The sequence below is a fragment of the Lutjanus erythropterus genome, chromosome 3, assembly GCF_056507025.1.
Source record: "Lutjanus erythropterus isolate fLutEry1 chromosome 3, fLutEry1.hap2, whole genome shotgun sequence".
NCBI classification, from domain to species: domain Eukaryota; kingdom Metazoa; phylum Chordata; class Actinopteri; order Lutjaniformes; family Lutjanidae; genus Lutjanus; species Lutjanus erythropterus.
In genome coordinates, this window is record NC_139319.1 from 40142108 (window position 1) to 40263004 (window position 120897).

The window sequence follows — 120897 nt, forward strand, 5'->3', positions numbered from 1 at the left end:
TGTCACAGAAGCTATGTTCCACCAAGCCAGGGTTGCTAATGAACACACAGACTTCCTGAGGTTCCTGTGGTGATAGTGGGGTACCACATGACAGTTTTTGGCACAGTGTCTCCACCCATTTATGTATGTTATGCCCTTCGTAAGACAGCAGAAGACAATAGGCATAGGTTTAAGTTTCCTTAGAGCCTTGTGGATGTGCTGGACTTGTTACAAAAATGCTGAAATTTAGGGCCAAACTTCAAAAAAACATAATTTAAAAGCAATGAATTTCATAGAAGTTTCTTTTTTTTTCAAGAAAATACATAAGAACTGGGAAAAGTTCTGGATTTTGGGTGAGTTAGCATGGAAGGACCCATAGTGGCACGGTGTGCTCACCTCTCAGTTTTTAGTACCATAAAAAGTCATTAGCTGAGCTAATTGGCAATGCCGGGAGTACTACTAAATATTCACATGCTGCTAGCTTTCTCCACCCAATGTTTCACCTGACAAATGCCAGTTCAGTCGGTTAGCACAAAATCAAACTGGTGTAAGCTCGCACACTGGACCTGACATTAAAGAAGGACTGTCAAAATCAGAAACCCAGCTCTACATTGTCCAAAATGTAAATTGTGCAGGCTTAACATCCTCTTTCTATGTCTGCATGAGTAGTGGATATATTTTTTTAAAATAAAGACATCCAAACTTTTCGTGTAAAAGCACTTACATAGCATGTCTTATAGAATTCCTCATGTCACCAACAATAACGGGAATGCCTTTGAGGACAACAGAACGCAGAGCAGTCTCGTCTGGTGTCTAATGATACAGAAACAGAAAAGATCAAGATCAAGGGGCGTCCGTGGTGCCTTAGAAATTACTTACCATCCAGTTTATGTGCTGCATTAACTCAGTTTCTGTCCAATGGTCCCTTTTTTAGTTATGTTTTCTGGCTTTTCTTGCCTTTATTAGATAGGACAGTTGAAGAGCAGACAGGAAAGGGGGTGAAGAGAGCAAAGGACCACAGGTGGGAGTCAAACCACATCTGTAATTTGTAGTGTTTTGATTGGCATAATTTGACTGGTTGGGGACTTCAGGAGAGTAAAATACTATAGAGCCATATTTGTATCAAAATAAAACCCAAGGGGGATGCACCCCTGGAGAAAAAATCCACATGAGAGGTATCTGTTAGAACTGCAAAAAACAAAATAGTCAGGAACATAACCACGAAGCAGACAGTAGTGGCAAAAGTGATAAAAAAAAACCAAAAAAAAAAAAAAAACCAGAGGAAACCGTAAACACAAGGGCATAGTATAAGAAAAGGTAAAAGGCCAATATTTTACACAATTACACAAATAATGATTGCAAGTTAAGTTTTACATTTGAGATTATTTTATTTTATTATTTATGTTTTTGCTTTAGTGAATTTTATTTTCTTGAAATTTTGTGTTTGATACTGAATAAGTGTTTAATTATATATATATTATATATTCCATAAAATTCTGTTTTTTTCAAACACTATTCAAGACAAAAACAGTAGCATACCTGTTTCTCTGTGAAAGCTGCTTGCCATTGTTCAAATATGTTCTGTAGGAGGCTCATTTTTCACTCAGGGAAATGTTTGGTCTATTATTTGAGAGATAAGGGTGTCATTTGTTTTTGTTTGTTTTTTCCCCCCTGAATTTCTTCTGCAAGAACATTTATGTCATTTTCAAGCTTTATCATGTCCTTCAGATGAATTTGGGAGATAATTTGCTTCATGTCTTTTTGTCTTTTTGTTTTGAGGTCATTATTGAAGTCTGCATCTCATACTGCAGATTGAAGTCATACTGCAACAACAGCTTATCCCTCAATTGCACTTTTAATTCTTCAATGGTGTTGGGTTTCTCATTTAAAGTTAACTTGAATATCATCTTCATCGATGACAACTCTCAGTAATAACCTCCGGGCCATTCTGAGAACTCATCCTGAGAAAAGAGGAGACATTTGTGTGAGATTCAAACATTTTGTGATCGACATCACTCAGCATAATATGAGCCGTTTAAGTGTTCAGACAACTGAGTGACACCATGGATGGACAAATGGCTGCCACAGAGCCCCTATGCTCCAAGATGTTCATCATAACATGAGGTCACAAGACAAATAACATGTTGGTATTGATCACCACAGCCTTTGCCCTGAGCAAGATCCAGCTGAAATGACCATATTTGCACTGGACTTAATACTCAGTAGATAGCACACAGCTTGTGTTTGTTTCTGGAGGTTCCCAAGGTGTTGGGCACCTCAAAATCATCTATGTACAAACAAAGAGCAATCCTGAACTGAAATAAGAAGCCAAAGCATCCACAAAATCAAACCATTCAAGCAAAGACACTGTCCACAAATACAGCACAAGATCCGTGTGGTTTTCGACTGTTTAGCACGTTTCCAAGAAACTTCTCTAAATGATCATGTCTTGACTGGACCAGACTTTACTAACACCAAGTCGGACTGTTCTTCAAGGAAGACCTTTATCTGAGTAAAAGGTGGAAAAGAGTGCAGTTCTTAGCCAATAAGTTTTGGCAAAGATGGAAGCGAGAATACCTGCTAAAACTGCAACAATGACGACACAGCAAGGAATGGCATGAAACTCACAAGTGAATGACACTATCATCTTCCAAGATGACAGTTCACCGAGAAATGAATGAAAGCTTGCCAGGGTCGTGGAAGCCAATCCCAGCACAGATGGCATGGTACGAAAGTTAAAGCTTTGAGTCAGTGACACTACGCTCAATAAAGGAAAGCTACTCACCAGAGCAGTTCATCTCGAAAGGCCCATTTACAAAGTAGTCACCTTATTTGAGGCCAGTTAAGTCACATACATGAGGTAACATTCATTCAGACAAACATTTAGTTGACCTTTCTATGATGTTTGCTTCATAAGAAAGTACCACATTCAAGTTAATGAGTGATTTTAGTGGGAGTGTAAGTGCTGTTACATAAATCATGTGTTCATGATACACTGATAAATAATTCATAAAAGTCAAGAATTTTCATAAATAAGAATAAATAAGTTAATAAATAAATAAATAAATAATTTGATGTAAGGTTAGAATTGATGTATTAAATCTGATGTGTAAGAGGTAAAAATAATAAAATTTGCGAAAAATTGTGAGCACATATGCTTTAGTTTAGTTTATATTGTACGTTTCTTGTCTGGAACTAATGTTCTCTGTTTGTGGTGCACCTGCAGTCAAGTCCATTGTGGAACTGTATACAACACAAGGTGAACGTCTCATGAGGCCTTGCTAGTTTTGTTCAAGTTAAATTCATGTTTGAAGCCCGATCAGATGGTAAAGGAACCTTAAGAAACTCATAAGAGACTTTGAAGAATTTTCAAGTACTTTAAGCCTCTTTAGATTTAAAGTATGAGGTATTTATTTAATTTGTGAAATGTTCTTTGCTTCATGTCAGTGCTGAGCGTCATTTTATGTTCACCTTCATTTCCATGTCATGTGCCTTGTAACTCATTTAGATATTCTGTACCCTGTTTATTTATGAATATAGTTCTCACGGTGTTAACGTGTTGGCATGAAGGCGAGGATGCAGAGATGTGTCCAAGTAATAAACGCCCGCTCAAAGGAACCGACCTGTGTGTGTGTTGTGAAGAGAGCTACACAGTCTTTTATTGCATTTTAGGAGATGGTAATAAATATTCAAGGTAAGCAAGCAGAAAAGAGCAGCGTATAACTTTCCCTTTATATCTCTGAAAATAAGACAAGACAAGAAGAAACTCAAAACATTACACCAGTGCCTGCATATTTTAGGTTTCCCAGCTCCAACACACCTGATTTGTTATTATCAGGCTTCAGCTTGTTGATGAGCTTATCATTTGAATCAGGTGTGTTGGAGCTGGGAAACCTCTAAAACATGCAGGCAGGGGGCCTCCAGGACCAGGTAAGCTAAGTTTAAGCTAAATTATCCCTAACCAGCAAGCACATAAACCTGCTGTTGAATTTTAACAAGACAGCATAAAATTATTTACTCACCAAATCAGTGTAGCAACCACAAGAATCACAGTAACACCGACAAGAATGGCCACTGCCATTGAAATGATGTCCTCTCACAGTTGGGCATGTTCAGGCAGCTTTCAGATGAAGGTAATGCGCCAAGTAGAAGTGGAGTAATCTGTGTAAGTCTGAATGTTGAAGGAAGCAGTGGCACACTGTGGTAGAGGAAGCAGATCCTACTCCATTCTCTTTGCTTAAAAAATGCTCACTAGGGGACGCCCCTATAGCTCAGTTGGTAGGGCATGTGTTGAGGCTGTTAGTCCTCTGCAGCAGCTGCCGGTTTGAATCCTGCCTGTGGCTCATTTGCTGCATGTCATCCCCTGTCTCTTCACCCCCCTTTCCTGTCATACCTTCAGCTGTCACTGTCAATAAAGGCAAAAATGCAGATAATAAAATCTTAGTCTTACATTACTGATCAGTGTCTTTTCTTCAGTCACAGGAGACAAAGTTGTGAAATGGAAAATCCTTGGTTACTTGTAAGTGACAGTCTGAAGCAATGACAGTTACTGATGACAAGCTGATAACAGCTGTACCAGCTGTCAGACTGACCACAAATTTCCACACAAAAACTTATTTAACCCCTGACAGTATTCATTTAGACCTGTAAACTGTTTAAAATATGTGGTTATTAATCGTATTCTTTCTGATGTTGATTTTAATCATCGTTTAACATTCCTTTTGAATCTTCTAATTTCTATAGGCTACAGATTAGTGTTTACTTAGGCTATTTATTTACTTACATTATTGTTATCTGCACAATAATACACACAGTTGTGCAAGAATGTGTGTCAGTTTCATTGTGATGAAGCTGGGGTAAACAACACACACAACTTCAATTACAGTTTTCGTTGTGGGTTTCTTTAATTGTCTTTCCAAAATTTAAAGGTGCAATTCTCATGAAGAAAAATATAGAATAAAGGCTTTTGTCTGGGTATCTTGTCTACCAACAAGTTCATAAAGTGTGTACTTCAATTTGTATATCATACACTAGAGAACCAGGTTATATATGGAAGTATTTCTGTGCCATCTGAGTTTGAATATGAATTTCTAAGATTGAAAATTTTCAGCATCAAAATCAGACTTTGAATTTTAAAAAACATCAAATTTCTAGCACTGAATTTTTTTTTTTGCCTCTGAATTTTTTATTTTTTGTTTGAATTTTATTTTGTTGAAATAAATTCAGTGTAAAAAAAATTGTTTCAAAATATTCAGTTTTTCAAAATTCAACGTAAAGAAGTTCAACACCCCAAAAAATTCAGTGTAAAAAAATCAACATCTCAAAAAAATTCAGTGTAAAAAAAAATTCAGTGTAAAAAAATTCAACATAAAAAAATTCAGTGTAAAACAATTCAACATCAAAAAATTCAGTGTAAAAAGAACCAGACTCAACATCTGGGTCATCAGGGAGAAGCAATCGATCCCTGTCTCAATTCAGCCAACATCCAGCCAATCATGTCACGCTCCATTGGTCATGTGACACCCACCTAGGTAGGACAGCTAGGTCCGGGGTGTTCTAGATTAACTGGTGGTTGAATTAACTGGTGATATTCCCATGCATTAGACAGATGTGCCACTAGTGTGGCTTCTAAATTCTCATAGAATATAAGCTTCAAATGCTCTCTGGAAACACTGGCGCCATTCTGTATCAAGTATCGTTTAGATCCTACCAAATTAAATCATTAACACTGGCAACAGATCAGCTCTGGTACAAAAACATTAGCGGATCAACTGGAGTCTGAATTAACTTGTGATACTCCTCTCGTTAAGCTGTGGCTGCGATGGCGATCTCAGGACTCGACTTTCTTGATTCGGAAGTTAGAAAAATGCATCACAAAAACGTTCCTGTAGGTTACTGTGATATATATTACTTATTTTTAAATAGCGTTTCCACATTGTTGTTTTCCTACATTCACAGTGGTGACTGTGTAGGTGAATATGTCGATGCCTGTTCAAAACACTGCAAACATCAGTAGCGGTAAGGAGTTTACAGCTTCTCCTGTTGTTAGTCTAATATGTGTATAAAATATCTTGCAGTCTGAGGTAGGCTGTTTTACACCAAGCGCACGCATAGTGTGCACATACCTGTTATCGTTAGCTGTGTTAAAGTGTGACAGTGTGCCATCCAGGTTAACTTGTGATATAACATCGATCATGTTTTATATTAAAGGTCACAGATACTGGTGTCTGTCATCACTACAGTATACTAGTACACTAGTTAACTCAATTTTTCATCCAGATTGTAGAGGTGCACTCTTGTTAATTTATGAGAGGCTGAGAGTTTGCATCTTTCTCTGTGAGATTCAGATGTTTGTTGTGTCAGCTTGTCTCTGGCAGTGTGTTTTACACATTGGTTCCAAAGGAGAACAGCTAAAATTTAAACCCACATACTGCCATACATATTAACGAAGTGGAGTTGTTGCTATATCATACATCCTACGCTGAATGAGTGACGTTAACATGTGAAAGTGTTTGACATTATTAAAGGCCCGTTTTTTCTTCTTCCTTTTCAGACTGACGTCAACATCTGCACTCTGTGATACCATACTGTGTTGGGTGTGTTGTTTAGAGAGTTCCTGCAGCGCATGTTTTAAATAAAATGTCGTTTTCACGATCATGATGATCATCATGTGTAGAAGATGAGGAGGTCCTGGAGCTCGAGGAAGAGTCCTGTGTAGAAGATGAGAGGGTCCTGGAGCTCGTGGAGGAGTCCTGTGTAGAAGATGAGAGGGTCCTGGAGCTCGTGGAGGAGTCCTGTGTAGAAGATGAGGAGGTCCCGGAGCTCGTGGAGGAGTCCTGTGTAGAAGATGAGAGGGTCCTGGAGCTCGTGGAGGAGTCCTGTGTAGAAGATGAGAGGGTCCTGGAGCTCGTGGAGGAGTCCTGTGTAGAAGATGAGGAGGTCCCGGAGCTCGTGGAGGAGTCCTGTGTAGAAGATGAGAGGGTCCTGGAGCTCGAGGAAGAGTCCTGTGTAGAAGATGAGAGGGTCCTGGAGCTCGTGGAGGAGTCCTGTGTAGAAGATGAGAGGGTCCTGGAGCTCGTGGAGGAGTCCTGTGTAGAAAATGAGGAAGTCCTGGAGCTGGTGGAGGAGTCCTGTGTAGAAAATGAGGAAGTCCTGGAGCTCGAGGAGGAGTCCTGTGTAGAAGATGAGGAGGTCCTGGAGCTCGAGGAAGAGTCCTGTGTAGAAGATGAGGAGGTCCTGGAGCTCGTGGAGGAGTCCTGTGTAGAAGATGAGGAGGTCCTGGAGCTCGTGGAGGAGTCCTGTGTAGAAGATGAGAGGGTCCTGGACCTCGAGGAAGAGTCCTGTGTAGAAGATGAGGAGGTCCTGGAGCTCAGGTAGGGGTTCTGTATGGAGGGTGAGGGGCTGCTGGGCGTCCTGGGAGCTTCACTTTGACCCCTCTGCCTCTTTTTGGGGGACTCAGTTTCAGCACTGGACTTTCTTTTGGTCCCCTTGGCTACAGGACTGTCCCCTTTGCAGTCACTTTTCGGCTTTTTCCTGGGTGACTCGAGCTTCATGCTGGCCTTCCTTTTGTTTCTTGTCACCTGCATGCTGGTGCTGGGTTCAGAGGTGTTGCTGCTCGTTTCTACAAGTGAGATAAACTCAGTGAACATTTCTGCAAAACTCCTGCTCAGATTGTTTTTCCCGCATCTCACAACATTATGGAAAAGATCCCTGCAGAGACAGAGCTTCTCTTCTTGGTTTACTGCATCCATCAGTTAGCTTGTGTTGTGTGATTTATTTTTTTTTTAATTAACACATTAGTTTGGATCCGAACTAACCCACGCAATATAACAAACAAATTAACAGATCAAGGCAGTGGCAGACCAGCAACTCCCGCCTTTTCAGATGTAAAATGATTGTTTTTGTTAAAGGAGTTTGGCTGGTTTGGCGACAGCAATATGTGACTTGTATAACAGCAGTTTCCCGTTGGAAAAAGCTGCCTGACAGCAAGTTAAAGTAAAAAAAAAAAAAAAATGAAACTGCCAGGAGGTTGGCCCATTACAAAATTTAACAGCCAAGAGTCTGATGTTTTAAAATATATTTTCTAGCAGAATTGAAGAGTAAAATTCAAAACCCACTCCAAATATAATGAATTAATATAACAAAACACTCAACATCCACTTTGCCCGATGAGTAGCCTACTCACTGATAAAACTTGTTAATAGTATTTTTCAGTGTAGTACAGATACTCTGATTCAGTATATAAATGTAAATGTAAATGTTATCATCCTCACACTGTAAATAAACTCCAGCTAATCATTTCTTTTCTGTCTATAATTGAGGCATTCAAACCTCCTCTTATTGAAACAATCTGACTGTGAAGATGGAATATTATAATCTGTTTCTGATAAAACTCAACTTGTCTCAAGAATTTTATACAAGAGTCTGTCTTATAGTTTGTCTCAATATGTAGATTGCTGCACTAAAATCAGGAAGAATTAATGCAACTGTTGAAAATAATTGCAATAAAATAATTTGCATCGGAAATGAGTATTTTTAATGCACCTAATAACAGATTTTTAACTTATTTTCAGAAAAATACATTGAAATGACTTGATAAGAAACTGTTCATCAGGATTTCACACTCACCTGAATCGTCTTTGGAGTCACGAAGAGTGTTTGACATCTTGTCCGTCATCTTGTTTTATACGTGAGTTTGATACCAATATTTGTGAAAATAAGTTCCTGTAGAGAACCAGAACTTGTGTGTAACTCTGCTGATATGCTGAGTGTGAGTTGATTTGTGTCTCCTGTGTGATTTGAAGTTACTCTGTGTTGATTCTGAAGATCTGTGATGATGAGTTCCATTCTGTGATGACATCATAAATACAGGATGAAATTAGCATATAGAATAATTTTGTTTATGTTTGAATCTGTACCAGTGTTGAACAGCAGTGTTTCCTGATTTTTTTTTTTTTTGAAGAATAACTTTACTGAAATTACAAACCGTCACAACCCAAATCACAACGCAGCTTATCAATGAATCTTGGAAAAAGTTAATTTGTAAATAAATAATGAAATAATTGATAATAATTTTCCCTGCCATTTCACATCACCTTATATTATCTTGTGTTATTAAAAACATACATGTTAAATACTTCATATCTATATATTTAGGTAGGTTGGTAGATAGATGGATTTTATAACATGTACAAAGAGAGTAAACAATAAAACCATAAAAAGTTTAAGTTTAAAAAATTATAGTAAGAATAACAAAATGAAAACATAACAGAAAATTTGTACAAGTTCACAGAAGAAACTCTCAAAAAAAAAGAAAAATAACGAGAAACAAAACAAAATGTTTTACATGCTTGAAAAGAAGTAAGAAGTAAAAAATATATAAATTTACTTCTGTTTTATCTCATATATATGTATATGATGTGTGTGTATATATGCATATATATATACACACACATTATATACAGAGATATACCTACAACACTACATACCTTATATACCAACCATTAATTAATTATTAATTATTATTATCTTTTTTCATCCCACCTATGTATGTATGTATATATATGTGTATCTCTCTGTCTCTCTCTCTATATGTGTGTATGTGTGTGTGTGTGTGTGTGTGTGTATACATGTATATTATGGCATCCCGTTCAGTGGTCGCTGCATGGTCTTTAATTTAGATGTTTTTCCATGAATAGGAAGTTTCTGTAACATCGGTGTACGTTGTAAAATCTGCCCCAAACTTCACGTTTGATAAGAGTCCCGGCCTCAAGACATCTGCAAAACAACTACGAGTCATAGTTATAGCATCGCTGATGGGCACAGGAAGTAAGCTTCATGTGACAATTATCATTTGATTTATATGAAACTTTCACAGTGTGGTCAACACTTGAAGATCACACCACACTGGAACATGACAGAAATAGTGGGTGTTCTGTAGCGCCACCTGGCAGAGAAAGGAATCGACAATGAACTCCTTCTGGTGTCCAACATGAAGTTCAGACCCTTGTTGACCGGTCAGAGTCTGGCAACGAGGCCGCTATTATTTTATTTTTATTTCAGTTATCTACAATGTTTTTTCACACTTAGTTTGAGTTTTTAGTTTAGTTTTAGTTTACTACAATCACCTGACTGTAGGAGCAGCACTTGTGTCAGTGAAAATCTCTGTTGAGACAATTTTAACCAAGGAGAACATGAACATGAAACGAAGTATAGATATTTTCTCTGACTGTACATGGGGGGCTTCAATCTTAGGGTATACACTTGCACTCAATGAAATACGTGTCAACACTGGTGTATTCAAGGGGAAAATGTATTTCATAGGTAAACCTAATAGATTTTGTCAGGCATGTGTATGTTGAGATTAAACCCCCAATTAACAGGAAGAACCATCAATAGAATTTAAGCCAAAAATATAAGTGGTGAAAGTTAAAGATCATAAACTCTCGATCAATTATGTTGATTTAAAAATAACCCTTGACTATTTGGTGTCTTGACTACACATGACCACATGAATCTAAATTAAAGTATCTAAGTATCTAAGTAACTGTTAGTAGTCTAAAGCATACTGTTTTGGTCGTAAGTACATTTTATTATAGTTTATTACAGTACAGTTTTCTTGCAGTAAAGCACAAGAAAAAAGTTGTCAAAAGTAAAACATACACATTGGTCAGGTGAGTCACTAGGTGGCGCCACAGTGTCACAATATGGACTACATCTATTCATCCTCAACAAAATGTTTATATGAATATGATACCATTCATTTGCGAGAGTTCATCTCGGTGGTTCCAGTATTCTGCTATGTTCTGTGGGCACATTCTCCTCAATCCATGTATCATTCGTTCTTTCTATTTTCAATTGGCAATCAAAAAAAAAAAAAAGTGACAGATTATTTTGTTTTTCGTTTTTTAATCTAACACAAGAAATGAATAAATGCCTGGATTTTAATATTTCAATTTTAGACTCAGATCAAAAATACGAAATAGACAAAGGGGCCACATGACTGAATTTGATTTTAATATTTAATTGATTGTGTTTACGTGACCCCCGGAAATGACCTGCGCGTAGTTCAGGTAGTGCAGTAGTCAAGGCTACATGGCGGCGCAGGAACCACACAGTATTTTGATCAAACAGTTGTTCAACAGCAGTTTGACCCACGCAGAAATTTCCTGCACGTTGCAGCACATGGGTATTCTACTGTGGTCAAGCCAGCCGTCTCTCCTTTTTGCAAAGTCAAGCCAGCCACTCCAACATTTCAAGTGCTCCTGTATTGCAGACTTTATGGCAAATTCACGGTGGCGGTTGAGAAAGCCAGCGCTAGGATGCTACAGCGTGGACCAACTTCCGGTTTTCAAAATAAAATGTGGGCTACTGAAAGGCAATAAAGAGAGACGTGTCAGTGTGATCCTACACAGATTTTGAATCATTGTGTCACATGACCTAGGGGCTATAATACTATGACCCTGCACTGATTTTGAGTCATTTGGTCACATGACCTGGAAGCTATTGAGCTAAAATGCCAATATTTAAATTAAAATAACAGAAATATTACAGTTGAATAAAAAGAGGTAGTACTTCCTTAAAATGCTCATTAAATGGTGTTGGGCTCGATTCAACCTGTGAGAGACACAATTATATTCATGTCACGTGTTTCATTTGTCCATGTATTGTGGTATTTGGAGACAACACCAGTCATTCCTTAGAACATCATGTTTCTGTGCTCCATGCAATTGTGTATATGTTGACTGCATGGCTTGCAATGTCAATATTTCACCCTAACCCAAACAACGAATAGTCCATTCAACATCTATGAAAAACCTAAATGATCCACAATTCAACACAGAAAAACTAAATTGTCTAATTTTAAATTTTGAATTCCCAACAGGATAACTTACCACATAGTCTTCCTCTGTTATGTCAGTGTCATTAATGACTGGCTGTGCAGTTGAAGTGAGAAGTGCTTGAAGGTTTTGAAAATGTTTTTCAAAATTTTCATCACTGGCTGGACTGGAGAACACCACTGTAGCTCTCACTACAACTTCATCAAGTTCTTTGAGTGTAGTAGCCCGAGTCATCAGCCCGAGCACATGTATGAATATAATTGTGTAATTGTGTAATTCTCCTCTCATTTGACCATCCGTCTTTGATTGTTTTGCACAGTAGCATTAGTTGTGTGTCTTTTTCAGTCTCTGTTCTGATCACTTTTAGTTTAGTGTCACTAACAGTCAAGCTGTTGTTCACTGTATGTACCTGCATGTCCATGTCTTCTCTGAGGCTGTCGTCCTGGTCAGGCAGTGATTTCCTGGAGAGGGTGTCCACTACAGGAATATCCTTGCCCGGTCTGTGGATGATGGTGAAATCATACCTCTGAAGTTGAAGTATCATCCTCTGCAGCCTTGGAGGCGCAGCTGCAAGTGGTTTTCACATGATGGACTCAAGTGGCTTATGGTCACTTTCCACGGTCACATGGCGGCCATAAACGTACTGATGGAAACGTTTACATCCAAACAGAATGGCATACAGCTCTTTTTCACTCTGAGCATAGTTGACTTCGCTGTCTGTTAGGGATTTGGATGCGTAGCCGATGGGCTTCCCGTCTTGGAGCAGGACTGCTCCTAGTCCATGCTTAGATGCATCGACTTGTAGCCTGAGTACTCTAGTCTCAAAAGGAAGTTTGGTGCGATCACACGAATCTCACAAAGACACATTGAGGTGTGTGAATATAAAGGATGAATAGAAAAGATGAATAGAACCATCTTTGTGGAGAGAACAGAAGAGTAGATTATAATTTCAAACCTGTGATTTTGCTGCTGATAAACAAATGTAAAATGTGCACTGGACAATCACTGAACCATCTAAAACACGCAGGACACTGGTCCTGAGGACCAGGATTGAGAAACACTGGTTTAGCCAAATCAACAAGACAGAGCTTGACAGCCAAGCAAGTTGGCCGTAGTATAGTACCACAGAGAGTGAGTGATGTGGTGAAGAGTGGGCTGCAGAGCCGGGGTAACAAACTGTCTGGTGTGTCAAGTTATTAAAAAAATATTTGGGCCTAATTAGGCTATTAATGTTTAATATTTTCAGTGTTATTTTCATTAGCCAATATCTGTGTGAACAGACTCCTAATGTAGAATCCAGTGCTGACTTGCAGGAAATATTACAGCTTGAACCAGTTGAGTTTGTGTTAAGTTACTGTTTAAAGATTAAAAAGGCTCCTACAATCATTCTTGTACACATCAAAAAACACTCTGTCACTATCATGTTTGTCTCAACGTGACCGACCAATCAGCATCTGTTGCTCAAAAGTGCAAAAGTCTATAGTGGTTGTGAGGTGGATTTATCTCTCTGATAATTCTCGAACTGTAACCAAGAAGTTTTTATTAAATATCACCAAACCTTTGAAAGAATGAATTGACTATCATTAAATAGCCAAATCACATCCTCAGGAGACTGATACAGTGGGTACATTTCCACCAAAATATGGGAATAAAGCCATTACAGTAAGCAATAATCCCAGTTACTGTAGGAACAGTACCATTACCAGCAGCCAGTTATCAGTATATGCCGGCTCCACTAAACTCACTGCAACTCTTACGTAAACATATTCATAAATGGCTGTAAACTTCATGTAAGTCCCTCATGATTAAGTTATTGAAGTTAAGTTATATAAATTATGATTATTAGAGTAATTATGCCTCCGCCTGCCGAAGGTGCCGGGCCGGAGGCATACTGTTCTCCAGTTGTCCGGCCGTACGCGAGTCCGTGCGTCCATCACAGATTTTTGTTAACGCGAAAACTTTTGAACGGGTGGACAGATTTGCACCAAATCTTGTGTGCTAAGACTCTATAACAGGTACATGAACTGATTAAATTTTGGAGACCAACGCTTTTGAGATGGCCGCAAAATGGCCGCCTGACAGACCTGTCTCTAAAAACACAATAACTTGGTAAATTTTTTATATTTGACTTTGATATATTTTTGAATAACTCTGTTGGATACTATCAGGTAATAAAGGTAATAGCTCTTTCCTTGCAATCTTTTCTCATTAACTGTGTACTGTATCAATAGAGCCATAATTCTCAAACTCCTGAGACACTTGCAAATAGGATTTATAATGAATCAATGGTTTCAATCAGGTGTAGGGAACACAAAAAGTCACAGTTGTATGAAACTGTTGCAGGCGGAGGCATCAGCATCGACGCTTTAGTGTTGACTTCTACCCATTTTCATTTCATTATACAACAGAGGGTTGCACAACAAAAACATAAGCAAGTAAGTGCCCTGTTTCCTGGTTTGAGGTATTTGTGTTAGATAATCTTCTGCAGACTTAGAGGAATATTTAACAGACTTTAGACCTTATTTATTCCACCATGATCCTTCAGATGTGACAAAGTTACACGTGTCAGTATTGATGGGAAGGAATGATATAACCTAAAACAATTACCTTCAATCAAGGCCTCTGCATTAAGAGGAGATGGTTTGAATCCTGGAAAGCTAAATTTAATTACAGATTAATCACCATATTTATAGTGTCTTTTCAGTGCTTGCTTTCTCAGTCTGTTCTGTTTGGGGTGGTATTTTAGAGTTTAACAAATCTTCAGCACATGAACATTCAGTCCATTCTCTGCAATGCAAGAAAACCAAACACAAATCCAGTTTCATAAGCAGGAAGTACATTTGTTCAAGTCCTTAGACGCAAAGTCGGCTTTAGCCTATATTTTTCTTGGGTTTGCTTGTGATGGCAACAGACTAGGCAGTGTATTTTAGACATCCCTCCCCTCAGCAACGCTCTCCAAGGGGATCCTACCTAAGACTTTCCAAGGGCAAATTGGTCTTGGTCCAACACAGGGTCTCCTCCCAGTTGGTCATGCTTAGAAAACCTCTAAAGGAGGTTAGTACTCACAGCTATCAAGCTAGCATCTTAGTAGTGGGAAATTTTGGCTGCACTTTCTCTGCCATTCTCGTGCAACTAGCTCACTACAGCTTTAGCAATATATCTGTCTTCTGGAAAACTCCAGTCATACACAATGAGTGCACTTGCAGAGTGTGTGTAGGTAGGCAGGTTTCATGTAGTCATCTGGTCATTTTTTTGGGCTGATTGACGTTATTGGATGGTCTGTGACAGCCACAGATACCATTTTTTTTCACAGCATTTGATTTATTAATTGCTGTTGGCATGTAAATAATTTCAAGAAGTTTTTCTTCTACACACATTATTCATGTGATAAAATAGTTAATGAAAACCTGTGAAAAGACTGAGAACTATGGAGTACTTAATGTCAAACGCTGAAAAGACTGAAACAACAATCTGAACACAATGAGAAGACTTAACCTCATGTATAATATTACTATTCATTGTGACTGTTTTTTCTGTGTTTGTGCAGCACCTGTGTCTGAGGAGGCAGCAGCACCTGAATGTAAGAACCACATCACTGTTTTCATTTTTCCTTTATGTTACTTCATCAGTGAGAAAAAGAAAATCAAACATCACAAATGTCTGTAGAATGTCCAAAAGTTAAATTTAAGCATGACATACATGTCAGGTTATTAACTACAACCTGCCTAGTTTTGACTCCCCTGCTAACTCTTCTCTAGAGTAAATCATCTACATTACAGACAGATGTTGACTTCATTAGAACAGCTGTTTGTGCTGTAAAATGTGAGATTAGAACAGATCTATTATCAGTGTATTTCTCTCTTCTCTGGTGAAGTCAAGTCAGTCTTGTCTGTCTTGTGTCTCTGCAGCTCGTTATAACTTCTGTCCAAGCGGCTGGTTCAGCTACGGCTCTCGCTGCTTCATGTTCAGCACTTCTGCAATGAACTGGTACAGTGCTGAGGTACTGCTGCTGGAACTCTTCTATGTTATGACTGTGATCATATTTTTCCAAAAACATTTTCTATCCCAGAAACAGAAGCGCACTATCATGGGAAATGCAACAACGGTATCGTTTCTGCTACCATGAAACTACTTTGGTTATATTTCAGGAAAAACTATATGTAAGAAAGAATAATGTGGCTTCCACATGTGATCGCTTTAGTGTATTATCTGGTGGTATTAATAATTATTGAGGCAGAAGAACGCCATTTCAACATTCATCATCATTACAGTGAACAAAATATAAACTGCGCACAGCGCATGCAGCTTCATTTGGTGTTTTCAAAGACATACTATTTAGCTGAGGCTAAATAAAATGAAAACAGGTAGAAGTCAACACTAAAGTGTCGATTCTGATGCCTCCGCCTGCAACAGTTTCATACAACTGTGAACAGGAGTTTGAGAATTATGGCTCTATTAATACAGTATACAGTTCATGAGAAAAGATTGCAAGGAAAGAGCTATTACCTTTATTACCTAATAGTATCCAACATACTTATTCAAAACTATATCAAAGTCAAATATAAAAAAGCTTTAAAATTGACCAAGTTATTGGCATAAGTGTGTTTTTAGAGACAGGTCTGTCAGGCTGCCATTTTGCAGTCATCTCGAAAGCGTTGGTCTCCAAAATGTAATCAGTTCATGTACCTGTTATAGAGTCTTAGCACACAAGATTTGGTGCAAATCCGTCCACCTGTTCAAAAGTTATCGCGCAAACAAAAATCTGTGACGGACGGACGCACGGTCTCACTTACAGTCGGACAACTGGAGAACAGTATGCCTCCAGCCTTGCACCTTCGGGGGGCAGAGGCATAATGATTCCATATTTTGTTCACATTCAGAGGCTGCGACTGCGACTCCAGCTGAAGGCTGACACTGTCAGATATATTCAGCAAAATAAAGTCAGAGATCACTCAAACTTAGAAAGTAAAACTCTCAAAAAGTGCTCACTCACTTGGTGTGAGATTTTGGATGGATTCGGATTTTGGTGTATTAATTCAGTGACAGGCACATTTCACCTCAGCCAACTGTTGAAGGTAAATCCATCATATGTTGCCATATTTGCCAATATTTCACCCAGAAGGGTTTCAGATAAAGTTTGAATCCAGTGTTATGGCACGGTTTGGCCTTTATGTTGGAGTTTTGTTTGAGATTTATTTCTGCTCAACTGCTCTCTGAACCTTAGAACAGATGGCACAACACAAACTTTACATCTTCTTTATGTAATAATAATAATAATAATAATAATAATAATAATAATAATAATAATAATAATAATCTTTAATGAATTTCCATACAAAGTTGAAGGCATAAATTGTGTTGTGTTAGTCTCATTTAGATGGTAAAGCCATAATTTAATGTACTAACTGCCATAATGGTCAGAAGTGTTTGAAATTAAATCATGTAAATTAAATATTAAGAATAATATAGCATATGCCACGACTTTATTTGTGGTCCTCTCAATCATCAATGGAATATATTAGTCTATGCCAGTTTTACAACTGCATTTTTTTCTGTTTTGTGTCAGGATTCAGGAGGCATTGCAGCCCCATCTTTAACTTCTGGGGGGCACATAAAACCCATTTCCTCCCTATACATGGCGCCTATTGTGAGGCTACTGTATAACTTAGCATGATGCACATGATGAACACAACATGTTGTTGTGATGGTATCTCTCAGCAGGGCAGTCATTCTGTTGAGCTTTAAACTATATAGAAGCTAAAGACAAGTCCATTTGGAGGAAGAAAATGAAGACATGAAATGACACAAACATCCCTCTCTGCTTCCTCTGTCCAACAGGAGCACTGCAACAGCCTGGGTGCCCACCTGGCCTCGGCCACCAATCCCCAAGAGTATGGCTTCCTGCAGCAGATGACACAGACAGCTGGTCAGAGCATCGCTTGGCTGGGAGGCTTCAACCTGCAGGTCTGAATTTATCAAGTAACACCACCTCAGTGAGTCCAGGTCAAGTCCAGGTCCTGGTCCAGAGAGGTCCAGAGACTGAGACGACACGTCCTTACACTCTTTGCTCTTTGTCTCTCAGGGTCGCTGGATGTGGATTGACCGTCAAGGTTTCTATTACACCAACTTTCACTCCTCCTCCTCCGTCAGCAGCTACCCCTGCCTCTACTTAAACTCCAACAGTAAGTCCTCCTGTTTGCTTTGAGTGCAGAGCTACGTCAACTGAACTTTGATCTACTTTTACCTCTTTATTGTCTCACAGGGAATATAATGTGAAGAAAACACATCTAGACCCTTAGCTAAAGTGTTAGCTCAGATAAAGATACATGTATATATATATAATTTTGAGATTTAACATATATAAAAAATTATCAATTTGGACCAAAACATTTTTATGATACTTAAGATAGTTTTTGCCTTTTTTTTTAAAAAGATGTTTACTTTTTTTTGAGTCACTTTTGGCGTAGTGAACATTTAACTCACATATCTGATCAGTTGTTTCCACTCCAACAGGCTCCTCATGGCTCGTTTCCTCACATTGCTCACATGCTGTTTTAATTACTCTTTTAATTCTGTCATCTTGTTGCACCCTCCTCTTCTGCAATGGCATAGTGGCTTTCTGACTAGAGAACTGGTGCCACCAACTGCTTATTTCCATGAACCAACTTCTAAAAATCACATCATAGTGGTTGGAAACAAGCATTTATTTGTGTTTTCTTTTGCTGATTTACTCTAAATTTAGTTAAAATTTGTGATATATGTGGATGGAGACACACTACTGACTTCAGGGTACTTCAGGAGCAGAGTCATACATTTGTGCACTTTAATTGGTCTGACTGCTGATTTACTATCTGCTGTTGCAGTGAACACAATGGTGTATCACTGGTTACTTAAAATAATGAATCAGTGTTAATGTTTTTTTCCTTTTTAAATCAAATTTCAGATGGATGGAGTAACACCCAGTGTGGCTCCTCTCAGCGCTTCATCTGCTCCAAGAACGCGTTCGGCTGTTAACATCCGAAACATCTGGGGCCTCGGGATGGACCAGCTGTTTAGAGCCAACTCATGAGCTTTGTTGTGCATCTTAATGAATTACAGTTTTCCATTGTGTATTCTGTGTAAAGGGTTAAATGATGAAATGTTCTGTAACTTGTGTGTAAAAGCTTTTTTGTTTGTGACTGTGACCTGAGGCTTCTTTTCCATAAAAAGAGTTGAAGAACAGAACAATGTGTGACTTTCATTGATGTATTTAGGTTGAAAAGTGCTTGTTGATGTCTGGCTGAAGAGTAACTAGAGTCATTACAAAGGAAAGTAATGACTGAAGTAATGCTGTGAGCCATGGTTTTAGTGCTATCAGTGGTACGATAAATGACATAGATTAAAAATAGTCTTGGACAAGCTACTGGCTGCTGAAATGATAAAGGTTAGAGATGGAAAAAAGAGTTTAAAGATTTCCGATCTCTTCTTCCACAGTAAGGTAAATAACATTTTTTTCCCTTTCATTTTTCCTCTCAAAATTTGGAATTGCCCCTTCTCCTGCACTGTACTCCGTACAAAGCAATACACACAGTCTGATTCAGTGGCTGGAAGCATAAAACTCTGTAGTTTTATGACTAAAACTGTATCAGGGCAACGACAGAAATATGCATATACCTTATTTTCCTCAGACTTGTAAAGCTGTTTGTGTGCCTGATTGTGTTTGACAAATCTCAGTCATTGTGGAACAGTGGAAGTACATGAGCCTCATTTTGTACACACAGTCACAGACATACATGGATTCCCATAATCAGTGCATATTGATACTTGTGCCCCCTGCACCAATCATCATGATGCCAAGGAACAGCAAAGAGGAGGTCAAGTTTCACTGATTGTGTTGCATTAGCGAGGTTCTCCCACAGCTCCAGAACAGCAATCATTTCACACAGCTTTGGCTATTTATACACCCAAACCATTAATTCATAAACTATCATCACAGTACTACACAATATTCCAATCATTTAAAGAGCTCATATTAATCAGAAAGTGGTTCGCAATTCATGATGAAAAGGTTCCCTTCACTCAAAGATGTGTCTTTCTTTGTTTATGCTTCCTGATCTTGACTGTAAAAGCAGTACAAAGTTTGGAGAGTTAGCATTAGCTGTGTTAGCCATTGCCAGTGACAAGCTAACAAACAGCATAATAAAAGACCCTACAAAAACAAGGGCAGGTTTGAACCAATTAACTCATCCGAGGGAATACGCCACTTAAACACTGCACATGAACATACAAATGAAACAATATACAAGGTACTTTAAATGACAATGAAATGATAATTTAAAGTAACTCAATGATGATGTAAAAATATTACTACTTAAATATAAATAATATACCTACTGTACTGCTAAATAAGAAACACAAATTTACACAATAACTTAAGTAATAAAAATAAATATAATGTGTGCAGTAATTACAGTTATAAAAGGTTAATAATGTCTCTAATGAAAAGAAAAAGAATAATAGCTTTCATCACTTATAAACAGTGGTGGACAGTAATGAAGTACATTTACTTGAGTACTGTACTTAAGTACATTTTTTGAGTATCTGTACTTTACTTGAGTATTTGTTTTTTTTTTTGGAAACCTATTACTTTCACTCCACTACATTTCAAAGAGAAATATTGTATGTTTGACTCCACTACATTTGTAGGAAGGTTGTTGTTACTTTTCGACTGAGCTTTGAAGTCAGCTGTTGCTGTTTTTTCTTTTCTAAAATGCAGTTGGTCACATGCTGTGTTCCTTACAGAAGGAAACCAATCACAGTAGCTCCTCTCAAATGGGACTGATGTAAAAGTGGAAATACATCCAGGTGCTCTGTAACAAGCTCTGCCTCTGTCATTCAAACAAAAAGTGGTAATGGTGACGGCAGGAGAAAGACAAAATTAAATCTCAAGATGTTATTATGATTATTCATTTTTCCAGGTAGCTTTTAAAGTTGGATTGTTTTTATCGGGGTGAAAAATACCACATAATTCATGTATATATACTGCCTCTGAAGACAGAAAGAAATCTCAGTTATTTAACAGACTTGGAGAAATCCTTACAGTTATCTTCAATCTAATTTTATGATGTGATTTTAATACAGTTACATCAGAAAATGACAACAGCTGTCCTTTTTGTTTTTGATTGTATTTCTATGCTGAAGTTTTTATAGGTGTTTCTATAGACTTTGTGTAGCAGAGTGGTTCTACAAGCATCAGTGCATCATTAGATGGTTTCAGAGAGTTACAAGCTTCTGTAAATACATCATGAAAACAATACAGCATGTATTGATATTAGAAAATGTACTTTGTAATTTGTATTTTTGAATACTTAAGTATTTTTAAAAGCAAGAACTATTGTACTTTAACTCAAGTAAAATTTTGACTGAGCAACTTTCACTTGTAGTTGAGTAATATTTGACCAGGAGTATCTATACTTTGACTCAAGTACTGGGGTTCAGTACTTTGTCCACCACTGCTTATAAATCACCTAAGTCTATAAATGACAGGACTTTTCTCCATCAGGGCCCCTCGACTTTGGAACGACCTGCCCGAGGAGATAAGGCTTGCAGATTCAGTAACATCTTTTAAATCACTTCACTTCAATCTTTTTTTATGTATTTAATTTTAATCTTTTATTTGCACTTATTTATACTGACATTACATGGTGTTGTCTTATTCCATTCCTTTATTATTTATATTGATTTGACAACATCATGTTATGTCTCTGTATTCTCTGCCCTCTTCATTTTAACTTATTCTTAGTGTCATGTTTTTCTAGTTTTACTGTTCTTATGTCTTTTACTGTGTTTTATTGTGTTTCTATGTTTTAGTGTCTTTGCTTGTGTCTTGTTTTATTTCAACCTTAGTTAACTCCTGTTTGGCCCTCTGTTGTTATTTTTCCATGGTATCCTGCTCTTGTGCTCTTTTACTTTGTCTGTCAAAGCACTTTGTAAACTCTGTTTTTAAAAGTGCAATATAAATAAAGTTATTATTATTATTATTATTATTATCATTATTATTATTATTATTATTATTATTATTATTATTATTATTATTATAAATGTGGCATTTTACACAGCAATATGTAGACTCCAAAAATAATAACACAGCAGTCCCAGCAGTATGTGTGGCTGCTCCAAAGTCTACATGAGGTACACACATTCTTTTTAACTCTTTATTTATGTATGCGTGGATTTTGTGCATACACATCATTAATGCATCAGGCCCCAATACAACAGTGCCTTGTTACTATATGTCGTATTACTCTAGTAAAAATATCATTACACTATTATATTTTAGAGAGTGCATTCATCTTTGGTGAACGCTGTGCAATGAAGAGTTCTCATTCAGTAACAGATTCTTCTTCCTATGATCATGATAGCATTTATAGTTCACATGAAAATTTGACCAGACTTCTGCCTTTATCCTCAGAATTCAGACTTTAAACTCTGTACTCTGACTTTTTTCTAAGAATTTGGACTTTTTCCTCAGAATTCATACTTTAAATTCTGAACTCTGACTGACTCTGAACTTTTTCCTTCTGACTTTTTTCTTGCATTTTTTGTCTCTTTCCTCACATTTTTAGCTGTAAACAAAAAAAAACCTGACTTTACTGACTTTTAACTCTGAAATCTGACCCTTTTTATTACTTTAAAGTTAGAACTCTCAGAACATGTTCATGTTGTGCTAATCCTCTTCTGCAGAATAAGAAGTAATGGCAGCATTGTGTGGGTACAATTTGACAGAGTAATGTACTGTATATCAAGACACCATGGGAAATCTAAAGAAAATTTGTGAAAAAATAAAAGTCTCTTTCAGCAGACAACATACTGCACACTGTCCTGCTGCACATTCAGTTATTCCTCAAAACGACAAATCCATCTCACTAAATCACTGACCAGGTCTAAACTTGGGGTTCAGGGATGTGTGCAGTACCTGGTATTGATGTCAGACACTTCCTGCACTCTCACTCCCCTATTCACACTGTTCTCTGCAGTATCAGAAGATCATGATACCTGATACAGAAAGTGGTAATACATTTATGGTTTCAAACCCTGGTTAAGATTAAAATGGTTTTATTATGTCATACCTGTAGGGCACAGCATGTTTTATCTTAGATAAAAAGATACTTCCTTGATTGAGGCAGATGACGGGGATGAGAAGGAAGTAAGGACGTGCCAAACTTTAATTATTCATCTAACAGCTTTTTAAAATACTTACAGCTTACTTACTAACAGTGTCTTTATCAACTTTATCAAGATTTTCCAGTGGATGCCCTTTTTCATTTTCTGCCTTGATAAATGAATAAATAATAATGAAATGGTCCTAAATTTCAGGTGTGCATGGAAGAAAACAAAGAAAAAAGGAGGAGGAGGAAAAAGAAGCACATTGAGGTACGTCATCTCATATTAAGTTTGTGTGTAGACATTTCATTTGTAGTAGCTTGCTAGCTAAGTAGCAATGAAGCTAAATAATGATGCTATGATAGCTGCTTTCCCTGACCAGTATAAGGACATTCTATGATTTACACTTACCCAGAGGAAAATTGTATTTCTCACAATCATATTAGTTATTAAATTCACCTCATTTATGTCTAGGAGACAGATGAAGACAAGATCTTATTTTGAATATTTCCTTTCCTCAGGGTACCGTAGGGTGACTATTTAATTGGTACTGAAAGTTATGTTGCAACTGCTTTAATTTTAGTAATGCACTGATCGCAGCTTATTAATAATTCACGTTATACCCAGACTAAGTTTGAACCCAATTGTAATCTTGCCTAGGGTGCCCTGGGTCCAGCCAAGTGACAGCCTGTCAGCATTCTTTCTTATCATAAATCTGACGTCATGCTGCACAACAAGGGGGTGGTGTCTGCTGCAGGGTCAAAAATCAGTAGGCTACACGTTCAAATCGTCGTGTGCACTTTAAAAAACCACAGAGAAACTTGAGGTGTGTTTATATAAAGAACAGAGCAGCCTCCTGCCATCTGTTGATCATCACCATGAAGACTGTCCTGCTCCTCTCCATCCTCCTCTGGGCTGCATCTGCAGGTCAGATTCAACACACACCATTTAGACAGAACACACACACCATCATCCATGTGATACTGACAGTGATTCATCCACAGAAGCAGCAGTGGACACTCCACAGGGACAGATGGCTGCTGTACCTAGTTAGTGTCCCCTTGAAAGTGTGTTGGACAGACAGTAGTCTGGGTCTTTGAATAGCAAAGCTCAGTGAAAAAGTGGTAAAGGTGTTCAGGGCTGATGTTTTTGAGCAGTTTTGTCAACTAGTCAATATTTGGTATCTGTTCCCCAGGCTTCTGTTGAGTTGTAGCTCTTTCACATACAAAGTAATCACTGCACACTAAAACAAAAAAGTTACCAGCACATGGAAATAGTCGTAATTAATCTCAACTGTTCTTTGTTAAAGTCAAGATTAAAAGAAAAATGCCCTTTTAGATCACATCCCAAGTCATATTGTGCATCCATTTAACAATATATGCCAGATAATACAAAAAAATCTACTTTATTTTCTTTTTATCAAAATCCAGTCATTTTATTCTTGTAAAAAATATGACATGGGCAAGCATAGATTCGAACCAACTCATTTTATATCTTGACATCCAAACGTCAATCAGTATTCAACTTTTACCAACACTAAGCTATGATTCATTCGCAAGCTAGCTGGCTAGCAAGAGGATATTACATTGGGTTATAACATGGCTACTTTTCAATGTTCAAATCAAATTTCTTCCAACATTATGTCCCACCTGCCTTTCCAGTTTCACTAAGAAATCCATCATGCCGGTCTGTATGCATGCACATATACACACTGACAAAATATTGCTGTTCATTGTTTCTCTGTGTTTGTGCAGCACCTGCGTCTGTGGAGGCAGCAGCACCTGAATGTAAGAACCACATCACTGTTTTAATCTTTTTTTAATGTTCCTTCATCAGTGGGAAAAAGAAAAAAGAAAATCAAACACCTTTCTCCAAATATTGCAGTCTCCAGAGTATTTCAGACATATGTTGTATGTTGAAGACAAGTCAATCGTGTCTCTCTTCTGTCTCTGCAGCTCGTTATAACTTCTGTCCAGATGGCTGGTTGAGTCACGGCTCTCACTGCTTCATGTTCAGCACTTCTGCTATGAACTGGTTTAAGGCTGAGGTACTGCTGCTGGAGCTCTTCTCTGTTGTTGTTGTTAGCAGTCAGCCCCATTCATCTCAGACACACTGTGATCAACACAGCTGAAGTCGCAGCTTTTTCCCTTTGTTATTCATTCAGTTAGGCTACTTTAGAACTTAGTATTGATGCACATAACGAATGTAACATAGAAGCTAAAGACAAGTCAGTTTGGAGTGAAATGACACATAGATCCTTCTGTCCAACAGGAGCACTGCAACAGCCTGGGTGCCCACCTGGCCTCAGCCACCAACCCTCAAGAGTACAGTTTCCTACGGCTGATGACACGGACAGCTGGTCAGAGCATCGCTTGGCTGGGAGGCTTCAACCTGCAGGTCTGAATTTATCAAGTAACACCACCTCAGTGAGTCCAGGTCAAGTCCAGGACCTGGTCCAAAGAGGTCCAGAGACTGAGACGACACGTCCTTACGCTCTTTGCTCTTTGTCTTTTAGGGTCAGTGGATGTGGATTGACCGTCAAGGTTTCTATTACACCAACTGGAATTATCAGTACCCCACCAGCAGCAACCCCTGCCTCTATTTAAGAATCACCAGTAAGTAGCTTGCAGTATTATTGGGACTAAGATTTGTTTTAATCTTCAACTTGGTCCTTAACTATACTAAGTGATTTTACCTGTAAATCAGACAATGCATCTGATACTCCCTAAAATGTGGTACCAAGTACAGTTAAAGTACATTTACTTGAGTTCTGTACTTAAGCACATTTTTTGAGTACGTGTACTTTACTTGAGTATTTGTGTTTTTGGAAACTTATCACTTTCACTCCATTACATTTCAAAGACAAATACTGTGCTTTTAATTCCACTACATTTATAAGAGGGTTGTCATTACTCGTCACTTTTAGTCTAAGCACAGCTTTGAAGTCAGCTGTTGCTTTTTTTCTTTTCTAAAATGCAATTGGCCACACGCTATGTTCCTCACAGAAGGAAACCAATCACAGTACCCGCTCTTAACTGGCAATTGTGTAAAAGCAGAAATATGTCATCCAGGTGCTCTGTAACAAGCGCAAGCAAGCTCTCCCTCTTTCACAACAAAAACTAGGTAATGGTGACGGCAGGAGAAAGACAAAATTAAATCTCAAGATGTTATTATAATTAGAAAAAGAGAAATAATTCCACATAGGTTTTTAATGTTGGACATAATTAATGTATATACTGCCCCTAACACCAGAAAGAAAGGTCCTGTAAATGCATCGTGAAAACAATAGAGCAATGTATTAATATTAGAAAATGTACTTTGTAAATTGTACTTTTGAATATTGAAGTATTTTTAAAAGCAAGTACTCTAGTAATTTAACTTGAGTAAAGTTTTGACTGAGCAACTTTCACTTGTAGTTGAGTAATGTTTGACCAGGAGTATCTATACTTTGACTCAAGTACTGGGGTTGAGTACTTTGTCCACCACTGGTTCCAGGTATCAGCCAATATGCAAGTCTATGCACAGAGGTGAGAGGTGCAGTCTCCCATCACCCAATTATTCCCCTCCTGCATGCACTTAAAAGGGTCTCTGTCCCAGAGCTACATGTCCATAACTTAGTTGTTTTCAGCCTCTGAAGACTGAAACAAAGTTAGCTGACTAGCTATACTGAGGAAGCTAACCTAGGAAAACAACAGTGCAAATAACAATGGCATGATTGAAAGAAACACACAACTGCTCTCAGAAAAGAAACAGCTATGGAGAGTAGATAAACTGACAACTACACATTTATATTTCCATTTCTTTAATATAATAAATTCAGCAATATAATCTGGCTATATAGTTGCCATAAGATGGCAATAGCTATATTTTAAGTGCCATATAGAAACCTTGCAAGTCAATGAGTTTTACACAACACAAAATATTCCACAATAAAACATTACAACTTACTTGTAGTGGTATTTATCCATCTACATAGTTAAGTGTAAGTTGCTGAGTTTTGGAGATAATGACCATAGAGATGTGTGCCCTCTCTCCAGTATGATGAAACTAGATGGCACCATAAAAATACATTTGAAAAATCTAACAGCTGGGTCTTGTTCCAGAAATCATCACCTGCTTACTCAAGATAATCTTCAGACCTTGTTGTGAGCAGTTTCATGTAGGAACTAGAACTGCAGCGGAATATACTGCAACTACTTTCTTTCTACTGAAAAGAGACATTGCTATTGAAAAATAAAACTCTGCCTGTATATGTTTTGTACAATACATTTTAGGAGAGTATTATTTTATTATTTTTTCATCAATCATGTGATCTCTCCCAGTTAAAGTTTTTGTTTCTTTCAAATTTCAGGTGGCTGGAGTAACACCCGGTGCAGCTCTGCTTATCACTTCATCTGCTCAAGGAATGCATTTGGTTGTTAGGAACATTAACATCTGGGGCCCCGTGATGGATCAGCTTCCATATATTCCACCATCTATTCATTATAATAAGTCAACTGAAAAAACTAAAATCTGCACCCTAGTGCAAAAACACAGTTAGTCAACTAAACTAGCTAACTTTTACAGACATGAGTAGACATATGAATTGAGTTGTACAATGCATAACATTTAGCAGTTTGTCAATAGGTTACAGAGAATTTGTGAAGTGTGCATGCTAGGTTTATCAGTGACTCTAAATTGCCCGTAGGTGTGAATGTGGGCGTGAGTGGTTGTCTGTCTCTATGTGTCAGCCCTACGAGGAACTGGCGACTTGTCCAGGGTGAACCCTGCCTCTTGCCAAGTGTCAGCTGGGATAGGCTGCAGCCCCCTGCCACCCATCGGGAATAAGCGGTTACAGAAAATGGATGGATGGGTTGGTTTTCAGTAATAAAGACATATAAAATGTGTGACCATGTGTGGTTAAACTTTGTTTTGTTTTTTTTTGAAAAGTATTTGCTGAGTAAGAATAGTCATACTTAAGAGATTTACCATGGAGTCTAACCACGTGAACTTGATAATGTTACTGAGTACAATGAAACAATCATATTTCAGAAAGGCAAAAATAGACAGATTTTTTGGATGAAATACAGAGCAGGCATAAGACTGAAGATATACTTGCTTTTAACCACGTGTTTGATGCAGCCTCACTGGTTCCCTAAGGAAAATTCTGCTAAGGAGCCCTCCTACCTGACCATGGAAACCATTTGCCATTGGCATACAGTCACATCTGGCACCCCACTACAACCATCCTGCTCCATCTGCTGATCTAAGAATAAGTAGACCTATACAGAAACAACACTGAGCTTTGGCTCTTCTGCCTGGTGATTAGTCAATTAATTGAATTTGAATGCAATATGTTGTCAATCAATAGTCAATGTTAGCCCATTGCTTTCCATCTTGCAGTAGTCGAAAGTTGTAACCAGTGGTGGAGTGTAATTAAGTAAATTACATACATACATCAAGTACTGTACTTATTTGGGATACTTTTTTTGAGTATGGATATTTTATCCAACTTAATATTTCACTCCCACTACATCCCAGAGACAAATATTGTACTTTTTACTCCACTATATTGTCACAAAGCTGAAAAAGGGGCTTTATTTTAGAGATATATGGTTCTAACAGGGCAGTCAGGCTGCAAACATTTGATGATCTTAGAGACCATGATGCATTGCTGTAGTGCTACAGCTTAAACTAGCCAACAGTATAGTTAAAACCAGTGTGCAATTTGTGAAAAAATGAGAAGTATTTTCATTCTCATGACATGTGCTTTCTCCAAGTTGACATATAGGTGATGTGATACCACACAACAGAACAAAAGATTATATGCTAATTTAACATGCCAGACTTAAACCCCCCTTTTAGGGGCTTAACTTTTGTCCAGATCCTGCCAGAACAGTATCTGGGACTTCCCAGGTTGTGACTGACAACTATCTAATTGGTTCCAGTACTCTTTACTCAGTACTCTACTACTTTCTTTGTCACCATCAATTTTTTTTTAAGTTGGTGTAATATTTAACGTTATCTGATGACTACTGTAAGCAACACAATGAAAAAGTGGGCATTTTTGCTGTGAAATGGTGAAATAACTTCAGAGATGTAGTGCTGTTTGTTTGAATACCAGAACACACCTATGACGTGCAGATGCACACAGACGCACACTTATATTGTGACTCATTTCAAGTCATTTAACTACTGTTCCTCTGGTCATAAGTTTACATACATTAGTCAACTATAACTGAGCAATCAAATGTCAGACTGACTTAATGAATAGTTTTATCATGTTGAACTTGAGAATGACTGCTGCACTCGCTGCATAAGTTGCTCTCTGTCTCTGGGGCATTTCTTGCCCTGGCGGCAACAGATCCTGAACAGACTGGATGAACTCCACAGCTCTCGTCTCAGCAGCAGCCTCTCGTGAATCATGAACAGCATCACAGGGACACTTGATAAGGGCAGACTGAGACATGTTACTGCAGCTGGATTTCTTTACCCGGTGACACTGGACCTTTAACTGGAAGGTGTCTTGGACACCGTCATGACCAGCACTCTCAACTTCAGCAAGGAGATGGCTGTACTGTTCTGTGATGAGCCTGTGACTGACTGTTTTTGCAAAGGGGTCTCTGCTGAGGGCAGCGGCCACTATGTTCTTGGTGCCAGGTATGTGTTTCAGGTCGAATGCGTAAGGGGCGAGCTTGGACACCCAGCGTTACTCACAGGCGTCGAGCTTGGGTTTTGTCATGATATAGGTAAGAGGATTGTTATCTGTCCACACAGTAAAAGAATGGTCTCTCAACCAATGGCTGAACTTCTCGCACACACTCCATTTTAAAGTTACAAACTCAAGTCTGTGAGCTGGGTATTTCTTTTGAGAACTGCTCAGAGTTTTGCTGGCAAATGCAATTGGGTGTGCTTTTTTTTCACCTGCTGGAATTTGTGACAACATGGCCCCAAGACCGTCTAGTGAAGCATCAACTTAGAGAATCAGAGGCTGAGAAAAATCTGGGTTAGAAAGGACAACACAGTTTAACAGACTCTCTTTCAGACTTCTTAGGGCCACATCACATTCATCTGTCAAATCAGAGGGTCTGAGCTTCCTGTAGGAACCGGTGTTGGAACTTGACTTGACCTTCCCATGTTTCTTTTGTCCAACAGTGAGAGCAAACAATGGTTTGGTCTTGGAGATGAAGTGTTGATAATAAAAAACATCCCAAGGATTTTTATCCTTTTCACTGATGGTGTGCCATCAGGTGATCCTCTTCCATCAGGTCTGCTTTTGACATCTTTGATATGACCTTGATTTTTGCTGGGTCCACAGCCAGCCATCACCATTTATAATATGACCCAAAAGAGTCCATTGTGCTGAAGAAGGTGTTTCCACCCAAAGTGGCCAAACAGTCTGGCTGGTGTGGTAGCAGGTGTGCATCCTTGAGGATCCTTGCATTTAGCCACCTGAAGTCTGTGCAGAGTCTCAAACTGCTGTCCTTTTTCCACACAAGCACAAGGGGGGAGGCATGATCACTGATTTTCTTATTATCTCCTGCTCTTGCAATTCAGACAGGACCTGTTGCAGTTTCTGGTAATGCTCTGGTGGTACGCACCGATAGGGGAGGCGGAATGGTCTTTGATCAGTGATTCGGATGCAATGTGTGAAGCCTTTTGCTTTGCCACAGTCCAGTTTATGCTTGGAGAAAATGTTGTTATATTATGTAATATGTTATATTACTTCTCCTTCTCTGCTTGGTCAGTGTGGCACTGGTCGATATCAGTGTCAGCCAGTCCAACCTGTTGTAATCGCTGTTTCAGGTCTCCAGGCTTGGCATTATCATGTTTTTCCTCCTGTTTGGCTCTTTCAGGATGGTTGGTACCCTGGAAAACCTCAAAGTCCTCCACAGCCAGACAGGGGGACACATCTGCCAACTTACTGTTCCTCTTCAAGGTAATGGGCTTATCTGTCAGGTTGGTAACTTTCATGGGAATCCATCTGTCACCCCACAATGGTGTGATGACACAGCTGACCATGATGTTGCGAGGGATGGACTTGGAGGAGGAGGGCTCAACAATTACTGTACTGCCGGGGCATTATTTGACCGTTTGCCCCAAACCTTCCTTCTCCAATAAGGTGACTAACTGCTGGTGCTTGACGGTCCTGATCGCATGTGGAAGCTCCTCACTTCTCCACCGGGATGAGTTTGCCAAGAGGTTGAGGAACTGCTCACACTCTGGGAGAAGACTGCCACTGGAAACAAGACACCTATAGTTGTTACTTTCCATACAGTTTAATTTCCGCCTCATACGTCCACTTTGGTTTGCTCAGTGTCCCTCCACAACCTACTAGCACAAACTCTTGTGTGAAGGGAATGGGTCCTGAGAGTATGTTCTCACTAAACATCTTTAGTTCTGCTTGCTCGCTGAATGTGCAGGCCATGAAACCTGAATCAAGCATCCCTTGCACCTGAAATGTGTTGTTTATGTTGACAAGGGTGTAAAAGCTTTTCACAGCCACACCTTTAAAAACAAGGGAACAACACAACAACCTGTGTGAAAAACCATCATGCTCCATTAGCTCAACTTGAGATCGGTATTGTAGCATGCTACATAAAAGTGCTGTACTGATAAAAGAAAGAAAGAAATACAAACTCCAAAATAATTGTAAAGCAGCAGGTAACATGTGTGACCTGTACCATGTGAAGTTTGTACCTCTGTTTAGCATTTTTACCATATTTTAACACTTTATAAACAGCAACACCCATAACTCTTACCTCTCCTCACAGCGTGAGTATGGAAGACATCCACTGTCACATCCGTCAATTCGTGCATGGCACAAAAAAATTATGGACACAGGGACAGTGTTGGATAAAGGGAGGAGTGGACGACCAAGAACATCTGAGGAAAACATCGATTGTGTAAGACAAGCCTTTGATTGTTCTCCTCCATCCGTACTGCTGCCAGACAGTTGTCCATACTTAATCCTGTAGTTTCGCTGAGTCTGCGTATTCGATTTGTTTCAATAAACCACGATACACATTGTGCCTTTTCTTGAGGAGTAGCCATTTTTAGGGGTTTATTTAACAGAACCTATTTCATCAACAGGGTACCTGAAATACACAAATGCAATGTGATTAAAGACTTTGATGACCACTGAGTACATAGAACAAATCTGATTAACATATCTCATCAATTGCTTTTGTTATAAAATTTTTAAAGAGATTTTTAAAGACACTTTTAAAGAAGCTCTGAATTCCCTTTACACAGACTTAAAAGTAAAAAGTGATTTCCATAAAGAAACAGGAACTGTTCTTGTTTGCTGCCTTTATCTCGTTGTCCTTCAGCCAGAGGTCACTCCACACCCTTTTATCATAAATCATAAAGTAGAATCTGAACCAGGGAACAGGGTCATATCATATATTTGATGCACTATATGTATCTAATATGCAGAGATAGGAAGCTCAAAATTCAAAGTTCAAGTGCTTTGTTGCTTAAGTAGCTTTTTCAGGTATCTGTACTTGAGTATTTGTTTTTCTGACACCTTTCTATTTTTCCTCCCTCTATTTTAACACAAAGAATGCAGCGTACTTCAGTTCTAATGCAATTAAGCAGAATTATTGATTATTTTAATTCTGCATCATTGTGCGCCATCTTCCCAACATCATGATTGATTTTGTGCATATCATGCACGATAGATGTAACAAGACGAAAAAACATAATTCAAAAACTATGTAAGGGATATAACAAGTCGAAAAGGATGTAACAAGATGAAAAAGAACATAAAGGACGTAACCAGACAAAAAACAATATAAGAGATGTAACGACCAAAGAGACACAATAATGTAATAGTGTGTTCTGATATTCCAGCTAACTTTAAGATCTGTTCAGTGAACTGGTATAGTCCATTTCCAGACAATGAGAGGAGGGGTGTATGGATTTCAAGTACTTTAATGGATTTGTTTGGTACTCAGTTCCTATGTTGGAGTCACAACATTGTTGTGAGATTGTTTACAGTACTATGAAAAGAAGTAATATTTTATGTGTTCTGTTTTCATGAAAATATGTTTTGAATTAAAGTTCTCTCTCAGTCTGTATTTGGATCTGAGAGAGACAGGTATGTTGATGGACCAAACCTGCATCTAAATGTGGCATTGTGATAATATCCTGAGAGAGTTTTGTTAGACAGCTGTAGTGCATAAAGTTCAAGTTTGTACTGTAAAGCATTTTAAAGTTACCCTGCATTGTTTTCAACTGTGTTCCTCTGAAGTGCTGCTGCTCGCTTCAAGCCGAGTCATTTTTCTGTGGCATTTGTATAAAACGAATGTAAAAGTTCATTTTTACTATTTTTTATATTTTTGTCGTTTGTTTTACATTATTATTTTATTCATCCTTTACAGTAGTCAGAGAGGACGATGTGAATTGATGCAGTCCCTGTCACATGTTGTATCATTACAGAGTCATTTAGTAAAAGATATCCAGAGAGAGCTGTGGTGATTCCATGGTGTGTTGCAAATCCTGCTACAATAACACAAAACATGATGTAAAAGACACAACAAAACGAAATGATGTAATGATGAAAAGGACGAAAGAAGTCAAAAAACAACTTACAAGATGCAACAATACAAAAAAACAACAAGATGAAACAGCTGAATCGGTACTTCTACTTTAACTAGTCTTCTTTTTACACAGGTATCTGTACTTCTACTTGAATAAATAATGTGTGTACTTTTGTAACCTCTGTTTATAACTGCAGTTCATAATTACAGTATGGTTTATAGTATTTGAATGGCCCAATCACATCTGAAGGATTTAATTTAAATCCATGAATCAGTTCATTTTCTGAGTCAACTAACGTTAACACTGTTCATTTTCAACAAGTCAACACTGACCAAGTAGTTTTTACACCTAAATCTCAACATGGAGCAAAGTTCCCCAGCAGCCAGTCATCAGTGTAGATACTGGATGAAACTTGAAATTCATACACTCTATATTCATAAATGGCTGTAAACTCTTGAGAAACAAATGATAAAACCTTACGTAATGTCCTTATGATTGAAGTGAGTGTCTTGCTCTCTTGATTGTGGCAGTGATTTGAGGACTTTCTGTTACATAATCAGATGCAGACTTACAGGAAAGATTTACTGACTTTAGACTTTGTTTATTCCATGATCCCTCAGATGTGATGCAGTTACGGGGATGGATTAACCATTATGACAACTGGGCCACTGTCCAAAAACCCTGAGGCTCTACAGGGGCCAGGGCACAAGGAAAACATCTTAGATAGATATAATAGTTAGATATTAGATCTTGGTGGCCCCATTGTTAGGGAATTTTCCAATGGGTAGGTGTTTGTCTTGTGTCTCTGACATCTGTGAATGTTTAAAGACGATCCTCAGAGGACCAAAACTCCAGAATTGAAGGTAACTTCTGGCTAAACTGGCAAAGCTGTAACATAAAAAGTTGTTTATTAACCTAATCTATGCAGCTGAGTTAAAATTAAAGCTGCAGGACACCTCATGCCTGACTGTAACGTCAAACAATGATGATTTATGTGATCAAGATGCTAACACGGCTGCAACATTGATTAACATTAAACTTCCCTGATTTTTAAATGACTTTTATTGTATCTGACAGTAGATCAATTCACATATTGACCATGTTAACATTATACTGGAGAATATAACTAAATCAAGGGTGTAGTGGTAAAGCAATGCTTGTTTTCTCCCATTAATCGATGCAGTTGATTTAAAACAGGTGAATAAACTCTCAGCTTCATTTTAAAATGGTGAATAAAATCAGTTTACTTGGGTTTATCCCCCTGAACAAAACAGTGCTAAAATATGATGATAAGGACTAAATGATGTCCAATAACAAAAATATACTCAGATGTGGGGTTTGTATTCTAATATCCGTGCAATATCTTTTCCAAACAGCATTGCAAGGCTCGCAAACACTGAGTAAACTGACCTCATATTGTATCTAGTTTGCTTCATTTTCAAAGCATAGCTTCATAGCTTTAGCTAATTGAGCAACAGAGAAAAAGATGGTGTGATCTAGCATGAAAACATCGGTGCTCAGTTGCAGGGCCGTGGGTCAGAGAGCATCATGACCTGGCCACAGAGCCCAGGCTCCCACGCCACAGCCAGGGCAGACAGTGCTCCAGCCCCAAGGCCTCTTTACAGTGAAGTGACTGAAGTGATAAAAAATAAATAAATAAATAAAAACATCCATATCCTGCTTAAAAATTGTAAAGTGGACTTTTTGATGCAGCCAACCAACATTCAATCGCTTATAAAAAAAAAAAAGGATTGAATTAAGCTTGAACAAAACATCTTTTTGTGTCTGAAACTAAAAGATCTGTACTTTCTTTTGATATGTTCCATGTTAACTTATTCATAGAACTGAATATTCTGTGGATGTTGTAAAATTCAACCTGATTATTCTACAGCTTCACTGAAAGCAGCGTGTAAATGACTGATTGATGAATTTATAGCACACAGAAGCGCTACATAAGTTTTTATTACGTTGAATCAGTGTAGTACTTGAAAGGAGTTGTAAATGGTATGAATGAGGGGTATTACGCAATGACAGCAGAATTTACTGCAGGCTGACTTCAGAGGAACAAAGACAGCAGCTGTGGGTCAGAGCCATGAGGAGGAGGTTTATTCAAACCTCAGCTCTGATTAAAACATGTTCAAATGGGTCAGATTAGAAACTGACACACAGGACACACAGACATAATCTGAATTAATCAACAACATTTAGTGAACAAGAAAATGCAACAGTATTGAGAGAGAGCTTGAACACGTTTACTTTTAATTGAAAATATTGATGTGGTTTATTATCTTCTGTGCTTTTCAGGAAATTTGGTATTTAATCTTGAAAGCTACAGGGCCTGTTACTGTTTGACAAACTCAAGGAACACATTTAAGTCTCGATAATTCCTTCTGATTAGTTTGAACACAACACATATAGTCTTTTATAAATCCACTGTGGCATTTAAAATGATTCTTGTAAGTCTATCTGGAAAGCTTGAAGAAGCTGCCTGCCCTGATATACCCTCGTCTGTCAAGTTGCATTTCTTGAATCTCTTCAACAAAGGTTGTGAGCCACACGACAACAAGTACATTTTGGATGGATGAAACAGCGGAGCTACAGCAGGGAGTTGATTAGCCTAGCAAAGCACAAAGACTGGGAGTAGGTGGAACCAGTTAGCCTGGTACTGTCCAAAGTGACCGACTCCTCTACAACAAACTAACACCCTATAATACAGATGGAAACTTTAATATAGTACATTTTATTTTATGTAGTCAGGAAATCATGGTTTGTTTCCCAGCAGTCTGGATTGAGTAACACAGTGATACAATGATAACTACTGAACTCCTTCCAAAACATATTCCTATAACCTGGGTCACTTCTGGTAAAGTGTCATTCAAACCTTGTTATCTCTTGTTATCTTGTTCCAGTAGGTCTGTGCTGATAGTCAGTATATAAAGAGCTCAGCAGGCTGTCATGTTCATTACAGCTGATACTGACTTCAACCAGGTAAAACCTACTGACACTCAGCTACTGTCATCTTTTAATGCACTCATCCTTTCTTTCTCTCTGGTTGGTTTCATCCTTTCTTTTTCTCTGGTTGGTTTCATCCTTTCTTTCTCTCTGGTTGGTTTCATTCTTTCTTTCTCTCTGGTTGGTTTCATCCTTTCTTTCTCTCTGGTTGGTTTCATCCTTTCTTTCTCTCTGGTTGGTTTCATCCTTTCTTTCTCTCTGGTTGGTTTCATCCTTTCTTTTTCTCTGGTTGGTTTCATCCTTTCTTTCTCTCTGGTTGGTTTCATTCTTTCTTTCTCTCTCTGGTTGGTTTCATCCTTTCTTTCTCTCTCTGGTTGGTTTCATCCTTTTTTTCTCTCTGGTTGGTTTCATCCTTTCTTTCTCTCTGGTTGGTTTCTGTTTCCAACCTCTTAAACTGGAGCAGATGTTGTTTGATGTAACTTTTAGCAAACGTTTGATCAGTTCAGGATGAATATTTACACAGTTATCAGTTCATGTGTTTTTTTTTTAGATTTTAGGAGAATAAACAATCACTGTTATATAATAATGTAACTAAACACTGAGGTTTAATAATATGATCATCACACACACATTTAGAATCCAGACTCTCTGTGTTTTTTCCTCCAGACCTTCATCATGTTCATCATGAAGACTGAGCTGCTCGTCTCTCTTCTCTGTGTCAGTCTCTCTGTCAGTGCTGCAGCAGGTAAAGTCATCAGTAGACTCCAAACCACACTACTGACACTTTCTGTCATTTCTTCACATCGAACAATTTATCACAACTCAAAGACAAAACATGATGCGAGCGTCTTCCAAAAAAAAACAAAAAAACAGCGCAAATGATCCCTGCAGGTTCATATATGATGAGTTTAGACACTCAGGCTACCTGGTTAGGAAAGAACTGATGTCCAGGTCAAAGCTTGAAGACGCTTTCTGTTCCATTGTCTTTTCTGACCTCGTCTTAGTAACTTTTTTTGTCAGAATGAAAACATCCCACTATGTCCACCTTTGTTACTCAGTGTGAACATGCAGAACGTTGCCTGAACTAACCAGTTTTTGTCAGGAAGATGTGAACACAGGATGTTTTTCTGTGAGCGTCTGTGTGTGAAGGGACAAGAGGTGCTCTGGTCTCTCTGGCGACGACAGTCTCGCATGTCTCAAAGCAAACTGAGTCACAGTGTGACACTTTGAGAAGATGAGGGACTTTGGTCTCAAGTATAGATCAAACAGTAGTTCCAAAATTTCCCATAACGCAGTAACTAGCATCTTTTGTCAGGCCCTCCCTGCATGGTAAAGGTTTCAAACTTCCCACATCCTGTTTGGAACACAGACTTTCTGCTGAAAAGCTGAAATCTCCAAACTGAAATAGCCCTAATGACATCACTGTGACACCATCAGAGTCATTTTCTTGGACTTGACAAACCAAACAGAGGAAATGATAGGTCTGTTCACAGGCTGAGTCAAACTCCTCATGACAGGTGAACTGCACTTCATGAGTAAAACTGGTGGAATATTCAAAGGGTTAAATATGAAAATGCATGAGGAGGAACCTTTTTATAGTGAAGTGACAGCGCCACCTCCTGTTTGAACTGGTACTTGCATTGAAGTATCTTGACATGATGGACAGAGATTAGAAAACAGGGCTCAGAGCAGGTTTAGGTTTGTATTTAAAGTGAATATAAAGTGCTTCTCAACACATAATTACTGTTCTGTTCCCGCCAATGATCAAATGAGATTTGATCATTATTAAAGATAATATTAGTGTCCATGACAGCAGCTGCATTCATGTTAAGGGTCAGCAGATCACATTTGTATAGAAATGACATATTCATTTGATGACATGATGTTTTTACTGTTTGTGTTCTCAGTTGTTCCAGTGGACGACGTCGTTCCAGAAGATAGAGCTTATGTTTCAGTCCCAGGTCAGTGTCTGATGAACATCTCACATAAACAGAAAAATGAAAAATGCTAAATATTTGATTGACGAGTAACATTAGATAATTCTTCTGCAATCCAACATACCTGACACAAAACTGCAACTACGAATCCATGTTTCACTGGCTGGAGTCCAGTTGTCTCTGTGAATTGCAGTGATTCATTTGCTTTTTTCTTTAGCTTTCAGCAGTCTGTAAATAGATCACTCTGGTTTCTTGTTGAATCTAATTGTTTAGTCAATTGCACAACAATTCTTAAACATTTTAGATGTTTTTGTGTGTTTTTGTGGCATTCAAGCTCAATAATTCTGCCTGAGGGGGTTACTTAAGCATTAGGATGAAGTACTACTACCACTCTACTTAGTTACTTTTAAAATCAGAATTGAGTGCTGAGTGCAATTTCAATCAAACTAGAGCCCAAGCAATATCTCAGTCAACCAAGGTATGATGTCCTGACATGGGCCCATATCAGTATATGTCTACTGATATGAAAACTCTAATTTACAGAACATATTAAAATGATGCTTGAGGTAATGTAATTTCAGCACAGTGAGGAACACTGATGAGGACAATAGAAGCTCCCTGCAGGTGTAAATGCTGAGAAGCTGTTTCTTGTTTTACAACCTGCCCCTAATTGACTGACAGTATTGAATATTCAGCAATAGACTGATATTAAACTGTACTGATGTTTATTAACCTTTCCTCAATGTATCTTTATATATTTAGGTGGTAAATGTGCATGAAAAAAACCTTTCATTTGCAAAGTCATCCTGGTGCACAAGCCACATCGAAAAGGTCTATTTTATAGTAGCACAAAAATTCACGATATCAGACATGGTATCAGTAATCTGTGAATTTTTACCCTCTAAAATCAATATCGGTATCAGTCTCAAAAATGCTATATAGGTGAGAATGTGATCAATACCTTTCATCTGCATTTTTGTAGCCCAATAAGTTATGTGATCACAAACAAGCCAATGAAAACCAAGATACATGTACAACAACAACAAAAACAACAACAACACTGCAGCGCTGCAACACTGCAGCACATACAGGTTCACATCAACAGTTAAAAAAAAAACTAATACTCAGTAGTTTACTTGTTATTGAGTAATATTTTGGAAATGTAACTGCATTTGTACAATAGATTTTCAGTATTCTTTCCACTCCTGGATGTCACAGGCCTCTATAAACACAAGGCTACAGATGTGTAATGAGCAGCCTGCAGCTGGTTCCCTCTCTGTGCTCTTCATTCTCATCATCATTATTGTGATGGTGACTAATGATGAAAAGATGATTGACAGGAAACACAACAAACTCTTGTCATTAACATGTGAAAACACTGTCTTTCCTGTCAGTTGTTCCAGTGGAAGACAATGTCCCAGAGGACACAGCTGATGTTTCAGTCCCAGGTCAGAGTCTCCACAAGCTGCTGTTACTCACTACAGCAGAACATCATCATCCAGAACTATATACTATACATATTCATACTTCATTCCACTGCATGTATTTACTGCATCTGAAGAGAGAACACTTATCACCTCCATTATAATCTTATTTCTGATTTGAGATGAACATTTTAGAGAACATAATGATACTCTGCCTGTTTTACTGTAGTGCTCAAAACATCATTTATGACTCAGATCACTGTTGATACTTTGAAATTCTGTGACATTTGTTCAGATTCAGATTGTTTCTTTAACCACATTCATCATGTTTCTCCTCTCAGTTTTGGAAGTAGCAGATGTTGAAGACATGGAGGCTAAAGGTGCAGCTCCAGGTGAGCGTCTGTTTACCTGCTTCCTGCTCTCACATTGTAAACAGTCCATAGGGACACTGGACATGTTGACTATCATGATGATATTATCATGTGATATTGTTACAGCAGGGGACAATAAGGGGCTTCAGGTTACTCCTCCTGAACACTGAACATACTTCTGACCTCAGAGTCTGTCTGTCTGTCTGTCTGTCTGTCTGTCTGACTGTCTGTCTGTCTGACTGTAGATGACACAACAGAATTTGCTCTGGAGGATCCACTGCAGGACGAAACTCCACGTAAGCTCATTTCAGGAAACACACAACAGTAACAAGATTTAACACAGATAAGATGAAAATGATTTGCATAAAATAATCAGAATGTATAAAATGAAGCTGTGTTCTTCATTCCCTCTCTGATCCCTGCACTGTCCAGGAGGTGGAGCTCTTCCTCCTTTCATCCAAGGTAAATGACATGATGAGCTCAGACTGAGGCTGCTGTTGATGACATGACAAAATCTGTGATATCCAATAATAACAATTCTGTTAACTTTTTTTTTTAATTAAAATGTAGTATTTTCATTAATCATCCAGTTTGTAAAAGAAATCAGTATATTGTTTGTACACATCTTATATGTAACATATATTAACCACATACACACATAAAAACTGGAAAAATTCAAACAGACAGCCCCAAGTTTTGTAACAACACTGAATTTTTGTTGCTCTCAAGGAGCAAAACAATCCACCACACTTTTCTGCTGGAAGAATTAGTTTGACATATTGTTTGTTTTTTTTTACAAGAGTTACTGGTGTATTATGTTAGCTTGAGTCAGGGGACAATTAGCTTAGCTTTGCATAGACTAGAAGCATGCCTGGCTCTGTGTGAAATTAAACAAACAAGATAAAAGGTTTTCATTGTTGAGCTGTATAGTTGCAGGTTGGTGTTTTGTTTTTTACCGTTAGTCAGAGCCAGGCTAGCTGTTTCCTCCTGCTTCCAGTCACTATGCTAAGCTAAGCTAATAGATGGTTAGCATGCTGCTGTTGACTTACATGAGATTTTGTCATGTCATGATGTGCACTTTTCTTTAGAGGTTTACCTGAGTGTACATCCTGTGTTTAAATGATGGTTAAATGTTCATTTTTTTCAGGGAGATCACGTTCATATTGTCCAGAAGGATGGCAGTCACACCAGGACAGCTGTTATCTGCTGGTCAACATGTCGTATACCTGGACTAATGCAGAGGTAAAAGACAGATATGTTTGTCAAGAGATGAGAGGAAATGTTCTGATCCTGTTTAAGGGTGAAAAAATTGATTTTTGGTCAGTCACATTTTTCCAGTTGACTGTTTCCAGTTGTAAAATGCTAAAGTGTCAAAGACCCATTTTCACACTGGTTACTTAGTTTACTTAGCTCATTTTACTTTGGCTTAAGAGTTTTTGCAGTATTCTTAAATTAACATTTTGACAGTTTTGATACATTTAACTTAAAACAGATGAGATGATTTATATGTTTTATTCCTGAATGTCCAGGATGTGTTTAGCCTGGCTTAGCACAAAAACTGGACACAGTGGGAAACTGCCAGCCTACAAATAACACCATCAAAACCAACTTTCAGGTTTCCTCCACTACAGTCTGTGCTTCACTGGTGGACACAAAAAGTTTAAAGGGTCGATTCACCCACAAATTGACATTTTTTCACTAATCTCTCATGGTATCTATCTGTGAGGATGATTTTAGTTTTATTGGCCTGGGTTTTGACATATCTGTGTCTCAGGTATCATGTGGAGCTCAAAGCACTGAAATAATGTCTTTGCCCCATTGATTCTACAGTAGAAACTAGGGATATAAAAAGAATCTAGATACACTTGAATATTGTGACATTATGTTTTGTGATACTGTATATATTCTCAAAATACTGTGTCGCAATATTGTGATAGAAGAAAAGATTTGTGGTATTGTTATTTTGTGTTGTGTTTAAACCTGAATACTAGAGAGCAGTGCTGTTTTCTATCTTCAGTGTTCTTTATTTATCGTTTTAACCCAGATTTTATGCATGGTGGTGTGTTCTTTATACAGGATTAATTTCTAAAATTGGTTAGAAACAAACACCAATATATCACCATGCTTACAGTATCACGGTATATTAAATTATGACTCCTGTATCATGATACACATGGTTTCTAATTCTTGCCCCAGCAGAAAGTCGACCAGTGTCCACCTCTCTGTTCATGTCTTTGCTTCTGTGTCCCTGTCTGTCTCTCTGTCTAGTTTCTGTGTGAGAGTCTGGGTTCCAGCCTGGCATCAGCCCACAGTTTATGGGAGTACAATTATCTGCAGCAGCTGGCCTGGAAGGCTGGTTTCTTAACAGCCTGGATGGGTGGATACAGATTCCAGGTCAGGGATCAGATTCACGCTCAAGCTTTAAAAACAGACACTTCTCCACAGCGTTGTAACAAATACTGACTGTAAGTTGACTGTGTCCCCACAGGGCCACTGGAGGTGGGATGATGCTACACCGTTCGACTACAACAACTGGCATTACCACACGACCAGTAGCTATGACTGTGTGCATTTGAACAGCCAGGGTAAGATCGCACACTGAGCTGAACAGGCTTTCTTCATTGAAACACACAGGCAGAACAAGATATTCAGTCCTTTCTAACATCTGCATGAGAGTGATAACATGACCCTCCATCAGAATCTGTTTCTAACTGTATGTTGATCTGCAGGAGATCAAGGCTGGTCCTGTGCAACCTGCACCAACACACATCCATTCATCTGCTCATATAAACTTGGGTACTGTGCTAATGGTAGTTCCTGAGGACGGAGGCGTGTTTGTCACTGACTGCCGTACATGGATCAACATGTTGCTGACTGTGAAGACAATTTTCTGCAATGGACTGTATGTTTATATTGCACATTTTATTACCTCACCTTTCTGGTAATAGAAGCACAAGTGTATTTTTCAGTTGAATTGATGGATTTCTCTTATCCTCTCTGTTGATATAAAATGGAAAAATAAATATATGAGATGACAACAGTCAAGTTGGATTCATTTACTTGTATTATTTTGTGTGTTATGTGTTGTACTGAGACAGTATTCTCCAAAGTGGGAGATTCTTCAGGTCATAATGTGAGAACAGCTTCATGAAGGGAAAAAAGAAAAAGAAACATAAAGAGAGGATGTGCCATTATTTCATATTTTTCGGGATTATGGAAATTGTGGAAATACACCATTAATATACCATTACAAACCTCAGTTCCAGAAAAGTTGGGACGAAGAACAGTGAAAACATGTTTTCCATGGAGAAAAGCCTTCAGTGTTGTTCTTTTCTCTTCTTTCAATGAAGAAATACTCTAGTTCTGATATAACTGATGATCACAGTATCTTACTAACCTCTTCAGGAGCCACCGGTGTTTGTACAAGATGAATAATTCCCATGGGTACCTCTCCTTGTCGTCACACCTAAAACCATACCTGTAGCTGCCAGTAGTCCCTCCTAGACACTGATTGGCTGCACCACTTTTGGTGCCTACACAAACACAAGAGGAATTCTCACGTCATCTTGTGGTTTCACCAATCCACCTGCCTCACAAGGTCAAGAAGTTTCTTGAATTGAAAAGAACTTGAGAAAAGAAATGGTGGGAATAATAAGAAAAGTATTTTCCAATTAGTTCAAGTTCATCCTACATCATTGGGCCTCATGCAAGAACCACGCATACGAACAAAATGAACAAAACTCAGCATTCACCGTTTTTCTCGCATTTTGAAGTTTCTTTCAGACATCAACACAATTTATGAGGTCCAGGCGTAGAGTCATGTGCAGTCACTCTGCTGGTGTCCAAACCAAAGTTTTTCACTAATAACTGTATATTTTCATTAGTTTGAAGACATTTTGAGTTTGAAAATTATGTCAACATAATCCTGTTAAACTACATTTCAAATTCTAAATTTACATATGAAGCCTCTCGTCATTCATTCGATGATTTATTTTTACCTCCTGTTAGGTGTATTGGCTGTATATCTGCAGGTAAACATCCTCACTTATTCTGTCCTCTTTCTCCATGATGAAAACTCCCCCTTAACCCTCTCCTCCCGCTGCAGTCATTGTTTGCCCCTTACTGTGGCTGTGGTAAGTCTTTTTCTTTTCTTAAGTCATTTTCATATCGACACATTTCTTCTTTATTTCAGTGACAGTCTGACAGTCTAACAGCACTCAGGTGTTTTATTCCAGTCCTGACACTGTTAAAATGACAGATTTATTCATAGGAAAAAAGTAAGAGAAATTTAAGACACAAATATGAAAATGTTCTTGCATGAGGCCCATTGTTAGGGAAAAGACTTCAGCATCAAAGTGATATACTTTATGGGACAAAGAATTCAGTTCAGCTGATTCTTTTACAGGAGTAATATGTAGCAATTACATGTGCCAAAATGAGCACAGCCATCCAAATAATGACTTGGAGACACAGACTGTATATTAAATAGGCTGATATCCTATTTAATAAATGATCTATCATTGAAGCTAGATGTTTTCCTCTGCCTCCTCCTCCCCAGACTTGGGAAAAGCTCTGCAGGCCATAGGCACGATGCATGCAGCATCATAAACTGACAATAACAAGGGGCGACAAGTCCTCCACTGTCAGTTGATCAGCTGTTTATAACTGTCAGTTGTCGGTCAATGTAAAGTTAAGCCTGTTATCCTGAAAACCAAAACCCACTGCTCTGAAAATACACACTCTGCCCTGTGGCTGTCTGTCTCACTGCCTGCCAAAATCCATTAACATTTTGCCCAGTTCGGTCAGACAGCTCACGTTTTAGAATGTTTATTCAGCAGCAGAACATGACTTGATTACCTTGGTCTGCAGTGGTCAGTATCTATCAAAATGTGATCCAAGGAAGGAACAGTGATGAACCGGCGACAGGGTCATGGTCCGCCAAGGCTCACTGATACATGTGGGGAGTGAAGGCTGGTCTGTGTGGTCTGATCCAGCAGACAAGCTACTGTTGTTCAAATTGCTGAAGAAGTTAATGCTGGTTCTGACAGAAATGTGTCAGAATACACAGTGCATCGCAGGTTGTTGCGTAGGAGGCTGCACAGCTGCAGACCAGTCAGGGTGTCCATGCTGATCCCTGTGCACTACTGAAAGCACCAACAATGGACACATGAACATCAGAACTGGACCATGGAGCAATGGAAGAAGGTGGCCTGGTCTGATGAATCACGTTTTCTTTTACATCACATGGCTGGCCGGGTGTGTGAGCATCGCTTACCTGGGGAACACATGGCACCAGGATGCACTATGGGAAGAAGGCAAGCCAGTGGAGGCAGTGTGATGCTTTGGACAATGTTCTGCTGGGAAACCTTGGGTCCTGCCATCCATGTGGATGTTACTTTGACACGTACCACCTACCTAAGCATTGTTGCAGACCATGTACACCCTTTCATGGAAACAGTATTCCCTGATGGCTGTGGGCTCCGTGCCACAAAGCAAAAATGGTTCAAGAATGGTTTGAGGAGCACAACAACGAGTTTGAGATGTTGACTTGGCCTCCAAATTCCCCAGATCTCAATCCAGTCGAGCATCTGTGAGATGTGCTGGACAAACAAGTCTGATCCATGGAGGCTCCACCTCACAACTTACAGGACTTAAAGGATCTGCTGCTAACATCTTGGTGCCAGATACCACAGCACACCTTCAGGGGTCTAGTGGAGTCCATGCCTCAACGGGACAGGGCTGTTTTGGCAGGAAAAGGGGGACCAACACAATATTAGGGCAGGTGGTCATCATGTTATGCCTGATTGGTGTATAAGTTGAGTGATGAGCAACTTCTTGAACCTCCAGTTGGAGCCTGCAGGTGGATGCTGGGGTTGTAGTGGGGTTAAAAGAGCAGGCAGTGACACTAGTTCAGAGCAGCAATGCATTGGCAAGCATAGAGAGAAATGGGGTATTTAGCAGCTTAAATAGACTGCCACATTGGAAGGGTGTGTTTGGTATGTACTACTGAGAGTGAGGCATGTCACACGTGATTGGTGATGCAGCTTGAGTTGTCTGCCTGAATTAGTTTGCAGGCGTCACCACATTTATTCATTATAAACATCTACTCCTTCTACAAGATTATTAATGACTTATTACAACTTGTAAACAGACACTCACTTGGTGAACATTCAGCATTAATTAGAACTCTAACATGAAAACAAAACAGGTGTTCCAGCCTGGAATAGAAATTTCAAAGTTGACGCTGCAGCTCAAGCATTGAGGAGCAAGTACTTCAACTTAACATGTTACCACATTGTAGTCATTATGTTTATTCAAAGTCAATATATGACAGATTTCTTCTTTAACAAGATAATGTTTGTGTGATTAGACCTACTATTGATGTGTGTCATCATGTGTGCTTGTGCTGTCTTGTTTACGTGAAACTTCATAATTCTGTTAATAATATTTTGGGCACTGTTCAGTCAGGAAGACTATCTTACCCCCCCTCCTCTCAGTGGGGTGGATATTTTTAGTTTGCTAAAATATTACCCAATTACAAGTAGAAGTAGAAATATACTTAAGTAAAAGTATAGAGTAATTGTCGCAAAAAAAAAAAAGAAAAAGATAACCGTTGATGATACAGTCACCTCTCCAAACTACAGTTGCAAATTTTGTGCGTTTTCCTGAACCAATAGTTGAAAACATGAACAATCAATTCATCATTAATAATTTATATGACACAAAACATGTCTCTTCATCATTTTCAATTTTTTCCTGTTTTTTTTCTTATGTTTTCTTTCTTTCGTCTTTTTTCTTCATTTTAAGTCTAAGTTTAATTTTCCTTATTCATCAAAAGGCTCCACCAGTCAAAACAGTGTCAAATGAGGTGCAATTACTGCCATGTCCATTGATTAAATATCCACAAATACATTTTAATTGACAGCGATTAATCAATAAACGATTAATCATTAACATCTTTAAACAAAATGTGTGCTGCAGCATTTTGTTTTGTCTTTTGTGTGTGTCATTGTTTTCATTGGCCCATTTGTCATCAGAGAACCTTATTGACTACTAAATATATATAGATATTAATTAAAATTGTACTCAGTACTCAACTATGATTTTAAAAGTAACTAAATAGATTACACCTTGTAATGCATGCTTAAGTATACGTAAAAGCACAGACAAAATCTACTCAAATAAGTACATGTACCGCCCCCCAAAAAATACTAGATTACAGTAATTTGAATATTTGAATTACTTATTTCCACTCCTGCTATTACCTTATAGATATAAGCACTGATATGCAGCCCTAATTATGACAAATAATAATAATAATAATTCAGCTTGTCTCTTGGTAAGACAAGTCTGTTAAAGTTTGTGTCTTTGTCAGAAAGAAGCACGACAGCTGATATGTTTTTTTTATGTTTTATTATAGATATATAGAGCTAAAATACATATACAGCTAAAATTGCAATGAATAGAAACACCAATCACAATCTCTACAACTACCTTACATTCCAAATTGCTACTGTGAAAACAAAGAAAAAAACAAAACAAACAAACAACAATTCAATCATCAGAATACACGTTGCATATGCATGACTGTGATCCAGTGTGTATAAACATGACAGTGGCATGTAGTCCTATAACGAACAGCAGCTTAAGTATCATCAGTAGAAGTCAGCAGTAACGCTACACGCAGCTTGGCTTCACCTTACAGACAAATGGGAAGGGCATGCCGCAGCCATGATTGGACCAGCCTTTGGACTCTGTAAAAACATCATCATCATCGTCATCATCATCATTGTCAGAGGTGGGCAGTAACTAAGTCCAAATACTTTGTAATAGTACTTTCTTGTTGTATCCATCACTGCATATTATGCACAACAGATAAAAACGATATGACAGATGTAACAACAAAAAACAAAGAAGATGAAAAACACATAACATTAAAACCTATGTAAAAGACATAACAAGATGAGGGAGGTGAGGGAGGCTTGACCAGAGAAAAGGTGTGTTTCAGTTAACTTTGCACAGAAACAGCCAGTAGAAATGTCTTTCAGAGGGCTAGTTTTTCCTTTTATACTCTAAATACATTTCAAAACCTGCACTTTTTCACTTTTATGTAAGCAAAGAAGTTGAAACAGTACATCTACTTTTACCAGTCTTTTTTTTTTTTTTTAACAGAAGTTTAATGGCAGAACAGGCCTCAGGGGTTTATTTCCAAGCAAGCTGGATATAGCCAGGCTTTCTTTGTTTTAGCTGGCTGGACAAAACTTTAAATCCCAGTCACAGATAACATGTATCACAATGGTGGCTATCAGCTTTCCTTTCCTTTCCTTTTTCTTCATCACACTCTGTGCACATAAGACTTGCCATGACAGCACATATTTGCAGTGTTACACCAATGTTCAGGCATACACTGATTATATGATTTGCCCAACAGCCCCACCATCTAAGCATGTTATCAATATTTAGTTGAACAAGACACCACAATTAAAAGGTGAAAGTGTCAGCTGCAAGAGAAAAGTGACAGCACAGGAGGAGTAGCAGGACTCAGATTTCAAATCTAATGTTGTAGACCAACTAATCACAAGTGTGTACCTAATGTTGGCATTAATTAACAACCTTTCAGTTAACGTCAGCCACTTGTTGGGGTCAGTGTGGGGGATGTTTGATTGACCTGCCATGGCGATCTTAACCATGGCGATCCAGCCAGGAGTCACCTTTGCGACACTGAAAACTCTTTAGGTTCAACAACTGGCTAACCCATCAATCTCACTTCATAGTGCCTCTTTCTGATGGTCCTTTCTGTGTTGTACTGTATGTTCAAGTGTTTTTGGTTGTTTAGGCAGCAAAAGACTGTTCTTACCTTGAGAGTTGAGCTGTAGGCACTTGTAAAGGTCAGTGGAGCCCCTTACTTCCCAGTGGTGAAAGCCAAACGGTGCGCCATCTTCCCATCTCCAGTCATCCTGTGGAGGAGGTCACAGTTACAGTCTGATTCATACAGGTTTTTTTTCACTGTCTTAATGTCCTAATTTAAAGCACCTTTGTGTACAATGGATTTGAACATTCCTGCCTCAAAAACTACATTGAACATAAAGCCAACAGAACAATTTGAAAAAAGCTACAATCACACAGAAAATATAATATATATAATTATCCACCAAAACCCTCCTCAGCCTGAGTCAGGGGCATTTCTGGAGGGGCACTGGCAACCCCTGAAATCTGACTGGCCGCCCAAAGTGCCACCCCATTATCCTGAAGTTTAATTGACTATCTGCCCATTTAGAGTCGGGACCTTTCTGAGTATTTTTAAATGTGCATTGTTTTCTTTTGTACTTCACCTACCTTTAATTTTTACAAAGTTCATCTGATTTATAGATCATTTTACAACACAGGTTTGTACAGTGAGATGTAGATATAGCTCACAAAAACAAAAAACATGCTCATACACAGCAAATGGGTGAATAATGTCACCTCCATTCCTTAGCACATGCACCCCCACACACATTTTTGTGAGGTTCTTGTCAGGGACAAGGCAGGGACTTCTTAGTCATAGTGATAGATGAGTCTGGGATACATGCCATGCTGTAGTTCATGATGAAACTGAGTGAAACATGTTACTACATGTGGTAACCAAAGTTTTTCTAAATCACAGGCCTTTTACCTCAAAGAAGTAACCTCCAATCCAGGCGAGACTGTGCCCACCAGTCCTGACCATACGCTGGAGGAAATTATACTCCCAGATGTTTTCGGCTGATGCCAGATTGCCTTGAAAGCCAGCACAGAAACTCTGCAGGACAAGAGGACAGGAGGAGGTGGGTGGTTTTTATTGTATTTAAGCTAAGAGAGAACACCAAATTGTATCTTTTCTTTAATTATGAATATTATGTTATTACCTGAGCATTTCTCCAGGTATAATGGTCGTTGCCTAAGTAGTAGCAGCTGTCACCATAACTAACCCAGCCATCAAGACAAAACTGAAAACGCGCTACAACAATGAGAACAAAACAGTTATTAAAATAAATACAAAAACTGATCTTTTTCCCTTGCTATATTATTGTATTCAGGACATTAATCAATTTTTTTGTGTTCTTTTCCTCTTATATCTCCAGCAGCAGCTTCATATGTGTTTGTGGAGGTGTAAGTTTCTTACCCTGAGCTCGACCAGCTCCTCTGCCAGCAGCTACATCAGTGCCAGCAGCAACATCAGCGTCAGCATGCACCTCTGTAAAACCCAACAACGTGAGATCTTAAAGGTCATCTGGTTTATACATTCTTTGTATGAGATATCAGTCATTACTTGTTATTTTTTCCTTTTAACTTCCTGGTTAAATAAAGGTAAAATAGGATGCAATGATCCCCATTTTTTTCCTTTAGACCTATCTGGACAGAAAGACAGAACATTCAACATTTCAAGGTCTAATTTGTTTGATATCCATGCACTGTGCAGCTCGTAAGAATACATAAATTTGGCGACATGAGTTGATACCTGGATGAGCTTTCAGGTGATAAGGAGTACCAGATAGGTTTATGGCTTATTTTCAGGGAACTTTCTGCACTTTTCATGTGGATATCCAGTTAGTGTTTGATGGTAAATGAAGCAAAGAATTCCTCAGTATGTCTTATTTTTGCAGCGGAAGCCGAGTTCTAGCAAAAATCTGTTGTTCTTCCTGCATCCAGTGATGTCACAGTCATGTTGTAGGTGTTCAAGAAGAACTAGAGACTAGTTGAGCTTGATTTCGACTCTACACCTCTGGCCAGCCAGGGGGCATGCTAGATGAGTGTTTCTGTCACCTAACACTATGTTTTGGCCCACATAGTAACAGCTATAGGCAAGGCTAGTGATTCACAGCAACATGGGCGCGGACATCAGAAGTTCATGCGCAGTGCATTCTGGGAGCAGGCAACCTTAGCTTTCTTTGTCAATATAGCAGCACTGAGGAATTTACTGCTTCAGTTAAGAACATTTACCATCAACACCGACTGAACATCCACATGAAAAGAGAAATTTTCTGTTAAGGGAATTAATAAATTTGGTTAGGATGTACAGTAGAACTAAGTTGTTCCCTTCATTATTAAAAGGATAGTTCAGCCCAAAATCAAAGATACATATTTCTCCCCTGGCCTGAAGCATTGTTTATCCATATTGACTTCAGACCTTGTTGTGAACTGTTTGATGTAGGACCTATTTTCTTTCTATAGTAGTAAGTACAGCAACTACTTTTTTGTAATCAAAACAAAGAGTAACCAGGTCATGATATTTGCAAAAAGACACCTGTTTTGGATTTTTCAAATGTATTTTTGGTGCCTTGAGCACCACAAGCTGAGTGCCATTAAGTCCCAGTATGAGAGAGAGGGCAGACATCTATATTGCTGATATCTCCAAAACTTACATCATCTAAATGGATAAACAGCACTACAGGCCAGGGGGAAAATCTGCATTTTTGAGTCCTTTTCAGTTTTCCTTCAGCTCAAAAACTGACAATATTGCCTCTATTCTATTTTAAAATGGAAATTTCAGCAAATATTTACTAAGACAATAAAACACAGCTGATGGGCTTCATGTTACAGCAACAATAGCTGTAGTGAAGTGAGGATATTTGAGAAAAATCCATGGTGACACACAGTGGTCTGTACTCTGACTCATCAACATGGAGAGTTTTTTTTTTTTTTAAAAAGTGACAATTACCTGTTTTTGGTGCAGCTTTGTCTTCTTCTTGTACTGCAGCACCCTCAGCTGGAACAACTGAGGGAAAGAACAGCAAAGGTAGTATTAGCATGTTTTACTTTTCCTCACCTCCATTGGACCCTAAGCAAAAGTCTGCTCAGTTGCCTAACTGACAGGAGAGCCACACCACTACAGTCCTCCCTCCTCAGTTTTCTCCATCTATCAGTCAAATAATAATATTTAAGAATAAAATCTATATAGAACAGATTGAGGAACAGCAAAAACTATATTTATTGAATAGAATATTTGTCTAGAAATTTAAAAGTGAATGTTGATCTTAAGATGAGTAAGAAATTTTAGAACATAGAAAATATAGAAAATACTAAAACATAACATAAGTTTTGAGTCTGTTGCCTGGTAATTAGTCAGTTAACTGATTTTAAATTCAATATTTAATCAGTCACTGAATGTCAGTCCATTAATTTCCATTTTGCATTACTTCAGAGTTGTAATCAGTGTTAGACAGTAATTCATTACATTTACATCAAGTACTGTACTTATTTTGTGCTTTACTTGAGTTCATTTTAAAATTATTTTAAAACTACATTCTGTCACAGAGCAAGTAAAAAAATCAAAGCAGACCAAAACATTTAATTAATTACATAGAACGGCATATATTTAACAGAAATGAATCCCTAAAGAATAAGTTTTCACCAAAAAATTGGACACAGAGTGTTGGTTTTCTAATAGGACATGATTAGTCCCAGTTCTCAAGAATGGGTGATGTAACATAGTCTAGTACAACACGAGCACCAAGACCTAGAAAATTACAGAACCCTCTGATAAAATCATACATTTGCTAAGTCAAACTTGGTCAAATTAAATGTGAATATCAGAGCGTATTTCACAACTGCATGTGCTTCATAAATGAATGACCATGAATCAGACCAGACACCTCCCCTGAAAGCAACATTATTCATCATACAATCATTTTGTGGCTAAATTTCTGCACCACTTCTTTTAGCACAAAAGCAATCAGGTTAAATCTTATTTAAAATCATTTTAAATAACCAAATATGAGTGAAAAGAACATGGACTTTCTGAATCAGTATTCGGTCTCACCTGCTGCAGCTCTGATGGACAGAGCGACGCAGAGGATAACACAGAGCATCAGCAGAGTCTTCATGATTAAAGCTGACGAACGGGAGGGAGATTCAGTAGATGCTCACAGATCTGCAAATGTAGGCGGAAGCATTGCATGAGAACAAAAAATAATTCAAAACAAGAGAACAAAATGTCAGTAAAAGTTATGAACACAAGAAAGAAACACTGAGGCGTCCTGACTTACAGAGAGAGGCAGCAGTCAGGACCTGTGAAGTCTTCTTCAGGTGTCAGGTATCTTACGATGAGAGGAGGCTTGTCGCTCTTTAAATACACACTGGACCACAGTGAGTCACCTCCTTCATGTTATCAATAAAACATATGGACTTTGCCCTCTTTGTCAGTATCTTGATGTGTTACAGGAATAAAACGTGTTTTCCCATCACTTCCTTCCCAGCTGAATGAACAACAACCTATCAGTCAAACATACAGCAGTGGAATTTCCCACTTTTCACAGATACCTCTGTGGTCTTAATGTGTGCCTCCTTTTAAAGTTATGGCCATGCATTTCGGTGTAACATGAACATGAAGAATCTGATACTGTAGAACTGTGTTTCCCAAACATTTTTCCAGGGAACCCAATTTTTATAAATGACAAACCATTGTGACCTGCCTGACCTTCATCCTCACATGGTTGTCTTGAAGCAGTTGAAGTTTAGTTATATTTAGGCACCAAAATTTTTTGGTTAAATGGTTAAAATAATTCTGTTATATAATAAGTTACATAAGCTAAGAACATTTGGGTTGTACAACCAATAGTGCTGCTTTCATATAACAGTTGCAAACAAATTTCGAATGTGTCGCTCTATCAAATCATATGCTTTACTATATGTGTCTTTCTTTTGTGCGTCTTCACTGTCTGTCAAAGTGGCCTGATGATTTTACCCGCATGACGGGGGATAATTCCAAAACCCACGGTCTTATTTGATGAACTAATGACTGCAGAGTGAACTCACAGTCTCAGCCTGACACTGTCAACAGTGCAATTTGGACAAAAACACCCATTTTGCCAGGAGCTGGAGGGTCAAAAACCTTCCTTCATTTTGATGAGTAATGTAAGAAAGCCTGTAATATAATGATATTGTGTTATTGAGTATTGAGTGTCTTGCGTTCCTCAAAGTGGGCAGGTTTAATAAGAAAACAATAAAAAAATAAAACTTCAACATCTCCTGACTTGCGGCAGCTCTGAGGTGACATATTACCTCAAATACCTCGATGACTTTTAGATCACTGTGGTAGAGGGCTCAGAGGTTAATGATAATCAAAATCTAAAACTACTGACAATACCTGATAACATAAGTAATCTAAATATAGATAAATATAGGTTATCTATTATTACATAATCTATTAGTCTTCTTTATGTGTGTGTGCGTATACACACACACACACACACACACACATTTATACATTATTACATTATTATTATAAATACTTCTTTCATATATATAATATATATATAATTATTATTACATTAATCAGGCATAAAAAGGGTTAGCTATATCCTTAGGACCCTGTCTCACTTCCTGGTTTTAAAGAGGGAATACTGCTCAAGCACAGGAAAACTTTCTATTTTTGACAAATAAATTTATTAAATAGCTAACAGATGTGTCTCAACCATAACATGTCTACTCTGTAGCCCTTCTAAATCAAAGCTAAATAAGAATTGTGTTTTAAAAATGTGTATTTCTTATTATCATTAAGAGAACACTGAGCAATTTTAATAAATAAAATGGCTGCTCACTACGACTATGCTGTCAAATCCATCAGATTTTCCATCTGACAGATTTGACGTCTGCATTTAATTAAAAAAAAAAAACTAGCCACTAGGAGGCTGGACTATTATAAGGTTTAATAGCCAAGAGTTTGATCTTTAAAACATACAGTATTTTCCAGCATAATTGAAGAGTAAAGAATATGGTTTTGTCACAGTTCTCAAGAATGAGTGCTAAAGGAAAGAAGGAAGGAAAGAAACTCTGACTCCAAAAAGTCTGACTCCAATAGGCAGCTGCAGTAACTTGATGGGTGTGATGAGGCTGACTCAGTCAAGGAAACAGGTAAACTTCCCATGAAAAAAATAACTGAGATTTCCTTCTAGGAAAAAAGATGCAGCTCCACCCATTTAGCACATACTTCACCTTCAACAATTCCTCATCATGTACGTATGTAACGGAGTGAAAGAGAAAGAGAGTTTCACTGTGTTCACTGACTAGTCTCTGTGTTTGGCTGCCAAGCAGGTTGTGTACAGTGATTTTTTTTTTCTTCTTTTTTTTGCTGTCTGATGTGTCCACGTACATTGCAATGAGACTGAGACACTGACCTTTGACCATTTTGTTGTATTAGATATTTGTGTGTAATTTTGTCATAATTAGCATATCTTGTGTTCTGGCCAAAAATGTGTTTAGTGAGGTCACCATGACCTTTAACCACCAAAATCTAATCAGTTCTTCTTTGAGTCCATGTGAACATTTGTGCCAAGTTTGAGAAATTCCTACAAGGCATTCTTTAGATATCACGTTTACAAAATAGGACGACCTGAAAACACAGGGCCTCCAGCCATAAAAACATAAAGGCATAAAAGTCATAAAAAAAAGACTTCTAAATCATAATAGTCGCTCTGCATACAGTCATGAATGTGCACAAAATAATTAGGCTGATAGGTCTGGCAGTATTCCAGATTAACTGTAGTTCCAGTGATCGTGTAAACACACACGTTCACGTACTTACATACAAACAAACAAACAAACACACACACACACACACACACACACACACACACTCTCACGGATGATCCCCTCCCACCGTAACCCTGGTGAGGATAATAAAGAAATAGCAGGAAGATAAATAAACCGCAATCTAAAACTAGACTAACTATCATATAATTAGTTTTTATGTTTTAATAGATGTATCTGAGCAGAATGTTTAGTTCAAAACAACTTCCTTGTGTCAGAGTGCCAGGAAGCTCCTTCAAATCCAAGGTGTTTCTCTGTAACACTGAATATTTATGACTAAATAAGTAACAATGAAACTGAACAATAAATCTTCAGATAAAATGTATTAAAAGTTAAACACTCAACCAAACAGTGTTGCCAACACTGCTAAGATTTATTTTAGAGCCTATGTGATGGAAAAGGAGTTTTTCTTATAAACACATTATATATGTTGCTGAAAACCTGTGAAAACACTGAGAACTATGTAATACTGAATTGTGGAGTTAGACCAGTAAACTGTTGTTCATGATTTCTGTGTTCAGAATTTCTTGGGTGGACCTGAAACATGGCGTGCTGAAGCCGGGGTCCACCTACTCTATATAAGCCCCATGAACTGACACACAAACCCCTCCCCCTTCCCTCCCCCTCCCTGACAGTCAGTTCACTTCAGCTCACTTCAGTTCCAACAACCCGACACAGAAGAAAGTCACTGTCCTCTGGCTCTGATGGCTCAAACATGTCTGGACATGTCCAATAAAGCTGCTAGACAGAGCGTCCTTATTTCAGATGGTTTTCAAGCCACAGTGGTGTTTGACACTGAGACAGTGGAGTGGACACACCCCCAGTGTTTCAAAGCAGAGAAAACTGCTCATTTTTTCATGATTTTGAGACCTAACTTTATTTTGTGGATGGAGTTAATTCACATTTTAGATTAACAAATGTTAGTCAACGTGCATCTTAAAAAGAAATAATAATTAATACGTTTGTCAATGTGACACATTAAAATGCCTATCAGGATATTGCCAGTAACTTTAGACCCTCCTGTGGCCTATTAATAAAATTATTACTTTCTTATAGTGAAGTGGTATTTAAAAGTCAGTGTTAGCTAAAGTTGTAAACTATATAATGTTAAACATGTCCTCCTAAATGCCAGAATGATTGTCAGTCACTCCCAAAATCATTAGTGGTGGACCATACCAGCAGCAATAAGCTTACTAGACATTAACTGTTACATAGATCATGGTTTCTTTTTCACTTGTTTCTTCCTTTTGTATCAATTGATATATCACTTCCTTTTCTGCTTTCATATTTCCTATATAAACTACCTGTGTAACCCATTAATTCTAGACATTATCAGATGGGAAAAGCTTGCTGGGAAGGGTGGGAAGATACAGAATGACGTATATGTGACTTGTACCTGTGTCGTAAAACATCTCTGGTTAGGTTTAGGCAGCAGTACTACTTGGTTAGGCTGTAGGATAAGATTGTGGTTTTTGGTTTAAATAGCCATAAAATAAATAAAATAACTATGTTATGTCTGTTATGTGACAGAAGTAACATCACGTGACTCAAAACTTTAAATAATGCTGTCTTTACATTTTGTTTTCCTGAGGACTTGAACTAACTGAGTTATCTGTACTTTTTGCCCTCGTACTTGCTTCTTTCTATAATATTTACTTGGTAAACAGGACTGTGCACATTACACTCCAGACCTGTTGGTGGCAGTATCACACCAACAGGTCCTGCCGTTGTTTGGAAATCAGCAAAAAGACCAAGAAGAAGAAAACTTGTGGGGTTTCGGCAAGATGGCGAACTGCGCAGTCGCATCTGTCTGAGCTCCGCATAAGGTCCCGAAGTAAAAACTCTTGAAGATATATAGTCCACTTTCATAAACAGGAAGAAAAAAAATCAGCCCGAAGATGAAAAAAAACAACAATACAAAAACCTGTGGCAGCAAAAAACCTCCCGTTCACAAATGGTTTGAACACAAACGAGCACAACTATTCAACAAGGACAGCTAATGCTAATGCTAGAGGGAACAAGTCCGGCTAACACCCCTGAAAAAATACACATGAACAAGAAACCGAAAGGTATGTCTCAAGGAGAAGACTGCACCACATCAACTGATACCATATTGAAAGCCACTGACTCCCTTGGAAAATGTGTGGACGACCGCATGGCTGAAGTTAGCAGACAAATGCAACAACAGAGCTCCATGCTGTCTACCATCACTAAAACGGTGCAGTTTAACTCAGAGGAGCTAAAAGAATGCAAAACAAAAATCAAACATGGAAAAACAAATCGAGTCACTCACAAAAGAAAAGGGTGACATTAAGCTTCGTTTACTGAACCAAGAAAGATACAGATGACGATGGTGCCTCCGCATTAAAGGCAAAAAGGAGAGAGTTAATGAGAACATTAGAGCAGAAGTGGTGGAGCTCCTGGGAAAAAATTGCCCTGGACCTAAAGGAAAAGACGGACGAAGCAGTCAAAAATCGACCAGGCTAGAAAGGAGGGCAAGGCTGCGGGCTTTAGAGGCCCATTTGGGTTTATTGAAGCCAAGCGGATTGTGGAAGAGACTCCAGGTATGGACTCGGGCCTGCATCTGAATCTGGACAAGTGTGAACTCATGAGTATACATAACTGTCTTCAGTGTATGATATGCCTGTCAAAAATGAGATAAAATATCTTGGAATTCGAATAATCAAATGTTCTGACAATAGTGAAAAAAAGAATAACCGAAATAATATTGATAAATGAATCACTATCCAAGTTAATCTATCCAGCATTCTCCCTAGCAATCCCACCAAGGATTATAAAAGAAGTAAATAGAATAAACTTTAATTTCATATGGAAAATAAACATCACTACATCAGAAATGGGGACTTGGTGAAGGACTATGAGGACAGTGGCATAAAAGCAATTGATTTTGAAATTATGAATGGAATGTTAAAGATTAATTGGCTCCGATCCTTTTTTAAGAAATGGTGATCAGATATGGTTCTCCTTACCCAATCATATTTTCAACAAAGTTGGAGGTATTGAATTTCTATTAGTATGTGATTTCCAAACTCTCCATTAAACTCTCTAAATTTCACCAGCAGGTTTTACTACAATGGAGAATGATGTTCAAACATAACTTCAGCCCCCATAATGTCCCACTGTGGAACAACAGAGTAATATTGATCAGGAGAAGATCTATGTTTATGGAAGATTGGATGGCAAAACAAATTTGCTCTATTACTCATTTAATGGATGGGAATGGAAACATACTTGGATGATTTTAATGGTAAATATAACACTAATTGCTCCATTGAGATCTACAGGAAAGTCACACAAAATATTCCAAAAGTTCTTATTCAATCAATAAAGAACAACATTTTAAACATACCAACTCCAAATCAAAAAGCACACTTGCTCTTAAAGATTATGATAAATCTAAAATATCAGCTATTCGTACAAAGTACCTAAAATTCCCAGTTCCTCCCAAATGTAAAGAAATACATTTTAAGAACATAAATAATATTTATCCCTCAAATGAATTCATTAATAAAACAGAGCACCTGTTTTTTGAATGTGAGACTGTTCAAAATATGTGGAAATCTTTCTGTAAACTTAATATCATCCAGTTCCATCAACATAGATTTCTGGTCATTTCAAAATATTCAAGTTGGTATAATCCTCAAGAATAAAAAAAGATGAATTTTTAGTTAATAATTTGATCATTTTCACAAAATACTATATTCACAAGTGTTGGCCATGGACTGTTTTTAGAAATGAACTTTCCTTCTCACAACAGTGTCTAAAACTAATAAACAATCCCCATGTAATTAAACTGTACTCTCTGATAACATTTGACTCATCTTAAACCCTTTGTATTTATTAATATGGTTTTCTTTCCCTTTATTTATTTATTTGTTCACTCATTATTTTCTAAGTATTTATTATTTTTTTTCCGTCACATCTTTTTCTCACCACAGAAACCTTATGTTATCTGAACTTGAAAAGGAGATGTGATTGTTCCTTCAAATCCGATGTACTAAAGTATGCAATTGAGTATGTCACTGTTCTTGTAATGTTACATAAAATAAATTGTAATTAGAAAAAAAAAAGAAGAAGAAAACTTGTCTGCTTAGAGTGCAAATTTGACTGAAATGATGAAGCAAAGTTGGCTGTTCAAAGAGAAAGAGGCAAGCAGTGCCTCGTTATATCATACTGTTGACACTACAATGAGGAGAGTTTATAGTACGCAAAAACCCTCCACAACAAGTCTAACTCCAGACAACTTTTTGAGCTGTTAGCCATTAGTGTGCATGTATATTTTCTGTGTCTGTTGAAACCAAAGCTTGAACTTTCTGCAGCAGTTGTTGTGCTTAGAGCCAGCAACATGCTCCAGAATGAAGTGGAAATTGAAGATCTGCCAGAGTTTGTTTGGACAGATTCCACAGTTGTTCTTGGCTACATAAACAACGATGTCAGAAGGTCTCAGGTGTTTGTAGCTGCTGCAAAAAACAGAATTACAAATAACCTTGATCCACCTGAGGAAAGATGTTCAACTGGTAGCTCACTGGTGCTGTCTTCCCATAGCTCCACCCACGCATGAACAGCCAAAAGGACTCACAAGCAACTTCAAAATAAAAGCACTGGTACTTTGCAAAATAAAAAAACAATTAAAGGAAAAATACAACTTAGATTAAACCTAAATGCTATACTTCATACAAAAAAATGAACAAATTGTACACACTATCATGTCAAGAATTACAGAGAGATAACACCAGTACTTCAGAGACAGACATAATAATGTAAAATATATCTAGTCCAATTACAAAAACCTAGTATCTTAACAAAAGTAAAGCAATTACAACAAAAAATGATATTAAAATAGTAATGGTAACCACTCTGATCATATTCCCTTCCTCAAAACTCCACAAGGAAGTAAAGAACAATCATCAATGACAGAGAACATATGAACTGAATCATTATTCTCTGTCAGCTTCACGCTCAGAAAGGAATATCACGACTCATCATCGTGGTTAGCGAGACCAAACACTTTAGAAACACATTTCTCAAGTCAGAAACTATAGAAATGATCCCTGAAAGTATAGTCTTAGTTTGACTGAGGGTGAAAGCAGCAGCTCATTCACAGGAGACTCATTCTCACTCAGGGTTCCTCTCTGTCATCAACATGTTCCTCCAGTGTCTCATCCAGTCATGTGCTGCTACCAAATCATAGTAATTAAGAACCCAATGCTGCTTTACAGGGTATGAAACAAAAATAAATAAATAAACAAATGCAAAAAGAACAAAACAAGAAGAGAACAGCAATGACTGGTGATGTGTGAAGTTTGAGGTCATAAGTCTTGATGAATAAGTGGGTTTCCTGAAGTTTTTTGCAAGTGAACAGGTGTGGAGCATCGCAGGTCTCTGCCAGCAGAGAGCTGCAGAGGTTGGGTGCTGCCACACTGAACGCTCTGTAACCAAAAGTTCTCAGGATGATTTATCGGGTGGACAGTGGGTCCATGTACGAGGACTGTAGGTTCTTGGACGGGGTATTGTGGTGGAGGTCAGACAGGTACCTGAGGAAAGACCACACAGGGATTTATAACCATAAGCTTTATCTTGTTACTGTTGAGTTTGAGTAAGTCTGAGATAAGATCTGATATCACCCAAGTGAAAATATGTCCTGGAAAAGTCAGAATTATAGTTGAATTTATTCTCATAATTCTGAACTTAAACTCAGAATTTTGACTTAATTCTCATCATTCTAAGGTTATTCCCAGATCTCTGACTATTTTCTTACTTTTCTAGGGCTTCATGTGAAAAATTAATTTTAGTTCTGACATCAAATAAATAAATGTTCCTCATGTGGCCCTAATTATCATCTTTCTGATAAATGACCTGAATTATTAAATGATTTTAATGAACTGATTATCAAAATTGCTGAGCACATCTCTTTCAGTCCACTATCATCAAGTTTTATCCTTACTAGAAAATCTACTTTCATTTGTGGATACAGGAGACGGGATGCAAAATGTATACATTTTCTTGAACTGATAGTTGAACAATAATAATTTAGCCAATAATAATAATAATAATAATAATAATAATAATAATAATAATAATGATACAAACAAGGCAGAGCCAACCAAACAGTGAGAAAACCTGTGAACTCTGGAAAAATGATACACAAAACATCCATTATCTGTTAATAACACAAATGAATTAATGATTAATCATCAAAATCTCTACGGTGGACATTACACTACTACCACATATGAGTTTATGTGTAATAAATCTAAAAGTTTAACAGTTTGAATTAAATTATGGGAAACCTAAAGTTCTACAGAAAGATAACACCAGTATTTCACTGACAGACATAATTCAGTCTCAACTACAAAAATCTAGTATTTTAACAAATCTAAAAGAATTGTAAAATTAATATTAATATTAGAACAGTAATGTTAACCACTCTGATCAGATTCCCTTCCTTAAAACTCCACAAAGAAGTAAAGGACATTCATCAATGACAGAGAACATATGAAGTGAATCATTATTCTCTGTCAGCTTCACGCTCAGAAAGGAACATCACGACTCATCATCGTAGTTAGCGAGACCAAACACTTTAGAAACACATTTCTCAAGTCAGAAACTATAGAAATGATCCCTGAAAGTATAGTCTTAGTTTGACTGAGGGTGAAAGCAGCAGGTCATTGACAGGAGACTCATTCTCACTCAGGGTTCCTCTTTTTCACTCGACCAAAATGATCAATTCATGATCAATAAACAAAATATGACCGTAACAAAAACCACAATAATAATCCTTTACACTAAACTGCTCTTTAATGTTTGATTTCTTTTTCATCCACACCCACAATGCTCGTTCATGCATTTAATATTCATTCATTCATTCATTTTCTGTAACCGCTTATTCCGTAAGGGTCGCGGGCTGCTGGAGTCTATCCCAGCTGACATTGGGCGAGAGGCGGGGTTCACCCTGGACAAGTCGCCAGTTCATCACAGGGCGCATTTAATATATGTTGTATATATAAATGTCAGTGGCCTCCACCTGTAAATCCATTCCTGTTTTGGGGGTCGTCTCATTGTTGACCCTCTAGTGCACCTGTTGTTAATTTCATTAACATCAAAGCAGCTGAAACTGATTAACAAGCCCGTCTGCTACTTAACTGACAAGATCCATATCCCAGAAGTTTAACTCACTTGATTCTATACTCTGATTAAAAAGTGTTCCTTTAATTTTTCTGAGCAGTGTATCAGCGAAGTCAGACAGATGAATGTAGACTGTGACAGAATAAGCTGATATATATTCACTTGACTGGAGAAACGTGACCACATTAAGCACAGACACAGACATAAACCTGCAAGCGGAACTTGCTACTAGCACTGCTAATGTTAGCCACACTGTGTGTCAGGCTGGCAGCTAATGTTAGCTCTGGATCCTTTACCTGCAGACACTGTGACCCTCTTCAGTCTGAAAAGGTGAAGCGTTTAGCGAGTTGTTGTCATGTTTTGTACATTAATGTGTCAGGCTTGTATTGCACAGTGCAAAGTAACGTGCATTTCAGCGGCATTTAAAGTACGATTTGGTGATTGTGGACTGTGATTAACTGCTTCAAATTACTCTTAATACACAGTAGTTTTTCAGAGTGTTTAACATTATAAATTAAATTAAATTTTAACTGTTTTCTGAGTGTTTACTTAGTGTTAGACTAGTCTAAATTAAATTTAGCATTTAATTGACAGGGAAATTGGTCACCAGGAACATCCCTACACACTCAAGCAAGCACGCCTGTGGTGTTGGTGTGCAGCAGTGAAATGGTTCCACACTGAAACACGTTGCCCCCGCACACGTTCTGGACGTTGTTTGGGCTATTCACCTGTATGGCAGGATATGAAAAATTGATATCTTAACAAAAATAAAGACTGGTTTTCAGTACGAACCAGTATACCACACAGGCCTACTTGAAATGTTTCACTTTATGTGTAATAAATCTAAAAGTTTAACAGTTTGAATTAAATTATGGGAAACCTAAAGTTCTACAGAAAGATAACACCAGTATTTCACTGACAGACATAATTCAGTCTCAACTACAAAAATCTAGTATTTTAACAAACCTAAAAGAATTGTAAAATTAATATTGATATTGGAACAGTAATGTTAACCACTCTGATCATATTCCCTTCCTCAAAACTCCACAAAGAAGTAAAGAACAATCATCAATGACAGAGAACATATGAACTGAATCATTATTCTCTGTCAGCTTCACGCTCAGAAAGGAATATCACGACTCATCATCGTGGTTAGCAAGACCAAACACTTTAAAAACACATTTCTCAAGTCAGAAACTATAGAAATGATCCCTGAAAGTATAGTCTTAGTTTGACTGAGGGTGAAAGCAGCAGGTCATTCACAGGAGACTCATTCTCACTCAGGGTTCCTCTTTTTCACTCGACCAAAATGATCGATTCATTAATTAATCACTTAATAATTCAGGTCATTTATCAGAAAGATGATAATTAGGGCCACATGTGGAACATTTATTTGATGTCAATGTCAGAACTGAAATTAATTTTTCACATGAAGCCCTAGAAAAGTCAGAAAAGTCAGAAAATAGTCAAAATTCTGAGTTTAAATTCAGAATTATGAGAATAAATTCAACTATAATTCTGACTTTTTCTCCTCTGAATTCTGACTTAAAATTCAGAATTGTAACTTTAAGCTCAGGACTCAATACATTTTACACATGAGGCCCAAACTCAAATAAATTCTCTCCTGTAGAGAGTAGAGAGAAAATCCCATCATAAATTTCCCAGAAACTGAAAGTTAAGAGTAACCACTGTTTTTATTTAAGAAACAACAAATTATTGATAATCAAAGTTGATCTGTCAATGAAATAGCATATTAATATTACATTTCTCACATGGGAACCAAACCATAACCATGTTTTGACATTCAATAGTCTTCTTTTCATTGTTGTTAACACATTACGGACATAAACAAACATTTCTTTAATATAGAACATGAAATATTACCACTCTGATCATATTCCCTTCATCAAAACTCCACAAAGAAGTAAAGAACGATCATCAATGACAGACAACATATAAACTAAATCATTATTCTCTGTCAGCTTCACGCTCAGAAAGGAATATCACGACTCATCATCGTGGTTAGCGAGACCAAACACTTTAGAAACACATTTCTCAAGTCAGAAACTATAGAAATGATCCCTGAAAGTATAGTCTTAGTTTGACTGAGGGTGAAAGCAGCAGGTCATTCACAGGAGACTCATTCTCACTCAGGGTTCCTCTCTGTCATCAACATGTTCCTCCAGTTGTTGTGTCTCTTCTTGTTGTGAGTTAAAAGTAAAACTGTAAAAAGCACAAGCAGACATTGAGTGTCTCTGACAGCATGTCTGTGATACAGAGAGCTGACAGTCAGGAGACAAAAGCAGCAATGAGTTGTGATAAAGAAAAGCTTGCTTCAAAGTAAGAAAAACAGATTCTGAAAAGCTGCAGTGATTAAATGATTAATCAATTATTAATTGAACAGTTAATTAATCACCAACTGTTTTGATAAACAAATAATTTTGGATCATTCTCAGGCTTTTAAAATGTGACTATTTTCTGCAATTTTTATCTCCTCTCTGACAGCAAACCAAATATCTTTGGGTTGTGAACAAAACAAAACATTTGAAGACGTCACCTTGAGCTCATGGGAAACACTGACCACCATTTTTCACCATTTTCTGACATGTTATGGACCAAACAACTACTAATTAATGGAGACAGATTAATCAGCAGCCCTACTTAAAACACAGCTAAGCTAATGACAGAGCAACAGCCCCAGGACATTAAAAGTTTCACTGACTTCAAAAAAAAAAATGAAGCTCTGTGAAAGCTACATGATCAACTGCTTCTCCGATCACTGCTGTTTGAAAGATCATCCTGAAACAGGAACACTTAATATTGTTGTGAGCTCCACTCTGATCATATTCCCTTCATCAGTGGACCACTAAGAAGCAATGAATGTGATCAGTGGGTTTCTCCCTGTCATCATTAAGCTCCTCCAGTTGATGCATCTTGTCCAGTCATGTGTTTATATGACAGACAGGGTCTTTCTTTTTATAAAAACAAGTCATTTGTCTTGCCAGTGTTTGGACCAACTTTTCTTTTTTTTTTTTCTTCTTACTATCCCTTGTTATCACTCTGTGCTCATTTTCTCCTCTATCTGTGTCCTGTCAGAGTTCTGCAGTGATTGACTGTTATTCTGTGACACATAAACTGGAGGAACTGGAGGAACTGGAGGAACCCTGAGTGAGAATGAGTCTCCTGTCAATGACCTGCTGTTTCCACCTTCTCTCCAACAAGGATTATACTTTCAGAGAGCTTTTCTTTTGGTGCTGCCTGGACAATTTGTTGCTAAAGTCGTTGGTCTTTCTAATAATGATGAGTCAGTGGGAATATGATCACAGTGGTTACTGTTTGTTCTAATATAATTTTATAAATTATTATAACATATAAATAATTTTAATTTTATATTATAAATTTAAATAATTTAAATTTGTTTTAGCGTTATTAAAATGCTAGTTTTCTGTAGTTGAGACTAAATAAGTTTCAGATTATTATCTGTCAGAGAAATACTGGTGTTATCCCTCTGTAGAACATCCGAATGTATTTCAAAAAATTTGAATATCACAGAAAAGTTCTTTTTTTCCATATAATTTAATTCAAACTGTTGAACTTATATTATATTATATTATATTATATTATGTTTATATATAATATATCTTAGATTTATTACACATAAACTGAAACATTTCAAGCCTTTTTTTGTTTTAATTTGGTAATTATGGCTTACAGCTCATGAAAATCAAAAATCCAGCATCTCAAAATATTAGAATATTTCATAATATTCATAAAAAACTCTGAATTTTAAGCAAGAATTTGGAGGAGAAAAAGTCAGACTTATAGCTGACTTTATTCTCATAATTTTGACTTTCTTGTCATAAATCTGAATTTATTCTCATCATTCTGACTTTATTACCAGAACTCTGACTATTTTCTGACTTTTCTAGGGCTTTATGTGAAAAATTAATTTGAGTTCTGACATTGACATCAAATAAATGTTCCACATTTGGCCCTAATTATCATCTTTCTGATAACGGACCTGAATTATTAAGTGATTAAGTAATGAATCGATCATTTTGGTCAAGTGAAAAAGAGGAACCCTGAGTGAGAATGAGTCTCCTGTGAATGACCTGCTGCTTTCACCCTCAGTCAAACTAAGACTATACTTTCAGGGATCATTTCTATAGTTTCTGACTTGAGAAATGTGTTTCTAAAGTGTTTGGTCTCGCTAACCACGATGATGAGTCGTGATATTCCTTTCTGAGCGTGAAGCTGACAGAGAATAATGATTCAGTTCATATGTTCTCTGTCATTGATGATTGTTCTTTATTTTCTTGTAGAGTATTGAGGAAGGGAATATGATCAGAGTGGTTACTTTTTGTTCTAATGTGTTTCTATTAATCTAGTAATATATTTAAAACTGTTCTAGCATTATTAAAATACTAGCTTTCCGTAGTTGAAGCTAAGTAAGTCTCAGTTTATTGTTTGTCACAGAAATAGTGGTGTTACCCCTCTGTAGAACATACAAATGCATTTCAAAAAAATTATAATATCACATAAAAGTCTTTTTTTCCCATAATTTAATTCAAACTGTTAAACTTTAATATATTTCAGATTTATTACACATAAACTGAAACATTTCAAGTAGGCCTGTGTGTCATACTGGTTCGTACCGAAAACTGGTCTTTATTTTCATTATGATATTAATTTTTCATATACTGTTTCCAAAGAGGTGCATAACTTCTTGTTTTTCACTTATGTCCAATAGAATTTGTGCACACATATAGACAGTGGTGGACAAAGTACTCACTGCCAGTACTTGAGTCAAAGTATAGATACTCCTGGTCAAATATTACTCAACTACAAGTGAAAGTTGCTCAGTCAAAATTTTACTTGAGTTAAAGTACTAGAGTTCTTGCTTTTAAAAATACTTAAGTATTCAAAAGTACATGTTTTTAAAAATACTTAAGTATTCAAAAGTACAAATTACAAAGTACATTTTCTAATATCAATACATGCTGTATTGTTTTCACGATGCATTTACAGAAGCTTGTAACTCTCTGAAACCATCTAATGATGCACTGATGCTTGTAGAACCACTCTGCTACACAAAGTCTATAGAAACACCTATAAAAACTTCAGCATAGAAATACAATCAAAACCAAAAAGGACAGCTGTTGTCATTTTCTGATGTAACTGTATTAAAATCACTGCATAAAATTAGATTGAAGATAACTGAAAGGAGTTCAACAAGTCTGCTAAATAAGTGAGATTTCTTTCTGTCCTCAGAGGCAGTATATATACATGAATTATGTGGTATTTTTCACCCCGATAAAAACAATCCAACTTTAAAAGCTACCTGGAATAATAAATAATTATAATAACATCTTGAGATTTAATTTTGTCTTTCCATTACCGCTCTTTGTTTGAATGACAGAGGCAGAGCTTGCTTGTTCTTGTTACAGAGAGCACCTGGATGATGTATTTCCACTTTTACCTCAGTCCCATTTGAGAGGAGCTACTGTGATTGGTTTCCTTCTGTGAGGAACACAGTGTGTGACTAATTGCATTTTAGAAAAGAAAAAACACCAACAGCTGACTTCAAAGCTCAGTCGAAAAGTAACAACAACCTTCCTAGAAATGTAGTGGAGTCAAAAGTACAATATTTGTCTTTGAAATGTAGTGGAGTGAAAGTCAGAAGTTTCCAAAAAAACAAATACTCAAGTAAAGTACAGATACTCAAAAAATGTACTTAAGTACAGTACTCAAGTAAATGTACTTCACTACTGTCCACCACTGCATATAGATAGACACATTAGGTCCATACAAGGTAATGAGTGAGATTCCAGGACATGTCAAGAGAAAGTTAAATACCTTCACATGAGAAGTAACCTTCAGAATTAGGTTGGCAGTCACAATATTCTCTGTGTGTTGCTAATCTGAATTCTGCTCGATCGAGCTTCATTAAGTCATCTGGGACTCCTGAACTCTTCTTCAGTGTCTGAGTGAACCATTCTTCAGAATTTTTAACTACAATAAATTCACAAGATAAAATTCTGAATTTTAAGCCAGAATTCAGAAAAGTCAGAATTATAGCTGACTTTATTCTCATAATTCTGACTTTATTCTCATAATTCTGACTTTGTTCTCATAATTTTGACTTTTCTCGGGCTTCACGTGAAAAATTTATTTGAGTTCTGACATTAAAATCAAATAAATGTTCCACATGTGGCCCTAACTCACTTCAATCTGTCCCTAATCCTCATGTGTGATTTTATACTCTAAACAATTAAACAAATGAAAAAAATAAAATATTTGTTTCCAATTTTGTAAATACTTGAAAGGGAATGGGAGAAAAAACAACATATATTAAATGCACGAATGTCTGTGGACTTAATTTGCAAAGCATTGTGGGTGTAGTTGAAAAATAAATCAAACATTAAAGAGCAGTTTACTGTAAAGGATTATTATTGTGGTTTTTGTTACAGTCATATTTTGTTTACTGATCATGAATCAATCATTTTGGTCGAGTGAAAAAGAGGAACCCTGAGTGAGAATGAGTCTCCTGTGAATGACCTGCTGCTTTCACCCTCAGTCAAACTAAGACTATACTTTCAGGGATCATTTCTATAGTTTTTGACTTGAGAAATGTGTTTCTAAAGTGTTTGGTCTCGCTAACCACGATGATGAGTCGTGATATTCCTTTCTGAGCGTGAAGCTGACAGAGAATAATGATTCACTTCATATGTTCTCTGTCATTGATGACTGTTCTTTACTTCCTTGTGGAGTATTGAAGAAGGGAATATGATCAGAGTGGGTGCTTTTGTTGTCTGAAAAGAAATAATAATCTTTTGTAAGACAGTACATAGGGATTTTTTTTTACTGGTCTTTACCTTGACTTTTATCCATGTGGTTGTTGTGTCATTAGATGCATTTTACATTGTTAAGATCAGACATTATCTCAGACCTACTCAAACTAAGCAGTAACAAATGGTTATAAATCCCTGTGTGGTCTTTCCTCAGGTACCTGTCTGACCTCCTCCACCACAATACCCCGTCCAAGAACCTACAGTCCTCGTACATGGACCCACTGTCCACCCGATAAATCAGCCTGAGAACTTTTGGTTACAGAGCGTTCAGTGTGGCAGCACCCAACCTCTGCAGCTCTCTGCTGGCAGAGACCTGCGATGCTCCACACCTGTTCACTTGCAAAAAACTTCAGGAAACCCACTTATTCATCAAGACTTATGACCTCAAACTTCACACATCACCAGTCATTGCTGTTCTCTTCTTGTTTTGTTCTTTTTGCATTTGTTTATTTATTTATTTTTGTTTCATACCCTGTAAAGCAGCATTGGGTTCTTAATTACTATGATTTGGTAGCAGCACATGACTGGATGAGACACTGGAGGAACATGTTGATGACAGAGAGGAACCCTGAGTGAGAATGAGTCTCCTGTGAATGAGCTGCTGCTTTCACCCTCAGTCAAACTAAGACTATACTTTCAGGGATCATTTCTATAGTTTCTGACTTGAGAAATGTGTTTCTAAAGTGTTTGGTCTCGCTAACCACGATGATGAGTCGTGATATTCCTTTCTGAGCGTGAAGCTGACAGAGAATAATGATTCAGTTCATATGTTGTCTATCATTGATGATTGTTCTTTATTTCCTTGTGGAGTTTTGAGGAAGTGAATATGATCAGAGTGGGGAGTTTAGAAACTGTTTAATAAACAAACAACAAAGTAATCAGTAATTTTAACAACCTGTTAATTTAGGTTCTTTATCAGATCCTATGTTTCCTAATTTTTAACAGCCTTATTATGGTAAGATAAAGTGTCTGGATATATAAATCTTCTTAAAATAAAGATTTTCTCTTGACTTCTCCATCTTGTTAGTTATATTATCACCTCTGAAGGATCTGATACGCAATAATGATTTTTTTCTTTTTTTAAAAAAAGGCTAGTCTGACTCAGAGGATGTACTTTGTGGGTATAAGCTGCCATTGGCCACTTCAGGCAGCATCACTGAAAGTTAAGGGTGTGAATCTCACTGACTGAGACCATATGTATCTCAATACATGTTCAATGATACGATACATCTTAGAAGTTTTTAAATAGTCAACGATTCAGTATGACATGATTCAGCTCTGTCACAATACAATACAATATCTTTACTTTCTCGCCTAATCTGTGAACAAACTTTATAACTGTTTAAAATGCACTTTTGCAGTAAGATGATGAGCTGCTCTGTTTCATATGAAGAGTGCTGTGGTTTTGATTAGTGTGGGGAAACAGTGATACGTGTTACCTGCTCTCACAGTGACATGACGTCTCTGTGGGTCAGACTTGTGTCTCTGTACTCTGCTGTCCACTTTCACATTTTGCATAAATGACTTGTAACAGTGTATCTCAGCTATCTTATAAACACAAACTTATTCCACACTTTTATGAAAGTTTGGTGGTGCAGCACAATACAAATGTCAGTTCTCTGTCTGTCTGTTTTCAGCGCCGTCTGTTTTGAAGAAATGAAGAGTAGAGACAGGAGAGGGAGGAGGGAGCGCTTGTTTTGTGTGAGCGAGGCAGCAGGCGTCCAGTGAGAGCGGTGCAGACAGAGGCAGGAGGAGAGAGAAAACAGAGGAAAGTTACATCATTGATGCCAAAAATGAAATATATGCACATCCTAATGAGATGTATTGATTCGTTAGCACTGCATCAATGTTTCTGATTATCAGAATTGTTGATCACATCTCTGTAATCCTCCAACCAATTCTTGTCCATGTTCCCCTCCTGAAAAATTCACTGAGAAGTAAAGAACAGTCACCAAAGACAGAACATATAAACAAAATACATTCTTACATATTTTACATGTTCTCCCAGTTTAACTCAAGATGTTGTACAGAGAGACAACATCTATATTTCTCTGAGACAAACATAATATTTGATCTTAAACTACAGAAATGTACAGTATTGTTATTAAAACAGCATTAGTAACCACTCTGATCATATTCCCTTCCTCAATACTCTACAAGAAAATAAAGAACAATCATCAATGACAGAGAACATATGAACTGAATCATTATTCTCTGTCAGCTTCACGCTCAGAAAGGAATATCACGACTCATCATCGTGGTTAGCGAGACCAAACACTTTAGAAACACATTTCTCAAGTCAGAAACTATAGAAATGATCCCTGAAAGTATAGTCTTAGTTTGACTGAGGGTGAAAGCAGCAGGTCATTCACAGGAGACTCATTCTCACTCAGGGTTCCTCTTTTTCATTTGACCAAAACGATTGATTCATGATCAGTAAACAAAATATGACCGTAACAAAAACCACAACAATAATCCTTTACATTAAACTACTCTTTAATGTTTGATTTCATTTTCATCCACACCCACAATGCTTTGCAAATTAAGTCCACATACGTTCGTGCATTTAATATAAATTGTTTTTTCCCAGTAACGTTATATAAACATAAGCAGCAGCTCTGCTCACTCACAGTCCCTCCAGACGTGTCTGTTAATCAGTTGAAACAAGGTTGCTGATAATATCGAAGTGGAAATAGTCTGTGATAGTAGAAGTATGTGTGTGTGAGTGAGAGAGAGAGTAAAAACCTCATGAACTCAATTCAGTCCAGTTTTATTGCAGGGAAGCACATTGAGGCGAAGGCTGATTAGCTTTTAGCGTAACGTTAGTCCACCGGTCCACTTTCTCCTCATCTGGCTCTAGACACTCATCAGACTGTAGCAATGGGGAGAACGTCTGTTCTGGTAGAGAACAGTGTGTGTTTGTGTGGAAGCCACATGAGAAACTCTACAACTCATAACTACTAACCTCACTGTGAGGCCCAATACGTTAGCGACAGCTGACTGTTCCTATGATAAACACTGATTATTAAAGTGAAGATGCTGTAGGCTATTTAATGTTTTTAATGGTTCAATCACTTGAAACAAGGTTGCTGATAATATTGATACGGAAATATACAGTGATAATAGTAAGAAGTGTGTGTGTGTGCAGCGCATCTCTGATTTAAAAGCCGTCACATCGCCTTGAGTGAAATCCAGACCATAACTTTTTTCACTGATGTAACTCTGCTATCACCAAAGAAACAGATCATAAAACTGTGATGTTCATTGAAACTTTGGTGATATCAGCTGTCTTAACTTCTACACAGCTCCTCTCTGCTCACTGGTGCAGCTCTGTCTCACCCCGTCTGTGACACAGTGTGTCTGCTGATTGATCATGACTTCTAACCAATCAGATGTGCTGCTGTAGGCGGGACATTGAGTCAGACTACAGAGCGTAGTTGTGTATTATACTGTAAATTGTAATGTTAAAGGTGATCCAAGACTGACTGTATGTGAAAGTAAGCTGCATGTTACAACAGTATCTGTGTTTGTAAAAATCTGTCTTTAGCCTTAGATATAACATTTGTATGCATTCATAAAAACGATGATGTGTATTTTCAAACATAATTTCAAGTAATATATTTTTGGAATAAATAGATCAAACAAAAACTTGGAGGCTTCCCGCAGTAACTGAAGACACCCTAGGGGTCACACTCATCACTCAGGGTGACTGCTGGGTTAATGCATTAAGTGCAGTATTGTTTAAATGTAACAAGAACAGGTCTTAGAAATAAAAGTGCTAACAAGAACCATAAATGGTTCTTCAGCTTGGCCTCATAGGAGAACTCTTTTTGCCTCCTGGTGAAACCTTTTATAAAGGTTCTACTTGGAAACCTATCAGAGAGTTCTTCAAATAACCCGACATAAAGGGTTATACCGAGAACCATCCATGAAAGGTTTCACCCAGAGCCCCAACTAGAGGGTCTAATAGGGGGACCCCTTCTTGGGAGTAATGGTCCCACCGAGAACCCTAACTTGGGGTTCTATGCAGAACCATATTTGCCTGTTGAGTTTGCTGTATAGGTTTATCGAACTCTGTTTGTTTGTTTTTATTTATTTCTATTGTTTTATTTCTTTTTCTTTCATTTTTTTTACATGTTTGAAATAAAGAATTTTAATTCTTTCATTCCAATATGAAATGTTTGTACCGTTTCATCTCTAGACACATGTGGACTACATGGACACAATGTATGTGTTATTTCTGTATAGCAGACCGTTGTTATGAAAAACAGACTGTTGCTATGAAAAACAGACTGTTGCTATGGATACAGTTCTAATCATAGACTAAAAATAGAGTCACTGTTAAATTACCAAAATCACTTTGAAATGAATATTTTGTGTCAATTTTTTTTATTTTTTTTGTGAATAACCATTTATCGAGCAGGATAATGTACAGTGAGCAGGTCGTTATTGTGAAATAAATCATGACAGTGTGATGCAGAACCCTGCAGGATCCCTTACATAGCAGTGTTTCCCAAACTTTGTTCCTTAGGATCCACTTTTTAAAAAAGATAAACCATCAAGAAACAATCCACAATAGGACTTATCAACTCATTTTGGTAAAAGTTAATATGTGCATAAATGAATGGCCGTGACCAGTTTTACTGTCATTTCCAGATCGTCTTATATTATGTTGACCTGTGTTCTCGAGAACATATTAAATATTTAAGTTCTTGAAATCAGAAATAAATGCATTTAGGCTGTGTAACAATATAGGACCTTTTAGCCTAATATATAAACCAGACAAAATAAGTGAATTTAAGCAGAATTAACAGGCTCTCATTTTTTCCTGTCATCAAAAAAACAATATGTACACATTTGAAATTGTTTTTAAAAGGTTTACTACAGATACAAATCTTAAATTTGCATTAATTCTTCAATGGTCTTTAATGTATTTGATGACCCAAATAAAATCTTCCGTGAGTTACTGGGAATGACTTATTTGCTGATTTGTAGTGTAGTTTCAGTTGGGAGGCAGCTTTCCCAAACCATAACCTCTTATTTCAACAACATATATTTTATTTAAAATCATGAGGCTGTATGTGAAAAAAAGTCCCACATTCTCATGTCACTACCAAAGCAGTGTAAGGTCCCATCATTTTAAAGTACATGTAGTATTTTTTTTTTAAATCAGGGTGTAAATTTAGGAAATGTCACAACCAAACCACCATTGTTCAAACCATTGTTTTCTGCAATCAAGCAACCTTTTTCGGGTGTTATGGCAGATCTTTTAGCATGTATGTGTGTACAGAACTGTTCAGAACTGTAACTGACCATGTGCTGATGAGCATCTTTGAGATCTAGTCAACAAAACTGACCGATCACTGTTTGTCCCTGATTTATTCATCAAACAAACCATTTAATATCAAATGTGACACACAGTGCAACTTTAAATTCTAAAAAACAAATGACCAAGAAACATGACATTTATTTATTTAATTTTTTTTTATTTTTTTGATGTACAATAGTGATGTTCATTCATGTGGCTGATGGTGTTTAAATGTGTCTCGCAGATCCAGTTCAGGAAGAGGCGCCCAGCCCAAGCTCTCCAAGAAGACGAGGAAAAACTCCCCACGAAGAGTTCTTAAGACACAGGGGAAGAAACCTCGGGAAAGGCAATTCAAAGAGAGATCCCCCTCTTCACGGACGGCTGGGAGTATATATGTGAGTATGGGCAATTTTCTTTTTTTGTTTTTAGCGTGGGGAAACCAGAGCTCCTGGAGGAAACCCACGTAATCACGGGGAAAACATCTGAACTCCATGCAGAAAGACCCTGATCCAAGTGGGTTTAAGATTCAGGATCTTTCTGCTGTGAGGGGGGCAGTGCTGACCACCGTGCTGCACGAACGTAAAGTCTTGACCCTCAAACAGCCGTTTTCAAAGTGCTGTTTGGGGGTTAAAACTGATTAATACTCACAAATACCTGTGTTTGTGTAAGTCCCTGTCCCTGAGCTGGAAGTCTGTGTGTGGGCTGTAGATGATCTTCAGACGCCACACATGAGTACACGGTACCACTTCTTCTTCTTTTTCTTCTTGGCTAGCTGACTCTCTAGAGCCGTCAGCTGGGAGTTCAGGGAGAACTCTTTCTTCTTCCACTCCTGCTCCTTTTCCTGGAGAGTCTTCCTGAGGTCTTCTGTGGCCTGAAGGAGGGATGATTTTTCCTTCTGCCACTCGTTATGATGAGTTTCCAGCTGCTGCTCAACCTTCTGCAGAGCATCTGCAAGAGTTTTGTTTTCTTGTTTCTGCTCTTCAAGTTGAGCCGCAAAGAAAGTCTTTGATTTTTCTGTCTCTTCCACCTTCTGCTGCCAGCTGCGACGCTGAGTCTCCAGCAGATCCTCTGCCTTTTTCAGGGCAGAAGAAATCTTCCTGGTCTCTGCTTTTTGTTCCTCCAGCTGGGCTTGATGGGAAGCCTTGACTCGTTCCAGTGTCTTTTTTGCATCCTCCTTCTGTTTAGCGAGACTCTCCTCCATTTTGTTCAGCTTTGCTTGCAGCTTATGAGCTTGATCCCGCTCAAACACAAATTCGGCCTCCAGCTGTTCAGCCTTTGTGCGAGCCTCAAACTCTGCGGTGTCCTTTTCAAAAAGCTGCAACTTAAGGCCATGAGTTGTCGTCTCCATGTTGGTTTCAGCCACGGCACGCAGCTGTTTCTCAACACGGACCTGTAACTTCATGGCCTCGACTTCACTTTGAAGGTCCTCGTTCTTTTTGGTCATGGCCTCCAACTTGACTTCAAGTTCTTTGGTGTAGGATGTCTTCTGCTCAAGGTCGCTCTGAGCTGTCCGCAGCATGAAGCAGATTTTCCTGAAACGTAATTTCAGAGTCTCAGTATCTTCCTGTTCAGAGCGGTTATGTTTGGCTGGAGCCGCGTCTAGCAGGGCTTGCAGTCTACATATTTCACTCTGCATCTGCTCTTTGCTCTTGTTGTCCTCTTGCTTGTCCTGGAGCTGATCGATGAGAGCGGTCAGCGAGTCCACGTGGATGTCCAAGTGGAGCCTCTGCTCAGATCGACCCCTGGTCAGCCTTGCCTCGCTGTCCTTAAGCTCGCACCTTATTTCCTCCTCCAGGGAATGGAGGTAGAAATCAAGGCGTCTGGTGGCGAAATCCTTGACTTGATGAGTCTGCTGATGGATCTCAGCGTTGTTTCTCCTCTGCCTCCTCTGCTTTCTCTGACTTTGTGTCGTTTCCATTGTAACTCGCGTTTGAACTTGTAAAACCTCTTTCCTAACTTGTGACGATGAAATTCGTGTCTGAATACTCGACAGTGAAAATCGTGTCTGATGCAGGTTTGATTCTGAGAATCAGAATTTTATAGCACAACATTCTGGAAGTGACTTGATGACATCATCAGAACACTGTTCTTTGATCTTGTTGTTGCTATGGGATACCTTTTTTTTTGTTTGTTTGTTTTTCAAAGATGGCTGACTGAATTTTTTAAAACTTTATTTGTAACAAAACAATTACAACAAGGCATAGAAAAACATTATAGAGGAATAACATACAAGGCATGGTATAGAAAAGTAATTTAACATTGATATTATAATGCAGAGCAATAAGTAGTAAAAAAATAAACTAAAAAAAACAGAAAAACAAAATTGTGAAAAGGAAAAATGCATTAAGTCGATCTAGGGGTCATAAAAAAACTTTCAGTTCTTCATAAGTTTTGAGGAGAGACTTGGATTATTTTCCTTCCATTAATTTTAAGGCACTCAGATGATTGGCCATAAAGTCCCTTTAAGTAACTGAGAAGTGGGCTTTAATTTTCCACCATTTAGATGTGTAGATAAAAAAAATGCCAGTAGTGTAAGGCTGTTTAATATCAAGTGACCTTTAGTGTCCTTGAGATCAATACCAAACACAATAGTTTCTCTTGTGAGAGGAACATGTAGTGGGATTTTGGATGGTAGCAAGTCCTGCAAGTCCTGCCAGAATTTCATACAGTATAGACGTTGACCTGTGGACAACATGTGGTTTCAATTTCAGTATAACAAAAGAAACAATTATTGTGATCAATGTTAAATCTCTTTCTTAGCATTTCATGACTGCCTATCTATGTTTTGAACTAACAGTTTGACTGATATGGGAATTGCTTTAATCACTTTGTCAAACTGAGCACGTGTGCAAACTATATGGTACTTCAAGGAGAAGTTTTCATACGATAGCCAATGTCCTAGATCACTGATGCGATGACTTATGGTGATGACCTGGGTGGGGACGCCACCTTTTACTCAGGCCTTTAGTGCTATTCATCCATCTAAATAGTTTTGGTGTGAGTTGCAGAGTTTTGGAGGTATCTGCCGTAGAGATAATATAATCTCTAAGGCTTTTGGGGGCTTCCTACATGCCAGATGGGAGGAGTTCAGTGAGTTTAAAGTATAAAAAAGCTTAGTATTTTCTCTGTGATGGATGACTTGGTCGATGTTATGTGTGGCCTGATCGGTTTCATTCCATCCATCTAGTATTTCAATTTTAGTGAGCAGACTCTTCAAATTATTTATTAAATGTAAAGAAAAAAGGGTAGAACCACCACAGTCCACATTAAGTGCTGTGGAAAATATTCTCCTGATAGTTTCATTGTTCCATTTTTACTTCCCGGTTGATCTCTGGTCCATCTGATCAGAGATGCCAGATTTCAGGATCGTTACCAAGCAGCTTTATGGTACAGAGTTCAATCATATAAAACAGCTCCAGGTAACTCTGTGTGGTTTTAGAGATTCAATAAAATCATATCATCAGCTTTATGTGTCCACTATTGCAGTAAGTTAGACAGGAAAGTTATTTGTCTTATAATATATTGCAGAATACAGTAAAGTAAAATAAGTAAATGGTGGTGTGAGTTGCATAAAAGAAAATCATTTTTATTCTCATCTGGCAAAACACAGAATATAATTTGTATCATTTCAGAGATAAATAAACTGCAGACAATTGGACTCGAGTCATAGGGACTCGGACTCGAGTCGACTCGAGTCTCAAATTTGACGACTTGCAACTCGACTCGGACTTGGAGGGTCAGAGACTCGAGACTCGACTCGACTTGAGACAAGATGACTCCCCTCGACTTGAGACAAGATTGATGACTCCTCTCGACTTGAGACACGACAAACGAGCCCCTCCCTCATCACTCTTTCACCTGACTGCTGCTCTCTCCTCTCTCTCCTCCCCCCTCGCGCGCCCGCTTCACCACGGTGCAACGAGCCCCTCCTTCACCTGACCGCAGCGCTCTGCTCTCCTCCTCTCTCTGCCTCCTCTCTGACAGTCAGTGAGCTGTTCCTGTCAAAAACATGACGTGTCGTGGCTTTTATACCTATGGATGTTAACATTAGAGCTGGACAGTATTACGTTACAAGGCTGGTAAACATATAGCTTCGCTGTTTGTTTTTGTCTTGTTAGTTTTTTTTACCCTGCGCTACGTTGACTTTGCTCGTCTCAGCCATAGACTGTAAAGGTCTCAGCTTTATGGTCATCACCATTTTAAAAAATATTTAATAAATCTCTAAAGCCTCTATTTTCTTCTTCTCTTTTATTTTCTTCTCTGTGCATCAAACGTCAAAGTTTGATGGCCAAACCATTTGTGTGTGTTTTTTTTTTTTGTGGGGGGGGGGGGTTCTTCACTATATTAAGGACAACTAGGGGGGGGGGGGCTATTATGATAACTCAAATATTAGATTTTTTTTTTTCCACAAATAGGCCTGTTTTGAAATATTTTAAATAATTACTCCATAATTTAATGAGGTCCCACCCATAGATATAGAAATAGAAGTATATAGTTTCTTTATCTATGGTCCTGGCACCCCCTGCACCCTCCAACCTGGGCCCAGGAATGTAGCCTTTCCCCATCTACCTTGGTCTAAATGATCAAACATGTAATGTAAGAATAGATCAAATTAACAGCTTTATGCTTTAATCCATTCAGACTAGACTGCATGCTCTTTTTTGGATGAGGAACAATAGTGAGAAACTTGACTTGACATAATCTGCGACTTGACTTGACTCGACAACCTTGTGACTTGACTCGACTTGACTTGACAACCTTGTGACTTGACTCGACTTGACTCGACATAACCTTGTGACTTGACTTGACTTGACTTGACATAACCTTGTGACTTGACTTGCCCATGACAAAAAAACTTGGGACTTGCTTGAGACTTGGACCAAATTACTCGATACTTGCTTGCGACTCGGATTGGAGGGAGGGAGGTGCAATTGTCTGCTGTACAGTGTATAATGATCTAATATATGTGTAGTATATACATAGTACAGCACTGTATAAGTTTGAAATTTTTTAATATTATTACCATTATCATTACTATTATCATTATTATTACATTACATAACTATGGTGATAATTACAGACAGACAAAGATCAAAGACAAGTGCATTTTGAAAATAATTTAACCCTAATCCCACCACTTTTTTCTTTTTTGATGATCTGAAAAATGATCCGATCCATGACTCAAAACCACGATATGATCCGAACCATGAATCTTTTGATCCGTTGCAGCCCTATTGTTAGATGAAGTGTGTCCCGAAGCTGTCTTTAATAGTTTCTTGTAGAGAGGAGCAGGATATTGCTGTTCAAGACTTAAGACGTAATGTAACTGCATCATAAAGCCTACATGAACTGCTGGCTACTCTCTCTCCTTCACCACAGACTGCTGGTCTGGTGTGACAGAATCTCTCATGAGCCTGACATGCCATTTCATTGACGCTGAATGGACAAGAAAGCAGGTCCCACACTGGGGAAAACCTGAAAGAGACATTCCTCAGTATGCTTGAGGACTGGAAGATGAGCAAAGACCATGTAGCACTAGTGCTTCGAGACAGCGGAGCAAATATTGTGAAGGGAATGAGGCTTGCTGAACTCCCAGACCTCAGCTGCACAGCGCACACCTTGCAAATTGTGGTGAATGACGGTCTGTCAAGTCAAAGAGCCGTCACAGATGTCATTGCAATACTTAAGAAGTGTGCAACACATTTCCACCACTCCAATCTGGCCAAACAGCATTAGTGAGACATTCAGAGGGAACTTGGTCTGCCAGAGCACAACATAATCCAGGTTGTTCCAACAAGGTGGAACTCAACGCTCCACATGCTGCAAAGAATGCTGGAGCAAAAGTGTGCGCTTACCATCTACTGTGGTGAACATGGAGGACTTGCAGGTCCATTGTGTCCAATTTAATTGAAACTCTTCTCCCAATAGATGAAGTGACACTTCAGGTGAGCCACAGTAACTCATCAGCATCCTGCATCATTCCTTGCCTGGCTGTGCTGAAGATGCTACTTCATGATGATGAGGGTCCCTCCACAAAAGGCATCAGAACGCTCAGGCAAGCCATGAGGGAGAGCCTGGACAAGCGTTTCTCAAAAGTAGAAGACACAAAAACTGTGGTGCTGGCCTGTCTCTCAGATCCTCATTATAAGAGTCATCCATTCTCCTCTGCCATGACATTGAGCAAGGATGGTTGAAGGAGGAAGAGGACGCTGCCACACAACAGACCACTCGAGAAGAGCAATGCTGCCACAGAAGGAGCCAGTGTGGAGGAGCAGGCAGCTGCATATGGGACACATGAGAATGAAACACCCACAAAAGGCAACAGAGAGAAAACTGGTGACCTGCTGGCCAGTATCTGCGTTAAGGATGAGCTACATCTGTACCTGAAGGAGCCAGTGATCGACAGGCAGAAAGGGGACCCACTCCAGTGGTGGAGACAGAATGAAGGGCGCTTCAAGCTACTTATGAAACAAGCAAGAAACTCTGCTTTTTGCACCACAATCTGATGCTGCTCAATTGGGACTACTAATTGATTTGAGACTCACATTTCTGTGCAAATTTTATTTAACTTTGTTTGATTTACTTTATAAAACTTCAGGAAGCTATTTATTTATTTATGTATAATATATTTAATAATTTATTTATTATAAGAGATGCTGCTGACCCTGGGAGCTCCCTGCACTTTTTGTAAGCTGTTTAATAAACATATGCTTAAAGACATTTAAACCAAGTTAAGTGTTGGAGTTTGTATTAATTAAAATTTTGACACCAATATTTTCACTTTTACTGCAAATGAATATCGGCTCCAAATATCGGTTATCGACCTCCTTGACTACTAACAATCGGTATCGGCCCTGAAAAAACCATATCGGTCTATCTCTATCTTTCACAAAATATCTTAACTAACTAGCCAAGTAAGAAAAGTTAGAATGACTAAATTTAGCCATTACTGAATTTATTAAGTGTTCAAAATACTGGCAAGAGCAGAGGCTGATTTCTCTCACTGGCTGGAAAAAGTAATACAGAATGTAACAAAGTCTCAGTTTACATTCATCCTGACGCTAAAATGTTTTAAAACTGATTTGTTTTTAATCATTAGATTTTTCAGTAAAAGCTGCATTAAGCAACGTTTGGCTGTTAGGATGACATAAAGGACGGTTCTTGTGAAGACTATATACACTTGACAGAACAAAACAGGCTGCATTATTTCACAAACAGCTACTTTGTAACTGTAACTGTAACTTTGTAATTCAATTTATTTAAACATATACAATATTTTTGTTGCTTTTTGTTTAACAATAGCACTTTTGAAAGCAATATGATCAGATCAAATTCTGAGTTTAAATTCAGAATTATGACAAGAAAGTCAAGATTATGAGAATAAACTCAGAATTTTGGAAATAAATTCAACTGTAATTCTGACTTTTTCTCCACTTAAAATTCAGAACTTTAACTTTAAGCTCAAGACTCAATACATTTTACACTTGTGGCCTAAACTCAAATAAATTTTAAACACTACTACCAAATATGAGTTAAATTTTAACAGCAGATCACATTTATCAACTCAAAAACCACAAGAAAAAAAAAACTAAAGTTGATGACCAATTACAAAATAGGCTCTTCACCATATTTAACATGTTCTACCTGTGAAACTCAAGATGTTCGACTAATATTTCTGTAAGACAAACAAAACTTAATCTGAAACCTACAACTACAGTGTTGTTATTAAGACAACATTAATAACCACTCTGATCATATTCCCTTCCTCAAAACTCCACAAAGAAGTAAAATACACTCATCAATGACAGAGAACATATGAACTGAATCATTATTCTCTGTCAGCTTCACGCTCAGAAAGGAATATCACGACTCATCATCGTGGTTAGCGAGACCAAACACTTTAGAAACACATTTCTCAAGTCAGAAACTATAGAAATGATCCCTGAAAGTATAGTCTTAGTTTGACTGAGGGTGAAAGCAGCAGGTCATTCACAGGAGACTCATTCTCACTCAGGGTTCCTCTCTGCCATCAACATGTTCCTCCAGTTGTTGTGTCTCTTCTTGTTGTTGTGAGTAAAACTGTAAAAAGCACAAGCAGACATTGAGTGTCTCTGACAGCATGTCTGTGATACAGAGAGCTGACAGTCAGGAGACAAAAGCAGCAATGAGTTGTGATAAAGAAAAGCTTGCTTCAAAGTAAGAAAAACAGATTCTGAAAAGCTGCAGTGATTAAATGGTTAATCAATTATTAATTGAACAGTTTGATAAACAAATCATTTTGGGTCATTCTCAGGCTTTTTAAATGTGATTATTATCTGCATCTTATCTCTGAAAAGCTGAACCTGCCAGCCTGCAGGAAACTTCCTGCTGCAAAAGAATAAGTGACTAATTCCAAAGCTGTTTTGTCACAAATGAACATTAATTAAAATTGTTTTCATTCCTAGAAACCTAACCTTTTTTAAGAGTGTCAGACACACACTCCCCAGTTCTCTACATGATGATGAGACTCTGACACACCTGTGATGAGTGGCTCAGACTCTCAGGTTAGCTGTGGTTCTGCTGAACCTGGTTTTGTTTTAACAGAAAGGAAGAATCTGCATCAGATCAGATAGTTGGGTCTGGGTTGTAGAATGGACAGTGTTGTGAATAGATGAATATGTGCTGTGAGGAGAGAAATAAAGCCTCAGTGTGTACAGAAATCTGTTTTAATATTGAACCTTTTTAGAGACAAATTAATAACATAATATTACATTTATATTTGCAAAGTTGACATGCACTGAATTATACATGAACGTATGCCTTGTTGTAATGTCTACAGTATATTATAGTTTTTGCCAGCACCAGTCTGTATGCTGGCCAGTGGAAAATAAGTAGAAAATAAGTGAACAGGATTTATGAACAGGAATTATATCTTGATTATGTTCTGAACCTCTGAACCCTGAGTGAGAATGAGTCTCCTGTGAATGAGCTGCTGCTTTCACCCTCAGTCAAACTAAGACTATACTTTCAGGGATCATTTCTATAGTTTCTGACTTGAGAAATGTGTTTCTAAAGTGTTTGGTCTCGCTAACTACGATGATGAGTCGTGATATTCCTTTCTGAGCGTGAATCTGACAGAGAATAATGATTCAGTTCATATGTTCTCTGTCATTGATGATCGTTCTTTACTTCTTGGTGGAGTTTTGAGGAAGGGAATATGATCAGAGTGGTTACTAATGCTGTTTCAATATCAGTATTGATTTTACCATTCTTTTAGATTTGTAAAAATACTAGATTTCTGTAGTCTAGACTGAATCATGTCTGTCAGTGAAATACTGTTGTTATCTTTCTGTAGAACATTAAGTTTCACTGGGAGAATATTTTTAATGTCAAATATGAGAAAGAGACTATTTTGTAATTGGTCATCAACTGAAGTTATTTTTTTCTCGTGGTTTTTGAGTTGATAAATGTGATCTGCTGTTAAAATTTAACTCATATGTGGTAGTAGTGTAATGTCCACCGTAGAGATTTTGATGATTAATCATTAATTAATTTGTGTTATTAACAGATAATGGATGTTTTGTGTATCATTTTTCCAGAGTTCACAGGTTTTCTCACTGTTTGGCTCTGCCTTGTTTGTATTATTATTATTATTATTATTATTATTATTATTATTATTATTGGCTAAATTATTATTGTTCAACTATCAGTTCAAGAAAATGCATACATTTTGCATCCCGTCTCCTGTATCCACAAATGAAAGTAGATTTTCTAGTAAGGAGACAACTTGATGATAGTGGACTGAAAGAGATGTGGTCAGCAATTTTGATAATCAGTTCATTAAAATCACTTAATAATTCAGGTCATTTATCAGAAAGATGATAATTAGGGCCACATGAGGAACATTTATTTATATGATGTCAGAACTAAAATTAATTTTTTACATGAAGCCCTAGAAAAGTCATAAAATAGTCAAAATTCTGAGTTTAAATTCAGAATTATGAGAATAAATTCAACTATAATTCTGACTTTTTCTCCTCTGAATTCTGACTTAAAATTCAGAATTTTAACTTTAAGCTCAGGTCATATTTTGTTTACTGATCATGAATCGACCTGAATTATTAAGTGATTAATTAATGAATCGATCATTTTGGTCAAGTGAAAAAGAGGAACCCTGAGTGAGAATGAGTCTCCTGTGAATGACCTGCTGCTTTCACCCTCAGTCAAACTAAGACTATACTTTCAGGGATCATTTCTATAGTTTCTGACTTGAGAAATGTGTTTCTAAAGTGTTTGGTCTCGCTAACCACGATGATGAGTCGTGATATTCCTTTCTGAGCGTGAAGCTGACAGAGAATAATGATTCAGTTCATATGTTCTCTGTCATTGATGATCGTTCTTTGCTTCCTTGTGGAGTTTTGAGGAAGGGAATATGATCAGAGTGGTTACTAATGCTGTCTTAATAACAACACTGTAGTTTTAGGTTTCACATTCAGTTTTGTTTGTTTGACAGAAATGTTGGTGTTATCCCTCTGTAGAACATCTTGACTTTCACAGGTAGAACATGTTAAATATAGCGAAGAACCTGTTTTGTAATTAGTCATCAACTTATTTTTTTTCTTGTGGTTTTTGAGTTGATAACTGTGATCTGCTGTTAAAATTTAACTCATATTTGGTAGTAGTGTAAAATTTATTTGAGTTTAGGCCACAAGTGTAAAATGTATTGAGTCTTGAGCTTAAAGTTAAAATTCTGAATTTTAAGAGAGAAAAAGTCAGAATTATAGTTGAATTTATTCTCAAAATTCTAAGTTTATTCTCATAATCTTGACTTTCTTGTCATAATTCTGAATTTAAACTCAGAATTTGATCTGATCAATATGATGTGATTATATTGATCAAATCAAAAGTGCCATTGTTAAAAAAAGTAAAACAACAACAACAAAAATATTGCATATTTTTAAATAAATTAAATTACAAAGTTACACTAAAAAACCCTAATAAAACGATTGTAGCAGGGGGATACTGAGAGGCAGGTACAACTGGCCAATCAGGAGGAGAGCACTGGAGTTGTTAAGAGGCTCATGAAGCACAGGTGTGTTAGCTTCACTCAGGCTACTGAGATCACTCCTGTGCACATGCTGCCTTGGTAAGCCAATCAAATCTGTTGTTGGAGATATTTGTTTTTAAAGGTAATGTAGGGGTGCAAAATGCACCCTGAGGTAATTTATTTATATATATTATGTAAATAGGGAATCTTTGTAAAAATGTGGGTCAGCCAATAATTAATTCTTTCTTTTGTAAACGGTCCTAACAGTCCCAGAATTGTGCCAGTGGCGAGGTATGGGAATGTCTCGTTGTTACCAAGCATTGTTTGCATGTCTGTAGACTGAGACTTAACATGTGCTCCCTTAAATTTGCAGGGAAAGTGCTGGTTGCCGTTTACAGCCTATTATATTATTTGAATTTTGTTTATTGGGTCTAGTAAGTATGGCTAACCTATAGCTCTCCTTTTTGTTTTAGTGCTGCAGCTGGTGTTGGTCTTTGGTCACAGGACCAGCTGGTGCAGTGGGAGTTCACCCATTGATTTGTGGTGTTATCCTTTTAAGGTTTGCTGTGGCACTGGTATTAGTTTGGGTGTGTTTCTGTTGGGGTAAAGAGGGTTTATTTTGTTTTCTAGTTTTGGTATATAATTATTTATTTTTTGTTGTTCACCTATAGTATACTACCAGTGCACCAGCCTGCTGACTGGTGTGCCACCACCCCCTGCAGCGAGACATGCTATTTTTTAACTGTTTAATTGATGTTAGTGACCCTTCATTGTAATAAAACAGCCTGTTATGGCATTTTGACCCACACTGACTGTTGGCTTCATCATTGAAGTTCGCCTGTAGGTAAGTTTTAGAGCTTAGCTGAGTGTCACACAAAGTTAAATAAAATTTGCACAGACATGTGAGTCTCACATCAATTAGTAGTCCCAATTGAGCAGCACCAGATTGTGGTGCACAAAGCAGAGTTGTTCAGCGTGCTCTCCAGTCAGACGGCTTCTCTTGCTCTCATAAATTGCAGAGACTTCACTGAAGACGTGCTTACTTGGAATTGATGAGGGTGGTGCACAAAGAAACTTTCTTGCTTGTTTCATAAGTAGCTTGAAGCGCCCTTCATTCTGTCTCCACCACTGGAGTGGGTCCCCTTTCTGCCTGTCGATCACTGGCTCCTTGAGGTACAGATGTAGCTCATCCTTAACACAGATACTGGCCAGCAGGTCACCACTTTTCTCTCTGTTGCCTTTTGTGGGTGTTTCCATCATTCTCATGTGTCCCATATGCAGCTGCCTGCTCCTCCACACTGGCTCCTTCTGTGGCAGCATTGCTCTTCTCGAGTGGTCTGTTGTGTGGCAGCGTCCTCTTTCTCTTTCAACCATCCTTGCTCAATGTCATGGCAGAGGAGAATGCATGACTCTTATAATGAGGATCTGAGAGACAGGCCAGCACCACAGTTTTTGTGTCTTCTACTTTTGAGAAACGCTTGTCCAGGCTCTCCCTCATGACTTGCCTGAGTGTTCTGATGATTGTGGTGCAATGTTTGTTTTTGTTATAGTCCAGGATGATTATGGGCTTTTTCTCACTTCCTGAAGACACAGCTGCATCTTTGTGAAGAGTGGTCATCAGTATCACATTCCATCATTTTTTTCGACAGTATGAAACAGCAGTGGTGGTGTCTGTAAAAACAAACTTTGAGGAAAGTGGAGCCTTGTCCTTCGCCTGCAACATTTCAGCAGGCAGCTCAGGTTTATTTTTTTACTGTGCCCACCATGGTGAGTTTCCTCCTGAGAAGTTCTTGTCCAAGGTCATAGCTGATAAAAAAAAAAAAAAATGTCACAAGTGATGTTGTGACCTACACTGAGCATGTATTGCCGGAAGCGGCATTTTCCATGGAAAGGGAGAAAACGTTCATCTACTGTCACCACTGGACCTGGGTTGAACATCAGTGGAAGGAGCTGCACCCATCTCTCCCAGACATCCCTGATGGGAGCAAGCTTGTCAGATTTTGCTCTGGGGTCTGTTGTCAAATCTGAGGACTCTTGATATCATTTGAAAGGTCTGAAGTGACATTGTTGCCCGGAAAATATTCCGGCCTGTCGATGCGTCCCAGAGACTATCAGTGGCCTCATTGCTGGATCTGTACACTCCAGCAAGAAGAAGAACACCAATGTAGGCATCCAGGTATTCCTCATCAGTGTCATTCCAGATGTTGCCATGGACTTTTTTCCTTCAAGGTTTATCATAACAATGATGACTTTTTTTAGTGACAATGGCATAAACAGATCAAAACATGTTTTCATGTCACTTACTCTCGTCACAGCAAACCTTGTGATCTGGCAAAGGTACCAGAGGAGGCCCAACCGGCTGCCGCACAAATGTCCTCGAAGGGTGCCCCCTTGAAGAGTGCCCAAGAGGCAGCCATCCCCCTGGTGGAGTGGGCCACCACCCCACTAGGTGGAGTGACTCCAGCATTGTCATAGGCCAGAGCTATGGCCTGGACAACCCAGTGGACCAAGAGCTGCTTGGACAGAGCTTGGCCTAGCCTAGCTCTCCTAAAACTCCCAAAAAGTTGGTCAGTCTGCCTAACTGGGCTTGTACGGGTGATATACACCCTCAAGAACCAGACAGGACAGACCAGGTGCAACTGAGCCGGCTCTGCAGATTCATGTGGCGGAGGATGAAAGGATGAAACACAAAGGACCGAGGGAGCACCTTGGGTAAGAAGGCCGGATTTGGCAGGAGAGAGACGGCTGAACCCTCTTCCCCCAACCGCAAACAGGACGGAAACTGCAAAAACAAGAGGACCCCCTGTGTCCCACAGGAGACCGGGTTCCAGGCCCTCCCTGCACACCACTGGCAAAACCTCTTCCACCTGCCAGCATAAATTACCCTGTAAGAGGGAACTCTGGCTGCCTGCAGGGTAGCCATAACAGCAGGGCTCAAACTGGTGGGCGGCTCCTGTTTAAGGGCCAAACATGCAGCCTGAAAATTCCCGGACCCAGGTGCCAGAGCTATCCTCGATCCTGCGACAGCATGTCCGGCCTGACTGGGAGGCACCATGGGGTTCCTGCCAGCAGCCTCTGCAAAGCTGCCATCCATGGCTGATGTGGCCAATCTGGGGCCACTAGCAGAACCCTGGCCCCCATCATCTCTGCCTTGGCCAGAACGGCTGGCATGAGGGGAAACGGAGGAAATGCATACAACAGGCCTCGGGGCCACTGACCTGCAAGAACGTCTACTCCCAGTATTCACGCTGGACCTGCCAAGTCGTGCAGAGACCATGACTGCAGACCCCCCTGGTGGTTGATGTAAATGACCATGGTTGAATTGTCGGTCCGCACCAACAGGTGCTTCCCATGAATCACTGGCCAAAAATAAACCAAAGCTCAATACACTGTTCCCAGTTCGAACAAGTTGATTTGAACCCCTCTCCAAAAGGGGCTCCACAGGCCGTGGGCTGGGTGGTTCTCCCATAGGGCACCCCAGCCAGCCTCTGAGGTGTCTGTTGTTATGGTCACCCTTGAGCACACTGGGTCCAGTGGAACTCCTCCCCTGAGGCCTAGGGCGTTGGTCCACCATGCAATCATGGGAAGGGAAATGGAAGACACTGGGATAGCCCTCCAGCCATCCTCGTGGGGGCTCACCTTGTGCCTGGCAAGCCAACGCTGCAGCGGCCTCATGTGAAGCAACCCCACGGACACCACCTGGGATGCTGCTGCCATGAGGCCCAACAGCCTCCGGCCATGCTCCACTGATACACACTTTGCCACAGTCAACTGTGACAAGCTGTCCATCAACACCGCTGTCCTCTTTGAGGTCAGGACAGCTCTCATCGAGGTTGAATCCAGGACCAAACCAAGATACTCCACCCTCCTTCATGGAACCAGGCAACTCTTCTCCCTGTTCAAGGCCAACCCCAGGTCCTTGAGGTGGTTCAACACTGCCAAGGTGTCGAGCTGTCGCCTCTGTGTATGGGAATGTGGAAGTATGCATCGCGGAGATCCACCGTAGTGAACCACTCTCCCTGCCTTATGGATGACAGAAGGCATGACAGATGAAGCATACGGAAAGAGAGGCGCCTCAGGAAGCCGTTGAACCTCTTCAGGTTTAAGATAGGACAGAGGCCACCGTCCTTCTTCGGAGAAGAGGGGAAAACCTCACCATCGCCATCCTGCGACATTGCCTGGGAAGCCAAGGCTGTCTCTCGGACTGAGTGCGATGACAGCACAGGTGTGGAATAAAGCCTCACGTAGCGTACGACCTCCTGGCCGCAGCGGTTCCTCTCAGCCCAAACACACAATGTCAGCCACGGGAGGTAGCGTTCTCCCTCACGGGAAAAGATGCTCCCTGCAGCACCACAGCAAAACCAATGATCCGCACACTCTTCCTTGCGATCAGCTCCTGTAGAAAGAAGGCAGATAACCATATCTATCGGAAACTTCACAGAATTACATCTCAATCTGAAACCAATACTCACGCCGTTCCAGGAGGAAAAAAGAGACTAGGTAGGTGATCGCACACCTGTATTAGTAGGCTTTGACTGTGCCCAGGGGTGGAAGTGTTAATTTGCTATACTGTCTCCTGAAACAGCTCACCCTCAGAGAGAGTGACACATACGGTGATGTGTTGACCAAATATGAAATAGAACAATAATTAAAGGAAAAATACAACTTAAATTAAGTCTTAAGTATGTTATATTTTGGAGAAAAAAATAAACACATTACATACACTATAATGTCAACAATTATAGAGAGATAACACCAATACTTCAAAGACAGACATAACAAACTAAAATTTATCTCGTCCAACTACAAAAACCTAGTATTTTAACAAAACTAAAGCAATTATAACAGAAAATGTTATTAAGGCAGTAATGTTAACCACTCTGATCATATTCCCTTCCTCAAAACTCCACCAAGAAGTAAAGAACGATCATCAATGACAGAGAACATATGAACTGAATCATTATTCTCTGTCAGCTTCACGCTCAGAAAGGAATATCACGACTCATCATCGTGGTTAGCGAGACCAAACACTTTAGAAACATATTTCTCAAGTCAGAAACTATAGAAATGATCCCTGAAAGTATAGTCTTAGTTTGACTGAGGGTGAAAGCAGCAGGTCATTCACAGGAGACTCATTCTCACTCAGGGTTCAGAGGTTCAGAACATAATCAAGATATAATTCCTGTTCATAAATCCTGTTCACTTAATTTCTACTTATTTTCCACTGGCCAGCATACAGACTGGTGCTGGTAAAAACTATAATATACTGTAGACATTACAACAAGGCATACGTTCATGTATAATTCAGTGCATGTCAACTTTGCAAATATTATGTTATTAATTTGTCTCTTAAATTACTGTCCTAATGTCAATATTGATTTTACAATTGTTTTAGATTTGTTAAAATACTAGATTTTTGTAGTTGAGACTGAATTATGTCTGTCAGTGAAATACTGGTGTTATCTTTCTGTAGAACATTAAGTTTCACTGGGAGAATATTTTTCATGTCAAATATGGGAAAGAGACTATTTTGTAATTGGTCATCAACTGAAGTTATTTTTTTCTTGTGGTTTTTGAGTTGATAAATGTGATCTGATGTTAAAATTTAACTCATATGTGGTAGTAGTGTAATGTCCACCGTAGAGATTTTGATGATTAATCATTAATTAATTTGTGTTATTAACAGATAATGGATGTTTTGTGTATCATTTTTCCAGAGTTCACAGGTTTTCTCACTGTTTGGCTCTGCCTTGTTTGTATCATTATTATTATTATTATTATTAATATTATTATTATTATTATTATTATCATTATTATTATCATTATTAAATTATTATTGTTCAACTATCAGTTCAAGAAAATGTATAAATTTTGCATCCCGTCTCCTGTATCCACAAATGAAAGTAGATTTTCTAGTAAGGAGACAACTTGATGATAGTGGACTGAAAGAGATGTGCTCAGCAATTTTGATAATCAGTTCATTAAAATCACTTAATAATTCAGGTCATTTATCAGAAAGATGATAATTAGGGCCACATGAGGAACATTTATTTATTTGATGTCAGAACTCAAATTAATTTTTCACATGAAGCCCTAGAAAAGTCAGAAAATAGTCAAAATTCTGAGTTTAAATTCAGATTTATGAGAATAAATTCAACTATAATTCTGACTTTTTCTCCTCTGAATTCTGACTTAAAATTCAGAATTTTAACTTTAAGCTCAGGACTCAAAACATTTCACACATGAGGCTCAAACTCAAATAAATTCTCTCCTGTAGAAAGTAGAGAGAAAGTCCCATCATAAATTTCCCACAAACTGAAAGTTAAGAGTAACCACTGTTTTTATTTAAGAAACAACAAATTATTGATAATCAAAGTTGATCTGTCAATGAAATAGCATATTAATATTACATTTCTCACATGGGAACCAAACCATAACCACATTTTGACATGCAACACTTGGAGGCTGAATCTTCTTTTCATGGTTGTTAACACATTATGAATTTAAATAAATATTTCCTTAAACGAGAAGTGTGTGATTTCCAGTGGCATCTAACGTTCAAACCTTAGATTGCAACTAAGAGGATTTACCCCGACACCGCCCCTCCCTCACCAAGAGTACGGTGGCCGTCAGTGGACAAAATGGCGAGCGAAAGCTATCTCACAACAAACTACAATTATGTGTGTAGGATGAATGACCTGTCCAGCAGAAAACAGGCAACCTCTGTGTCACTGTGAAAACGTTTGTCCTCCATCAGCGATTTCACGCTGAGATCAAGTCACTGTTAGTGCAGTTTGTCCGCTCGGCGCTGCCGTAGACGGCGCAGGATGATGATCTCCGTAAGTCGACCCGACCGTATGTAACTATAAATGGCTATTTCTAAAGTAACGGGAACATATAGATTATGAGTTTATGTTGATTGATAATAATAAATAACATACTTATATATAATATATCTCATTTTTGTACATAAATCCCTGTAATTATTACACACTGGTCCTTTAATATAGAACATGAAGTACCACTCTGATCATATTCCCTTCCTCAAAACTCCACAAAGAAGTAAAGAACAATCATCAATGACAGAGAACATATGAACTGAATCATTATTCTTTGTCAGCTTCACGCTCAGAAAGGAATATCACGACTCATCATCGTGGTTAGCGAGACCAAACACTTTAGAAACACATTTCTCAAGTCAGAAACTATAGAAATGATCCCTGAAAGTATAGTCTTAGTTTGACTGAGGGTGAAAGCAGCAGCTCATTCACAGGAGACTCATTCTCACTCAGGGTTCCTCTCTGCCATCAACATGTTCCTCCAGTTGTTGTGTCTCTTCTTGTTGTGAGTTAAAAGTAAAACTGTAAAAAGCACAAGCAGACATTGAGTGTCTCTGACAGCATGTCTGTGATACAGAGAGCTGACAGTCAGGAGACAAAAGCAGCAATGAGTTGTGATAAAGAAAAGCTTGCTTCAAAGTAAGAAAAACAGATTCTGAAAAGCTGCAGTGATTAAATGGTTAATCAATTATTAATTGAACAGTTAATTAATCGGCAACTGTTTTGATAAATGAATCATTTTGGATCATTCTCAGGCTTTTAAAATGTGATTATTTTCTGCAATTTTTATCTCCTCTCTGACAGCAAACTAAATATCTTTGGGTTGTGAACAAAACAAAACATTTGAAGACGTCACCTTGAGCTCATGGGAAACACTGATCACTATTTTTCACCGTTTTCTGACATGTTATGGACCAAACAACTACTAATTAATGGAGACAGATTAATCAGCAGCCCTACTTAAAACACAGCTAAGCTAATGACAGAGCAACAGCCCCAGGACATTAAAAGTTTCACTGACTTCAAAAAAAAAAATGAAGCTCTGTGAAAGCTACATGATCAACTGCTTCTCTGATCACTGCTGTTTGAAAGATCATCCTGAAACAGGAACACTTAATATTGTTGTGAGCTCCACTCTGATCATATTCCCTTCATCAGTGGACCACTAAGAAGCAATGAATGTGATCAGTGGGTTTCTCCCTGTCATCATTAAGCTCCTCCAGTTGATGCATCTTGTCCAGTCATGTGTTTATATGACAGACAGGGTCTTTCTTTTTACAAAAACAAGTCATTTGTCTTGCCAGTGTTTGGACCAACTTTTCTTTTTTTTTCTTCTTACTATCCCTTGTTATCACTCTGTGCTCATTTTCTCCTCTATCTGTGTCCTGTCAGAGTTCTGCAGTGATTGACTGTTATTCTGTGACACATAAACTGGAGGAACTGGAGGAACTGGAGGAACTGGAGGAACCTGAGTGAGACTGACTCTCCTGTCAATGACCTGCTGTTTCCACCTTCTCTCCAACAAGGATTATACTTTCAGAGATCTTTTCTTTTGCTGCTGCCTGGACAATTTGTTGCTGACATCTTTGGTTTTGCTAATAATGATGAGTCAATTTCATTTCTTCTGAATGTGTTCAGTTTTCATGTTCTCTTATTGATGATTGTTGTTTGATTATTAATGGAGTATCAATGGAGAGAAGATGATCATAGTAGCTTTAGTAGTATTGTGAAATATTCATGTCCACTGAGCTACTTTAGTTTTTGCGTTTCTACTGTTAAAAATAGTATAAATATTGTATGTGTTCCATTTAAGCACAACTCTGAAACATCAGTGATTGAAGTGATTGAAACATGTGTGGTTGAAGGTGTCTAAAATGAAATATGGTCTGCTTGTCATGATGATGATGAGATGTTTCAGGTCTGAGCTGAATCAGAAAGTGATTTATAATTCAGATCATACTGACTCTTTACTGCCACTGATCACTGCTCTTTGCTTCATTTTGAATTGTGAGGAGAGAAATAAAGCCTCAGTGTGTACAGAAATCTAATCTAATAAAAATAATATTTGCAAAGTTGACATGCACTGAATTATACATGAACGTATGCCTTGTTGTAATGTCTACAGTATATTATAGTTTTTGCCAGCACCAGTCTGTATGCTGGCCAGTGGAAAATAAGTAGAAAATAAGTGAACAGGATTTATGAACAGGAATTATATCTTGATTATGTTCTGAACCTCTGAACCCTGAGTGAGAATGAGTCTCCTGTGAATGACCTGCTGCTTTCACCCTCAGTCAAACTAAGACTATACTTTCAGGGATCATTTCTATAGTTTCTGACTTGAGAAATGTGTTTCTAAAGTGTTTGGTCTCGCTAACCACGATGATGAGTCGTGATATTCCTTTCTGAGCGTGAAGCTGACAGAGAATAATGATTCAGTTCATATGTTCTCTGTCATTGATGATCGTTCTTTACTTCCTTGTGGAGTTTTGAGGAAGAGAATATGATCAGAGTGGTTACTATTCCTGTTGTAATATCAACATTATGTTTTAAACTGTTTTTGTGTTGTTAAAGTGATAGCTGTCTGTAGTTGAGACTAAATAAGTTTGTGTTTGTTGTCTGTCAGAGAAAAACTGGTGTTATCTCTCTGTAAAACATACAAATGCATATCAAAAAGTGAATAGCCCAAACAACGTCCGGAACGAGCACGGCGGCAATGTGTTTCAGTGGGGACTCATTTCACTGGCCAGGACACAAGATGGGGTCACCGCTCCCTTTGAAGACCCAGTCTACCTCAAAGCAGCTGCCTTGGATCCAGCTTTTTCTCTGTTGTGGGTGGAGCCCCATGTGCTGGTCAGTCGTGACGTCAAGGCAGAGGTGGCACAACGAGTTAAAGGTAAATATTATTGAGTTTAATGTAACTTTTTTTTCTCATAATCTGATCTAACTGACTGCAACAATAATACTTGTTAATTCTAACACACTTGACCTCCTACACTAATTGTAATAAGGGCTCTTTTGTTTCTGCTGATTGCCAGAACTGATCCTGCAAGATGCAGCACAGACAGAGCAACCTGTGACTCTTACTGATGAAGAAGAGCAAGAGGAGCTTGGACAAGGAGAAGGACTGTTTGCTGCATACCATAAAAGACAGAAGAAGGATGTGGGGACCACTCCAGCACTACAGCTAAGTCACTACCTTGACATAGCCGAAGGACAGAATGCTCTTTGTTCTGGGCAATGAACATGAAGACTCTTCCTTCACTGTTCTGAGTGGCCATCAGAGTGTTGGCAGTGCCTGCCTCCAGTGCTCCAGTGGAGCGAGTTTTCAGCCATGGTGGCATCATTCTACGGCCCCATCGAACACAAATGACTGACAGACTTTTGGCCAATTTGGTCTTTTGCAAATGCAACACAGCATAGGGCCCTGAAATAACAGAAAAGTGCACAACCCTGTTCAATGTTATTTTTATGTGAATTCAATGGTTAACTGCTGTGGTGCTAGTTCTAGTGCAATATTCTATGGAAATACAATGTCAGAACTTTGTTTTTTTTTACAAATAATCTCAGTTGCACTTTATCAGATGTGTTTATTCTGTGCAGAAATATTTGAAAAGGAAGAATATTCTTGCAGAGTTAATGTTACGAGTTAAATGTTAAATGTTACTGGTTAATAGTGCAATATAAAAGTTCAATGTCAGCACTAGTTTTCTTGTAAAAGTTAAATTCCCTTGTTTATCAAATTTGTTTTGATAAATAAATATAGATTTTAAAAGCATACATGATCTGTGTACATTTAATATATTATTAGTTTGTTGTTAAAATGACTCGAAAGGACTCAAAACTCAAAGTGTAGGACTTGCGACTTGACTTGCGAATTGATCTCTTATCGGCCGTCGGATTAAAAAGAAAGGCTGATGCCGATATGCGTCAAAATGCCACATATCTGCTCCGATAATCAGCCCAGCCGATAATCGGTCTATCCCTAGTCTAAGACTTTTTCTTCATCTCAGTACTGTCAGTCTATAGTATAGTCTATAGTTTCTGACTTGAGAAATGTGTTTCTAAAGTGTTTGGTCTCGCTAACCACGATGATGAGTCGTGATATTCCTTTCTGAGCGTGAAGCTGACAGAGAATAATGATTCAGTTCATATGTTCTCTGTCATTGATGATCGTTCTAGTTGTCTGTAGTTGAGACTAAACAAGTTTCTGGTCATTGTCTGTCAGAGAAATACTGGTGTTATCCCTCTGTAGAACATACAAATGCATTTCAAAAAATTAGAATATCACAGAAAAGTTTTTTTTCCCCCATAATTTAATTCAAACTGTTAAACTTTTAGATTTATTACACATAAACTGAAACATTTCAAGTAGGCCTGTGTGGTATACTGGTTCGTACCGAAAACTGGTCTTTATTTTCATTATGATATTAATTTTTCATATACTGTTTCCAAGGAGGTGCATAGCTTCTTGTTTTTCACTTATGTCCAATAGAATTTGTGCACACATATAGATAGACACATTAGGTCCATACAAGGTAATGAGTGAGATTCCAGGACATGTCAAGAGAAAGTTAAATACCTTCACATGAGAAGTAACCTTCAGAATTAGGTTGGCAGTCACAATATTCTCTGTGTGTTGCTAATCTGAATTCTGCTCGATCGAGCTTCATTAAGTCATCTGGGACTCCTGAACTCTTCTTCAGTGTCTGAGTGAACCATTCTTCAGAATTTTTAACTACAATAAATTCACAAGATAAAATTCTGAATTTTAAGCCAGAATTCAGAAAAGTCAGAATTATAGCTGACTTTATTCTCATAATTCTGACTTTATTCTCATAATTCTGACTTTGTTCTCATAATTTTGACTTTTCTCGGGCTTCACGTGAAAAATTTATTTGAGTTCTGACATTAAAATCAAATAAATGTTCCACATGTGGCCCTAACTCACTTCAATCTGTCCCTAATCCTCATGTGTGATTTTATACTCTAAACAATTAAACAAATGAAAAAAATAAAATATTTCTTTCCAATTTTGTAAATACTTGAAAGGGAATGGGAGAAAAAACAACATATATTAAATGCACGAATGTCTGTGGACTTAATTTGCAAAGCATTGTGGGTGTAGTTGAAAAATAAATCAAACATTAAAGAGCAGTTTACTGTAAAGGATTATTATTGTGGTTTTTGTTACAGTCATATTTTGTTTACTGATCATGAATCAATCATTTTGGTCGAGTGAAAAAGAGGAACCCTGAGTGAGAATGAGTCTCCTGTGAATGACCTGCTGCTTTCACCCTCAGTCAAACTAAGACTATACTTTCAGGGATCATTTCTATAGTTTCTGACTTGAGAAATGTGTTTCTAAAGTGTTTGGTCTCGCTAACCACGATGATGAGTCGCGATATTCCTTTCTGAGCGTGAAGCTGACAGAGAATAATGATTCAGTTCATATGTTCTCTGTCATTGATGATCATTTTTTGCTTCCTTGTGGAGTTTTGAGGAAGGGAATATGATCAGAGTGGAGAGTTTAGAAACTGTTTAATAAAGAAACAACAAACGTTTTGACAACCTGTTAATTTAGATTCTTTATCAAATCCTATGTTTCTTAATTTAAACAGCCTTATTATGGTAAGATAAATTGTCTGGATATATAAATCTTCTTAAAATAAAGATTTTCTCTTGACTTCTCCATCTTGTTAGTTATATTATCACCTCTGAAGGATCTGATATGCAATAATGATTTTTTTTTTTTTTTTTTTTTTAAAGGCTAGTCTGACTCACAGGATGTACTTTGTGGGTATAAGCTGCCATTGGCCACTTCAGGCAACATCACTGAAAGTTAAGGGTGTGAATCTCACTGACTGAGACCATATGTATCTCGATACATGTTCAATGATATGATACATCTTAGAAGTTTTTAAACAGCCAACGATTCAGTATGACATGATTCAGCTCTGTCACAATACAATACAATATCTTTACTTTCTCTTTAATCTTTACTTTTCAATTCAATTGATTCTATATTTGTAGAGTGCTATTAGCTGCAAAAAGAAATCCTGATAGTTTTACTAAATGTAGTAACAGGAGAGACAGAGAGGAGACATTACAGTGGTGTTGACATCTTATTAGGACTCTCGTGCCTTAACAAGAATCTGAACAAACTTTATAACTATTAAAAATGCATTTTTGCAGTAAGATGATGTGCTGCTCTGTTTCATATGAAGAGTGCTGTGGTTTTGATTAGTGTGGGGAAACAGTGATACGTGTTACCTGCTCTCACAGTGACATGACGTCTCTGTGGGTCAGACTTGTGTCTCTGTACTCTGCTGTCCACTTTCACATTTTGCATAAATGACTTGTAACAGTGTATCTCTCAAATGAAGAGTAGAGACAGGAGAGGGAGGAGGGAGCGCCTGTTTTGTGTGAGCGAGGCAGCAGGCGTCCAGTGAGAGCGGTGCAGACAGAGGCAGGAGGAGAGAGAAAACAGAGGAAAGTTACAGCAGCAGTTCATTGATGCCAAAAATGAAATATATGCACATCCTAATGAGATGCATCGATTCGTTAGCACTGCATCAATGTTTCTGATTATCAGAATTGTTGATCACATCTCTGTAATCCTCCAACCAATTCTTTTCCATGTTCGCCTCCTGAAAAACTCATTGAGAAGTAAAGAACAGTCACCAAAGACAGAACATATGAACAAAATACATTCTTTACCATATTTTACATGTTCTCCCAGTTTAACTCAAGATGTTGTACAGATACAACATCTATATCTCTCTGAGACAAACATAATACTTGATCTTAAACTACAGAAACCTACAGTGTTGTTATTAAGACAGCATTAGTAACCACTCTGATCATATTCCCTTCCTCAATACTCTACAAGAAAATAAAGAACAATCACCAATGACAGAGAACATATGAACTGAATCATTATTCTCTGTCAGCTTCACGCTCAGAAAGGAATATCACGACTCATCATCGTGGTTAGCGAGACCAAACACTTTAGAAACACATTTCTCAAGTCAGAAACTATAGAAATGATCCCTGAAAGTATAGTCTTAGTTTGACTGAGGGTGAAAGCAGCAGGTCATTCACAGGAGACTCATTCTCACTCAGGGTTCCTCTTTTTCACTTGACCAAAATGATCAATTCATGATCAATAAACAAAATATGACTGCAACAAAAACCACAATAATAATCCTTTACATTAAACTACTCTTTAATGTTTGATTTCATTTTCATCCACACCCACAATGCTTTGCAAATTGAGTCCACATACGTTCGTGCATTTAATATATATTGTTTTTTCCCAGTAATGTTACATAAACATAAGCAGCAGCTCTGCTCACTCACAGTCCCTCCAGACGTGTCTGTTAATCAGTTGAAACAAGGTTGCTGATAATATCGAAGTGGAAATAGTCCGTGATAGTAGAAGTATGTGTGTGTGAGTGAGAGAGAGAATAAAAACCTCATTAACTCAATTCAGTCCAGTTTTATTGCAGGGAAGCACATTGAGGCGAAGGCTGATTAGCTTTTAGCGTAACGTTAGTCCACCGGTCCACTTTCTCCTCCTCTGGCTCTAGACACTCAGCAGACTGTAGCAATGGGGAGAACGTCTGTTCTGGTAGAGAACAGTGTGTGTTTGTGTGGAAGCCACATGAGAAACTCTACAACTCATAACTACTAACCTTACTGTGAGGCCCAATACGTTAGCGACAGCTGACTGTTCCTATGATAAACACTGATTATTAAAGTGAAGATGCTGTAGGCTATTTAATGTTTTTAATGGTTTAATCACTTGAAACAAGGTTGCTGATAATATTGATACGGAAATATACAGTGATAATAGTAAGAAGTGTGTGTGTGTGCAGCGCATCTCTGATTTAAAAGCCGTCACATCGCCTTGAGTGAAATCCAGACCATAACTTTTCTTCTCTGTGCATCGGACTTCTACCGACCGCACATAGAGCATACCGAACAAAAAAAGACAACGTCAAAGTTTGCTGGCCAAACCATTTGTGTGTGTTTTTTTTTTTTGGGGGGGGGGGGGGGGGGTTCTTCACTATATTAAGAACAACTGGGGGGGGGGGGGGGGCTATTATGGGCTATTATGATAACTCAAATATTAGATTTTTTTCCACAAATAGGCCTGTTTTGAAATATTTTAAATAATTACTCCATAATTTAATGAGGTCCCACCCATAGATACAGAAATAGAAGTATATAGTTTCTTTATCTGTGGTCCTGGCTTCCCCTGCACCCTCCAACCTGGCCCAGGAATGTAGCCTTTCCCCATCTACCTTGGTCTAAATGATCAAACATGTAATGTAAGAATAGATCAAATTAACAGCTTTATGCTTTAATCCATTCAGACTAGACTGCATGTTCTTCTTTGGATGAGGAACAATAGTGAGAGACTTGACTTGACATAATCTGTGACTTGACTTGACTCGACAACCTTGTGACTTGACTTGACTCGGCAACCTTGTGACTTGACTCGACTTGACTCGACATAACCTTGTGACTTGACTTGACTCGACATAACCTTGTGACTTGACTTGACTTGACTTGACTCGACATAACCTTGTGACTTGACTTGACTTGACTTGCCCATGATAAAAAAACTTGGGACTCTGTCCCACCGAGAACCCTAACTTGGGGTTCTATGCAGAACCATATTTGCCTGTTGAGTTTGCTGTATAGGTTTATTGAACTTTGTTTGTTTGTTTTTATTTATTTCTTTTGTTTTATTTCTTTTTCTTTCATTTTTTTTACATGTTTGAAATAAAGAATTTTAATTCTTTCATTCCAATATGAAATGTTTGTACCGTTTCATCTCTAGACACATGTGGACTACATGGACACAATGTATGTGTTATTTCTGTATAGCAGACCGTTGCTAAGACTAACAGACCGTTGTTATGAAAAACAGACTGTTGCTATGGATACAGTTCTAATTATAGACTCTGCAGGAAAAATAGAGTCACTGTTAAATTACCAAAATCACTTTGAAATGAATATTTTGTGTCAATTTTTTTTTTTTTTTTTTTGTGAATAACCATTTATCAAGCAGGATAATGTACAGTGAGCAGGTCGTTATTGTGAAATAAATCATGACAGTGTGATGCAGAACCCTGCAGGATCCCTTACATAGCAGTGTTTCCCAAACTTTGTTCCTTAGGATCCACTTTTTAAAAAAGATAAACCATCAAGAAACAATCCACAATAGGCCTTATCAACACATTTTGGTAAAAGTTAATATGTGCATAAATGAATGGCCGTGACCAGTTTTACTGTCATTTCCAGATCGTCTTATATTATGTTGACCTGTGTTCTCGAGAACATATTAAGTATTTAAGTTGTTGAAATCAGAAATAAATGCATTTAGGCTGTGTAACAATATAGGACCTTTTAGCCTAATATATAAACCAGACAAAATAAGTGAATTTAAGCAGAATTAACAGGCTCTCATTTTTTCCTGTCATCAAAAAAACAATATGTACACATTTGAAATTCTTTTTAAAAGGTTTACTACAGATGTAAATCTTAAATTTGCATTAATTCTTCAATGGTCTTTAATGTATTTGATGACCCAAATAAAATCTTCCGTGAGTTACTGGGAATGACTTATTTGCTGATTTGTAGTGTAGTTTCAGTTGGGAGGAAGCTTTCCCAAACCATAACCTCTTATTTCAACAACATATATTTTATTTAAAATCATGAGGCTGTATGTGAAAAAAAGTCCCACATTCTCATGTCACTACCAAAGCAGTGTAAGGTCCCATCATTTTAAAGTACATGTAGTATTTTTTTTTTAAATCAGGGTGTAAATTTAGGAAATGTCACAACCAAACCACCATTGTTCAAACCATTGTTTTCTGCAATCAAGCAACCTTTTTCGGGTGTTATGGCAGATCTTTTAGCATGTATGTGTGTACAGAACTGTTCAGAACTGTAACTGACCATGTGCTGATGAGCATCTTTGAGATCTAGTCAACAAAACTGACCGATCACTGTTTGTCCCTGATTTATTCATCAAACAAACCATTTAATATCAAATGTGACACACAGTGCAACTTTAAATTCTAAAAAACAAATGACCAAGAAACATGACATTATTTTATTAATTTTTTTTTATTTTTTTGATGTACAATAGTGATGTTCATTCATGTGGCTGATGGTGTTTAAATGTGTCTCGCAGATCCAGTTCAGGAAGAGGCGCCCAGCCCAAGCTCTCCAAGAAGACGAGGAAAAACTCCTCACGAAGAGTTCTTAAGACACAGGGGAAGAAACCTCGGGAAAGGCAATTCAAAGAGAGATCCCCCTCTTCACGGACGGCTGGGAGTATATATGTGAGTATGGGCAATTTTCTTTCTTTTTGTTTTTAGCGTGGGGAAACCAGAGCTCCTGGAGGAAACCCACGTAATCACGGGGAAAACATCTGAACTCCATGCAGAAAGACCCTGATCCAAGTGGGTTTAAGATTCAGGATCTTTCTGCTGTGAGGGGGGCAGTGCTGACCACCGTGCTGCACCAACGTAAAGTCTTGACCCTCAAACAGCCGTTTTCAAAGTGCTGTTTGGGGGTTAAAACTGATTAATACTCACAAATACCTGTGTTTGTGTAAGTCCCTGTCCCTGAGCTGGAAGTCTGTGTGTGGGCTGTACATGATCTTCAGACGCCACACATGAGTACACGGTACCACTTCTTCTTCTTTTTCTTCTTGGCTAGGTGACTCTCGAGAGCTGTCAGCTGGGAGTTCAGGGAGAACTCTTTCTTCTTCCACTCCTGCTCCTTTTCCTGGAGAGTCTTCCTGAGGTCTTCTGTGGCCTGAAGGAGGGATGACTTTTCCTTCTGCCACTCGTTATGATGAGTTTCCAGCTGCTGCTCAACCTTCTGCAGAGCATCTGCAAGAGTTTTGTTTTCTTGTTTCTGCTCTTCAAGTTGAGCCCCAAAGAAAGTCTTTGATTTTTCTGTCTCTTCCACCTTCTGCTGCCAGCTGCGACGCTGAGTCTCCAGCAGATCCTCTGCCTTTTTCAGGGCAGAAGAAATCTTCCTGGTCTCTGCTTTTTGTTCCTCCAGCTGGGCTTGATGGGAAGCCTTGACTCGTTCCAGTGTCTTTTTTGCATCCTCCTTCTGTTTAGCGAGACTCTCCTCCATTTTGTTCAGCTTTGCTTGCAGCTTATGAGCTTGATCCCGCTCAAACACAAATTCGGCCTCCAGCTGTTCAGCCTTTGTGCGAGCCTCAAACTCCGCGGTGTCCTTTTCAAAAAGCTGCAACTTAAGGCCATGAGTTGTCGTCTCCATGTTGGTTTCAGCCACGGCACGCAGCTGTTTCTCAACACGGACCTGTAACTTCATGGCCTCGACTTCACTTTGAAGGTCCTCGTTCTTTTTGGTCATGGCCTCCAACTTGACTTCAAGTTCTTTGGTGTAGGATGTCTTCTGCTCAAGGTCGCTCTGAGCTGTCCGCAGCATGAAGCAGATTTTCCTGAAACGTAATTTCAGAGTCTCAGTATCTTCCTGTTCAGAGCGGTTATGTTTGGCTGGAGCCACGTCTAGCAGGGCTTGCAGTCTACATATTTCACTCTGCATCTGCTCTTTGCTCTTGTTGTCCTCTTGCTTGTCCTGGAGCTGATCGATGAGAGCGGTCAGCGAGTCCACGTGGATGTCCAAGTGGAGCCTCTGCTCAGATCGACCCCTGGTCAGCCTTGCCTCGCTGTCCTTAAGCTCGCACCTTATTTCCTCCTCCAGGGAATGGAGGTAGAAATCAAGGCGTCTGGTGGCGAAATCCTTGACTTGATGAGTCTGCTGATGGATCTCAGCGTTGTTTCTCCTCTGCCTCCTCTGCTTTCTCTGACTTTGTGTCGTTTCCATTGTAACTCGCGTTTGAACTTGTAAAACCTCTTTCCTAACTTGTGACGATGAAATTCGTGTCTGAATACTTGACAGTGAAAATCGTGTCTGATGCAGGTTTGATTCTGAGAATCAGAATTTTATAGCACAACATTCCGGAAGTGACTTGATGACATCATCAGAACACTGTTCTTTGATCTTGTTGTTGCTATGGGATACCTTTTTTTTTGTTTGTTTGTTTTTCAAAGATGGCTGACTGAATTTTTTAAAACTTTATTTGTAACAAAACAATTACAACAAGGCATAGAAAAACATTATAGAGGAATAACATACAAGGCATGGTATAGAAAAGTAATTTAACATTGATATTATAATGCAGAGCAATAAGTAGTAAAAAAATAAACTAAAAAAAACAGAAAAACAAAATTGTGAAAAGGAAAAATGCATTAAGTCGATCTAGGGGTCATAAAAAACTTTCAGTTCTTCATAAGTTTTGAGGAGAGACTTGGATTATTTTCCTTCCATTAATTTTAAGGCACTCAGATGATTAGCCATAAAGTCCCTTTAAGTAACTGAGAAGTGGGGTTTAATTTTCCTCCATTTAGATGTGTAGATAAAAAAAAATGCCAGTAGTGTAAGGCTGTTTAATATCAAGTGACCTTTAACGTCCTTGAGATCAATACCAAACACAATAGTTTCTCTTGTGAGAGGAACATGTAGTGGGATTTTGGATGGTAGCAAGTCCTGCAAGTCCTCCCAGAATGTCATACAGTATAGACGTTGACCTGTGGACAACCTGTGGTTTCAATTTCAGTATAACAAAAGAAACAATTATTGTGATCAATGTTAAATCTCTTTCTTAGCATTTCATGACTGCCTATCTATGTTTTGAACTAACAGTTTGACTGATATGGGAATTGCTTTAATCACTTTGTCAAACTGAGCACGTGTGCAAACTATATGGTACTTCAAGGAGAAGTTTTCATACGATAGCCAATGTCCTAGATCACCACAGTCCACATTAAGTGCTGTGGAAAATATTCTCCTGATAGTTTCATTGTTCCATTTTTACTTCCCGGTTGATCTCTGGTCCATCTGATCAGAGATGCCAGATTTCAGGATCGTTACCATGCAGCTTTATGGTACAGAGTTCAATCATATAAAACAGCTCCAGGTAACTCTGTGTGGTTTTAGAGATTCAATAAAATCATATCATCAGCTTTATGTGTCCACTATTGCAGTAAGTTAGACAGGAAAGTTATTTGTCTTATAATATATTGCAGAATACAGTAAAGTAAAATAAGTAAATGGTGGTGTGAGTTGCATAAAAGAAAATCATTTTTATTCTCATCTGGCAAAACACAGAATATAATTTGTATCATTTCAGAGATAAATAAATTGCAGACAATTGGACTCAAGTCATAGGGACTCGGACTCGAGTCGACTCGAGTCGCAAATTTGATGACTTGCAACTCGACTCGGACTTGGAGGCTCAGAGACTCGAGACTCGACTTGAGACAAGATGACTCCCCTCGACTTGAGACAAGATTGATGACTCCTCTCGACTTGAGACACGACAAACGAGCCCCTCCCTCATCACTCTTTCACCTGACTGCTGCTCTCTCCTCTCTCTCTCTCTCTCCCCCGCGCGCGCCCGCTTCGCCACGGTGCAACGAGCCCCTCCTTCACCTGACCGCAGCTCTGCTCTCCTCCTCTCTCTGCCTCCTCTCTGACAGTCAGTCAGCTGTTCCTGTCAAAAACATGACGTGTCGTGGCTTTTATACCTATGGATGTTAACATTAGAGCTGGACAGTATTACGTTACAAGGCTGGTAAACATATAGCTTCGCTGTTTGTTTTTGTCTTGTTAGGTTTTTTTATGATAACTCAAATATTAGATTTTTTTTTCACAAATAGGTCTGTTTTGAAATATTTTAAATAATTACTCCATAATTTAATGAGGTCCCACCCATAGATATAGAAATAGAAGTATATAGTTTCTTTATCTATGGTCCTGGCACCCCCTGCACCAGCCGCGTCGCCAGACAGATTTCACTGGGGCACGTGCCCCAGTATTGATCTGCAGTGCCCCAGTAAAAATTTCACCAATAAAAAAAAATCACTTCAGAGTTTTAAGTCTACATAGCATTGACTACAGCGCACATACTACTTTGTACGGTAATTCATTGCTACTGTATTCACTCCACATAAACAATGCGCACATGGCTAATTAATATGGTAATTTATTCACCTATAGCGACTTCGACTGGTAATACTTCCGTGTCAACTCGAAGTCGCGAGAGAGAGAGAGAGAGAGAGAGAGAGGCAGGCGATGAGAATCACTGCGTGAGGTAGATAACGTTAGCCGACAACAACTTGTTAAATATATTATTTTGATTTTGATTTGACTCGAACTGTAACTCCTAGATGGATATCAGAAAGTTATTCGCCCGCAGCAGGGATAAAGCAGCGAGGAATGAGAGGTAAGTGAAGTCCTAGCTAGCTAGGCAACATAAGTCTGTCTTAAGTTAATGCTAAGTTAGCTAACGTTATTCCAGGTATCAAGACAACCATATTAATTTGCTGTACGAGCTGTGGGGGGAATTTCCAGTGAGTTTCATCAGCATGAAACATAATGTTGGTTATGGTCTGCTGGTTCTGCTCAGGACTTGTGTGTTAGCTTGTGTAAGTTGACAGATGTAGCCTATGGATGGTGCAGTGGTTCTCAAATGGTCTATTTTCAGGAAGAAAAACATTTTTCCCTGTCATCAAGTCGTGAGCCAAATTTTTAAACCATTCAAGTTTAATTAAGTTCAATTTGTAGATGTTTACTGAAATAAATATTTCAAAAAGATTCATTGCTCTTCCTTTTTGCTTTTATCAGTAATGGTCTAGAAGTCTAGAGTAAAGTGCACAAGTAGGCCAAATACATTACCGCAGTACATTTCAGGTGGTTAATCAAAGATCTAGACAACAACATAGTCTGATATGATTGAATAGTTTAAAGAACTATTTATGTTTTTTTCTGATAAATAAGTGATGAATATGTTTTTTTTCTTGCGCACTTTGCGCGCTCTCATGAATTCTTTGTGCCCCAGTACAGTATTAGGTCTAGTGACGCCCCTGGTTAACATTAGAGCTGGACAGTATTATGTTACAAGGCTGGTAAACATATAGCTTCGCTGTTTGTTTTTGTCTTGTTAGGTTTTTTTATGATAACTCAAATATTAGATTTTTTCCACAAATAGGCCTGTTTTTAAATATTTTAAATAATTACTCCATAATTTAATGAGGTCCCACCCATAGATATAGAAATAGAAGTATATAGTTTCTTTATCTATGGTCCTGGCGCCCCCTGCACCCTTCAACCTGGGCCAGGAATGTAGCCTTTCCCCATCTACCTTGGTCTAAATGATCAAACATGTAATGTAAGAATAGATAAAATTAACAGCTTTATGCTTTAATCCATGCAGACTAGACTGCATGCTCTTTTTTGGATGAGGAACAATAGTGAGAGACTTGACTTGACATAATCTGCGACTTGACTTGACTCGACAACCTTGTGACTTGACTCGACTTGACTTGACAACCTTGTGACTTGACTCGACTTGACTCGACATAACCTTGTGACTTGACTTGACTTGACTTGACATAACCTTGTGACTTGACTTGCCCATGATAAAAAAACTTGGGATTTGCTTGAGACTTGGACCAAATTCCTCGATACTTGCTTGCGACTCGGATTGGAGGGACTTGTGCAATTGTCTGCTGTACAGTGTATAATGATCTAATATATGTGTAGTATATACATAGTACAGCACTGTATAAGTTTGAAATTTTTTAATATTATTACCATTATCATTACTATTATCATTATTATTACATTACATAACTATGGTGATAATTACAGACAGACAAAGATCAAAGACAAGTGCATTTTGAAAATAATTTAACCCTAATCCCACCACTTTTTTCTTTTTTGATGATCTGAAAAATGATCCGATCCATGACTCAAAACCACGATATGATCCGAACCATGAATCTTTTGATCCGTTGCAGCCCTATTGTTAGATGAAGTGTGTCCCGAAGCTGTCTTTAATAGTTTCTTGTAGAGAGGAGCAGGATATTGCTGTTCAAGACTTAAGACGTAATGTAACTGCATCATAAAGCCTACATGAACTGCATGGTCTTCAGGGATGAATAGTCTCTCCTATTGCTATTGTACTGTTTTTTCAGCTATAGTAACATTAATTGTTAGTAATGTAGCAGCCTAGTTTTGAATGACAGGGTCCCTGCTATCACATGTTGTTAAAACAGTGCAGTATGGAAGTATTACACTCAACCAACACCAGGGAAGGCAGTCTGTAATACATGCAATGAAGGTGTCAGCACTCATCAGCATCCTGCATCATTCCTTGCCTGGCTGTGCTGAAGATGCTACTTCAAGATGATGAGGGTCCCTCCACAAAAGGCATCAGAACACTCAGGCAAGCCATGAGGGAGAGCCTGGACAAGCGTTTCTCAAAAGTAAAAGACACAAAAACTGTGGTGGTGGCCTGTCTCTTAGATCCTCATTATAAGAGTCATCCATTCTCCTCTGCCATGACATTGAGCAAGGATGGTTGAAAGAGGAAGAGGACGCTGCCACACAACAGACCACTCGAGAAGAGCAATGCTGCCACAGAAGGAGCCAGTGTGGAGGAGCAGGCAGCTGCATATGGGACACATGAGAATGAAACACCCACAAAAGGCAACAGAGAGAAAACTGGTGACCTGCTGGCCAGTATCTGCGTTAAGGATGAGCTACATCTGTACCTGAAGGAGCCAGTGATCGACAGGCAGAAAGGGGACCCACTCCAGTGGTGGAGACAGAATGAAGGGCGCTTCAAGCTACTTATGAAACAAGCAAGAAACTCTGCTTTTTGCACCACAATCTGGTGCTGCTCAATTGGGACTACTAATTGATTTGAGACTCACATTTCTGTGCAAATTTTATTTAACTTTGTTTGTTTTACTTTATAAAACTTCAGGAAGCTATTTATTTATTTATTTATAATATATTTAATAATTTATTTATTATAAGAGATGCTGCTGACCCTGGGAGCTCCCTGCACTTTTTGTAAGCTGTTTAATAAACATATGCTTAAAGACATTTAAACCAAGTTAAGTGTTGGAGTTTGTATTAATTAAAATTTTGACACCAATATTTTCACTTTTACTGCAAATGAATATCGGCTCCAAATATCGGTTATCGGCCTCGTTGACTACTAACAATCGGTATCGGCCCTGAAAAAACCATATCGGTCTATCTCTATCTTTCACAAAATATCTTAACTAACTAACCAAGTAAGAAAAGTTAGAATGACTAAATTTAGCCATTACTGAATTTATTAAGTGTTCAAAATACTGGCAAGAGCAGAGGCTGATTTCTCTCACTGGCTGGAAAAGTAATACAGAATGTAACAAAGTCTCAGTTTACATTCATCCTGACACTAAAATGTTTTAAAACTGATTTGTTTTTAATCATTAGATTTTTCAGTAAAAGCTGCATTAAGCAACGTTTGGCTGTTAGGATGACATAAAGGACGGTTCTTGTGAAGACTATATACACTTGACAGAACAAAACAGGCTGCATTATTTCACAAACAGCTACTTTGTAACTGTAACTTTGTAATTCAATTTATTTAAACATATGCAATATTTTTGTTGTTTTTTGTTTAACAATAGCACTTTTGAAAGCAATATGATCAGATCAAATTCTGAGTTTAAATTCAGAATTATGACAAGAAAGTCAAGATTATGAGAATAAACTCAGAATTTTGAGAATAAATTCAACTGTAATTCTGACTTTTTCTCCACTTAAAATTCAGAACTTTAACTTTAAGCTCAAGACTCAATACATTTTACACTTGTGGCCTAAGCTCAAATAAATTTTAAACACTACTACTAAATATGAGTTAAATTTTAACAGCAGATCACAGTTATCAACTCAAAAACCACAAGAAAAAAAAAAACTAAAGTTGATGACTAATTACAAAATAGGCTCTTTGCCATATTTAACATGTTCTACCTGTGAAACTCAAGATGTTCGACTAATATTGAAACAACAACTAACATTTCTGTAAGACAAACAAAAGTTAATCTGAAACCTACAAGTACAATGTTATTAAGACAACATTAGTAACCACTCTGATCATATTCCCTTCCTGAAAACTCCACAAGGAAGTAAAGAACAATCATCAATGACAGAGAACATATGAACTGAATCATTATTCTCTGTCAGCTTCACGCTCAGAAAGGAATATCACGACTCATCATCGTGGCTAGCGAGACCAAACACTTTAGAAACACATTTCTCAAGTCAGAAACTATAGAAATGATCCCTGAAAGTATAGTCTTAGTTTGACTGAGGGTGAAAGCAGCAGCTCATTCACAGGAGACTCATTCTCACTCAGGGTTCAGAGGTTCAGAACATAATCAAGATATAATTCCTGTTCATAAATCCTGTTCACTTATTTTCTACTTATTTTCCACTGGCCAGCATACAGACTGATGCTGGCAAAAACTATAATATACTGTAGACATTACAACAAGGCATACATTCATGTATAATTCACTGTCAACTTTGCAAATATTATGTTATTAATTTGTCTCTAAAAAGGTTCAATATTAAAATAGATTTCTGTACACACTGAGGCTTTATTTCTCTCCTCACAATTCAAAATGAAGCAAAGAGCAGTGATCAGTGGCAGTAAAGAGTCAGTATGATCTGAATTATAAATCACTTTCTGATTCAGCTCAGACCTGAAACATCTCATCATCATCATGACAAGCAGACCATATTTCATTTTAGACACCTTCAACCACACGTATGCCTTGAACGTATGCCTTGTTGTAATGTCTACAGTATATTATAGTTTTTGCCAGAATGATCCCTGAAAGTATAGTCTTAGTTTGACTGAGGGTGAAAGCAGCAGGTCATTCACAGGAGACTCATTCTCACTCAGGGTTCCTCTCTGTCATCAACATGTTCCTCCAGTTGTTGTGTCTCATCCAGTCATGTGCTGCTACCAAATCACAGTAATGAAGAACCCAATGCTGCTTTACAGGGTATGAAACAAAAATAAATAAATAAACAAATGCAAAAAGAACAAAACAAGAAGAGAACAGCAATGACTGGTGAAGTGTGAAGTTTGAGGTCATAAGTCTTGATGAATATGTCATCTTAACAGCCAAACGTTGCTTAATGCAGCTTTTACTGAAAAATCTAATGATTAAAAACAAATCAGTTTTAAAAAAAATTTAGTGTCAGGATGAATGTAAACTGAGACTTTGTTACATTCTGTATTACTTTTTCCAGCCAGTGAGAGAAATCAGCCTCTGCTCTTGCCAGTATTTTGAACACTTAATAAATTCAGTAATGGCTAAATTTAGTCATTCTAACTTTTCTTACTTGGTTAGTTAGTTAAGATATTTTGTGAAAGATAGAGATAGACCGATATGTTTTTTTCAGGGCCGATACCGATTGTTAGTAGTCAAGGAGGTCGATAACCGATATTTGGAGCCGATATTCATTTGCAGTAAAAGTGAAAATATTGGTGTCAAAATTTTAATTAATACAAACTCCAACACTTAACTTGGTTTAAATGTCTTTAAGCATATGTTTATTAAACAGCTTACAAAAAGTGCAGGGAGCTCCCAGGGTCAGCAGCATCTCTTATAATAAATAAATTATTAAATATATTATACGTAAATAAATAAATAGCTTCCTGATGTTTTATAAAGTAAATCAAACAAAGTAAAATAAAATTTGCACAGAAATGTGAGTCTCAAATCAATTAGTAGTCCCAATTGAGCAGCACCAGATTGTGGTGCAAAAAGCAGAGTTTCTTGCTTGTTTCATAAGTAGCTTGAAGCGCCCTTCATTCTGTCTCCACCACTGGAGTGGGTCCCCTTTCTGCCTGTCGATCACTGGCTCCTTCAGGTACAGATGTAGCTCATCCTTAACGCAGATACTGGCCAGCAGGTCACCAGTTTTCTCTCTGTTGCCTTTTGTGGGTGTTTCATTCTCATGTGTCCCATATGCAGCTGCCTGCTCCTCCACACTGGCTCCTTCTGTGGCAGCATTGCTCTTCTCGAGTGGTCTGTTGTGTGGCAGCGTCCTCTTCCTCTTTCAACCATCCTTGCTCAATGTCATGGCAGAGGAGAATGGATGACTCTTATAATGAGGATCTGAGAGACAGGCCAGCACCACAGTTTTTGTGTCTTCTACTTTTGAGAAACACTTGTCCAGGCTCTCCCTCATGGCTTGCCTGAGCGTTCTGATGCCTTTTGTGGAGGGACCCTCATCATCATGAAGTAGCATCTGCAGCACAGCCAGGCAAGGAATGATGCAGGATGCTGATGAGTTACTGTGGCTCACCTCAAGTGTCACTTCATCTATTGGGAGAAGAGTTTCAATTAAATTGGACACAAGGGACCTGCAAGTCCTCCATGTTCACCACAGTAGATGGTAAGCGCACACTTTTGCTCCAGCATTCTTTGCAGCATGTGGAGCGTTGAGTTCCACCTTGTTGGAACAACCTGGATTATGTTGTGCTCTGGCAGGCCAAGTTCCCTCTGAATGTCTCACAAATGCTGTTTGGCCAGATTGGAGTGGTGGAAATGTGTGGCACACTTCTTAAGTATTGCAATGACATCTGTGACGGCTCTTTGACTTGACAGACCGTCATTCACCACAATTTGCAAGGTGTGCGCTGTGCAGCTGAGGTCTCGGGAGTTCAGCGAGCCTCATTCCCTTCACAATATTTGCTCCGCTGTCTCGAAGCACTAGTGCTACATTGTCTTTGCTCATCTTCCAGTCCTCAAGCATACTGAGGAATGTCTCTTTCAAGTTTTCCCCAGTGTGGGACCTGCTTTCTTGTCCATTCAGCGTCAATGAAATGGCATGTCAGGCTCATGAGAGATTCTGTCACACCAGACCAGCAGTCTGTGGTGAAGGAGAGAGAGTAGCCAGCATTTCATGTAGGCTTTATGATGCAGTTACATTACGTCTTAAGTCTTGAACAGCAATATCCTGCTCCTCTCTACAAGAAACTATTAAAGACAGCTTCGGGACACACTTCATCTAACAATAGGGCTGCAACGGATCAAAAGATTCATGGTTCGGATCATATCGTGGTTTTGAGTCACGGATCGGATCATTTTTCAGATCAGCAAAAAAGAAAAAAGTGGTGGGATTAGGGTTAAATTATAATCAAAATGCACTTGTCTTTGATCTTTGTCTGTCTGTAATTATCACCATAGTTATGTAATGTAATAATAATGATAATAGTAATGATAATGGTAATAATATTAAAAAATTTCAAACTTATACAGTGCTGTACTATGTATATACTATACATATATTAGATCATTATACACTGTACAGCAGACAATTGCACAAGTCCCTCCAATCCGAGTCGCAAGCAAGTATCAAGGAATTTGGTCCAAGTCTCAAGCAAATCCCAAGTTTTATTATGGGCAAGTCAAGTCACAAGGTTATGTCAAGTCAAGTCAAGTCAAGTCACAAGGTTATGTCAAGTCAAGTCAAGTCAAGTCACAAAGTTATGTCGAGTCAAGTCGAGTCAAGTCACAAGGTTGTCAAGTCAAGTCGAGTCAAGTCACAAGGTTGTCGAGTCAAGTCAAGTCGCAGATTATGTCAAGTCAAGTCTCTCACTATTGTTCCTCATCCAAAAAAGAACATGCAGTCTAGTCTGAATGGATTAAAGCATAAAGCTGTTAATTTGATCTATTCTTACATTACATGTTTGATCATTTAGACCAAGGTAGATGGGGAAAGGCTACATTCCTGGGCCCAGGTTGGAGGGTGCAGGGGGTGCCAGGACCATAGATAAAGAAACTATATACTTCTATTTCTATATCTATGGGTGGGACCTCATTAAATTATGGAGTAATTATTTAAAATATTTCAAAACAGACCTATTTGTGAAAAAAAAATCTAATATTTGAGTTATCATAAAAAAACCTAACAAGACAAAAACAAACAGCGAAGCTATATGTTTACCAGCCTTGTAACGTAATACTGTCCAGCTCTAATGTTAACATCCATAGGTATAAAAGCCACGACACGTCATGTTTTTGACAGGAACAGCTGACTGACTGTCAGAGAGGAGGCAGAGAGAGGAGGAGAGCAGAGCTGCGGTCAGGTGAAGGAGGGGCTCGTTGCACCGTGGCGAAGCGGGCGCGCGCGGGGGAGAGAGAGAGAGAGAGGAGAGAGCAGCAGTCAGGTGAAAGAGTGATGAGGGAGGGGCTCGTTTGTCGTGTCTCAAGTCGAGAGGAGTCATCAATCTTGTCTCAAGTCGAGGGGAGTCATCTTGTCTCAAGTCGAGTCTCGAGTCTCTGACCCTCCAAGTCCGAGTCGAGTTGCAAGTCGTCAAATTTGCGACTCGAGTCGACTCGAGTCCGAGTCCCTATGACTTGAGTCCAATTGTCTGCAATTTATTTATCTCTGAAATGATACAAATTATATTCTGTGTTTTGCCAGATGAGAATAAAAATGATTTTCTTTCATGCAACTCACACCACCATTTACTTATTTTACTTTACTGTATTCTGCAATATATTATAAGACAAATAACTTTCCTGTCTAATTTACTGCAATAGTGGACACATAAAGCTGATGATATGATTTTATTGAATCTCTAAAACCACACAGAGTTACCTGGAGCTGTTTTATATGATTGAACTCTGTACCATAAAGCTGCTTGGTAACGATCCTGAAATCTGGCATCTCTGATCAGATGGACCAGAGATCAACCGGGAAGTAAAAATGGAACAATGAAACTATCAGGAGAATATTTTCCACAGCACTTAATGTGGACTGTGGTGGTTCTACCCTTTTTTCTTTACATTTAATAAATAATTTGAAGAGTCTGCTCACTAAAATAGAAATACTAGATGGATGGAATGAAACCGATCAGGCCACACATAACATCGACCAAGTCATCCATCACAGAGAAAATACTAAGCTTTTTTATACTTTAAACTCACTGAACTCCTCCCATCTGGCATGTAGGAAGCCCCCAAAAGCTTTAGAGATTATATTATCTCTACGGCAGATACCTCCAAAACTCTGCAACTCACACCAAAACTATTTAGATGGATGAATAGCACTAAAGGCCTGAGTAAAAGGTGGCGTCCCCACCCAGGTCATCACCATAAGTCATCGCATCAGTGATCTAGGACATTGGCTATCGTATGAAAACTTCTCCTTGAAGTACCATATAGTTTGCACACGTGCTCAGTTTGACAAAGTGATTAAAGCAATTCCCATATCAGTCAAACTGTTAGTTCAAAACATAGATAGGCAGTCATGAAATGCTAAGAAAGAGATTTAACATTGATCACAATAATTGTTTCTTTTGTTATACTGAAATTGAAACCACATGTTGTCCACAGGTCAATGTCTATACTGTATGACATTCTGGCAGGACTTGCAGGACTTGCTACCATCCAAAATCCCACTACATGTTCCTCTCACAAGAGAAACTATTGTGTTTGGTATTGATCTCAAGGACACTAAAGGTCACTTGATATTAAACAGCCTTACACTACTGGCATTTTTTTTAATCTACACATCTAAATGGAGGAAAATTAAACCCCACTTCTCAGTTACTTAAAGGGACTTTATGGCTAATCATCTGAGTGCCTTAAAATTAATGGAAGGAAAATAATCCAAGTCTCTCCTCAAAACTTATGAAGAACTGAAAGTTTTTTATGACCCCTAGATCGACTTAATGCATTTTTCCTTTTCACAATTTTGTTTTTCTGTTTTTTTAGTTTATTTTTTTACTACTTATTGCTCTGCATTATAATATCAATGTTAAATTACTTTTCTATACCATGCCTTGTATGTTATTCCTCTATAATGTTTTTCTATGCCTTGTTGTAATTGTTTTGTTACAAATAAAGTTTTTAAAAATTCAGTCAGCCATCTTTGAAAAAAAAAAAAAAAAAAAAAAGGTATCCCATAGCAACAACAAGATCAAAGAACAGTGTTCTGATGATGTCATCAAGTCACTTCCGGAATGTTGTGCTATAAAATTCTGATTCTCAGAATCAAACCTGCATCAGACACGATTTTCACTGTCAAGTATTCAGACACGAATTTCATCGTCACAAGTTAGGAAAGAGGTTTTACAAGTTCAAACGCGAGTTACAATGGAAACGACACAAAGTCAGAGAAAGCAGAGGAGGCAGAGGAGAAACAACGCTGAGATCCATCAGCAGACTCATCAAGTCAAGGATTTCGCCACCAGACGCCTTGATTTCTACCTCCATTCCCTGGAGGAGGAAATAAGGTGCGAGCTTAAGGACAGCGAGGCAAGGCTGACCAGGGGTCGATCTGAGCAGAGGCTCCACTTGGACATCCACGTGGACTCGCTGACCGCTCTCATCGATCAGCTCCAGGACAAGCAAGAGGACAACAAGAGCAAAGAGCAGATGCAGAGTGAAATATGTAGACTGCAAGCCCTGCTAGACGTGGCTCCAGCCAAACATAACCGCTCTGAACAGGAAGATACTGAGACTCTGAAATTACGTTTCAGGAAAATCTGCTTCATGCTGCGGACAGCTCAGAGCGACCTTGAGCAGAAGACATCCTACACCAAAGAACTTGAAGTCAAGTTGGAGGCCATGACCAAAAAGAACGAGGACCTTCAAAGTGAAGTCGAGGCCATGAAGTTACAGGTCCGTGTTGAGAAACAGCTGCGTGCCGTGGCTGAAACCAACATGGAGACGACAACTCATGGCCTTAAGTTGCAGCTTTTTGAAAAGGACACCGCAGAGTTTGAGGCTCGCACAAAGGCTGAACAGCTGGAGGCCGAATTTGTGTTTGAGCGGGATCAAGCTCATAAGCTGCAAGCAAAGCTGAACAAAATGGAGGAGAGTCTTGCTAAACAGAAGGAGGATGCAACAAAGACACTGGAACGAGTCAAGGCTTCCCATCAAGCCCAGCTGGAGGAACAAAAAGCAGAGACCAGGAAGATTTCTTCTGCCCTGAAAAAGGCAGAGGATCTGCTGGAGACTCAGCGTCGCAGCTGGCAGCAGAAGGTGGAAGAAACAGAAAAATCAAAGACTTTCTTTGCGGCTCAACTTGAAGAGCAGAAACAAGAAAACAAAACTCTTGCAGATGCTCTGCAGAAGGTTGAGCAGCAGCTGGAAACTCATCATAACGAGTGGCAGAAGGAAAAGTCATCCCTCCTTCAGGCCACAGAAGACCTCAGGAAGACTCTCCAGGAAAAGGAGCAGGAGTGGAAGAAGAAAGAGTTCTCCCTGAACTCCCAGCTGACAGCTCTCGAGAGTCACCTAGCCAAGAAGAAAAAGAAGAAGAAGTGGTACCGTGTACTCATGTGTGGCGTCTGAAGATCATCTACAGCCCACACACAGACTTCCAGCTCAGGGACAGGGACTTACACAAACACAGGTATTTGTGAGTATTAATCAGTTTTAACCCCCAAACAGCACTTTGAAAACGGCTGTTTGAGGGTCAAGACTTTACGTTGGTGCAGCACAGTGGTCAGCACTGCCCCCCTCACAGCAGGAAGATCCTGAATCTTAAACCCACTTGGATCAGGGTCTTTCTGCATGGAGTTCAGATGTTTTCCCCGTGATTACGTGGGTTTCCTCCAGGAGCTCTGGTTTCCCCACGCTAAAAACAAAAAAAGAAAATTGCACATACTCACATATATACTCCCAGCCGTCCGTGAAGAGGGGGATCTCTCTTTGAATTGCTTTTCCCGAGGTTTCTTCCCCTGTGTCTTAAGAACTCTTCATGAGTTTTTCCTCGTCTTCTTGGAGAGCTTGGGCTGGGCGCCTCTTCCTGAACTGGATCTGCGAGACACATTTAAACACCATCAGCCACATGAATGAACATCACTATTGTACATCAAAAAAAAAAAATAAAATAAAATAAATAAATGTCATGTTTCTTGGTCATTTGTTTTTTAGAATTTAAAGTTGCACTTTGTGTCACATTTGATATTAAATGGTTTGTTTGATGAATAAATCAGGGACAAACAGTGATCGGTCAGTTTTGTTGACTAGATCTCAAAGATGCTCATCAGCACATGGTCAGTTACAGTTCTGAACAGTTCTGTACACACATACACGCTAAAAGATCTGCCATAACACCCGAAAAAGGTTGCTTGATTGCAGAAAACAATGGTTTGAACAATGGTGGTTTGGTTGTGACATTTCCTAAATTTACACCCTGATTTAAAAAAAAAAATACTACATGTACTTTAAAATGATGGGACCTTACACTGCTTTGGTAGTGACATGAGAATGTGGGACTTTTTTTCACATACAGCCTCATGATTTTAAATAAAATATATGTTGTTGAAATAAGAGGTTATGGTTTGGGAAAGCTGCCTCCCAACTGAAACTACACTACAAATCAGCAAATAAGTCATTCCCAGTAACTCACGGAAGATTTTATTTGGGTCATCAAATACATTAAAGACCATTGAAGAATTAATGCAAATTTAAGATTTGTATCTGTAGTAAACCTTTTAAAAAGAATTTCAAATGTGTACATATTGTTTTTTTGATGACAGGAAAAAATGAGAGCCTGTTAATTCTGCTTAAATTCACTTATTTTGTCTGGTTTATATATTAGGCTAAAAGGTCCTATATTGTTACACAGCCTAAATGCATTTATTTCTGATTTAAAGAACTTAAATACTTAATATGTTCTCGAGAACACAGGTCAACATAATATAAGACGATCTGGAAATGACAGTAAAACTGGTCACGGCCATTCATTTATGCACATATTAACTTTTACCAAAATGTGTTGATAAGGCCTATTGTGGACTGTTTCTTGATGGTTTATCTTTTTTAAAAAGTGGATCCTAAGGAACAAAGTTTGGGAAACACTGCTATGTAAGGGATCCTGCAGGGTTCTGCATCACACTGTCATGATTTATTTCACAATAACGACCTGCTCACTGTACATTATCCTGCTCGATAAATGGTTATTCACAAAAAAAAAAAAAAAAATTGACACAAAATATTCATTTCAAAGTGATTTTGGTAATTTAACAGTGACTCTATTTTTCCTGCAGAGTCTATAATTAGAACTGTATCCATAGCAACAGTCTGTTTTTCATAACAACGGTCTGTTAGTCTTAGCAACGGTCTGCTATACAGAAATAACACATACATTGTGTCCATGTAGTCCACATGTGTCTAGAGATGAAACGGTACCAACATTTCATATTGGAATGAAAGAATTAAAATTCTTTATTTCAAACATGTAAAAAAAATGAAAGAAAAAGAAATAAAACAATAGAAATAAATAAAAACAAACAAACAAAGTTCAATAAACCTATACAGCAAACTCAACAGGCAAATATGGTTCTGCATAGAACCCCAAGTTAGGGTTCTGGGTGGGACAGAGTCCCAAGTTTTTTTATCATGGGCAAGTCAAGTCAAGTCAAGTCACAAGGTTATGTCGAGTCAAGTCAAGTCAAGTCAAGTCACAAGGTTATGTCGAGTCAAGTCAAGTCAAGTCACAAGGTTATGTCGAGTCAAGTCGAGTCAAGTCACAAGGTTGCTGAGTCAAGTCAAGTCACAAGGTTGTCGAGTCAAGTCAAGTCAAGTCACAGATTATGTCAAGTCAAGTCTCTCACTATTGTTCCTCATCCAAAGAAGAACATGCAGTCTAGTCTGAATGGATTAAAGCATAAAGCTGTTAATTTGATCTATTCTTACATTACATGTTTGATCATTTAGACCAAGGTAGATGGGGAAAGGCTACATTCCTGGGCCCAGGTTGGAGGGTGCAGTGGGTGCCAGGACCATAGATAAAGAAACTATATACTTCTATTTCTGTATCTATGGGTGGGACCTCATTAAATTATGGAGTAATTATTTAAAATATTTCAAAACAGGCCTATTTGTGGAAAAAAATCTAATATTTGAGTTATCATAATAGCCCCCCCCAGTTGTTCTTAATATAGTGAAGAACCCCCCCCCCCCCCCCCAAAAAAAAAACAAAAAAAAAACACACAAATGGTTTGGCCATCAAACTTTGACGTTGTCTTTTTTTGTTCGGTATGCTCTATGTGCGGTCGGTAGAA

General features: G+C 38.3%; 7 protein-coding genes, 17 non-coding genes and 1 pseudogene across 24 annotated transcripts; 12 read left to right on the forward strand and 13 right to left on the reverse strand.

The window, feature by feature from the left end:
- Positions 1-15261: 15261 nt before the first annotated feature.
- On the forward strand, positions 15262-19030 carry LOC146330592 (ladderlectin-like). The gene is made up of 5 exons (XM_084716173.1): positions 15262-15399; positions 15728-15819; positions 17658-17783; positions 17902-18001; positions 18763-19030. The coding sequence occupies exons 1-5, from the start codon at positions 15300-15302 to the stop codon at positions 18831-18833; spliced, it is 489 nt and encodes a 162-aa protein (XP_084572299.1). The 5' UTR covers positions 15262-15299; the 3' UTR covers positions 18834-19030.
- Positions 19031-24708: 5678 nt separating this feature from the next.
- LOC146330593 (ladderlectin-like) lies at positions 24709-27605 on the forward strand (the record flags this gene model as incomplete). The annotated part of the gene is made up of 5 exons (XM_084711529.1): positions 24709-24748; positions 24917-25008; positions 25233-25358; positions 25477-25576; positions 27313-27605. Coding segments are annotated over 5 exons (429 nt in total), but the record flags the coding sequence as incomplete, so codon positions are not given.
- Positions 27606-36397: 8792 nt separating this feature from the next.
- On the forward strand, positions 36398-43214 carry LOC146330594 (type-2 ice-structuring protein-like). Its single transcript, XM_084716163.1, has 11 exons — positions 36398-36473; positions 37104-37182; positions 38345-38398; positions 39769-39822; positions 40140-40190; positions 40415-40465; positions 40602-40631; positions 41317-41411; positions 42438-42563; positions 42658-42754; positions 42899-43214. The coding sequence occupies exons 1-11, from the start codon at positions 36441-36443 to the stop codon at positions 42988-42990; spliced, it is 762 nt and encodes a 253-aa protein (XP_084572289.1). The 5' UTR covers positions 36398-36440; the 3' UTR covers positions 42991-43214.
- Positions 43215-47608: 4394 nt separating this feature from the next.
- Positions 47609-53325, reverse strand: LOC146330595 (snaclec coagulation factor IX/factor X-binding protein subunit A-like). The gene is made up of 8 exons (XM_084716167.1): positions 53177-53325; positions 52951-53061; positions 51850-51906; positions 50314-50385; positions 50057-50148; positions 49825-49950; positions 49027-49126; positions 47609-47923 (listed from the first exon to the last, which is right to left on the reverse strand). Exons 2-8 carry the CDS (start codon positions 53012-53014, stop codon positions 47847-47849), a joined length of 588 nt encoding a protein of 195 aa, XP_084572293.1. The 5' UTR covers positions 53015-53061; positions 53177-53325; the 3' UTR covers positions 47609-47846.
- A 7265-nt stretch (positions 53326-60590) lies between these two features.
- LOC146330596 (small nucleolar RNA U3) lies at positions 60591-60806 on the reverse strand. The gene has a single exon (XR_014769896.1). It is a non-coding gene; the product is annotated as a small nucleolar RNA U3 (small nucleolar RNA).
- A 1355-nt stretch (positions 60807-62161) lies between these two features.
- On the reverse strand, positions 62162-62377 carry LOC146330597 (small nucleolar RNA U3). The gene has a single exon (XR_014769872.1). It is a non-coding gene; the product is annotated as a small nucleolar RNA U3 (small nucleolar RNA).
- A 1499-nt stretch (positions 62378-63876) lies between these two features.
- On the reverse strand, positions 63877-64092 carry LOC146330598 (small nucleolar RNA U3). The gene has a single exon (XR_014769914.1). It is a non-coding gene; the product is annotated as a small nucleolar RNA U3 (small nucleolar RNA).
- A 654-nt stretch (positions 64093-64746) lies between these two features.
- On the reverse strand, positions 64747-64962 carry LOC146330599 (small nucleolar RNA U3). Its single transcript, XR_014769926.1, has one exon. It is a non-coding gene; the product is annotated as a small nucleolar RNA U3 (small nucleolar RNA).
- A 2040-nt stretch (positions 64963-67002) lies between these two features.
- Positions 67003-67218, forward strand: LOC146330600 (small nucleolar RNA U3). Its single transcript, XR_014769902.1, has one exon. It is a non-coding gene; the product is annotated as a small nucleolar RNA U3 (small nucleolar RNA).
- Positions 67219-69448: 2230 nt separating this feature from the next.
- On the forward strand, positions 69449-69664 carry LOC146330601 (small nucleolar RNA U3). Its single transcript, XR_014769905.1, has one exon. It is a non-coding gene; the product is annotated as a small nucleolar RNA U3 (small nucleolar RNA).
- A 675-nt stretch (positions 69665-70339) lies between these two features.
- LOC146330602 (small nucleolar RNA U3) lies at positions 70340-70555 on the forward strand. The gene has a single exon (XR_014769873.1). It is a non-coding gene; the product is annotated as a small nucleolar RNA U3 (small nucleolar RNA).
- A 1281-nt stretch (positions 70556-71836) lies between these two features.
- On the reverse strand, positions 71837-72052 carry LOC146330603 (small nucleolar RNA U3). The gene has a single exon (XR_014769903.1). It is a non-coding gene; the product is annotated as a small nucleolar RNA U3 (small nucleolar RNA).
- Positions 72053-75738: 3686 nt separating this feature from the next.
- LOC146330604 (uncharacterized) lies at positions 75739-77688 on the reverse strand. The gene is made up of 2 exons (XM_084711530.1): positions 77646-77688; positions 75739-76835 (listed from the first exon to the last, which is right to left on the reverse strand). The coding sequence occupies exons 1-2, from the start codon at positions 77686-77688 to the stop codon at positions 75739-75741; spliced, it is 1140 nt and encodes a 379-aa protein (XP_084567656.1).
- Positions 77689-82765: 5077 nt separating this feature from the next.
- On the reverse strand, positions 82766-82981 carry LOC146330605 (small nucleolar RNA U3). The gene has a single exon (XR_014769908.1). It is a non-coding gene; the product is annotated as a small nucleolar RNA U3 (small nucleolar RNA).
- Positions 82982-84017: 1036 nt separating this feature from the next.
- On the forward strand, positions 84018-84233 carry LOC146330606 (small nucleolar RNA U3). The gene has a single exon (XR_014769918.1). It is a non-coding gene; the product is annotated as a small nucleolar RNA U3 (small nucleolar RNA).
- Positions 84234-85232: 999 nt separating this feature from the next.
- LOC146330607 (small nucleolar RNA U3) lies at positions 85233-85448 on the forward strand. The gene has a single exon (XR_014769889.1). It is a non-coding gene; the product is annotated as a small nucleolar RNA U3 (small nucleolar RNA).
- Positions 85449-90923: 5475 nt separating this feature from the next.
- On the reverse strand, positions 90924-91139 carry LOC146330608 (small nucleolar RNA U3). The gene has a single exon (XR_014769925.1). It is a non-coding gene; the product is annotated as a small nucleolar RNA U3 (small nucleolar RNA).
- A 1930-nt stretch (positions 91140-93069) lies between these two features.
- Positions 93070-93285, reverse strand: LOC146330609 (small nucleolar RNA U3). Its single transcript, XR_014769895.1, has one exon. It is a non-coding gene; the product is annotated as a small nucleolar RNA U3 (small nucleolar RNA).
- Positions 93286-95189: 1904 nt separating this feature from the next.
- LOC146330610 (small nucleolar RNA U3) lies at positions 95190-95405 on the forward strand. Its single transcript, XR_014769901.1, has one exon. It is a non-coding gene; the product is annotated as a small nucleolar RNA U3 (small nucleolar RNA).
- A 1502-nt stretch (positions 95406-96907) lies between these two features.
- On the forward strand, positions 96908-97103 carry LOC146330611 (small nucleolar RNA U3; annotated as a pseudogene).
- A 1095-nt stretch (positions 97104-98198) lies between these two features.
- LOC146330612 (small nucleolar RNA U3) lies at positions 98199-98414 on the forward strand. The gene has a single exon (XR_014769927.1). It is a non-coding gene; the product is annotated as a small nucleolar RNA U3 (small nucleolar RNA).
- Positions 98415-99741: 1327 nt separating this feature from the next.
- On the reverse strand, positions 99742-99957 carry LOC146330613 (small nucleolar RNA U3). The gene has a single exon (XR_014769916.1). It is a non-coding gene; the product is annotated as a small nucleolar RNA U3 (small nucleolar RNA).
- Positions 99958-103571: 3614 nt separating this feature from the next.
- On the reverse strand, positions 103572-104774 carry LOC146330614 (uncharacterized). Its single transcript, XM_084711532.1, has one exon. It carries the CDS (start codon positions 104772-104774, stop codon positions 103572-103574), a length of 1203 nt encoding a protein of 400 aa, XP_084567658.1.
- Positions 104775-110935: 6161 nt separating this feature from the next.
- Positions 110936-111151, reverse strand: LOC146330615 (small nucleolar RNA U3). Its single transcript, XR_014769915.1, has one exon. It is a non-coding gene; the product is annotated as a small nucleolar RNA U3 (small nucleolar RNA).
- A 5823-nt stretch (positions 111152-116974) lies between these two features.
- Positions 116975-118177, forward strand: LOC146330616 (uncharacterized). The gene has a single exon (XM_084711533.1). The coding sequence runs from the start codon at positions 116975-116977 to the stop codon at positions 118175-118177; it is 1203 nt and encodes a 400-aa protein (XP_084567659.1).
- Positions 118178-120897: the final 2720 nt, after the last annotated feature.

Excerpts from the sequence above, each read along its gene's own strand:
- LOC146330604 (XM_084711530.1), bottom strand. The coding sequence starts at position 77,688 with ATGAAATTCTGGCAGGACTTGCAGGACTTGCTACCATCCAAAA. Across the intron at positions 76,836-77,645 it reads GGACTTGCTACCATCCAAAA|ATTTCTACCTCCATTCCCTG; the intron begins TCCCACTACATG and ends CCAGACGCCTTG.
- LOC146330594 (XM_084716163.1), top strand. The coding sequence starts at position 36,441 with ATGTTCATTACAGCTGATACTGACTTCAACCAG. Across the intron at positions 39,823-40,139 it reads AGCTGATGTTTCAGTCCCAG|TTTTGGAAGTAGCAGATGTT; the intron begins GTCAGAGTCTCC and ends TTCTCCTCTCAG. Across the intron at positions 42,755-42,898 it reads TGTGCATTTGAACAGCCAGG|GAGATCAAGGCTGGTCCTGT; the intron begins GTAAGATCGCAC and ends GTTGATCTGCAG.
- LOC146330595 (XM_084716167.1), bottom strand. The coding sequence starts at position 53,014 with ATGAAGACTCTGCTGATGCTCTGTGTTATCCTCTGCGTCGCTCTGTCC. Across the intron at positions 50,149-50,313 it reads AGGAGCTGGTCGAGCTCAGG|CGCGTTTTCAGTTTTGTCTT; the intron begins GTAAGAAACTTA and ends TCATTGTTGTAG. Across the intron at positions 49,127-49,824 it reads TTGGAGGTTACTTCTTTGAG|GATGACTGGAGATGGGAAGA; the intron begins GTAAAAGGCCTG and ends CCTCCTCCACAG.
- LOC146330614 (XM_084711532.1), bottom strand. The coding sequence starts at position 104,774 with ATGGAAACGACACAAAGTCAGAGAAAGCAGAGGAGGCAGAGGAGAAAC.
- LOC146330592 (XM_084716173.1), top strand. The coding sequence starts at position 15,300 with ATGAGAAGACTTAACCTCATGTATAATATTACTATTCATTGTGACTGT. Across the intron at positions 15,820-17,657 it reads TGAACTGGTACAGTGCTGAG|GAGCACTGCAACAGCCTGGG; the intron begins GTACTGCTGCTG and ends TCTGTCCAACAG. Across the intron at positions 17,784-17,901 it reads TGGGAGGCTTCAACCTGCAG|GGTCGCTGGATGTGGATTGA; the intron begins GTCTGAATTTAT and ends TTTGTCTCTCAG.
- LOC146330616 (XM_084711533.1), top strand. The coding sequence starts at position 116,975 with ATGGAAACGACACAAAGTCAGAGAAAGCAGAGGAGGCAGAGGAGAAAC.